Source organism: Colias eurytheme, chromosome 25 (genome assembly GCF_061535395.1).
Source record: "Colias eurytheme isolate Ceu_HAF_F1 chromosome 25, ilColEury1 Martin Lab GWU primary, whole genome shotgun sequence".
Classification (NCBI taxonomy): Eukaryota; Metazoa; Arthropoda; class Insecta; order Lepidoptera; family Pieridae; genus Colias; species Colias eurytheme.
In genome coordinates this window covers 3,553,310-3,697,488 of record NC_143004.1, presented here as the reverse complement: position 1 = coordinate 3,697,488, position 144,179 = coordinate 3,553,310, and the positions used below count along the sequence as shown (strand labels likewise).

The following is a 144,179-nucleotide window of genomic DNA, read 5'->3' as shown; positions in this document are numbered from 1 at the left end:
GCGCATTATGGGCCCATTTCAATCTGCGTCCTGGCCCAATTTGGGCCGATCTCTAAGACAATATAATTTGACTGATAGATTGCTCTGGACACGCGAGATGCCACGACCGAGCATTTACATTCTTCACGAGTTAAATTGTTCTAAAATATTTAGTGTTTATACTTTAAAGTAAGGTTAAAAGATCTAGAAGGAACAGTTTTAGATTGTTATGTTTGAAATGTTATAAATAAATCGCTTTTAATATCCGTTAAAAATTTGTTCATAAGTGTGGATAATGCTGAAAATGTGTGCATGTATTATATAATTGCACACATCACTAGCCTATTCTGTTTTCATTGGAGTGAAGTCTCTGTGGTCAAAACTTCTTTCTGTAATATAGCCATTATAGATCAAAAGCGTTAAAATATGTGATAAACTTCATCCAAATCCGATAAGCTGTTACTGCGTGAAACAAACTTAACTAAGGGCGGAGACAAATGGCAAAACGCTATAGAATAGAATCCACTATCGATGCTAATTGACATAAGCGTATGATGTTTTGCTAAGGATTCGGTCACCACCAACGACAATACCTACGACGACGACGACCACGAACAAAATTTAATAAAATTGTGCAAAACACAATTTCCTGTCGTTCTGGTGATTGGAAAATAAATTAGCGATAGCAGTTTGTATTCTTGGGCGATTCTGCCACTTGTCTAAAGGCCCTACTTCAGTCTGTCAAAGTTTACCCTATTATATGTATAGGAATTCAGATTCAATCTTCAGGTGTTATTTATTGCTGACTTCTTAAGTATTATAAATTAGGACACCTAGACGTTACCAAATACCAAAATCTGAATCACCATTTAAATGAAATAATTATTGTAATAAATCGCTATCAGAAGCATCCTGATTTATGGCATCTCTTAAGCCGGGTATCCACTTAGGTTCGCCGTGGTTTGCGAACGCGCCCGCTCCGCAAACCAAACATAATGGATACGTCGTGATCGCGGAGCGCTCGGGAAGCGGTTTTTTGCGCGAACTCAAAGGGGAGCGCAGTTTGTTCGTGGACGCGAGCGTGTGTTTGTTAAGTTCGCGAACATGGAGTGGTCCGATGAAATGATTAATATATGGATTATTTCATTATTTCTTCTTCCCTTATTCATATTACCTTGCCAAAATTGAGGAGGTTGTTTGTATTCCATCACAATATATGTATGTATCAAAATATAAGCTGCACTTCCTACTAATTCAGGAGGCGGCATGTTTGCACCGACCGTCTGTCGTGTGTCTACTGGAGACCGGAGCGCGGAATTTAGCGCTCCGACAGGAGCACTGATGTTGCAGCCTAAGTGTGTACACTGTACACGTTCACGTTCGCGGAGCACACAGTGTTCGCAATCCACGGCGAACCTAAGTGGATACCCGGCTTTATGTAGTTAAAATTATTAGATTCATCTTTGAATTATTGATATTCTTTATGATCTTTAGCTTCTTTAACGAAGGAATCCTCAAGTAAACTGGTTATTTAATTATTTATTAATAATTAAATTCAGCATAGGTAATCGTTTCCTTAAAATTGTCTCAACTTTAAATTGATGTTCAAATTGTTAGTAAGACTTACTAACCTACTAATATGTATTAGTATTATTGCTGTTTCGGTTTTTCACAAAATATTTGTATCTATACTTATAATATTATAAAGCTGATGAGTTTGTTCGTTTGTTTCACACGCTAATCTCACGAACTACTGCTCTGATTTGAAAAAATCTTTCAGTGTTTGATAGCCCATTTATAGAGGAAGGCTATAGACTATATATCATCGCGCTAAGACCAAAAGGAGCGGAGCCAAGCGGGTGAAAATATACGAAAAATCGGGGGTGATTCGGATAGCCATCTAGATCCTCTACCTCCCAGCTTCAGTATATCACTACTTATTGGGACACCCTTTATAATAATTGTCCTGCGATCAATCCAAATCACAGTGTGATCACGGGATCGGATTAACCACTCATCCAAAAATTATTATAATTCAGTTTTCGTGCTCGTCTCGTTTATACCATAAACACAGTGATTTTATCATTTTATACCTTTCCAAAATAAATTATGATTGATATCTATTCATGTGGTCATTTCATTTGTGTGAAGAAATTTTTGGCTTGTTTGTATTATTATCATTATTTCTTACAATAAATTTATTTTATTTAGGTAAGGACTGTGAAATTAAAAATCTTTCAATCAATATTGATTGGTAGATAATAACCTATAACTTAATTAGTGACTCCTTGATAATTTCCTATAGGTAGATTGAAAGTTAAGGCTCAGAAGCAAATCAACGTTGAAATTGCAGGGTTATATTTTAAAACTATGAATTACTTTTATAATGCACTGCTAAGGTAAGGTAGGTATTTCTACGCTGTAACATACATAATTTTCACAAATTCATTTCTACACATTAAACCACACTACACCAAAAAATGAACCAAAAATTCTCCGAAAACTAACATCTTACAGAAAAAACGTGGCCCGTTCTGTAAAGCACATTTGTTTATAATACCAAGGCGCTGGCCAGTCCCCTCTAATTGTGGTCTAAATATAGTGATTTCATATGTTTTATGACCTCTGATGTATCTTTGTTTCGAAATTTTTGGACCCTACAAATGAGGCTTGTTGTTTTGGCGGTTTTGTAGTTTTGATGGTAATGTTTCCTTAGTGTTTCAGATAACATGTACCTAGTAAATAAAGTTTTGATGATAATAAATAAATTATACCTACGGGAGAGTTGATTAAAATGGCGCAATAAAACATGAATATACAAAGTGAAAACTATTGAAGAAAAAAATGATGTATTTACCTGATATAGGTAGCAAAATATAGAGCAAAAATAGCATTGTTATGATTAAACTTACACAAAAGCACACCTTACAGAACTGCAAATTGCAGTAGACAATTTTTACAATTTTTTTGTTTCTATGTAAGAATTTTAGTTTTTTTTTTCATATATCTGTTGCACCTACCGACACAGATAATTTAAAGTTTGTAACTTCAAAGTAGCAAAGACTAGCTATCAAAGTATTCAAAAGCCATTAAGTTCTAAATTTTATTACAAAATAACTCCATACTCCTTAGATAGTCATATTCCTTAGAAATTGTAAATGTAGAGTAGAGTTTGTTTGTTTGTTTGAACGCGCTAAAAAATTCTTTTGGTGTTAGATAGCTCATTCATCGAGGAAGGCTATAGGCTATATATCATCACGCTAAGACCAACAGGAGCGGACCAATGTGGGTGAAACCGCGCGGCACAGCTAGTCTTCTATAAAGTGTGTAGTCTATGGTAATCAACATTTTTGATACATTGTTAAGTAATAATGTCCTAAATTACACGTCGCGTGCCGAAGCCTCAAATACCTGAGTAATGGTCGACATGTTTGGAATATACTTCTAAAATTATCTCTAATGTAATTGAGGTATGATAGCCATCTTGAATGTTGTCTATGGTAATTTTGAGGCATGCATTATCTGTTACTTGTTACAGATAACATATTTTGATAATATAAACTTTTTCTATGTGCCTGATACCTACTATGGCCATTGCTACAATTAAAAGGTTTGAGTCAGTTATTATTATTAGCAAGTTACTTTGAAATACCTGAATTTTCTATGGTTTAATTACTTACTAATTTTTAATTCGTACCACCAGTATAATCTATTAAAAATGTTGCTTCTATTTCTATTAAAAACCAAATCAAATCGAGGCAACCAAAAAACAATCCACGCCAACACAATAACCCAATTCTTCATTATGTCATTTTGAATTTATTAGTAAAAAATGCCGTTAGGTACAATTCCAATTCCTTTATATCTAACGGGCCGCCATAACAAATTGGGCGGTAAAACAAAAAGTAGTGAATTTATCAAACGTTTGACAGTTTGGATAATTTTTTAATTGACAAAGGTGGCTCGGGTCACCGTGATGAATTGAATGACTTGCTAATGCGTTTCGCCGATTTTACCTACAAATAAAAACACTTCATTTCCTTGCTTGGTTAAAAACCTGCATCTGAATGTTTTTTTCTTTTTTCCTCACGCATGTGCATGTTTCGATTAATAAAATATAATTTCAACCACAAGCAAGCTTTGTTATTATTATTGTAACTATACGCCTACCAAATGTCCATCACCGCGGGCTGGTTGTGGCAATACTAAACGTTTAATTATGTAGAATTCGCAAAATGGCGCGAAATTTTAAATATTTGGCGGGACCGCAATGAACAATGCGTCGAATTTGACAGCTGCTTTTAAAACTTTCTACTGTTTTCAAAAATTTTCGGGTTTTAATTTTGATTAATGGTGTGAAATGCGGTTTCCAAAATCAATAATTAAGCAAATATCTAGCTAGATAATATTATACAGGGCTACTGGTAATTAGACCGGATCCTTTTAAAAGGTGGTAGGGGAGGTTATTTGCAACAATTTGACTGTATATTGTTATATCCGGAAATGGCTCATTTTTGAGATAGGTATTATTTTTTTTAAGAAAAAATATGAAACCGCCTCTAGTTTCTAGATGGATCCACATTAGTACGCTATTATTATTTATTATTAAGAGGTACCTATAACAAGGTTTCTCTAAAACAGTAAAGAAAATTAAAATCGATTCATAATTTTATTTTAAATTTAATTTTAAAGTAGTGAAACTGGATTTTCTTAAAAAAATAATACTTATCTCAAAAATGAGCCATTTCCGGATATAACAATATTATACAGTCTAATTGTTGCAAATAACCTACCACCTCTTAAAAGGATCCGGTCTAATTACCAGTAACCCTGTATTTAGAAGATAGGTAGGTACCTACCTACATATTGTAACTACTTATGTTAGAAGCCTAGAAAATGTCGGTACAAGGTTGCAAAATTTTATAGTTTGTTTTCATACCATTCCCGACGTTACATCAAAATTTGAAATTATAATGAATTAATTGTCTTGACTGACTGGACTATGTAGACTATTTTCAAATTGTGCCAACCTACCTACCCCAATTATTGCTCTGAATGTAACTCTGATCTTATTCTAGGAATAGGTAGAGGCCTATCACTTTTCACGGTATAATTCGATGTATTTTTAATTGTTATTTTAAACTGTGAAAAGACTGGACTAACACTCATATTTTTGAAACGACATCCTATTGATAAAATTAATTCAAAATAAATAAGTAGGTAGGTAGGATGTAGACGAATAGAAACTTCTTATGATTGCTGCTCCAACAATTAATGTTTTGAATTGGTAGGTAGGTACTTAATGATTTTCTAATAGGTTGGTATTTTAAATATGTTTTATTGATGATTTGATTTGAAAGCTCAGTTAACTTGTTAAGAAGAATTTTTACCATACCTAGTAGATAGGTAGGTACTAAAAAGGTAGGTCTAATTTACTTTGCGATGTAGGTATTTTATCTTATAATAAATCGGTAATAATAATAAAGATTATTATGCAGTTCGTAGGTAGGTAGGTAGGTATGTCGGAAAAAAATTTAGAGTTTATGGAATGCTCATTTCGTAGGTACCTATTAGTATTTTTATTATTTTATTCCTATTTCAGAATAAAGGATCATAGAAGAATGTATAGGTCTCTACCTACATGGTCTCTACATACCTAATGGTTCTGACTTCTGATAATATTTGAGTCAATTAAAATGTTAAATGTTAGCATGCCTAGCTGTTAGCATGTTTCCTACTTACAATTAGGTACCTTCAGAGCTTATCTATAGGTGCCTATTTACCGAATATAATTATTAATTTGAAAAATGCAAACTACCTACTGTATAATAATTCTTGAAGCTCTACCATGAAAAGCTTTGTTTACTTTACTACATACCTACTAAAGTTAATGTTATTCGTTATAACAAAGAATGAAAGAACGGAGATAAAAGCTCAATATTTACTGACATAAAAAATTATAAATTCCACTGAAAATAGTTTATACTACCTATAAGTCTATAGACATAACTATAAAAAATTGAAAGAAAACACCAATAAATCAACAGACTAAAAATTCGCTAACACAAAATCAGAATAGAAACAGGATCCCTGATTCACGTCGCATAAAAACCGTCAATCAATAGCCGTGACTAATCGAACGGAAATTCAGCAAACTCCCACACAATTACATTAAAATAACACTATACAAATCATTGTGCAACTCTATCGTACACCAGGAGGATCCTTCAAACCGTAAACAGGTGTAAAAACGCGTAAAGATACTATTCAGCTGACAATACGATGCAACCTATTCAAACGACGACAAAAAATAGCATCGATGCCCGATACGCACACGATAAGAGAGCGTCACGTCAAATGCTCACTTAACCCTACAATAACCATAAAGAATTACAATTAATCGCTTCGCAGTGAAATGCCACCGCGCGGCTAAAAAACGTCAAAATATTGTGTTCGGAGGGGTCTGAGTGCGGCGTGCGGCATGCGGCGGAGGGCGCTGCGGCCAATGGGAGGCCCGCCGGCCGCCGCGCGGGCCAATGCCTGCCCGGGGCGGAGCCGCCAGCGACGCGGGCCTTTCGCCCCCAGCTAAAACCTTTTCGCCTCCAGTCGTTTACAGATAAGCCTGCGGGATGGTCGATTATTATTACATTTTCTACGCGTGATTCTGTGATCTACGCTGCGCCCGAGGCGGTGGTGAATCGATAGGATGTTGAGAGTCGTGTGCCGTACGATCCGTGTTGAGCTTTCTCAATTGTGATAAACTTTGTGAACTGTGATACCTATGTTTGCCTTATAGATATAGCGGCATGAATCTTTATATGCAGTGTCATCGTGAGGTACGCTTTATTTCACTTTTTTGCATGATTTATCTACATTTTTAAGTGTTTTTCCGACTTTTTCATGTGACAGTTTATGAATGTGTTAATGAAACAAGACGAAGGTATTCATAAGAATCATTCTATCAAGTAATGTATTAACAATTAGGAATATATTAACAGATTAGGTATGTGCCTAGTTCTAAGATTGATTACAGATTCTAAAATGAAGCATCAAGGTTTAAACAAGTCTCAAATTTGCTTGTTATTGGATAAACAATTAACATAAATAATCATAATTTACCTGAGATTTATGGACAAGTGTACCTAGTATTATCTATAGTTGTAGGTACATATATTTTGTAGGTATGTTATATCTGAATTCTGAACAAACCCAGTTGAAAGACGTAGTACATACTATCTCGATGTTGAAAGATGATGTTTTTTTCTCATGAAATGGTTTGTTTTGTTACATAATAATTTTGTTGTTTTATTTATAATAAACAACTTCAATTAAGGAAACAAAAAGTGAATAATAAGAAAATTTGGTAAGACAAATCCTAGGTAACAAACATTTAAAAATAGAATAGATACAGCTATATCTACCTACATATTGAACCAATACTTATTAGTTATTAGGTAGGTACCTTCTGTATAAATTAAAATTACATAATTTAAACCTATCCATTTTGTATATATATAACCATGTGAAATATTGCACGCCTCATAAGCGAAGCGTTGAGGTGGGTACTACTGTCACTTCGCGCAAAACATCTGATTTTTCAAACTTAAAATGTCTTTATGTATCATACATTGCACTTGTAAGATAATACATACACACACATATTAAGAAAAAACACTATTTTTAACGTTCATGATATTTTTGATGTCATTTTTGTTATTTAAACTAGTTAAAAAACAGTTTAAAAAAGTTCTGTCTTGGACGTCCGTGTGTCTGTATGTGCGGATCCTTTTTCTTGTTAACACGATAGCGACCGAAATACTTTACTAATCGAGTCTTTTTTTTTTCTCTTACGCTTGAGTATGCTCAGGAATAGAACCCTTTCATTTTTCAGGGTCTGATTCGATGTGGTTTAATTGTTATTAAATAAACAAAAATAATAATTAATAAATATTTATTATAAAAAAATTATGAGGCGTGCACTTTTGGATTTTCCAAATTATTTTTATTCTAACATGCTTTGTCTTAAAAATATACCTAGATCTAAAGCTTACAAGAAACTAACCTAGTTTCAAATACCTAAAGCTCTACAGTTCTAGATCTTATGTAGATTAAGTCTCAACTCTCAAACTCAAAGCCTACCTATTCTAAAAGATTATTTGCATCTAATTGTACCGACCTATGATTTTATTAATTTATTAATATTTTTTATTTAATCTTTTTAAAACTAAAATTTATAGGTATTTTAATATTTTACATCACCAATAGGTTTGTGTTTTAATTTTGTCACTAATTCAAAACGGTTACATATTTTTTTGATTAGCTATAATACCTACTTACCTACAAACTTTGAATAAGGTACACTCACTAGTAAAAATTGGAGTACCTAGGTTGGGTACATAGTATAGGTACTCTGGGAGCCTACTTATTAGATTTATGTTGGTATGTTTATTCTTAAACTTATTTGCTGTTAGGTTTACACCTTTATTTACTTTCAAGATTCGTGACTTATTATGTAAGTAAACTATAATTAAAATAATATCCTTTCCTTTACATACGAATAAAAACAACACCAAATCATTCATAATAATTATATTTATCACGTAACTAACCATATTCACCACTTTCATATAGGTACTTAACTATTATTATCACTAAGAACGAAAAATAAATTTGACCGTTTAAACCGGACAGGCTATAATTATCAGACCGGCTTACGACTCGTAATTGTACAGAATTATATGAAAGACATCCTTGCGATAAAATGAAATACTAGGCTTTGTTCCAAGGGATATGAGTTACTACTACTAGCTGAGACGCGTTACTTCGTCTGCCTTCATAAGGACATAGAATTTGCCGCTGAAGAATTCCAACCAATACCCGCGGCCCGATCATTAAAGCGGCTAGACGGAACATAGTGGGGTTTTAGTCGGTAAGAATCCGACATAACCCACGGCTCCTTCCCCGGATGCCGTGGGTATCTATGCAAGATTTCCCCACTTTAAAAAAAAGGTACCGTAAGCAATATTTCCCACTTCTGCTTTGTTCCTATTGGTCGTGGCGTAGCGTGTTACATGCCATAGTATAAAGAGATGACGATATATAGACATTGGACACTTTTAATTGGAATTAGCAGTTGTGATGCTACCTTGATGCTACTGATACAAACAAAATCATCAGTTTTATCATTTTTAAAGACATTTCTATCTCTATGTGTAAAAATGAATCGCCAAATGTATTGACAGGTGTAACTCGAGAACGACTCGACCAATAATTCTTTCTCGTTTTTCGAAGGATGGAGAGAAAACACGAAAACGGGACAACAATAAACAAGGCAGAATAACGTGTTACGTGCAACGTCCGCCGGGGTAGCTAGGTAGTTTAAATAATAATTATGCAGTGTACATATAGGTATTGTCTACATTGTATTATTATTGTATAATTATACTAGATGTCCGCCCGCGGCTTCGCCCGCGTTTGCAAAGGAAAACCCGCATAGTTCCCGTTCCCGTGGGATTTCCGGGATAAAAACTATCCTATGTGTTAATCCAAGTTACCCTCTATATGTGTGCTAAATTTCATTGTAATCGGTTCAGTAGCTTTTACGTGAAAGAGTAACAAACATCCATACATCCATACATCCATACATCCATACATCCTTACAAACTTTCGCCTTTATAATATATATTAGATATTAGATATTAGAATATTAGATATTAGATTGTGATTGTAGGTAGATACAGGTTACAGGCCTTTAAGGGTTTAGGTCAATCGGTATCATCGTTGCAATGCGTTATCCAGACAACCATAGGTGATAGGACATTATGACGTCACTTTCCTTCTTCTACTTTTTGTACTTTCGACGAAAGTAATAAAAATATAACCATGAATTACCTAACTCTTAAAAAGAAAGTTAATTTGTTGTTTGTTAGGATTTAGTCCCAAAAACAACCGAATTAAAAATCGTTTCGTTATTGGTGATGTGAACAATGCAGTTAAATTAATTTTGAAATTTTCTAGAGCAATTTCGAGACAGTGATATATCTTGGATATGTAGGTATGTAACACACAGGCTTTTTTAGGGTTCCGTAGCCAAAATGGCAAAAACGGAACCCTTATAGTTTCGTCATGTCCGTCTGTCCGTCTGTCCGTCTGTCCGTCTGTCACAGCCGATTTACTCGGAAACTATAAGTACTACAGTGATGAAATTTGATGGGAATATGTATTGTATGAACCGCTACAAAAATATGACACTAAATAGTAAAAAAAAGAATTGGGGGTGGGGCCCCCCATACATGTAACTGAGGGATGAAATTTTTTTTTTCGATGTACATACCCGTGTGGGGTATCAATGGAAAGGTCTTTTAAAATGATATAAAGTTTTCTAAAAAACATTTTTCTTAAAGTGAACGGTTTTTGAGATATCAGCTCTCAAAGTCGTAAAAAGTATGTCCCCCCCCCTCTATTTTTATAACTACGGGGTATAAAATTCTAAAAAAAATAGAGGTGATGCATGCTAATTAACTCTTTCAACGATTTTTGGTTTGATCAAAGTATCTCTTATAGTTTTTGAGATAGGTTGATTTAACTGTAATTTATTATATTTGCTGCTACGGAACCCTTTGTGCGCGAGCCCGACTCGCACTTGGCCGGTTTTATTCTTCATTCGGTTCATCCACTGCAGATGAAACCGCGCGGCACAGCTTAAGTCTATAATAAAACTGCGCCTATTATCCTTACTGACGCAGTTACAGGCACTAGCAATTTTATAATAAAATAGTATAATTCATAAGTTATTCGGTACCTATTAATTATTATATCAAGATTAAACACATTATCACGCGTTAAAATACGTTTATATGCAAACACATATAAATTATTCTAATTACGAGTGTCAATGATAATAATTGTGTTATAATTACATATTTCTGTTTAACATTTAATTTACCTACACTAATAATTATAGGTATTATAAATGCGAAAGTTATTCTATAATTATATTTGCTACATGTGACTGGATGAATATTTATACAATATGTACATAAATGGTAACTTGTAAAACGAAATAAGGCTCATTTTCTTAGGAAATTGCGCATTCACATTTCACGCATAGACAAGCGAATCCGTCGGCTGACGTTAGTAGTTTATAATACTGTAGGTAGAATATACAATTTCTCTAGATATAGAACACTAGTGTCTTATTTATATCTCTTCTCTTATATATATAAAATTCTCGTGTCACAATGTTAGTCTGCATACTCCTCCGAAACGGGTGGACCGATTCTCATGAAATTTTCTGTGCATATCGGGTAAGTCTGAGAATCGGCCAACATCTATTTTTCATATGTACCACGGGCGAAGCCGGGGCGGACCGCTAGTTACCTTATAATATTTTTATGGGTAGCTTTGAAAGTAAGAACATGAAAAGTATGAAAATACAAAACGGTTTAAACTTTAATTTATCCATTTTACTGTAGTAATCACTAATCAGTAATGTTATACATAGGTAGGAATTAAAAAAAAGATTTTTTGTTTGCATTGCTATTAGTTTCTCGACTTATCTCAAAAACCTTACTGGATGGATTCTAAACATGATTTTACCACAGTATTACCATCCTACAGTAGTGCGACGAATGTACTTGTGCAGAGAAACGGAGGGGAACTGGCGGGGGTCGGGCGACGCGGGCCGCGTAAAGCAATCACGCTGAGATTGCTTTACCTATCGCGAAAGGACGACGCAGTCGTATTTTTTGTGTAATAATTTTATTATACATAGGTACTTACATATTCTATTATGGCGCGCACAAACTGTTCCGTTTACGGATGTAAATCTACATTGAAATCCCAGAAGGAAACAATATTTCAGAAAGATTGTATTAATTGTATCTGTTGAATTAAAATCAAAGCTATGTATATGTTGTCCTCATTATTTTCTAATCAGATTGTACATCCCAATGCGAATGCATTACTTAGTTATTACACACATATACAATTAAGAACATCCAATACTAAAGTGTCCACGTAAATAATATTTAGCAGTGGAATATCTGTAATTATATATTTATGAACAAATAATTACATCAGATTTAATAATCGCAATTATTTTGAATGTACATATGAAATATGAATAAATGATTTCATCATAATATTAATAATCACAAATGTTTTATTTCCCATTTGTTGCAACCCTAGCGTATTTTCGTGTGGCAGCGTAAGTACCTACGCTGGCGGCGGCATCGCGCGACATCAAAGGCGATTCCTTACTGTAGGAAATAATATTGTAATACTGTGATTTTACCTTTAGACAGCTGCATTTATCTGTGCAACACATGCTCTTTAAACCCAAGTTTGAATAAATATATCAAAATATACCTACTTCTTGTCCCCTGGAGATTACGCCGTCGGTCCTGAGCCTGAAGCCGTCCGATCAAACGAAAGACTGACAACCAAAAAGTGGTGGAATAGAGTCCACAAAAACAAAAAAGGATATTATGTGGTATGGTCTATACTTCCTTTTCAATTAATGAAAGCTCCTAGACATTCCTGTACAAACAATGTTTGATAATAATTAATTAAAATATGCACAGCAGTCCACAAGCTACGCCTAATTAAATTCGCAATTATCTATTTAAATTAAACGTTTCGCAATTAAAACATTAAACTCAATAAACATCTCGGTAATTATCAATTTAAAAGATCAATTAAAACATAATAACCAGCAAGTATACGACAATGCCCAAAGGAAATGCCTTTAAAAACCGGCGATCCCATTAAAGCGCTGTCATCGCTTGATAGGATTTAAATTAGCCGCCACAATAAAGCTCCTGTCAAATTCGCCATTAATTTCGAATTTCGAATTTGAAACGGGAACGGTGTTGCCATTGCGGACTTCTATGGAACGCACGCTTCGAATCGTGACAAATTAATTTCGCGCGGACTCTTTGTTGGCAACATTTTGACAATTAAATAATCATTACGGTTACGCGATTATGGCAATCTTTCAATTACCTTAAGCATCTTTTGGGAATAAAAAATGTAGATGCTATTTTGCAAATCTCAATCTTGTAACAATGTTATGACTTATCTTTTTTTTAGCTTTATTCTGCCTTTGACCCAAACATAGGGTTTTAGTTATTTAGGTATTCATTATATCTCTTTTTGAACCATGACTTCTTTTATTAATTCATGTTTTAGATAATATGTCAGTAAATTTATATTTTATGATGTTGCTTTTCAGTTATTAGACCACTGTATACCTTAATTATAAACCATTATTTTTTATCATTACTCTTGTGTGTGAGTCACACACAAAACAAATCTCTTTTCTATAATCATTTTGTTAGAAAAAAAAAGCACCAACATTGCCATACCGAAAAATGAACCGAAATGTCATCACACGTCACCCGCCCACAGACAACAAACGCGGGTTTAATCAATTCGAGCTTCTAATTGCCTCGAAACCCCCTTTCAATAAGTATCACGGGTATATTTTAACAGTCAATAATACCTTTATTTTTATTGTTAACTTTAGTAGTGTTCCGTTCGAATGAGTGTGTCGTGTTTTGATTTATTCCAAGTGATATGTGGCTTTAATTTTAATATGCATTAATAACTTGTACTTTTTTGTAATTGTTCGAATCAATTTTTAATGTGTCGTAAAGTTTAAATGGCAGATCCTACTTTGGTTTTCCTTTTTATTGTAATTGGAAGCTGAAGTTGGGTTTAGTATAATTATATTTACAGGTATACATACTGCAGGTCATAATATGCTAGTAGGTATGTATCTTTAACTCGTATGTATCTTTGACCGCCTCTTTGGTACAGTGGTTGACGCATGAGCGTAGAACGAAGGGGTCTTGGGTTCGATTCCTGGTGGGGACGAAGAAAAAAAAATGTCTCAGTCTGGCAGGACACAGAAGGCTGATCAGTTGATCACCTACTTGTCCCTAAAGAAAATCGATCAGTGAAACAGATGTATGCATAATGCATCTGCCCCTTACCCCACTTGGGGACACGGCACTTCACATGTATCTTTATAAATGGAATTTCATCATGTAAGTAAAATACAAAATCTACAACGTACCTGATACATAGTGTAGATTTTCTGAGTACAATCTTTCAAATAGTCCCTCATTTGTTTCTCTTTCTTTCAAACAGCTGATCGGATCTGGATGAGATTTCTAGTAGAGAAAGATTACAGTATAGAATACTGAATAACATAATTATCCAAGTAATAAGCTAGCAAACGTATTAACAATACGAAGCTAATAAAAATCATAGTATACGTCTATTACCAATAATAAATTACAGATTCATTATAAAATATTACCAAGGTAGCAGTGGCTAATCCAAGTGTGTTACCAAACTTTAAAAGAAATCGCACAACTCGCATACTAACAAAAATATTCTAAAATATTAACTAACATTCAGAAATATTGTCTTTTGGTGAAATAATATAACGTAACGAGGCAATTACTCGTTTTCCGCTCATGAAGGTACGTACCTGTGAATAGAATCCATAAAATCCAAACACAAATCGAGCCATATTTCATCGTTCAGTTTTTCAAAAGCAATTTGTTAGCACACAAATACAATATACATTCTATTGTACCGATACCTCTGATCGCTTTCCTAACTCATAACCGGAATTTATATCTGACATTATTCATATCTTCCCGCCGTTGTTTTCCCCTAATTAGAACGCATTCAAGCGAACCCCATTAAAACTCGTCTAAATTAAAATTCAAATAACTTACTAACTAGACGTATAAATCATGTCGTACAGAAAGACAATAAAATATATTGTCCAGTCGAACGATCGTCCAATAATGAAAACAATACGCTGACCGGGTAATTAAAATAAACTAATTTCTAAATGCGAGTGGCCGTTTTATGAATGGATATAGTCTATGGTCGTTTTTTTGTTGTTGCAACATTTCTCATTTTCTGTCCGCGCTCTGACAGTTGAGTCGACGGCGTCCTTTTTTCCGAGTGCGAGCTCTCAGCATGCCGTAGCAACCGTTCGCCGGTAAAATTATCTCATTTTAATTTTTTCAAATGCACCGCGATTAATAATGTTAATAAGATTCATCGTATTGAAGATTTATTGAATTCCATTTACCGGTAAAGCGGCAAAGTCGGTTTAGGCGAAAATCCTTTCTCACGCTAAGCCTGCTCGAATTAGAAGGGTTTTTTTGGCAAATCGGGATGAGCAAATCAACTGTAATTACAAGTTTGCGAGGAATTCGGAGGCCGCGTGCACGGTAGCAATAATATGCAATTTAAATGTTTTACATTTCGGACACGATTCTTGTGTAACTTATATTCGGAACACGCATGCACTTGATTGGCCTAATTTGAAACGAAGAAATGCGGTGCAAGAAAGTTATAATCACTTTTTGGCCATTTATATTGAGTTGTTAAGACAGGAGAATGTTTTATACCTTTTCATTGCGGTCAGTGGTTTCATAGTTTTATAAATATTTTCTTATCATCATGAGCCCATATTGTTCCTATTGGCTAATACTGAGACACGGACCTCATAGGGGGGTAAAGGGCGTAATCCACGGACCACCACGCTGGCCAAGTGCAGGTTGCGTAGATGTCGCATGTTCTCGAATTTCTGATTATTGACATGTCGAATGACATCGTGAGGATGTTTTACTGTATCGTTTCGAAAGAAAAAGAATAGCCCGAAAACGACAACAGATGGATGAAAATAAATAAAACAAAGTTACGGTGTACTTACAAAAAAGTTAAGTAAAATTAATCTCCCTGAATCAGAAAGGCAAAGTCCAGCATCTCATTATAAAAAGATTGCCTACACCTTCCATACACTTTTGTACCTACAATACAATCTATTACCTTCACTCGCAAACATTAAAATCAAAACCAATATGAAAATAATTTTTAAATATCTGTCAGTTAGCTCGTACCTACATCAAAATCGACATATTTTTTGTCTATGACCGGAAACTATGACACCTCCATATTTACAACCATCAATTAAAATAAGAGACTATACCCATCTCACTTGTTAATGTTATTTCTTTTAGCCTTGAAAAGTTCAGTGCACTAATGATAAAAAAAATCTATGTACTAAATACAAATTTTTTAAAGTTGAAGAGTTTGTTTGCTTGAACGCGATAATCTCAAGATTTCAAGAACCATTGGCCTGATTTGAAAAATTATGTCAGTTAGAATAATTAAGATAGTTGATTTATCGAAGAAGGTTTATAGGCGCATCATCACGCTTACACCAATAGAAGCGACACAATGTGGGTAAAATTTTGGGATACAGCTAGTAAAATAATAAACTTAAGTTATAAAAGTAAAGAGTTTGTTTGAACGTGCTAATCTCTGAAACTATATGGGTTCGAATTGAGAATTCGAATTCCGGATCATACACAATGATGAAGCAAATTAATGTTTATTTAGAACTAGCTGTGCCGCGCGGTTTCACCCGCATTGCTCCGCTCTCGTTGGTCTTAGCGTGATGATAAGCTATAGCATTCCTCGATAAATGGGCTATGTAACACCGAAAGAATTTTTCAAATCGGACCAGTAGTTCCTGAGATTAGCGCGTTCAAACAAACAAACAAACTCTTCAGCTTTATAATATTAAGTATAGACTTAGAGCATTAAACCAACAGTACCTATAGATTGTGTATGATCCGAAAGCTAGAAGCAATTTCGCACATCATTCCTTCCAATTCTAAGTGCTCGTTGAACATTCTATTATATATAAAAATGAATCCATATTTCCCTTGGTCACGGCATCACCCGTGATCTAGTGGACTTATTTCGATAATTCATTTCTTAAAATATTCCTTGAAGTACGAGGATAGTTCTTATGGAGAGACGGACCGCTAGTCAAAAATATTAACGTAGCAATACCTACTGGAGAGTGGAGGAGTCAGGAGAGATAAATAAAAAATAGTAGGAACAACTGATAATGCTTTAGTTTACACTTTACACATTTTATTTTCTTCTCAATTTTTTCTTCATCTTCAAACTTCTCTGATTCTCTCTTCCATGGCATTATATAAGCTCTACACTATTATGATGTAGTTAGCTCGACAAAAAGTATTTAAGGTAAGCAACAAACGTCGCCCATAAGCATCGAAGGTATATTCTGCTGGAAATATATAGTATTGCACAAAAAACTTCAATAGCGCGATCTAGAAAATGACAGTGACATCTAGTGGTGGGTGAGAACATTAAACATGCTTGCAAAAATCTCATACGATGTCATGACTGAAGTAAATGTACATGTATTGTAAAAATTTCGTAATGCCTGGCTGACATTATTCCAGTCCAGTGTTGGACTGGATCTGTAACGTCTACATTATTCCAGTAAATAGACCGCGGATGCTTACTGGATTCAGTTCATTCCAGTGCCCGTTTACATTTTTCAGTAAGCAATCCAGTACTGTACTGGATCACTGGACTGGAATAATGTAAACTCGCCACTCGGCATTACGAAATTTTTCTTTTGGATTAAAATTTAAATAGTTACGTGCAATTGTATTTTTTATACTTAAAGACTTACCTTAATAAAAGCTCTACGCTACTCTTTCGAGTAATGTAGGAGGCTCTGCAAAAATTGGCTTGACTGCAAGTTCCGTGAACACGTAGAACGTCGGAACTTGTGATATAATCTATGCGCCAAAAACAAAATGCAAGTGCGAGTTATGAGTGGTTATGACTTATGAGCATCATAGCGACATCTAGTTTACTTATATGTTATCAACGAACCAATTAGTTACTAAATGTAAATTTTATTGTTTTTATGTTTAGATATTAAAATTGAACTTAAATATATAAAACTAGCTTTCTAGTGGCTTCGCCCGCGTTATCAAAGAAAAACCCGCATAGTTCCCGTTCTCGTGGGGTTTCCGGGATAAAATATTTTCTATATGTTAATCCAAGTTACCTTCGATATGTGTGCTAAATTTTATTGTAATCGGTTCTGTAGTATTTGCGTGAAAGAGTACCAAACATACACGCACACACCATCCATCCTCACAAACTTTCGCATTTATAATATTAGTAGGATAGGATAGGATAGTAGAATAGGATAGTGTAGCTCAAAACGGTCGTGACCACGGCACACTCCACGGTCGGTTCGTAACACGGTAACTAATAATTCAATCAATTTACTCGAACTTTTATCGATATTTTTTTATTTGGGTTGAGACTTCTTAACGTATCTAACTTATTCTGTATGGGAATTATTATTATTGAAGTTATGAATCCAAATCGGTTTGAAATCTTTTTGATTCCGTTAGTCTACATTAAATGATCATTATTGTGAAGTATTCTAGTACAATATATCTATTTATACAAATTTTTTAAACAAATCAAGACCTACCTTTTGTAATACCGATCTTGGTAGTCATTTATTTACTTAAATTAGTCCACAGCATAGCATCATCAATATTCTGTTTAAATCTAGCGTTTTCCTTAATGAAATGGATAAGCTCGGAACAAAAGTTTTTAATTTTACAACATTGTTTTTTCTGTTGGCAACACCTTTATTTATATGACATAGAGTCTGTTTTGTTTTGATTATCTGTGCTTTTGTTTTGTCTGTATTTAATAGGGACTCAGTGACGTACGACATTCAATCTTAGGCACAGGCATCCATCATACAGCCACGCCTCCTCGCGGCGTTTCGACAACAGCGTTTAACTTCGCTCCTTAGTGATTAAAATCTCGTAGTTAAAAGCTTTTCAAGCTATAACACATACAATTATTCTTTTAATTTTACTACCATGTCTATGACAATGCTTTAAGTAGATGATCGGAGTATACCTACTTGCTCTTTCCATTGATCCGAAATTAAACTTCTCTAGTCGTGGTTTCTGTACTAAGTATTGTAAAACTGCTTAAAAAATGCTAAAACTGGGATAAATTTTCGAAGATTATGTAAAACGAAAGACGGTAATAAATTATTACATTCGAGTTTTCTTATTTCAATCAGCTGGCTTTTCTCGAGTAGCCTATATAACGTAGCGATATACCTACCTATGTAAATTGAAATATTAGTCATTATAGGTAAACCAGAATCTGATGGCAATTAGGGAAATCAAAATTTTGAGTGTGCAACCCTAGGGAAAATGGACTGAACGATTTTGATACTGCGTATTTTTTATTTTGTGCTCAATATCATTAGTCACATTAAACAAGTGGATAATACTGTATTTAATAATGAGATATCCACGTAATATTATGTAGGTACTTATTACATATTGTATAATATACATATTACTTTTCTAAAGGTAATACATAATATTATGTATTTACACATACCTATATTTGAATATACATATGTATATCATTGTGGCATGTGAAAATATGGATGTAATGATAATGCAGATCAAAACTTATTTACTATATTAATTAACGATTGTTTATAATTTTTTATAAAATAAAACAATAATAAAATAAAATCATGTTTATTTTCGTAAGTATTAACACATTATAAAATTGACTTGTACACCTTGGACTTGACAAATAGCCAAGAATGGAAACTCCTGTAAGGTAACGGCACCAGTCTTGTACAGATTAAGGAAAAAAATGAAGTTTTTTGCAAATTTCTCGTAGGTTTTTTAACTTTATTGGATATTGTTTAGTTATACCTTTAGTTCAATGTTAGTTTAACGTAACCAATGTTAGAAAAAAGATTACAATGCATAAATAATGAAGTTATTTATAAATTAAAAAACCACTTTTTTGCACCAGTGTTGGACAGTGAAAAATCTAATGATGGACACCCAGTTTTGGACAACATCCAGTTATGAACACCCATTTATGGACTGTACCTAATGTCGTTTCTCCAGTTATTTACACTTGGAGAAGACTTATAGTTATCAATAGAATCTTGAAAATGATGATTGGAATACAATAAATCGGGGATGTATTTATAAAAAATAGTATTTTGCATACTCATAATATTTAAAACAGTCTTAATTTCCATTTTCTAGGCAAAAATTGGACAAATGCATCGTTAAATACGAGTTATGTCCGTTAAGAAACACCAATATGGTTTTTTTTCTCAATAAGTCAGGGATGAAAAATATAATTAAAAAAAGTACTGCCATTTCATCCATTTTGGGACTTCTTCTTCTTCGTCATATCACTCTAGGGGGGTAGATGTTACCCGCTTCACGATGTTCCGCCATATCTCTCTGTTTCCTGGCATTCCGCTGCACTCGTGAAGTGAATCGCCAATCTGAATCCGCCAGCAGCCTTAATCTGATCGGTCCATCGATATGGATTCCAAATTGTAGCACGAGGCAAAAAGCTTTTTTTAAACTGTTGTCAAGATGGTGTGGATGAAATTTAAGCATGTGTATGGTGGAATTTAGCAGCAGACAATGATCCAAACAGTTCATCAGAGAATTCTCTCTATGATAGATGCGTTACAATACGCATAAGTATGCGACTTCTCTACGCAGTGATAGAGAATGAAGCCGAGAACGAGTCACACAGCACATAATGACCCATTGTTCTAAAATATATTCTTCATGTTTAGATAGATATTATGTTGTTGGACCCATTAGTGTAATTTTAACAAAAAATATCAATGTCCATTATAGGAACCAAAGCAAATCCAGTCATGGACAATTGTTGTACAATATTGGAACCCTTTGTTTGAAATGGTCGTGATAGGTATATTATTAATCAGAAAGAAAAGACAATACAGAAAAGCGCATGTAATTAATACCTTTAAAAAAAGTTTATTTTCGACATATGTCCATAAATGGATATATCCATAGAATTAAATCCAGTTATGGACACTGATGAATTTTATTTAAACAACATAACCTATCATGATACTAAATCGTGTAATATTTCGTACACTTAACTACTATAAATAAAAGTAATATCAAATTTTGCTGACATTTATACAAAAATTCTTATAGGTAACCAAAATTGTGTCCTCACTTCCGGATTTTCTTAGTAAAAACGGATTTCTTCGAAACGAGTCGCAGCATCTAAACATAACGTTCTGCCATCTTAAAACATTTTGGCTGAATAAGATGAAATGTCGTATTTTGATAGCTTATGAACCAAACTTTTATTTTAAGTATTGCCAAACTATATAACGTTAATTTTGGTCTTAATATTTAAATTTAATATTTATTTTGTCCATTACTGGATGCTTGTCCAAGACTGGTGCTGTTACGTTAATAAGTTTTCATAAAATTATATTTTAATCAACAAACAACATTATTAATTTAAAGTATCAAAACGGGTAAGTCCAACTTAGCAATAAAATCTTTCACGCGCTTTAAAATAGAAAATTGTGATGTGTTTGACCCTTCTTCATCGAATGTTTTTCTATACACATTGTAAACAATACCTCTTGCTTGTGATCGCAGCGGTTTTATCGACATTTCGAAGATTTTCAAGACAAAATTCTAAAATTAATCATCAACATGTCATCAACACAATAATTTGACAACCAATTTGATAGTTGTCAAATAAAGTTGCCACATGAAAATCTTTTATTTTTAAAATATAAATATGCCATCAGATTCTGGTAGACCTATACTTCATTTTTAATCTCTCAACTTTAAATGAGTGTGTGTAAAACCCGCTTTATAATCTAAACCGCCACAGCCTGGTTATATTAAAAAATAAAAACAAATCACTGGCAATTTAATACAAGACCAATTTAAAAAAAAGAACAGGCGTTGTTGGAATGTTGAAATGAACGGAGCTACCAATTTATAATACGCATTCCCGGATTTTCTTCAAATTTCACCGCTATTACATTTACATTAGATCGCATTTACTTTTTTCAAATATTTTACATGTTACCTTTTGAGATTGTTAGAGAACACTTATTGACTTCCGTTTTTACATAAATTATAAGGAGCGTAGACAGAAGCTTAATCAAGATGAGGAATTTTGTTACTTTATTCTGGAATCCATAATTAAAATACTCTTTTGTGTTCATTCTATAACCTTTAATAGACGTTAATAAATCATACTAAATTAAAATAAATATGACGTCGCTTGTAATATTATAGAAAAAGGTAACATAGCTATTTGAATAGGGAGGTAGAGATCTTGTAGATAACATACCTACTTAGTAGGTAATTGTGGAAGAAAGCAATGTGACGTAAGAAATGTTAGAGTAAACAAATTATGAATACTTATTTGATATTTGAAATGATATCTAATCAAGAAAATACAGGAAAATTCAATAAACATTTTCAGAATGAGAATTCATAGAGGTAGGTAAGTATCAAATTTCACAGTTTATTTAGGCGTTCTTTAAATAATAACATCGGAGGTAAATGTTAAAAATGGTTACCTATCTTTATCTCGAATTTTAATATTCCGAATATCATAATCCAGAAAACGTTTGGACATTTTTTCATAACCCCGAATTTTAAAATTACGAAGTTTTGTTTGCCATATAATCGCAACTCCGAATTTCATTTGCCCATTTCTTTATTTGTACGACGTTTTACAATTCAGACGAATGAATTCCAGACATACGAAATCTAAATGCACAAAATCCAGATGACCGTAATCCATATGCACAAAAGCCAGATTTTTAAAACACAAATTTTTGAAAAACAGTTAATTGATATCCAGACAAACAATGTCCAGATTTTTGAAATTCCAATAAACGATATCTAGCAAAACGTAATCCTTCCAGGGGGACGCAGCACGAACCTAACCTAACCTTCTGAATAGATTTTAACACTAACCTTTCTGTAATGGGCAAGTAAAACAATAGCGAGTCGGTTCTGGCATTCGCCGGCCGCTGCCGCGGCACGCTCGCTTCGCTCGTTCGGCTCGTGCATGGGGGGTCACAGTTCAAACCTAACCTAACCTACTGAGTCGAATTTGATACTTAAACCTTTCTGTAATGGGCAAGTAAAACAATAGAGAGTCGGTTCTGGCACTCGCCGGCCGCTGCCGCGGCACGCTCGCTTCGCTCGCTCGGCTCGTGCATGGGGGGTCACAGTTCAAACCTAACCTAACCCACTGAGTCGAATTTGATACTTAAACCTTTCTGTAATAGGCAAGTAAAACAATAGCGAGTCAGTTCTAGCGTGGGGGTCGTAGTTCAAACCTAACCTACTGAATCGACTTTGACACTAAAAAAGGTCTGTAATGGACAAGTAAAACAATAAATTTACTTACTGACAATGTTTATTTTCAGTCGATAGTAATAGTATAATCACGATTGTATGGAAATCAAATAAAAAGATTATGAAAATCTGGCAATAGTTTATCTGTTATACGATTATATGGGAACCAAATAAAAAGATTATGAAAATTTGGCAATAGTTTATTTGGAAAATGGTACGATGGGAAACAAAAAAAAGTATTCTGAGAATCTGGTATATTGAAATCTGGATTATGAGAATACGGGAAACAAAAAAATACTTTTTAAAAATCTGGTTTTGGTGCATCTGGAAATTGATTCATCTGGGAAATTAAAAAAGGAATTTTAAAAATTTGTCATTCATTACATCTGTCTTTTAAAAGTTCTAACAACAGTTTTCGGGGTTTTAAGATTCGGGTAATAGAAATTCGAGTTTTTAATAGGTTACCGTTAAAAATATGTAATGACATTTCAAAAGTGCTTCTAGAAGAAGTCTAATTGAAAAAAAATATTTTATTCTTATTCTTTATTCTAATTGAATAAATGTTTGAGTTGGAGTTAACATTTAACAGAATGCCCGAATAAACGGTGAAAAGTCATCAGCCAACTACCTAGGTACATATTAACTTTTCTTGTCACAGCTAAAATAAAATCTGAAGAAAAAAGCCTTCCACTATCACACAAAGTCGCGGGTAAAAGCTTGTGAACAATTTCACCTGCAAGCATACATAAATGTAACTTATAACTAATAGGTATATATATATATATATAACTATGTAATTTATAACTAATAGGTATAAGGTATATATAATTCTTAAACAAAGCTAGCTTGGCTAGTAATACGAGTGCTTTGTGTCCGAAAAATGAATTATTATTCATGGGTTGAATTTATATTATTTTCAATAGTAACGATGTTTTCTATTGGATTGTGTAAATTTATTAGGTATACTCCAATTGTAAAAAGGCAAGACTTATTTTACAATTAGAAGATTGTATTTTTTGTTTAGATATTGTTATTAAACGTAGTAATAAGATTAAAAATATTACCTACTATAAATATAACAGAAAAGCGTCATATTCAAACATTTCTTTAACAAAAGTAAGTAATAGTGAATTTTTACAAGTAAATCATTTAAAGCAAACGCCAGCCACAAATAAAAGAGTAAAGCCGATGTTTTGGCAAGTGGCAACCTCGTCAAAGTTTTTTTATGGCGGTCGCGGTCGTAAACCGGACTGCCGCGGGCATGGCACGGGCCTAGAAATCTTCAATCTTGAAATAATTGTGCATAAAAATTAAGTGCCGTTGGAAAGTAATAATGGAGTCGCATTTTGTAGGATTAATGCGGTCGGGGTTTTGGGGTTATTAATAGACCTACTTGGGTTGGAAAAATGAGTCTAGATAACGTATAAAAAAAAATTGTAATAGGTCTCTTATGTTATCAAATATTTTATTGTATAATTTCGATCACCGTTTATTTTAGCTTTATTAAATTAAGTAAATTGAAATCGATTTAATGTTAATCTTAACACCACAGAACATATAAAGAGAGGTATTTTATAGAGACCTCTTTTATAATTATGTTCTGTGCACGGTCTACGACTAACACTAAAAATATAGGTTTATTCTTTTATTGTAATATCACTAAGTAGGTGTTTTGTTTGGTTCTAGGTAAGCTGTGAGAAAGAAACTTCAACTTAATGTTAGTCTATAGGAAATATTTCCAAAATGACTTTCCGTTGTGTGCCTACATTCCAAACCGTGTCCAACGATAGCAACGCCACCTGGGTGAGTATTAAGAACTAATATAAATTTGTTAATGCAGCTACTCAACAATAGAGGTCGCTGTAATAAAAAAAATTACATTTGTAATTTTATGTATTATATTACATAACTATATACATACTATGATTTTATTTCTATTGTGATTTAGTATTTTTGATAATTAATATAGATAATATTATAGCATGTATTTTTAAGAATAATTGGTATAATAAAAAAAGATGCGAAGCTAGTTTGATATTAGTTTGAATGTAATAAAAATGTACTGCGATTCTACACAGCTACCTAATTGATGTAGGTAGTTGATAACAAAACGCAGCTAGTCAACGACTATTAGTAAAGTGAGGGTAGTTGGGTCGAACGTCGTATAAACAGCGTCCGAGCCCCTAGACACGATTCGTACGAATGCGCCACGAGACAAAGGAACGCGGCAATTTATAATATGCGACAGCTAAGCATGTTCGGACAGGAAACAGTGACAACTAAAATGACAACTATTCATCCACATAAATATCAAATCAGAAGTTACGTCTAACACGGCCATACTGACAATCGTACGTCCTCGTACGCCTATTCTCGTATTACAACACTACGGTAGTTCATCTCGGGATTACACAACCATCCTGCCTCGGCCAGACTGACCTGACAGAACAATAACCACGTCCACATGACATAGACACTCCATTCGCGTATCTTGGTATATCTACGCTCGTTCGACTAGTGAAATACATCACTACGATACGCCAGCGACTAGATAATACCTCAACGCCAGGGTTTGACTAGCGATTTGGATCACTACACACAATTCCTTCGATGAACTACATTCCCGTTACAATAATCCACGTAACAAATTTTTACTTCACACAACGCACGAAAAAACACAAACGCCAGTATGCCGTTACAAAACTCAAAACAATTAACAAGTGTAGGCTTGAATTCTATCCCACTTCTGATATAAGAAATAAGACGCGAAGCTAGTTAAATATTAGTTTGAACGTAATAAGAATGTACTGCGATTCTACACAGCTACCTAATTGATGTAGGTAGTTGATAACAAAACGCAGCTAGTCAACGACTATTAGTAAAGTGAGGGTAGTTGGGTCGAACGTCGTATAAACAGCGTCCGAGCCCCTAGACACGATTCGTACGAATGCGCCACGAGACAAAGGAACGCGGCAATTTATAATATGCGACAGCTAAGCATGTTCGGACAGGAAACAGTGACAACTAAAATGACAACTATTCATCCACATAAATATCAAATCAGAAGTTACGTCTAACATTGGATATATTTGTATGCTTACAGCGCCATCTAGTTTGAATGATAAGAACTATAACACATCGTGGTATCCAAATAGTACTAATTTCTTTAGAATAGATGGCGTTGTTGTTCGTTTCAATGTAACGTTTTGCATTTTGTGAATTTTAATTATATGATTAAAAATAACATAAATATTATTTATTCACTAATAAACTATTTAATACCATTAATAATATTTCTCGAATATTGTACCTATGTAAATATTGATTAGTTATGATACCCACCTTCACCTATCATTAATTAATTTGTAGAATTTTATCTTACCCTTAAAATTCACTAACCTAATTAGCTACATTATATTGTATCATTTGATATTCCATAAACTTGGAATCCTATTGGAACTATTGTTCCCGCATTACAGTACAGACCATTTAAACAGTTTTTCAACCTTACCAATTGCTTGCAACTTACAGATTCCCATCACCTTCAAAGCAAACAACCTGCCATTTAAAAATCTTCTCATTATAACTGTGAAAGCATTCGTTTATCTGAGTGGGTGTCACTCGACTCACTATTGACAGAATGTTGACATGTCAATAATCTATGACCCCAAGCTTATTGAATCCATCTGCCCACGCTAACAAATAAGTGTATGCGTATTTTTATTTTTGTAGTGTTATTTCTTATGAGGAGGTAATGATAGGCTCTCCAGTGAACCTATAAAATATTTTACCTTTGCCGATTAAACATAAGTAATTTTTTGTGCTAGGTCAAGTAGTATGAAGCCAGAGCAAATCTCTTGAAAAGGTTTTACCAAACTTCAAGTCAAGTCTCATGATTCTTATAATCATGAGACTTAAAGTTTGGTAGGTATATTCGGGCATACACATGACACATCCTACTCATCATATTAACACTTTTTTTAGAGATAGTGTACTGTGTAATAGACAGTGTATTTTATTAGGTTTATACTTTTATAGGGCTACTTCTAAAAAGACATTCCAAAAAATATTTACTTAATACGTAAAATTAATTTTACACACTTTAATCAATATATCTATTAATAAAATAAGATTTTTATCAACTACATTTTTATACTAGTTGACAGTTGTACCTAGGGTTGCCAGGCCATAAAATGCAAAGGCCGGACTGCGCACTATATAAGGCCGGACATTTTGGCCTAAAAGCCGAACATGTTTTTTTTATTGCCAAACATAATATTTTTACAGCTGGGCTGTTGAAAAAAGTATTTATACGTGGTGAAAAGTGAGGATATTCGATATTTATTAAAAGATGGACATAATATTTATAATAAAAAAACTCGTTTACGAATTTGAAATGTTTATTAAGTTACACTATTACAGTTTTACTTACAAATGGATCATCAGTCTTTTGTAGATAATTAAATATTATTAAAACTAAAAAACAAATGAATATAGCTCTCTTTTGGCATTCTTAATACTATAAACTAAAAAATATAATAAAACAAATAAAAATAATCATTCTTCTGGAAAGTAACAAAAAGATAATATTAATTTTACGGCTAGGTAAGAATTTACTTTATAGTAGGTATTTATAGAACAATTTAAAATCTTTAAAAAATAACAAAATCTAGTTATACTTATATTTGGCACTTGCACCTACTTTGTCAAGAATTTCGTTTTCCTTAGAAATCATATCGTAAAATTCTTTACATGTTAATTTTAAATTGCATAACAAGAACATCATCTTAGCAATTGTATCTGTTTGTAGTCTACTGCGTTCCTTTGTCCACTGGGCGTTTATTAAAGAGAAAACTCTTTCAACGTTGGCATTGTGGCCTGGTATTGCAAAATAATATTCTGCCAACTTTAAGCAGTTCCGCGAATCGCGGGCCGGAAGATAGTTTGCTCTCCGCTCGCCCTTGTCCGTTCAGGTCGGGCGCTCGTCCGCCCATCGTCGTACGAATCGCCACTCTGACAAAAAGCCTGACAAAAGCCGGACAGGCCAAACACGTACATATTTGGCCGGACGCGACTGCAAAAAGCCTAACATGTCCGGCTAAAGCCGGACACCTGGCAAGCCTAGTTGTACCTAGTGTGCAAAAATGCGCACGGCGCGGCCTGAAAAATATAAAATCATTCAATTAAAGCAATTACGCAACCAACAAATTAAAAAGTTACAAAGAAAAATCGATTTGTATTAAAAAGTCGATTCGAAAACGTACATGCACACACACGCATATCACACACACATACGTATATACAATCAAACTGGATGTTATGAAAGGAACAATGTTATAGATTCGCGACGCGAGGTGGAAGCTTTTTGTGTAGTATATGCTGGATTTTACGATGCATCACTGAGCTTTCGTCTTGATAAATGGGAAGAAATCACTTGTGATGTGATATGTGAGTATCTACTGTTTTTGATTATGTATTTAGTTACAATCTTGTAGGTGCTACCTACTTATAAAAAAAAAATAATAAAAAACACTTTATTGTACAATGCACAGATAAACAATACAATAATATACAAAAAGAATCTTCACCGTACAAATTGGCGGCCTTATCGCTTTGAAGCGATTTCTTCCAGGCAACCTTGGGATATAGGAAAATGAAAAGATTGAAAAAGGTAGATAGTGCATCTGCATATACAAGGAGTGAATACAAATAAATATAATATTTTTTTCTTTTTTCTTTCTTTCGTTATATGTAAGTTATGAAATTACATATAACGAAAGAAAGAAAAACGTGCAGAAGAGGATATTATATAAAAATTTCAGGTAGAGAAATAGGTAAAACAGAACAGATGCAGAATGATTATGAGGACAGATAATATTTAAGTTATATTATAAGTTTATTGAGAAATTTTTTAAGTTATTGTTTTTTTATGAGTGGATATACTGGATATAAGAAATTAAAGAGTGCACTACGCATTTACATTTAAACGAGAACATACATTAAATATTCTGAATATCAATACTTAGTAATTTATGCAAATATTCTTAATTGTAAAATCATATTCTCCTACAGTATGGAATATAAAAATATATCTTCTATCTTCTTCTATCTCTTTAAAACTATGTTAAACCTGTTTCCTACATACCGCAATTAATAATATCGAACCATAATTACGTATGTACCACATATGAGCTTTCACTCCTTCGTTAATTTTTGCATATACTACAAAATCCCCAACTTTATCATGTCCAGAGGCGACTGCGCACGCAGCGCCCACTCCATGTGATAGCCTCGAGCGACGCGCGCCCGCTCACGTGCCGAGCGACGCGGGAAATTCAAATATTTTTTCTTCGTTCTTTTTTTTTTCAAACTTTTTTGTCTATGGTGCCAGATAAAAGGAGGTTTTCTATGTGTGAAGTGTACAAGTGACTTTTTATCTGTTTAAATTTTGTGTAATCACGCAAATCTGCAACGTCATTCAGGAATAGCAAATTACTGTGACAATAAGTACTTACTAGTTACAATTGAAATCGGCCGCATTAGAAACACAATTTGAATATCAATAACGGGGCAGGTAAACAATAACATCATTAGAGCGGGAGGAACAACGGGTTAGAGGGAGACGCAGCGATAAAGTAATCAGAAAATAGAATTCTCATACGAAACGTAATGATACAATAATCGTGTAAAAGTTCACGATAGTTACTCAACCCGGTATCGAGACGGCCAGCTCATACGAAGCCTATTCAGAACTGAATCAGATAGAATCAGAGGTCAAAATAGAATGGTTTTATAAAACGGTCATCTCGACAGATAATGATCTGATGATTTACGCTGTGTTAAACCGACAATAGAACTGATAACCCGATACAATGTGACCAATTAGATTCAAAGCAACGATGACTAAAATTAACGAAGCGAATCTGACCGACATGGTTCAGCAAGAAAGCATTGTCGATGATTATTACAATGATTTGAAAAAGAAAAATTACGAAGCGAAACTTGAGAAATTAAATAACAATGTGATAAATAGAGACTTGAAACGGCACGCAAATATATCTATTGAGGTTGTGGAAAAAACGCAGCCTAATATAAATATTTGTATAGAGAATGATACGCATAGAACTATTCGATTGGAATTACGGAACCCAGACAATGAGTGTGTGGTTAAAAAATATAAAATGGACGATACAAATGGAAAGGATATAGAGAAAAATCTTCTTCTAGAAAATAATGATTTGTCCAAATATATGAAAGACGATTTGGCTGTAGAGAGTGCTAGCTGTAATGTCGTTGAAAATAACAATATGGAATACACGAATGGGAATGACGAGGAAAAAGTAAGTAGTAGATTTGTAGAATCAAAGATTTATCATTTCTTTCATGTTTTATTTTGACTTACCTGAATATATGACATAATCTCATGATGAAATTTACATATTCAAGTCAACAGGTACACATAGACACTTTTTTCTTATAAAATTTGTACACTGATTAAGAACTACAAAGCTGCATTGTAAGCTAAATCTACTCCAATTTTATGACGTTGCGATCTTTAAAATAAACTCAAACTCATACATTTGTTTATTCAAATAGACTTCTACTAGAAGCATTTTTGATTCGTCGTTACCATTTACCACTGATTCGGAAAGCAGTTTCTACGATGAAGAACCGGCAAGAAACTCATAAATAATTTCACCGCGTTATTTTAATGTCAAATACTTCGCTTACCTGAAAAACATTAAACAAGCCTTATCTATAATATTATCAATTTAAAAAGCCGTTGCAATCGTGAATGTTAATTTTTGCGCTCCACGGCTTATTTCGTAATAAGAGATACAGTCGTCGATAGGAGATGGGTTACAAAGATATTACCTTTCGAATGTTTAGTTCAAGTATTAAAAGTTTTATAATCGTGTCACGCTCCTAAGCTTTGGTTTGGCTAAATTTGGTTATGCTAGTTTTCCTAGTATCTGTGCTAAGTATATTTTCATGTCATAGTAACTGCGCACTTCAATAAAAGTTTTACAAAATCCACAATATAATCCGTCAGTCCTCGGATCACAGACACAATATCTATTGTGTCTCGGCCCGATCGGGCCGCTCGGTGGTCAATGGGATAATGTAGGAACGCGTATGTGATTTACAATCGAAAATATCTAATTCATTTGGCACCATGCGGTCTGTAACTGCCTATAAATACTAGTGATAAATAGTATTCTCTTCTTAGTCCGCAATCATTAGATTCTAGGTACTTAGATCATCTTTTTGTTATTCAATAATTAGATACTAGGTAGGTACTTAGACACACTGAATACCCAGATGTGTAGGTACTAACATATGTATTAAAAATAACTTTAGAAAAAAATATGTTCGACTTGATACTTTTAATAGTAATTGACCGAATTTGGGAATTGTTATGTTAGTCATAAAATTTAAATATTCAGTATTGAGTCCAATTTTAAATTGACTGCTGATATATTTCTTATCTATTAATATGAGAATATATACTTCAAAGTAGTTTATAAGAATCAACAGATGCTTGAGCTTGATGGGGCGCGTCGTTGAGAAATTATTTTTTAAATTTTGTAATAAGATATATGTTTATTTTTAATATCATAAAATATATTCTAGCTTTTAATTACTTATTGAACAATCATTTGATGACTAATGTTCGTGACCTACAATATAGTATACACGCATATTTTGCAATATTTTCCCGCGTGACATAAACAATGCCGCGAGCTGTCAAACTGTCAAACTCGTTTGACAGACTGACAATATATAGGCTGATGAAATTTTCATGCAGTCTGTGTACAGAGACCACCTAGCTATGAATATTTGTTTAATCTATTCTTTTATAACGTAACCTTAAACGTAACCGTCTGTGGTTGTACAGTGTACTATGTATCGGCTTAGATACAATAATAGTTGACAGGAAATATTGTAAAGAAATACTTAAAACAATGATTGATGATAATTTTTATAGGCCGAACCCGGTAGTAGACACATGTTACGTTTTATCTAGAAATAAGATTTCAATAAGGATAGTAGAAGAAGATATGAATAACTACCTGTAACTTGTAAAATTATTATCATAGTAAAGTAGTGGCAAATGAAGAAAAATTTTCAAACGCATTTCTAAACTTAACGGACCTACCCTATTTTAAACCCTTATTCCTCATTCGTCAAAAAAAACTGTCTCGTTCATTCCAAATTACTCAATAATTATCCATCCTTAAACATAGTGATTCCACACAAAAAGTTAATGCACAACTTTCTCAAGCAAACAAGCCGTTCGGATCAGAATTCAGGAATTTCACTAATTTGCGTGCAGTTTAATAAGGGTCGTTACGACTGATTTCTTTAAAATTTACATTTTCATTCATTCGTGAGGCCACAGAGTAGACTAGCAATCCAGAGAAAATTTAATAAAAAATAAAATGTAAAAAAGTGTAATATGTAACTTCGTAGCAAAAGCTTTATAATATGATGGTTCTCGGAATTTTTTTCTAAACAAGACTTAAGGTACATATTTGAGATCAAATCGATTCATGAGTTTAGAGCTCTAATAACAAGAGCACTACCATATTATACTTGAAACACTTTTCATCGGGTCTTATTTATTAAAAAAAGTAAAAATTTATAAACTCGGTATTACGAGGCCAACAAGCCAAACCCTTAAAAGTCATCTAGGTACCTAGTTGTAACGTAATCTAAAACAATTTCTTATTCTTGTTACTCAATTTTTTACTGAGATTATTTTCAATATACTTGTACCTTTACTGTTATAAAATTCTATATATAAATAAATTTACAAGCTACCTTAAAACATGATTCACTCTTTTCCTTTTATAAAGCTTATTAAAAGTTCTTTTTTTTAAGTCGTACCTGTATAGTCTGAAATATTATTTAGTCTGTGGTGGATATTTCTCCTCTTTAGGCGCAAAGGTCACTGGGTCACTTAAAAATCCGTTTTTAAGTTTAAAGCAATGTAACTTACATACAAATTGCTACCAAAACGAACCCGTTATCTTCGATATTTATTATAATTTTTAGTTTTTAAATGTTATTTTTAGTTGCGTATTTTTAAATGATGCAATTTTTTATGAGATAGCAATATAGAGATAGTCCTGTTTATCTGCATGACGCATATGTGCTTTCATAGCTTTAAAAGAGCTTTAGACCTTAATTCTATATAATATGTACAATGTTTATTTTAAAACTTACATTGCCAACAAAATGTATGGTAACAAAATTTGTAGTATTAATGATTTGAAAAGCTTTCAGCAAATAATCCACGCACAGAGAATTTTGTGTTTATTTTGCTCATCCATCTACAGAGCTGACATGACAATAGAAGTAGTCTATATCAATAATGAACTTCAGTCAATATTTATGTATGTATATCTATTTCATGTGCATATTTTTTTAAATAATATTTCTGGCATATTAAGTGCTATTGAAGTGACAAGTGAACCAATCGTATGACCTGTTATGTCAGTGTATGAAATATAATTTTAGAGATCGAAAAAGATCGAATACTTTAGTTGTTGAGTCGGTGAATTGAGGAAAATTTATATTTAACCAATATGTTTACTTAGGTCTGATTGTGGGGTACCCGGATAAAAACTAGTAGTAAATGTGCTAATACGGATAATAATCTACCTATATGTATCTCACCCAGCCAATAAAACCCTTTTTTACTTGAAAAAGCTCATCCGTCTTTTGCATACTTTAAGATAGATAGGTAATACGAAGTGTAAACCTAAAAAATCATTAAATAAATAACAATATTTACTGACTGATAATAAACCACAAAACTTTTAATACCACATATATTTTAATGCCTCACAATAAGCCTTTAAAACGAAAGCATAAATAATTTGAACGGTCTCGAAACAAAAAGACATTGATTGTGCCGGCGTCAGCGCGTTTTAAACTTGCTTGACCGAATTCTTTACACACCTGTGTGCCAAATATTCGTTCACCCTTTGCCGCCATGTTGATTAAACAATATTTTGGCGGGAAAGTTTGACAGTTCATGACAGATTATCGTATTGTGTTTTTTTTTTCGGTTCCGTGAATTTATGACGAGTGACAATTAACAAAAGGTTAAATGATTATTAATGTTGAGTTTATACATGTATTTAATATTTATGTCCACTGTATTCGATTTTAATGAATTGGCTTTTTCCGATAAAAATTTTTATTAAATTATATTTTATTTAGGTACTTACTTTCTGACGTTACGTAGTGTTGAACAGGTGCATATTTTGAAATGTAGATTAAATAATTTAAAAAGGTGTCGCCAAATTAAAAATGATCTTTAAAATAATCTATAGAAATGATAAGCAGAGCTATTAAAGGTCAGATGACGCCTACACACGCCCGCCTCTACTATATGTAGAAGCTTTCATAACAGTTCATGATATTACTACTTGTTTTCGAAGTATTGTCGATCGAACTTTTTCGAACATAATTTTTCATGTGAAGAATTAGATATATATCTTTAGATACTTACATATTATGAAATTGCTGTTTAGGTGACCGAATATAAATATAATTTTAACAAAAAAAATGGGCTAACTTTGGTTAACTCAATATTAAATTCAAAAACTGTTATAAATACGTAGGTATATGTCGGAATCAAATATTATTGTCATCACTTTTTCTATTTACTTCTATAGGTGGCTATATCACAAAAAGAGATAAATTTATTTATTGTATTTTGTTTCTAAATCTTACATTTCTTTCGGGAAAATGAATTAAATTATTTAACATGTTCTGAAATCGAATGACTCTTGAAAATCTCGCAAACTTTTATATCGAGAACAAATGATAATGTCTACAGTTAAACTACCACAAGACACTGTTTGTGTGTTCTATTGTATTTTTTACGGGCGAGCGGCTTGATAGATCGCAGTATATCATTCGATAACTACATATAAAAAATTATACGATATCCATCTATCAAATTACTTATTACGAATACAGATTATATTATTGTTAGTACGTCTGTGTGTGTTTTTTTTTTTTTTCTATTTTTCTTTAGAGAGAGATTAATTTGTAAGACAATTAATGCAATTATCACGGTTAAACGGTTTAATAATTACAATAAAGTCCTGATACTGGAAAACTGGTCTAAACTAACTTAACAGTTTAATTTTAGATCATTATTAACGAACAATTAAAAACATATTACTACAATGACAAAGCAAGCAAAACAATATAACACAGAATATACTTTATTGAATAGTTATTATTCTGTGCCTTAAGGCTATAATAAAAGCTCCTTGCGTCAAAATATTTATTAATTCACTAGCGGTCCGCCCCGGCTTCGCCCGTGGTACATGTTTACGTTTTCTCTACATAAGAACCATCCTCGTACTTCAAGGAATATAATAAAAAAAGAATTATCGAAATCGGTTCAGCCGTTCTCGAGTTATGCGCTTACCAACACATTTTACGATTCATTTTTATATATATAAGATTTCAGAACCCAAAGTCCAAACCCATATATTATATTACTCTAACTCTAATTACTCGTGTTTAAAACAACCAATCAATGGTAGGACATTTACGAAATATAATCACATAATTCATAACTGGATTACAAATTATTTCATTCAAACATAAATAATACAATTATAATTGCATAAGTTACAAGAATTATCAATTTAGGACTGTTGTTTACTGATAGAGAAGATATTTATTGCTATCAGGCAGCCTAGTTAATGTTGCATGCGGAACATGATCACAATATTTAAAAAAGTATGCAGTTTTATGTTTTTTCATATTCCAAGAAATAATATTAAATTGAATAGGTTGCAGGATTCTATTCTTTTTTCAATCCCACACGCACTCTTATGTTTATGAAAAAAAAAATATTTGGACCCATATTATAAAAGTTAATGTATCAACAGTTTTAATAGACTACCTCGTCAAAAGAATAGCCATTTAGCGTATTATTTTTGTCAATGAATAAATTCATTATAATCTCAATATTGAAGCCATTGCAATCGAAAGTCTATGGTTAGCAGTAACAACAAAATCGATTTTTTATGTGTTTTATGGGCAAAAGATATTCTTAATATATCGTAGCTTTCGCTGTGTATCACAGGCATACTGTCAACTGTGACGACACTAGATATAAAACGGCTCAACAATTAATCACCACGTTTCACGATTTGTGACCGTTAATTTTATCTGCCTTGTTTCATAATACTTTATGACAGAACGTTAATATATTTTACTAGCGGTCCGCCCCGGCTTCGCCCGTGGTACATGTTTACGGTTTCTCTACATAAGAACCATCCTCGTACTTCAAGGAATATAATAAAAAAAGAATTATCGAAATCGGTTCAGCCGTTCTCGAGTTATGCGCTTACCAACACATTTTGCGATTCATTTTTATATATAAGATTACGTAATGAATTATTTGAAAGTATTTGTCTAACAATCTTCTCCTACAATAATATTTGTACAGATAGGTACCTAGTCATTTGTTAATTAACTAAATTTATTTTAAAAACCATTAAATTTCATCCCTCGTCAATTTCATAGTCGGTTTACAAACAAACAAAAATATTTTATTGTGAATCAAAACTTTTTAACATAAGTAAAGATTATTTCAGTATATGAGGCATCATCATCACTACAAAGTATAAAACAAAGTCGCTTTCTCTGTCCCTATGTCCCTATGTATGCTTAAATCTTTAAAACTACGCAGCGGATTTTGATGCAGTTTTTTTTTAATAGATAGAGTGATTCAAGAGGAAGGTTTTAGTATATACTAGCGACCCGCCCCGGCTTCGCACGGGTGCAATCAGCAATGCTGATACTAAATTATACACTACAGAAAAACTGTGAACGTTGTATATAAAAACATAGCGGCCCGAGCCGGCTTCGCACGGGTATAAAATAAATAGCCGGGCGGCCGGCCGGTACCGCCGCAAACGCTACGTCCCGCAATTTTTAAATCTGTAATATCTTCGAAAATATTCACTTAAATCATACGGTGTAAAGGGCCATATAGATCTATATTAAATGAACAATGTATTCAAGGTATTTAATTGGTTAAGGATTAATGCTGTATTGGTTAAAATCGCTTCGAAAATTAGCCATTATTTGTCGTAAAAAGTAAATGACAAAAAAAAGTTATTGTGGGTTATCCATAAGGGATAGACATATACCATCGCGGACTTTTCTGTAGACCTTTTCAATGTGTATATAGGGACATAGGGACAGAGAAAGCGACTTTGTTTTATACTATGTAGTGATGATTATGTTTTAGACAAAGCGGGGGAAGCCGCGGGCGGAAAGCTAGTAAACGATAAAATATTTCCTATGTTTTATAATATAGTCAAAGATGATTGGATTGGAAGTTTCAACAGGAGAGAAAGGGCAAAAATGTCGGTGGTTGTTCTTTTCAAAATTGGATATGCATGTTAATAATATTCATTGAAAAAGCGTTATAATTAATAAATAATTTGTAATGTATTGAATTATTGATTATATTTATAAAGCTTTTTAAACCAAATGGTGACTCATAATGCTCTATTTCTCGAAAACATTTTTTTTTACATCTGTCTTTACTGAACAAAGTTAATTATGTATTAAGTACCTATCCATTTAAATTTAGTTCTTATATTTTCGGACTTAAGGAATAAGTAAAGTTAATAATATGAACCAGAAACTATCAACCCACAATATTTAGTTAAATTTGCATCTACGCTTTAATTTATCTCCAAAAATTACGATATATCTTCATAATTCATCCGGTAATGAAATAGTTCACTTATTGAGTAATGACAAGAGCATTTTGGGAGCAACTTTCTCAACGAGTATGTGATACATATAACAATTATGCAAAACTATCCACAGAATACCGACCTCTAAGCATACGTAATAGATACTATTTTTGCATACACTATTTTCACATTCAGTAGTTGATAATGTTACGACATGTGACCATAAAATATGATTGGTTTTTGATGTTTTGAGCGCGACATTCTGAGTAATCATTTTGTTTTAATTAAATTTTTACACTTGATAACTTTATAGAAGCGATATTTTAATTTCCTCGTAATTTGTATTACACACCTACAGTATGTTTTATAATTTGATTATATGAGATTTTAAAATACTTAAGTAATTTTTTATAATATCTAGAGGGTGTCCTACTGTTGGTATAGGGAGACCGGGTTTGGTTGTCTCACGGGTTGTTTGTCACAGCGGTCTTAACACAAAACTGAACTATCGAATAAGTCTGTTGAACAGCGTGGCAAGAGCGATACAGTGAAAACGCTGTCCCAACTTCGCGTCAGACCGCTCCGATCTGCCGTGAGGGCCTCACACGTGTTTATTGTTTTCGCACAGCAAAAGTAAATTTTTGTGCTGCTGTGTCGAACCTCGTAATTATACGTTCTTGTTTTACAGTAATAATCTTTCAGTTCATTTGATGATGATGAAATGTGTTTTATAATATCGTAGTATAGTTTTTTAGATATTCATTGATCGGAATTTATTTTCAATTTTATTTTCATAAAACGTGTTATGGGGCTCTTTGTCACAAATTTTCGGGGGCTGGTTGTCACCTATCAACCAGCCCCCTGTATGCGAGATGACTTTAATTGCGTTTTGAGGTTGTTTGTTTTAGCCGTAAATTTTCAATCAACACCGGAAAATCACCCTAACAAACCAGCTGGAAGTCCATCTGTCCTTGATGACTCTATATTGACTCACGATTATTATTGTTTGCTAAAATTGTGATTGATTAATATTCAGACTGAAATAAAGACCGTAGACACGGTTTCATTTGGTTAAGAGTTCTTAATTAAAAATTATTCCGTAAAATTATAAGACCAAAGTGTGACTTTCTATTTATAAATTGCCTGTTATTTAGTACGTGACTACCTACCCTAGGCATTGTGACAACCATGCCTGACCCGGGGTTATAAGTCACATTTTTCTTTAGAGTGAAAATACAAAATATTTCTACAACTGATAATATTACACAAAAATACGTTTATTTATTTTGTAACAGAATAATTACACTATCTTTTGGTATACAAATATCATTCCTAAACAACGTATTTTGGAAGTTACATAAAAAAAGATAAAAATGTGACTTTCATCCCCGCTCTCCCTACTAAGCTCAAAGGAGGTTATAGTTTTGCACACGCTGAGTTCGTAAAAAATACTTATAAAATTCCAGACGCATTTTTTTGTTTAAGTATTTTTTTCGTGATAAGTGTATGCAAAACTACAAGTTCTTTTTAGTATACCAATAGTGGGGCACCATGGGGGCACCTAATCGCTTTTCATAAGTTATATATTCCGATCTGCAATTCCATATAATAAATAATTTAAAAATCTACTACAATAACAGAATAATATCAAATAACCGTTCTTAATTATGTTTATTATATAAAAGGTGTCTAATTCAATTGTAAAATTTCCTGTTTGCATAGATTTTTGTAACAAAACCCACCGCACCACTTCTCTCAAATGTATCTTTAGTTACTTAAGTCAACACTTCAACTAAAACCAATATAAGCTTATAAAGCTCTCAGAGTAACAATGAAAATTTCAACCATAAAATCTTTTAATAAAATATAAACATAAATCACGTTTGGTTTCTTTCCTCACATCAGCTCACTTCTTCTTACATACCATATTTGCACAACACACTGTTAACAGAAATGGTCATAAATCGGAAATTGTTTCGCACAATTATGCTCTGTATGTGCAAGTAATAGAGGTGTTTATTGTGTGTATGTTATTTGGAAATTTGAAATCAGCTAACCACAATGGGCGTATGGAATCAATCTTCTCGATACTAAGAAGTAACGGTCAGTTGGACAACGCTCGCGTCGTGGCGTTCCTTTTGAATTTTCATAATTAACTTGGATTTTTTGCCCGACTTACATTTTATGGATACGTGAAATGATTTTGAATTGTACTCGAATGTGTAAGTTTTGTTGTCATCTCATTTGAGAAATATTACATGATTTAAAAAGGATCCGGTTGAGATTCTTGCTATTTTCTTGTAGTAAAGCTCTCTGTAGAGCTTTCTAGTAGAGCATTTTCTAAACAAAGTTTCTAATTGTAATATGGTTAATGTTTATACATAACATTTATATAAATATAGTACTAAACTACCTAGTATATACGACATATCTAACTAACTAGTAAGTACTATCTACATTTAGATTTTGAAACATATACAATGTACATGCAGCCTACATCTTAGTACCGGACGTTACTGCAAGCTTTTCTTAAAAATATCTTTATTCTCTATTCTACGCAATAAAACTGTTCAAAAAACTATCCTATTAGTCTACAATCAATCCTATATACCATCTCAATACTTTTATTAATATACTATCAGCATTACTAGTTAACAATTCCATTCAATACAAAATCGCTTTAAAACGAGACTCACTAATTACTCCGACTTTAAATCTTCAATTACATTCTTACTCACGATGAATCGAGGAAAGATAATTGATTAATCAATGTAGAAATAAAAGTAAGAATATATAAAACGAAGTAACTATCTATGTAACTATGGTAGCGGGTATCAAAGGTCGTCACCTTATAATTGAAAGCTCTGGCCGACAAAAAATATATTTTTATCCCATCAAAAACATCCTGTAAAAAACCCAAGTCTCGCAGCTCAGTCTTTCTACCGTCAAAAGTTGTGAGATCCGTGTAATACCAAGTCGGTTAATCTATTTAGTGTCTACTTGAAGGACCTTCTGTCTTAAGTTATTACATAAGTTATTATCATGCCAATATTAAAAATATTTAACGTTTTAAACAAATAGATCGACTTGGACATCGCTTGATTTGATTATTAGTATGTATCACACTACACAGCACGACGCGGACGGGCCAGCGACCAACAGGAACGAGAGTTTCAATCGCATGAGGCGCGAGAGACTAAAGAATCTAATATAATATTGTAATATTCATTTTGTTTTCATGCGATGTCCAAGTCGATCTATTTGTTTAAAACGTTAAATATTTTTAATATTGGCATGATAATAACTTATGTAATAACTTAAGACAGAAGGTCCTTCAAGTAGACACTAAATAGATTAACCGACTTGGTATTACACGGATCTCACAACTTTTGACGGTAGAAAGACTGAGCTGCGAGACTTGGGTTTTTTACAGGATGTTTTTGATGGGATCTCACTTCTTTTTGTAGAGCCTTTCTTTTTGATACCACCACCAACCACCAACTGCATAAATAACTTTGTAATCCCATATATTTACATGGGATTACAAAGTTATTGATGCAGTTGGTGTATTTGGAAAACTGGACCGAAATTACAAAATATTTAAGTTTTCCCATGATTAAGACACTAAACTCTATATGTATTCCAAATATGAAGCTTCTAAATCTGCTAGAAGTGCCTTGGACTTTTGATGATCGGTGAGTCAGTGAGTGACAAAATTTAGAAACTTTAACAAGTTGTCATTCTTAAACTACTGGTTCAAATTGACTGAAATTTTAAATATTCCGTGTTTATACAATGCCGGATTAGTTACTGAAGATTCAGGTTTCTTGCTTTATCCACAACCGAATTATAGGGGGTCGAAAAAGGCCCGAATTGCTTCGAGAAAAGGATGGTACGGCCGTGCCGCTTTTTTTTTGCTCGACTTGGCGGGGGCACTGCCGTGCCCCCAGATTATACGATCTGGTTTGAATGAAGGTGCAATTAAACTTGAAATGATGTAACTTAAAAATTGTTTTCTAGGTAAAGCTTTTGCCTAATTTGAAATAAAAAAAACTAAGTAGGTACCTACATAATTTTTAATTTATAAACTTTCTTACCTATATATCGAAATGTTAAAGCAGAAGTTTACTATTCAGAAATATTTACAAACACAAAGACCTGCGCTTTTTAGAGAAGCTTTTTAGAGAAGCTTTTTAGAGAAGCTTTTTAGAGAACTTTTTAGAGAAGCTTTTTAGAGAAGCTTTTTAGAGAAGCTTTTTAGAGAAGCTTTTTAGAGAAGCTTTTTAGAGAAGCTTTTTAGAGAAGCTTTTTAGAGAAGCTTTTTAGAGAAGCTTTTTAGATAAGCTTTTTAGATAAGCTTTTTAGATAAGCTTTTTAGATAAGCTTCTTAGAGAAGCTTTTCAGTGAAGCTTTTTAGAGAAGCTCTTTAGAGAAGCTTTTTAGACCTGCGCTTTTTCTCTACATCTATACCTACCTAGGTACATCATAATGAAATTCAGCTCAATCAATATGTATTTTTCGTTAATTCTAAAGCTTTCCAATTTCAATTTTCATCGCCCTTATTGATTATTTTAAATGCGTTGGTTTGTTGGTTTTTCTCTATGTCACTTCGCGGTGATGCGATTTTGTGGTATGATTTTTGTGTCTGGAAAGAGTTAGAAGGTTAGAAAGACATCTCATGCTCTTTATTCATGTTTATTTACCACACGGGCGAAGCCACCGTCAACATTTAGTCACAACACTATTCCTTTTATATAAATATACATAAGTTCGCAAATAGTAAAATAATCAATAGCACACTAAGCAAATAGAATCCATATTTCCGGACGAAGCATGGCACCCCGCCATCTTGCCTCAGGCGATCGCCATTTGGCGCGCTCGTTCAAAAACATTTCCATACTGTATTATTATTTCTCTATTCATTCACTATTTGCATTGTGCTTATTAATTGGCCGGTCATTTGGTTTTAACGATTTTAATTTGATTGACAGTAACTATCGTCTAGAATCTTTTGTGTTTGAGAAACTTTATAGGTTAGGTACTTTCTGAATGCATACCATCCAACCAGCTCAAATAATGATTATTTGAGCTGGTTGGATGACTAACTAACTTGAGTGACCATTAATTCAAACAAATGACGTATTTTTAATATTTTATTTATAATCCAAAATACCTTACTAATTCTTGCACCTTATCGTGAAATTCGTGAACTTCTTAGCATTGTGCATGCAAAGACTCAAATAAAATTGTATGCCCAATTTGCAATATTTTTGAGTCAATAGAAATCTTCTTTAAATCCTGATTATCATGTTTAATTCCAAGTACCGTAGATTCTTTCAGCAATGACGAGTATAGGATAGGGTATTTTTTTTAATACATTTTCTTCGTGAGCAAAGACGCCGCTTTTTTTTTTGTAAATATTTCATTTTTTTAAGATGGAATATTTCAAAACATTGCCCGAAGGGCTGAGGGCAGAAGGGTGACTAAATAACGGATATTGGGAGAAATTCGGAATAAGGAAATGCGTTAATCTTGCATAGGGGAGTATTTTCAGCATATACTTACTTGTATGTATTTTTGTTTATAAAATCACTGTTAACAAAAAAACAGTGACCTAAGTATGTAAAATTTTAGAATTTCGATATTTTTGAAAAACAAATTTATCGATAGAACTTTGCAACTTTGCCGCACTAGAAAAATAATTCCCCTCCATTTCAACAATCGCCCTCATAAAATCGCCACTTATTTAAAATGCATACATAAATTCATAACGTCAAGCTGTATGTAAGAGCGCCTTTGCCCATGCTCACTTGATAAAAAAAAATTAAATTTTCCCGCTCACCGAGCCGCGACAATGTATGTAGTCACACGCGGATGCGCGCCAATAAGAACACAGTACCTAGTAATTAGACAGCCCTAGGGTGGGGTGAAGTACTAGGCATTCTCGATACTAAATAAAAATCGAGAAATATTACTTAAATAAAAAAAAATCTAGATTGCGAAATCTCGACTTTCGCAATCGGATATAAGACTGGTATTGCCATTAAAAAGATTTTTATTTTTTGATTAAGTGATTAACCTAATTGTATTTAAACACTAGCGAAATATTTAGTGCTTCGTTCATACGAATGGCTGAAAGTCAATTACTATCAATGGTAATTAATAATCTTAAATGACATTTATCGAGATAATTATCGCGCAAATATCTATTTTATTATTTGCGCGATAATTATCTCGATATCATTTAAATTTTAAATTACGTAATTTGTACATATTCTTTATATTAATGTAACATTTTATTTTTATACAGTGCATAGTTCTAATTATTTTTTAAACGTAACGTACTAAAATATTATGTAACCTACTTATAAACTAGTCTAAAGCGTTTTAAACTGTACAAGCTCGTTAAAAAGTCGATCGAAACTCGAATCGTATAATAGTATCGTAAAGAATAGGGTCAAATCGAATCAATTGGCAAGCACATGGTACCCCAGGGCGGTCCGCCCTGCGGCAGTCTCGAACGAACCCGTGCGCGCGAAACACATTACAAACGTCAATTACGTTTAAAAATCGAACGTGAATTAAAAAAAAAGTGGAATTTGTGCAAATAGTTCTAATATTTTACTTTTTTAAATTTGCTCTCGTGAGGCTATGGTTATAATCAAATAAAACCAGTGTTTGGCAGAGTTCTCTATCTAAATGTAAATCGAAAAGTTTACAACAAATTTAATGCAGCTAATAAATCACCAATCAACTTCTGATAAACTTAATTATTAACTAATCAAAAATAAATATATTCGAAACTATTAGAGCTTATAAACTATTAATTTTCCTTATTGTGATATTCAATTAATACATATTTACGAGTTTAAAACTTCATCTGAATTAATAAATAATCCGTTGCACGACGCAAAGAAAAGCTTTGAATTAATTATATTTTTTCTATTTGAAAGTAACAGTTTTAATCGGCATGCAAAATCGATTTTATTGCTATATTTGCATAATAAAATACTAATAAACATTAGTGATGCCCGACTAACATTTAATTACCTATCGATAAAATGTCGATATCTTTTTGTTAAGGATAGTTATTAGCTTGTTGATTATATTTTATTGCGAATTCTTAAACATACATTTTTATAACGATACAACAAGCTATAACGTATTTCGGTATCTTCTAAATTGGAGATAAAATCCAGTAGGCACATTGGCTGGTAATTTTGTGAACGAAGCTGGCAATTTAAAAGTAATCACTATCATAACCGGATTTGTTCGTCTTTTAAGGGGTCAGTAATTGTCGATATATACGAACACGTATTTACATATTGTCTTCACAACCTGCGCTTTCACCTTGAGTGTTATACGAAAAGACTGTCAAATTATTTTGAAGTTCTATAGCGTTTTATAAAAATAAATGTTTTAAACTCTGTTTTATTAACTCTTTGTTAAATTAATAACTTAAAACACAAGTTACAATAGAAAATATTTTGGATGGTGATTGTTAAGTGAAGTTACGTGTTTAATTTTAATCGATAAATAGTTTTTATCGACAAGTGCAACGACAACACTGGCGGTGGCGTACGTGGACTTATCCAGCGTGATTGAGGTGCAGGTAAATAAAACAAGTATATCTCAGTATAATTATATTGATCAATTGGTCACGTATTACTGAAATTGCGAATAAATTGAGATAGTTACTATCTGTATAGTGTAATTGAAGAGATTTTTATAAATGGATTATTTTATACTAAATGTTTTAAAGTTTAAATCATAGGTTCTGAATCGAGCTCTATCTGTCCAACCTCCCCGGCGCTATCATCAGTGGGTCTTGACTTAATAAAGTTTATGTTCAAGGCGTATGCTCTAAATTTATGCTTATGTCAATTCATAAATTTCGTAAAAACTAACCGCTTGCTCCGGCATAGTCCGGGTTGACCTGTTAACAAAATAGAATCATGATTTTGCAGAATAAGTATTTATTAAAAAAATACATAGTACATAAAATAATTTATTCTAAAAATCACATATCTACATTCATCATAATTAAAAATACAGCCTAAAAACTACCCTTATTGACTTTTCTTAAAAGCACACTTGCAGCCCAAGCTTATACATGTCTACATACAATATAGTTGAACTGACAAATATCGACTATTAAATCAAATGTCATTTGCATATTTTTTGTCCGCTCCATTAGCACCTGACCAAGGATAACGGTAACATGAACACTACCATGTATGTGTCTATTTTTAGCTAATGTCAAAACAACTATTACTAATGTTTCTTTTTTTTATGAAAGTGAAGAGACTAAAGTCCTGAAAAGCGATTAGCGATCACCACAGTTTATTCAGTTGATTCGAGATTAGGCGGTGATATAATGCTGTGAAGAAGTAAAAAAGTTTATTTAGAAAATGTAATGGGTTTATTTACTCTTTACAGTATTTAACTTGTGTATTTTAAGTTAAGAGCAATTGAAAAGTTTAAGCCTAAAATAATTGTATAGTCAAACAATCTGTTCGTAGGTAAATAAAAATACTGCAGTAAAAACGTCCAATACAAATATATAGTACCTAACGATAAATTATAATTATCGTTCATATTTTCTTGTTAGATTATAAGTTATAAGTAGTTATAAGTTCAAATGGTATACAATTTTTATTCTCTTCCAACATATAATACACTCATGTGAATTAAGTAGATACATACAATTTACAAACAAACCAGTATTTTTTTCGGTATAAACTTGAGACTAATAAATGCCAATAATTTATAAATATGGGCGTGTGTTTGTTGTACCTGGATAAAAATCATTACTTGCTAAATATTTGGAATGGATGATAGAGCTATCTGTTTCACAATTACATACATTCGTCCACTCAACCATGATAGGGATTTCACCTACACCCTTTCCAACACACCGTCTACGTAACATAAAACATTAATCATACAATAATAAGCAATCACACTGACATCATTATTTTATTACAACTGACATCGCTAACGAATCTTCTTGGCCCATTTCGTATGTTAATGAGATATACATATCGACCAATTTATACTGCATTGTTAGATGCTATTACGCATTCCACCATTGATTGATCGACATTGGTATAACAGTACATTTAAATATCGATATCGATAAATGTTTTTTCGCCGCACTGATGGCTTTACAGGTGTGATTGAGTGTTCGAGGTACTCTTAATTGTAGACTTTATTTATAATTGTATTAAGATGTAGTGCTATTGCTAAACAAAACAATGTATAGGCTCCACAGAATGTATTATGAAATATTATTGTCACAGTATACTGTGTTATTGTCGTTATAATGTTTTTGTGTCAAATTAAACAAACTTAATGTAAGTGTGCGATCGATGTCTTTATGTACTATTATGGTTAAGAACTTTTATTATGTCTTCGTGAAAAGAATCTTTGTATAACATCACAAGTCACAACACCTTGGAAAGCTGCGTTAAATCATTGCCTCTTCTCTAAGCTTACTACAGAACTTCGTCATTGGCCAATATATCTTTATAGAGTAGACTAGCAGTCCGCCCCGGCTTCGCCCGTGGTACATATTTACGTTTTCTCTACATAAGAACCATCCTCGTACTTCAAGGAATATAATAAAAAAAGAATTAACGAAATCGGTTCAGCCGTTCTCAAGTTATGCGCTTACCAACACATTTTGGGATTCAATTTTATATTATACTAGCGGTCCGCCCCGGCTTCGCCCGTGGTACATATTTATGTTTTCTTAAGAAGAACCATCCTGGTACTTCATGGAATATAATAAAAAAAGAATTATCGAAATCGGTGCACCCGTTCTCTAGTTATGCGCTTACCAACACATTTTGCGATTCATTTTTATATTATAGAAGATAAGGGTTGAAATAATTTTTATTTAACATTTTAAAAGTCTCGTAGTTATGTGTGTTTTAGAATAATAAAGATTTAATAATAAAGATTTAATCAATCTTACTCCTATAATTATCACATATAAAATTTAATTCATGTACAATTTAAAAATAGATGATTACGTAGGTACTTACATCGATAATCGAAAAATCGATAAAAACAGCCATCACTAGTACAATCTGGGCCGTATATGTCCCGTAATTATTTTTTAATTGCACAAAAAATCGAGTGTCAATAACATAGACCAGTTTCGGTTTTCACCACATCCGGTCGCATATATTAATTCAAATTTAGAACACATGTAACGTAATTACATTGCATACTATGATATATAATAATATATTTCGATTTTTGAACGAATGATAACGATCAATAGGTTAGATATACCTACTGTAATAATATAGTACCTAGACTTTTTTAAAGTTTCTCAAAAATGTACAGTTATTATCTTAATCCTAATAATCCAAAAACATAATTGTGTAGAACAAGAGTTTCTACAGTATAATTATCCTTATGTGTTAATCCAAGTTACCCTCTATATGTGTGATAAATTTCATTATAATCGATCCAGTAGTATTTGCGTGAAATATTAACAAACAAACACATACACATCCATCCTCACAAACTTTCGCATTACGATAGGATAGAATATAGATTGATCTGTCTCAAAACCGTATTAAATAAAGTATGTTAAAATATATTCGATTAGTAAATAATTAACTTAAAAAGCTCAATATTAATAGTTAAAACATTTGTTCAAAAATAAGATAGATTTAAAAACAGATTTGCCTAATTTTTATCTCTACTAATTTCAAAAGGAATCAGAATGAAGACCTTGTAAGTATATTATGATACCAAAAGTCATTAAAATTAATAACCAAGGAACAAATCACAAAATAAACACCGCACAAACAATAAAAAGAGAATATTAAATTGAATTAAAAAGACAAATGACCGAACAGTTAATTTTGTTACAAGAGGCGTTAATAAAAATAACATTAACTTATAATAGTATAATGTGTAGATCGCGTGTGTAAAGCTTTCTCATTGAATACTCAAATGTTACTCAACTCTTGAGTTTAAACTCTTGATGGCTTTGGAGCCCAGATTAGACCCCTTGGTTCATATATCGAAATAATTTCCAATAAAAAGATCTTTAGATATTGACTATTTAAAACTCATATTTCTATTGTTATCAAAGTATGTAACAATTGTTTTTGAGTATATTTTTAGTAGATACATAATATATAAAAAGCTCTCAGTTTGCATTTTTTCTATCATTAAAAAATGATCAGATTTCAGCTTCTTTGTACAAAACTAACTCACGCATTCATGAAAATTGTGGGTAATTCTGCCGGGAAACTAATCTAATTATTCTAAAAATATACGATCTATATTATTGACACTTAAATTTTTTAAAGTTTGTATAATATGTACTAAATGAGACCTACATGATCCAGGATGACTGTCAATATTTAATAACCGTTAAAAACCGCTAGTGCTACAAATTATAATACAATTGTACTCCAAATACAATTGTAAAAACCTAAATCGATCTAGTGAATAGCAATTATACACATAACACAATAGTTAATGAACAATTACTCATCGACAGTGATTTGATAATTGGACTGATTTAACTAATTACAATATTGCTATAGTTCTGTAGAGGAAAGTTGAGAGTACCTACCTATTTATCGACATGTGTTTGGCACACTAAATAAGATATTAATATTTAGAATGTAATATGATTTGCTTTGTCCTACTAAAGAAATAATTGTAATAACTATTTTTTGCCTTAAAAATAATCTTATTTAATCTTACTTTTTACAATCTGACCCGTATGTCGCGTTGTTCTTTAACACTAGAGCGCACGCGCGGGGGACATAGGTCACCCAGTGCTATATATTGCTAAATATTTTTTTAAACAATCGTGCTTGAGTGTTGTTGTCTCAGGTATTCCCCGACTACCAATCACCGGACATTTTAGCAGCGTGTCAGCTTCCTTGGTGCAACGAAGTGTACTCTGCCAAAATATAAAAGTACATGGGTGACGCATGTCCCCCGCGCGAGCGTTCTAGGAAGTTTTTGAAATCATACAATTACGAGTGAAAATCAAGTACATACCACTTTTATTTTTTACTGCTCTTATGATCAATTTATACTTTTAAGAAATTATTAATATATGGGTAACTAAAATCGAAATAAAATACTCATATTCGAGTGCTAGGACATACTTATTTTTTATCCATACTAATATTATAAATGCGAAAGTAACTATGTCTGTCTGTCTGTTACTCATTCACGCCTAAACTACTGAACCAATTTTTATGAAATTTGGTATGGAGATATTTTGATACCCGAAAAAGGACATAGGCTACTTTTTATCCCGGGAAAATGTCGCAATCCCGGAAATCCCACGGGAGCGGGAACTATGCGGGTTTTCTTTGACTGCGCGAGCGAAGCCGCGGGCGGAAACCTAGTTGAAAATAAAATTTTATTGGATAAGAACAACTTATTCTTAAACTTTATAATTAGATGATTATTTTTACCAAATTTGTAGTTTCCAAAGTAAAAAAAACTGATTGATCACAACAAGTAATAAATTAGTTACTTTTCACAGAGGTTTATGTTTAGCTCATAATTTAAGTAAAATGAGAAAATATTGATATTTTTTTTGTTTCATCACTTAAAAATAAAGTTGATTCATAAATAAGTACTTCGTTTACTTTTTTAACTACGATTTTTATGAAAAAAAACGTACGTCGTATTGGGTGACATAGGTATGTGACCCACGCGTGCACTCAAGGAAAATTTTAGGCGCGAGCGCTCTAGTGTTAAGACAGACCTTATCATTTAAAGAGTGAAAGAATTTGGTTACATACGAGAATTTTGTGTTAGCAGAAAGAGATGGATCACTAGGACTTTTTTAGATAGAATAGAATTCATTCGCCGTAAAAATCATACATAAAAAAATAACAGTCTGACATCTTAATGTTGATTTGAAAAGCCATTTTGCAGAATCAGTTACTAATATAGACTGTCCTTGTCCCCAGGAGCGCCTCGGCGGCGGCGGGCTGGGCCTTGCTGGCGGCGGGTTCCGCGGCGGAGGCCAGCCCTCGCTCGCCGACTTCCAGCCGCCGTACTTCCCGCCACCCTTCGCGCCGAGCGCACACCCTGCTAGCCCTCATCAGCAACAGGTAACCATTACGTTTTATTCATTAATAAAAGTTTAATTAAATATTTTAAATGTTCTTTTCATATTCTTATACAATGGAAAATTAACATTATAGAACGTGTATATTCTAAACTACAAGCAACTACTGTCCTTGTTGGTACCTATCTTCCCATCAAAAGGGGGCTTTTTACACTTGACTATAAGCACACGAAGTTAAAATGAACGTGCCACGTGGTGGCATTTTGAAAATGTGTTCATAAAAGTGTGGCTCTATACGACATTTATAGCTGCCACACACTGGAATAATTACTATTTTAAAACGTAATAGTAACCCCCAACCTGTACCCACAGAGCCATGGCATGGAGTACGGCAACAGCGGCGAGTACGGGCAGCACTACGCGCCGCAGCAGCTGCTGCCGCGGCACCACGGCCACCACGAGCCGCACTCCCACCTGCGGCACCGGGACCACCATGATATACACTCGCACCATGTAAGTGACATAACTGTGGCATGCAGTACGGCAACAGCGGCGAGTTCTTTGGCATATTATGATACTATACAGTTACATATTTTGTTAAATTAAATTGTAATACTGAAATGATTTAAAAGTGCAACTATTGAGTTTCTTGCCGGTTCTTCTCCATAGATACTGCTTTCCGAATCGGTGGTAAATGTTAAAAATATGTATTGACGTTTCAAAAGTGTTTCTCGAAGAAGTCTAATTGAATAAATAAATGTTTCAGTTTGAGTTTGAGTACGGGCAGCACTACGCGCCGCAGCAAAACTTATTTATTAGCCTAATGGCTAATATTCTTTTCGAAAGGAACATCTTCTCTGTAATATTAAATTCATAAAAATATAGATAAGTGACTATTATTTAGACACAAATTCGCAATTTTAATACTATTATTGCCGACTTATAAATATCTACTTCATAAAACTAGACAATCCTTTGCAGACACAATCTTCAAACTATAAATTTCTCACATGATACCTATACACATTCTATAAGTTCGTACGCGGAGATTTGAAATATTTAATAACATAATTCAGCCAAGGGTATCCAACTATTTGTGGATCTTACACGGAACGCAGGGGCGCATTCTTGTATGTTGTTTTACATTGATTTTACGTTATATTATGAGCGATTATTATAATGTTTGTCAGATTCAATTGCTTTTTGTACTATGTCGACATTATGATTGTTTATTTAAAAAACATAGCTGGATGATAAATATGTATATGTAGATCAATAATTATATTTTCATCGTTAAATTATTTTAGTACGAAAAATAACATTTATTATTTAAACAAACTAGCATTATTACATATGTTAAAAAATGGGAGAAGTATTTTATGCAATGTGCCTATACTGTGCCTGTACCTATAGATACAGGGTGTTCTCCTAATGAAAATTAAAACGTAAAAATAACTCGCGAAAATGAAAATATATCAAAATAGTTCCAAAAATAACATTACAAGGTATTGAATGTTCGTTTAATATCATCTAAACTTCTAAAGTGCCCAAACTCACTTAGATAGATTAACGTCTAATGTTCAGGAAGAAGGATCACATTGTGAGCCACCGAGCAATGCCTTATTGTTGAAAACGATTTATTATATCGGAAAATATGATACTGTATTGTGGGGATTTGAGAGTACGGTGTACAAAAGGGGTAGTTTTTAAAGTTGTGTAGAAATATTTGTATCATCTCTACGTTTTGTGTATTGGACTGTAAACATCATAAGGAATGGTATATATATTTATAATTCATAAACTAGTTTTAAGCTGTCTATAAATGAATGCCTGTATTTTTACAAATTTTTACATAATATATGAGTAGTTTTACACGATATGTAAAAACTAAAAATACAGGCAATCACTCAATCAATGTACATTTCACACTTTAAAAAATTCTGTTCTTTCAGACAATAATAGTCATCCTTTATTAATTTGCGCCCATATACATTTATACACTCACAAATAAAGCCACATAATTAACGTAGCTATAATAGCATAACTATGCTTAAATTCAATCATTTCTAGTTATCGCATAATTATCATCACGGTCATAGGTAAAACATAATTTTAACAAACATTATCCTACTATGGGATTACCCATATAAGATAGTTGATAAAACGAAATATAACGTTTAAACTGAGACTATTTCCAACAGTTATCCCATGGAGGCTTCAGCTACGGTGGTGGTGAGAGGCGATCAGACTACGGAGTGCGGGAGCAGCATGAGCTCGCCTTACACCATGCACTGCATTCTACTGATGAAACACAGGTAAGTGTCATTTATATACGTAGCTAATTAGGTTTATTACATCATATTACAAACTACCCTCTATAGTTTGTAATATGTTAAGTATAATATACGTAATTAACAATATATTTTATGTATGAAACTCAAGAGAAATTTCGTTACATATACTTACACGAAAAAGTGCATTGTATTCAGATAATCAATTGAACAGAATACAACTTTTTACATTAATAAGAATTAAAGCATCGACAAACAAGCTTTATAAACTGACTAACATCGAAGAACTTTCCGAATTATCTAATTAATACACATTTTAAACAGCATCATAATCAAATGATTTTTTTTAAACCCTGATTATTAACTTACGAAAGCACAATTTCAATATGCATATAAAAGGTGATACAGAAACCTGAATGCAAATAACATTCACCTTACATTTTAGCAAAACATAATCACCCACTTAAGAGCATCCTGTATACTATCATGGCGGACTTAACCTAATCAATTTGTGTAATTACATGTGATTACAGAGTAATGGAGTCACAATCCCATAAATTATTTCTTTTAAATGACAAGCCTGTGTGTTATTACACCTCTACAGGTGTACATATATGCACATGGTATTAAAAACACGTAGAGCATCCATGTTTATGGTAATCAGGACAAAATATTGATAAAAGATGTCTTGTATGTTGTGAAAGTTATTCTTTTTGGTACCTAAAGCTGTGAGGGTTGAATTATTTACATCTCTAAATGTAATGTTAAGTAATAGCGCTTTAGTAAAAAATGTATACGTTTTATTAGCTAGGTTATTTTAAAGCAAATTTTTGGTGTATGCTTTCATGCCACAGACACATGAAGGAAATTTCTAATAATAATTACCATGTTTTAAATATCTAAACTGATTTTATAAAAAAAACTTCTATAAACTGTCGATTTCTGAACGGTTTCATAAGAGCATTAAATAATAATAAAAAAATACCCTTCTATGGACTACACAAATATATTCGCTAAAGAATTTAATAAGCTAAGTAAATTAGACCTCCCTTAACGTTACGGGAATGTTCCAAAGAATTCCGTGCTATTTTTTTGCTATGATTAGCTTCCTATACGATATTTACTTATAGACCGGACTCTCAGTGGAGTTTCGTTTGCAAAAATCGCGGACCTAAATCTGACTTCTGATATATATTGTATAGATCCCAGACATCCTATAGACAGATGTTGCCAACCAGTTTTGTGGTCCCCCTGCCCGCACCCCGGTAATTAAATATGGCATACAAAGAAAAAAATAAAAATTTCCAAAACATGCCGTGTGAGGTATCAAATGAAAGAGCTTATTGAGTAGATCACGAATATATAGCATACTATATACATTTCTTACACTTTCTCTAAGATTTTTTAGAAAATTTACGAAAATGGTCCATTTTTGAGTTAACTTTAAACCACTATAGATTGAAAACTCATGAATATATTTTTTAAATTATTATTTTAAATAATTAACAATAGTCCATTGTTTATGATTCAATAGTTCGTAATATAATATAAGTGAGCTATGTGGTGGATTTGATGAAAATAACTATATACTATATGAACTTGAAAATATACTCGCCATCTTTGAATGCTCCCCCCACTCCCCCATGCAACTATTTCACTGTACGAAATATTGAATCGTAAACAATGGACTATTGTTAATTATTTAAAATAATAATTTAAAAAATATATTCATGAGTTTTCAATCTATAGTGGTTTAAAGTTAACTCAAAAATGGACCATTTTCGTAAATTTTCTAAAAAATCTTAGAGAAAGTGTAAGAAATGTATATAGTATGCTATATATTCGTGATCTACTCAATAAGCTCTTTCATTTGATACCTCACACGGCATGTTTTGGAAATTTTTATTTTTTTCTTTGTATGCCATATTTAATTACCGGGGTGCGGGCAGGGGGACCACAAAACTGGTTGGCAACATCTGTCTATAGGATGTCTGGGACCTATACAATATATATCAGAAGTCAGATTTAGGTCCGCTATTTTTGCAAACGAACATCTCCTTGGAGCCTGCTCTATTACATATTATTGTAAATATTTTTATACAGTGTGTATTTTTTCTGGTACATACCTATATAGGTATATATTTTTATTATTTAGGTGTATTAGATTATTTTTTACTTTACCAGTTGTAAATAAAAAACCTTGTCGCTTTTGAAAATTCGTCTTATAATATTTTTTACAATGTGACTACTTATGTTTTTTTTTCCCCAGAATGCTGGCATGGACGACACAAGTGGTTTTATGACAGATCTACCATTATTAAAAAGTAAGTACTTATCAAAAGGAATTAAAAAAAATCCGATCTATACCTACTGCAGATTAAAAATATTTTCTTTCGAACATCACCCCACTACCATTTTTAGTAACTGAATTTATATCGATCTCAATATTGCAAATATGTTGCTCATTAAAAAATCTTCCAAGTATTTTTTTCTCTCAATAATAAATGTAATTTAAATACCGCTATATAACACACGTTATTAACTTATCAAATACTTTACTTAAGATGGTTTCAATGATAAAACAGTAATTAGGCAGTACATCGAATCGGAAACGTGTGTCGATTTTTTTAGATCGGACAAGCGAATAATCGATAAAATTGGATCGATCGAATGCGGATACGGAAATGAGATGCTACTTTTTTCTTGTCTATTTATCGATTGATGAGTCTCATTTCAGCAAAATATGGTACGGCTTTTATATTATTATCTAATTTCGTCTTTGGTTGTTTTTTTTTTTTCTTTTGTAAATATAAAATTTAGTTTAACATAACGAATAATGAATAGAAATTGTAATCACATAAAAAAACTACTAAAAGCTACTAATTAAAATCATTCATAGGATACCGTTAAACGTAAAAATATCCTGCGAATTTCTTTCAAATTCCGAAGCATAAAGAAACGACAACAAATCAATTTGCCGCCGAAAAACGTTGCATTCAACTCTGGCCATCGACAAAATAATTGGCCGCTAATGATTTTTATTCTACAAAAAAAGCTAATTCTTTTTTTTTTAAACGTGTTAAACAGCCAGCATGGTGCTGAGGTAATGATACAGTAATGTTTATTGTATTAGGGTTGCCATACGCGTTATTACAATGAGAATAGCAATCACGCTGTGTGCATGTTTGGGGCGTGGCTGAATTGTTAGAGCGCCATTGTTAGTTTTACACCAGGGACTCGATAATCACCCGGATTTTTTTATTTCAATGAGCATTGAGCAATTTCGTGCTACTTACTGTAAGGATATTAAGTATATTATTTTCAACTAGCGACCCGCCCCGGCTTCGCACGGGTGCAATGCTGATACTAAATACACTACAGAAAAATTGTGAACGTTGTATAGGTATAAAAATATAGCGGCCCGCTCCGGCCTCCGGCATCGCACGGGTATAAAATACATAGCCGGGCGGCCGCAAACGCTACGTCCTGCAATTTTTAAATCTGTAATATCTTCGAAAATATTCACTTAAATCATACGGTGTGAAGGGCCATATAGATCTATATTAAATGAACAATGTATCCATGGTATTTAATTGGTTAAGGATTAATGCTGTATTGGTTAAAATCGCTTCGAAAATTAGCCATTATTTGTCGTAAAAAGTAAATGACAAAAAAAAGTTATTGTGGGTTATCCATAAGAGATAGACATATATACCATCGCGGACTTTTCTGTAGACCTTTTCAATGTGTATAATACTTAGTACATTATTTTGATAAAACTCGTAGGGTTCAGCCTGCGTTTGCAATGTAAGCGGAATAAATGTAATTTTTTACGACATCACATTAGAAACCTCAAAAATAACAGTACTTCTCCACTACTTAATGGATCTTATTATACATATAAACCTTCCTCTTGAATCACTAGTCACGTAGTTTCAAAGATTTAAGCGTACAAAGGGACATAGGGACAGGGAAAGCGACTTTGTTTTATACTATGTAGTGATGAAAATCATGCAAGTGAGGTGCTAAGCCCCCTACAGTGCATGTAAAATTATGTTTAGCTCTCTTTTCGTTTTGTATTATATGGACGAATAAAGAAATAGGTACGCAATCAGTAAAATTTTTGGAATTTAGAGACGATATACATTCTTTATAATATTACTATATTTTATCTTGAGGTTTCGAACGCTTTACATCGAGATTACATGTTGCCGTCGTCTTCCAGTGCAGAATTCTATAGATTTTCTTTCATTTCTATAAAACCAAACACTGTCAAACGATTTCAAATGAGTAATAACTCTACTGAACATTGGCGAAGTCCATCTATTCGGTTGACCCATTTATAAAGAGAAGACATACACGATACTAAAATACTTCTCTTCCCACCAGCTATGAAAGGCAGAGACGGCCTCTCCTCCGGTTCATGTGCACCAAACGACGTGTTCTGCTCAGTGCCCGGGAGGCTGTCCCTCCTCTCCTCGACCAGTAAATACAAGGTGACAGTCGCGGAGGTGCAGCGGAGGCTGTCACCGCCGGAGTGTCTGAATGCGTCCCTACTGGGAGGGGTTTTGAGAAGGTAATATATCTTACTTCTTATCTTGCTAATATTATAAACGTGTAAGCTTGTGAAGATGTATATGTATGTGTGTTTATTGAATGAATGTTGTATGAGTATTGAAAAGGGAAATAAGTGTAAGTTAGCCTACTGTTGCTTTCCGGTGTGCCATAGTTCATAAGAAATAAACAAAATGGTCGAATGCTTCCGATAAGTAAATAACATTGTCTATCTGTTATTACAATGACTTATTTTACAATGATTTGAATAGTATACAATTTGAACAATATACCTGCAGCATATTTGCAGTAACCTAAAGAATCTAGCTTCCTATAATCGATATAATCTAATCAAATATACCATAAAGAAAATATACTGCACCGTCTACACCACAAATAAGCATGTACAGTTATATCCACAGACTACACAATGATTCAACCCCACACCGCACTACCGGGTTATTTACATCACGCAATTTTTTGCGCTTGCAACACTGCTACAGTTTGCGGCTAGACATCGTTTAATTTCGAACGCCAGTTAGCGGTCAGATATTTGTTGTCTGTGGTCTTATGTACAGGCAAATAACATACTATACACATTTTTTACGAGCACGAGCCAGTAAAAGTTTTAGTTGATAAATAAGAAACGTTGATACAATTACGATTATTGAACGAAGCCAACATTTAAAAGTAAAATATTACCTAACGAACAAAGTTATTGAGATTTCGGAACGTCAATAATATAGAATTCATCATACTTTACACTTGAAAGAGCCTCAATTTAATCCAAAAGAAATAGCATAAAAGAGATTAAGACAGATGAAACATGAAAGCTCCATACAAAACAATAATAAAACTGGTACAATGCAAGAACGAACGGTATCTTTTTCATCATAATTATCGAAATCAAATATCCGTATATTGATTGATAATCTCTTTAATCGGACATCTGTGTACTCGATGCTTTATATCGATATTTGATGCCTATTAGCCAGCGATATGTCGATTCATTCGATTTAGTTTTACATTGATTCTAAATTCGAATCAAATAACTGCCTGTCTCGTTAGATCTGTGCTTGAATCTCTCTTTTGTCGATGGCCGAATTTCTAAGTCAAATATGCATGTATGAAAAATTAATTCTATGAATATGTGCATCTAGTGAAGAAACTACTTATATTATTCTGATAAATTGAATAGAACGATATCTAACTTTTTTTTTCTCAAATACATAATGTACACCATCTTTTTGCAAATACATTTTTAAGTACTTACAAGTTACAATATTCAAAAAATGTTTGAGTGTTAAAATAATACAATTAAAAATAAAGTTAGAAACGTTGGTTTTATAGAATTGAGGCTATTAAGGTGGCGGTAAAGATCCTTTAAAGTTATAATGATGATATTATAAACTAATTGGAGCACCCGACTTCTTTTACGTAATGATTAAATATCTACCTGGAAATTCTACATTTTCTTTACATTGTAGTCAATACATTTAAAACAAAGAATTTTGATTTGCGATGCCGAGACTAAAAAGTTTCATGTATAATATATTATCTCCTTAACATAAATTGTACGTAAATTAACCAAATTAATTCGATTCCATTTGATAACAAAAAAATAAACAAAATAACACCAATTTTCGGCAAATTCGACCAATCGTATACGTTTAAAATGACTTCATACATTCATTACGTGTGCCTTTTCAGGAATAATTGGATATCTTAAATATTGCTTAGGGTTGCCACCATCCATGTATTAAAATAATAACATCACATTTATCAAGATGATCATCTTGCTGTCCTAAAAAATACTAAGTCTTATCTATCAGCACTGAAATAGATGATATTGATACCCTTCATCCCAAAATCTATAAGTAGGTAATATTATGTTTATTGCATATTGATCCTTATCTGTAAAGCAAGTCGTTTTATTCCCATTCGCCGAATTGTATTTTATACGAATTTAATAAATTTCAATTTGGAAGCACTTTTCAAGTTGTTCTTAAATAAAATTAAACCGCTAAAAACTTTAGTAACCACGAAGATTCATGGTTATAAATACATATAAAGAAAAAAATTCATACATATAAAGTCTTCTTGGTTTTAAACCAATCAAATTTTGAAATAACAATGTTCATACTGTTTTGGCAACCCTATCATGACCAGACAGTTTGGCGGTATATTAGCGATCGGACGATAAAAAGCAGCACGCGCTGAACGAACAAATTTTATAATTACGTACTAAAGTGTAAATGTATCCAATTGGATCTCAATGTAATTACTAATGGAAAATTAAACTTGTTCAAATTAATGGCAGTAATGATTAGACAGCAGATTAGTATTGCGAGCTAAATACGTTGTAAGTGGGATAATTTAATACTATATTTGAAGCAAATAAACTTTACCACGTAGATAAATTTACAAGTCCGATAATTTCCTAAAAAATAGAAACTGAAAAAATAATTTACACATAAATAGGGCCAATTTAAAATTGAACGACACTTTTAGTCATAGTTAATTTATATACTGGCAACATTAACGCGTTGATTGAACAACGTTTAAAAAGTGTACACTGAAATATAACGGTTATAATCATAGCTTGTTTTAATCAAAATTGTAAGCGATTTGAAATAATAGCACATACATAGTTTTCATTATCTAGTAGGTAGCAATTATTTTACTGGGTCGATAGTTAACAATTACGTAGTAAAACTCAATTTTTATTTCAATTAATATCAGATTACGCATCGGCCTGTCGATTTTGAAGTATTCAAATATAATTTGCATATAAATAAGATATGAGAAATGTGTTTGAGACAAATTATATGCAGTATTCTGAACGTTATTTTTTATGAAGCAACTATTATTCTTACAAGTTACGACACATAAATTTCATATAGGTAACATTTAAAATATCAAAAATTTTGGGTGTGTCCATTACTTTAAATATCTTTCATTTGGTTATATCGGATGTACCTATATCAAACATCTGATGCAATATTACTTATAAAACAACAATAAGAAATTTTAAAGTTTAGTTAATTCCACAATCAATCATACCAAACCTAAAGTTTTAATATTCAATCAAAATAACAAGCACACATTCCTAGATACCTTGATAAGGCCAACCAAAAACAATTTTATTAATGAGCCCAACTTTTTTTCATTAATTCAGTAGCGTGTTACGTACTGGCAACATTACATAAATTTAAAAAGAAAACATCATTAATCTAATTTACACTTTACTGCGTGTACTTAGGGTATTTATTTAAAGGGCAACGTTTAGAGCGCTTTCTACACGTCAATCATTTTGGCGGTAATAGATAGGTTATCTGTGGTTCAATCTTGTGGGCGGTAGCTGCTCTATACGTCAATAATTTCGTGTGCTCTGTCGTAAAAAATATAAATCTACATTTAAAAAAATATTGATTTCATTGACGTAATAAAGTTATGATGGATGGTTCTTCAATATGTATAATAAAATGATATTAGCTCCGATTAATAGAAAATATTATATCTGTAGTAACTATAAAATCATCGTCATTAATTTATAAACATTTGCATTTTAAAAACAACTTTACACATAAATATATCGATGATGTTCAAGTTCATTAATCATATTTGTCAAAATAATAATTATTAGGAGCGGAATGATTTTCCCGCTAAAACACTTTGACATTCTTATTTCTATTCTGTAGTACAAACAACATTTTGTGAGAATATGTATGGATGTATGTTTGTTAGTCTTTCACACGGAAACACCTGATCACGTTTGAATTGTATGCCTTTTTACAACGCGAAATGCGAATGACGCTGACGATGCGGACCAGCTATTTTTTAAATATAATTCTAACGCCCCAATGCCGTTAATAATTTAATGTAACAATTTATTTCAGGGCAAAAAGCAAAAATGGTGGCCGTTTATTAAGAGAGAAATTAGAAAAAATTGGTTTGAACCTTCCAGCGGGGAGACGGAAAGCCGCGAATGTCACATTACTCACTTCACTTGTAGAAGGTAAGTTGAATACTATTATATTAAGTATTCATTAATTAAAGTATTGTTTTTATTGCCCATATCTCTTTTAAATTAGTTTGAATAGAATATAGAGATAACGTTTTCTTTAAAACTGCTGCTTATAAAAATGCCACTGCACTGTTACTAGCGCGTGATCTCAACTACCTAGATTTTTTTCCCTTCTCCACATTCATGTGTTTTTCTGTTAATTCCCTCAGTCCCCGGAATCACAGACACAATAGAAAATCTATTGTGTCGCGGCCCGATCGGGCCGCTCGGTGGTCAATGGGCACGCATTTAAAATCGTTTTTGATAATCAATATAACTACTGTACACTGGGCTTATTCCTTTGGTAAACATAGTATGATAATAAGTGTGCAATGTCAAATGTGCTTAGTCCCCAAAACATGCGTAATAATCAACAATTTTCCATCATTTCCTCTCAGCCGAAGCAGTGCACCTAACGCGACTTCGGTTACGTAATTTTTGATAAACTACCATTGAGATAATATTATGTAATATGTACTACGTATGGAGGAGACACCACGAACAAAATCTGTGCGCCATTTTTTTGCTCTAACTAAGTTTTAAAAATTATTATCTAGTTAGGTACTTACCGATGAAAGTTATTCCTTTGCACTTTTCCGTATTATTTGTATTATTTGTGCAATATCGTTACACACACGAAAACATATTTGATGCGTTTACTTTAAAACAAATAAAAAATTAGCGTGCAGATGCCATATGGCGTATGTTGAGCGCACAGGTTGAGCGGAACATAAGTGATGTAGGCGGTGTCGTCTCCATATGTATATCTCAATGTAAACTACTAACTTATAAATAATATTGTTATACTGTGCTTATTCCTCAAAACATCTAAACCATTTTCCTTTATTTCCCCAGCTGAAGCAGTGCACCTAGCGCGCGACTTCGGCTACGTGTGCGAGACGGAGTTCCCGGCGCGCGCGCTGGCGGAGTACCTCGCGCGGCAGTACGCGGAGCACGACGCGCGACGCCGCCGCGACCTGCTGCAGGCTACTAAACAGGTGAGCGGGGAATGAGAAAAGAAAAAAACGAATTCTTACCAGCCAGTACTAATAAAAAAAAATTCTTACCAGCCAGTTCTGTTTCTTAATCTTTGTTTTTTTTTTTGTATAATAAAAAGGTTAATCTAACCGGCCAGTTCAAATGTTTTCTGTCGTTTTTAAGCTATTGCATAGCTTCTATCGCGGGCCTTGAGCGCGGGGACCGAATCGAGAAATTCCGTAACGAAAAAACCTCACGCTCCCCACTCCGACGGGCTCGGAGGTGTGGCTTGAAGGCATGCTATGCAATAGCTTTACCGCGGCAGTCCCCGAGTGCCATTTTTTTTTGTAACTAAAATTCCCAACCAGTCAGTCTCACTTTTTTAAAAGAGTAAAATGCACACATATGAAAGCGCCTTGGTTTATGTCAGAGTTACGCTGCAAAAGTGGACTACAGACTAAACTCAGCTCTATGTTACGTCGACCGCTTTTAGTGACCGCTTAAAGTAAAAAAAAGACGGGTTGCACTCTGGGAGTGCCGGCAGAAGTGAAAACTTGATTATTAACGTTGAGCATGTTTGATATCCATCCGTCTTACGCTTTTTCGATCAGGTCACGTGTCCTGACGCGAGTTTAAGATTTTATACCCATTATAGAAAAAGTGCTCAACGCCGCTAAAGAAGTTTTCACTTAAAAAAAAATTGGTTGTCTGTAAAGTCGGTTTACTGACGATAGTTGAACGTGACAACGTCCGATTGTGCTTCTTTGTCGCTCGTTCCGCGCTCTCGCTTGCACTTTAAGCCTTACTTGGAACGGCTCAGAGCGAGGTAACGCCGCATGAGTCATGTTTTATCGTGCGTGCAGCCGGCGCTATCGAATAATAAGATGTTGTCACGTCAAAAATGCATCAAATAATTCGTTTGTCACCAGGTGGTGAAAGAAGTGATGGACCTGCTGAACCAGGACCGCTCGCCGCTGTGCAACACGCGGCCGCCGCACCTGCTGGAGCCGGCCATACAGCGCCACCTCACGCACTTCTCGCTCATCTCGCACGGCTTCGGCGGGCCCGCTATTGTCGCCGCGCTTACTGCTATACAGGTATGTATATAATAAACTAGCTGTGCCGCGCGGTTTCACCCGCGTGGCTCCGCTCCTGTTGGTCTTAGCGTGATACTATATAACCTATATTACTGGTGGATAATGTAGCTTTCGAATGGTGAAATAATTTTTAGAATCGGTCCAGTAGTTTATGAGCCTATTCATTACAATCAAACAAACAAACCAAGTTTTCCTCTTTATAATATTAGTGTAGATACAATTTAGGTCAAATCAATGTGAAAAGATTTAATTCGATTTTTATAACACAACTAGCTTTCCTCCCGCGGCTTCGCCCGCTTTGTCTGAAACATAATAAATTATATACTAAAATCTTCCTCTCGAATCACTCTATCTATAAAAAAAAGACGGGTTGCACTCCGGGAGTGCCGGCAGAAGTGAAAACTTGATTATTAACGTTGAGCATGTTTGATATTTTGGAATGGTATCCGTCTTACGCTTTTTCGATCAGGTCACGTGTCCTGAGGCGAGTTTAAGATTTTACATCCATTACAGAAAAAGTGCTCAACGCCGCTAAAGAAGTTTTCACTTCAAAATCCGTTGTGTAGTTTTAAATATTGAAGCATACAAAGGGACATAGGGACAGAGAAAGCGACTTTGTTTTATACTATGTAGTTATATTGGCTAAGTCGATCGTCGAGTCCAAATTGTGATATTTCGATGTCCAGTAGTTGCATTTGGATAATATTTGAGTTAATTTTATTATTGTATTGCTTATAACAATAATTTTCTTGTTACAGAACTTTTTAAACGAATCCCTGAAGCATTTAGACAAATTGTACCCACAAAGCGGAATGGTGTCTTCATCGTTAGACAAGACAAAAATGGACCCCGACATCAAGAAGTAGCAGAGAATCCAAACAACGACTTGAACAATTTATTTAACTGGCAACATTTTATTTGTCAAAGTAAATGTCAAAGTTACGGAAGTTCTATGAACTACGTTGTTCTTACACCTTCCGTGGTCTATTATTCATAGTCTATGGAACGAAAAAATTGTCACTGCCCTTGCAAGTTGTTTTTTTTTTTAACACACGATTTGTATAAATATGAATTTGGTTTGTTATCCGACTTCTTGCGTACAAATTCTACAATGTTTTATTTTATAAACTTACAGCTAAAACTTTTGCTCATGTATAAGTATTTTATAAATTCTGTAAGTACTTAAAACATCTTTTCTCGAGGTTTTGTTACTTAAATTCTGATTTTTTTAGGTATAGTCGGAGTAACATGCATTTATAACATTTAAAACTTGCGTTTATAGCAAAACCGCATACTTACAAATAAAGTGCAATTATATAAATACTCAAGATTGTGAGAATTTTGTAAATATAGATAAAATAAATTAGTTATAAATTTAAGCGTTTATGATATTGCCCGTTTTGTATTCTCTTCAAAGAAATAGTATTTTTAATAACAATGAGCCCGCGCAATAAGACACACATATCAAGGTAAATGTAAATAATTGAAGTAAGATGAAAAATTAATACAATATAAGATTTTTTTCAGTCAGTTATAATTTAAAGTCGAACCTCCTTAGTTAATAATTTGTAATTAGACATAGTTTTGCTAGATTCTTTGTGAACGTGTGCCAATTAGTTTTTAATTCGAGTCTAAATAGATTTTCAATTGATAAGTGTTTATTATGTATTTATTATAATAATTAAAGACATTTCACAATTTTAACTTAAAATATTAAGGTAAAATTTGTTTTTGCACTCCATTTAATTAATTCAAAGTATTACCTTTGAAATAACTTTGATTGCACTTCCTACCTCAGTATATTACTTAGACTCTTGCTATGTCCTTGGTCAAACTTATGATTTAATGTTGGGTCCACACACAGCAAAAAAAAGTTGTTTTACCAAATCTGAGGACTTACCGTAATGTCTTAAAGCAGCACTAATTCCAGTGTAAGAAAGTGATGGCGCTTGACATCATATATAGCTCTGTCTCTTTCTTGCATGGGAGTTAGTATTGCTTTACGTCACTTTACCCTTCTGTGTGGACTTAATAAAATATTCAGGCGTTGTATGGAAGGTGAATAAATAATATGTATACTTGTGATTTTTTCTTAGTTTATATTTTTAATATTCAATAAAACAGCTTGTAATTTTGACTTGAAGTAATAAGTGCCAGTCCATATATGCGGTCACATAATCTTTTCGTAAATGACAAAAAAAGTTCATAAAGTTGGCTACTCGCGTACCTGCAACAGGGGCAATATTGGAATACACACATGCTTGCCTATTCACATCACATTTAAGGAGCCAATTTAGGTTGCAATTCCAATATTGCCCCTGCTGCAGGTACGTGAGTAGCCGGTTTATTGTGACATGGAACTACATATGTGAAAATTTAGCTAATGTCTAACAATCGTTATAAACATAACAGTATTGTAACAGAAATCGTGTGCCAAGAATTTAAAGAAATGTAATGTTAATTTAACGTTTATTTTTGTATTCATATCTTCTAAGTTATTGTAAAACTGTTTTATGTAAATATGTATGTTATGAAAAAACAGATTTAAATAAAAGAAAAGTATGAAACGCTTGTTTGATTTTGTAGCCAAACACAACTAACTATAATAAACCACGAACCATTTTACTAAAAACTCAAAAGTAAAATAAACAATTATTCGACATTTGCCGTTATTTTTGAGATCTCTGAATTCGACATTTCCCTGCAACACATCTATCGTTAATTTTTTTTTTTAATTTGTGTGAAATGGATGGAATACGAAAATATTAAATGATAGAAAGAATAAGTTGATTGGAAGCTTCCATCGAAAGGGCTGGCTAAACCTATTGAACTATAATAAAACAGTATACGATGGTTTTGTCTAACCCCCAAGAACCTTTCATTCTTTTACATAATATTATAGTAGAATAAAATCGTCGGTTATTTCCTCTTCTATTTCAAAGACTAAAAGAAAGTATTGTTCCTTAATCAATTAAATACGATGGAAAGCGGGCGGTGAATAAGAAGTTAGGCTTTTAATTAAACGGCTGATTCTGCTGGTTGCATACGACATGCTATGAAATGGCAATTATAAGCAAATCTGTCAAATCGAAATGTCATTGACATCTGAGAAAAATGACATTTCCAAATTTGAAAAAAAGCCGCGGCTATTTTGTTGTCTTTCTTTTAGTTTCAAAGTATTTATTTTTTTTTGCGATAATCATCTACATTTTGTACTTACAATTAAGTGATAATGATTGATATAAGTGATGATGAAGAAGTGAACAAAAAGTGTTTTAAATATCGACACAAATTGACCGGTAGCTTGAATATAATTTACAATGCATCCAATTCTATGTTATGTTTATGGAACAAATACCAAATATTTATCCACGAACACTTTAATTTCGAAGATGCAGCCAAGATAATAATTCCCGAGTTTCAAATCAGAGAATCTTTGCTTATAGATAACTACCTTCTTTGCTTAGATCACAGTGGGAATGTGCATTTAATATCTTTAAAATTTAAACATTCTGCTACAAAAAGACTTAAAAGTTCCTTTTCTCCGAGAGACCAAAACATAATAACAATGAAAAACATTGGCAGTGATGTGATTTGTATCAAACAAGAAAATGGAATTTATTACATATGTTCATATAAAATGAATGTAGACTTTCAACTAACTAGAAAACAAGAGATTTCTGTACAAAATACATTAGATAGCACAAAATGTCTGCTTTACCTACATGCGCTGTCTCTACAAGAATTTGATACTTTAAAGGAAATTTTTAAATGCCAAGATAGTGTTTGGAAGGACCACTATTTAATAATAATTTCTTTTGACAAAAGAACAATGTTTGGTTGCTTAATTACTTACCACAATAATAATGAAATCACTTTAATCAAACTCTTTGTATGTCCAACTGAAATAAGTGATGTAAAAATTTTGAATCGGAACCATCCTCAAGTATTAATTGCTCTTTCATCTGGTACATTTATTAAATTAAACTTAAATACAGAAAAATCACATAATGTTGTACATATGAACAGTTGTATAGATAAATTTCTTGAAATAAACGATTGTATCTTATATTCCGATGGTTCTTCTATGTGGAAAGCGGATAATGTATATGAAAACAGTATTTCTTTTAAACAATTATTTGTAAAACAAGTTAAGGATTTTGTTAAATGCAATGACCAAATAGTTTGCACTACTTATACAAACTTTATTTATATATTTTCAATTGATGATGAATCTACATATTTAAAACCTATAACCAATGAAGAATATTGTTCGGCAGAACTTTTATTAAACAATACACACTATTTAGAAAGGATAGTTCATGAAGTTAATAAAATGCAAGAACTTTTTAAGGAAATTAATGAAGAAAAGAATCATATAACTACTCTAGCATTGTCAAATAAACAAGATCTGATGGATACTATTATCCACTATGATGTTACTGTTTTTGATGATTATGAAGATATTTTAAACTCCGACAATGTTTTAATATTTATCGATGACCCTAAAGATATATTTTATAAAGACTCTTACAACTTCTTGATAAATATTACAACTTCACACCTACAACAAAACTTCAAAGAAATCCTCTCAAATTTATTTGGCGATCTCAGGATACATATTACATTATTAACAAATGAAAATATTTTAAAAACAACTACAGTGAAGATTCTGGAAGAACTTAAAAAAATAGATATTGTAGTAACATTGAAAACTAAATATTTGGACTTGAGGAAAAATTTTTTTATTAACTTGCAACTTGTTACAAGAATACCAGGTGTTTTAGATGAAAAACAAAACTTATGGACATGTTTGCATGAAAAATATATTCCACTAACTTCTGAATATTTTATAAAAACTAGAAAAATTCCAAAACATATTTATTTGAAGGACAATGGGAGTGAGCTAGAAGACTTGATTTTAAAAACAGTCAATAATCAATTTGGTACTATATTTAGTATTTTAAAAAATCCTATAAAAATTAATATGAATGAGTGGGTGTTTTATGTCAAATTACCAAATGATTACAAGCAGATATTTAAAGAATATAATATAGGAAATATTTTTGATAAAAGAAAATGTGAATACATAAAAGAACTCATATCAAACGAAGATTTTTTGAAATCTCAAAGTACCCTCCAATTTTATGTAAACAACGAAAAAGCTGACATAGAAATATTAAATGATGGTTTTTCTCGACCTGTATTAAAAGTAACGAGTACAAATGCGAAAGTAGCGCTTGATATTCGTAATTTTATGGCAAACTTGGTCGGGAATGGTTTTTTGGGATCACCACAAAAGATGGTTGTGAACTGGTCATTATACTCAGTAGTTGAGGTTGGTTTATTCATTTATTGTTGCTTTTTTTTACTGCTATTAAAGTGATTGTGTTATATCTCCCATAATATTACAAATATTGAACAAAATATTTCCAGTTTTTTGTCATTCGAAGTATTGACGCATCAGTTAGACCGTAACAGCTTTATGCTCGCGTAAAATAATACGAATATTTAGGACTGTTCTTCAACTGACTGTAATATTCTTAAACAAATCTATAACGAATTAATTTTTATTCACACTTGTCTTATTTTTCTGAAAGAATGTAAATCTTAGGTTCTAAATAATTTGTATTTTTTTTCAGACACTGCAAAGAGCTGTTAAGGATTGTCTAGTCAAAGGAAACGCTGCTGAAGAATTTTTCGATTTACATCATACTTTTCAAAGAAATATTATAGCAAATTTACCAATTTCTTATGTGTTTTATTTAACTCTTGCCTATCCTATAAAATACAAATATGGTTTATCTATAGGTATTCTATACCAATAATAAGATTGGTGTGTCTGTTTTTAATATTGAAATAACCGATTTTTACTAAACGCCTAAGGATGTATGTAGTCGGTCTGTTTGTTCCGGCTACTCTCAGGAACGGCTGGACCGATTTTAACGGAACGTTCACTGACAGACAGCTGTTGTGTGTGACGTGTGTTGCTGGAGTAATATATTTTTTATCCTAGATTAATATTTTATTTGCTGGTAAAAACCGCGGGGCGCTATTGAATAAGTTTAGATTTACTTGATGTAAGTAGGTCATACATTCATACAATATTTATATAACACTAGCGGTCCGCCCCGATCTCCCCCTTGGACATATTTACGTTTTCTCTACATAAGAAGCATCCTCGTACTTCAACTAATACAATAAAAAAAGAATTATCGAAATCGGTTCAGCTGTTCACACGTGATGCCGTGACAACGCGAAACGGGTTTTATTTTCATATAATATATAGAATATTAGCTTTCCGCCAGCGACTTTGCTTGAAATAAACAGTAATCGTCATACAATGCATCTTTTCTATACCTAGAGCCTCTATCTTTCGGAATTTATAAATTTCAGAGTGATTCAATCTTCATTCAATAGATAGTTGTATCGGAATAAGATGTTTTTCTGCGGTAAAAAATGGCCTATGTGATATGTAGGTATTTATCTTGTCTCCTAACCCCAGACAAAAGTCATCATTAAATTTCTATATTGCGACGTGCATAAGTAATGCATTCTCTGTAGAAACTGCTTTCCGACCCATGGTTACCTATTATTTTTCTGCATTTTGACGATTTTAAAGCAGTCTAGTTGAATAATTAAAAAATGATTGTATTTCAATTTTCAAAATAAGATACAAGATGGATACTAGCTGCACCACAATACATCACTTGCCTTGCATTTTACCCTTTTACTAGGTAGTAGGTATTTATTTATTTTTTAGAATACATAAGGGTCATTTTCAAAATATTTGTACGTCACGAAATTGTCAGTAAACTGTTTCGTTAGGAAATGTCAGGAAGTTGTAAAAGTAAGGCTGTATTCAGAATAAGGTAATATTACATATAAAAAAGTAAGAAGTCACTAGTTAAAAAAAAATATATTTTTAGTTACAAAATAATCAACAAACAATCAATTTTTATAATTCTCTGTTTGCTTTTCCTTTTCTTTTCTTCTATCATTAGCTTTTTTCCATTTTTGTCTTCGAGCTTCTTTTTCACTGTCATTAAGATCTGATATTTTTCTTTGTCTTTGTTTCACTTTCTCGAGGTGTTTTTTCCTTTTCTTTTCATATTTTTCAGGGTTTTGCTTTTTTAGTTCAATGTATTTTTTTGCCGTTCGGCACCGGTTAGCGGCATTCTGAAACTAAAAAAAGCTGTTGGATATATGTATTTTGAATAAAAATAAAAACAAAAGTAAGCATCACTCGTGTGGGTGGAAAAGCGATCAACACTAAATGCAATAAGGCAAGCGTTATCCCATCAGAAACCACTTGTAAAATTGGAGGCCAAGACTCACTGATCCGCTTTCACTATAAAAAAGTTATCAGATCCCAGGAAAAGTCAAGTCCCTAAGCCCGACTTTACTAACCCTACATCATGGTTTAAAAAAGTATGGCCTGTAGTTACAAAAAAATAATCTTGAGAGATTTATTGTTTTTCTCCTTTATTTTTATTCGTTACATTAATTTAACACACATTTTAATATCTTATTTTCATACTTTACACATGAGACCACAGCTTTACCGTCTACAATTTACTGACGTCAGTAAATGTCAAGAAATTGTTCGTCAGTAACATGTAAAAAATAACCTAAGAAATACTTTTACACAAAACATAATCACATTTACCATTAGATTGAAAGTGTAATCTATTACTCTAGTCATAATTTAAGTATATTACAATTGCGGTAGGTGAATTCTTCAAAATGTACTTACTTTTGTTGAGAATACGTCGTTAGGAAATTGTAACTAAATTTTTTGCACAGCACACTACTGGACTTCTTCCATGTCTGGACGACGAACAAAATGGCGGCGCGTTAATGTGACCTTACTTTTCGTGACATGACCAGTATTGCCAATGATTAGAGTTAGATTCCTCTTCTTTGTGATACAAGAAGTTGGTTAATTATGTCAATAAATCAGTGTCACGAAATTGTAACGATTGATAGGGACATTTTTATAATATGTAATTCTTCGTTTATTTAAGGTAATTTAAATAGTTTAATCTATCAGATATACACTTCAAACATTGCTTTTTAATTATGATACAAAAAAATAGGAAGTTTCATACAAAAATTCTGATATAAATATTGGTTTTCATTGTCGTCCACATAGGGGACAATAAAAAAATGTATGGAGCTTTTTTTGTTACTTTATTTTCACATTAAATTTATGTAAGAATTTGAATCGCAATTCATTGCTTTTTATCAGAAATGATATGCAGTATGCTTAAGTTTAGTCTGTAAAACGTTAACAATGATTTATTTCAGTCGTAACCATATTTTTTTCGAAGATTTTTTAGGGGGACAAACATTTTTTAGTAATGTACAATTATTTTGAAAACGACTCATAAACTGAATTGGAAGCGAGATTGAATTTAGCCGGTTAAGTTGCTAATTATTTTCGGCTAATGGTTTAAATGTATCCTTGTTTGACGCGAAACGGCATTAGCTGATAGTTTAACTTAAAGATGGGATCTTTTTTTGTTTGTACGAAATAACGCTTGTATTATCTATTGAAGCACAACATCTTTACACATCTTTACACCCTTTTTTTCGTGCTTTTGTGTGCACATTCAAGAACTATAAAGATGTGCAAATCAGGAACTATTGGTTCGAATTGAGCAATTATATATGCTAACAACTTAACTGTCCAATGAGTCACATATGACTCATGGCGAACTTTTGGAATAAGTTCGTGAGTCACAGGTGACTCCTTTTTTCAAGAATCTTTGCGGTATATTTTTGTTATGAACGTGGAGTGATATACTAAATATAATTACGTGAACGTGTGGCAAAAACCCTAACCTTCAAGAAATTGAAATAAATTTTCGCAAAAGTTTTATGCATTATCTGTGGTAGGTAGGTGTGTGTATCCTATTTGTTCGAAATAAAACAAAAAATACAGTGAAAAGGAAAACGTTTTATTATGAAAAGTATGTTTGTAAGTATTATTAGGAGAACCAATCAACACATAATATTATGTTTTTCGTTGTAGCAATATAAACAAAATGCTTTTTTACATGTTTTGCACTCTGTGTGCACTTGTTTAGCTTTTCGAGCCAACTGCACTTGAATTTTTAATTTTTATAGCAACCGGTACATCTCTTTCGAACTAACTTATTGTTTGTTGTATTACGCGGAATTTCTTGAACACTATGGCCAGGAGATGAGCTAGAAACTGGAGATCTGGGAGTCAGAGAAAGCGAAAGTCTGAGGCACGTTATTTTCTGTAGTTCTTGCTGCTAGCCCTAGAAAATGTCGAACTAAATGTTCTTGTACTTGCAAAACAGACAATTTAGGACATCCTGATGCCAAATCATTGTAAATGCACCTAGCATTTATTACAGCAACTTGAAATAAAATATCAACAGTGATTTTTTTGTACCAAGTTAGGCTTTTGCGTAAAGGAGAGTGAAAGGATGCTAGTTGGTCCGAAATATCTATACATTTTGCTTCATTATAGTCTATTATAACGTCGGGTTCATCAAATTCGGTTCGTCGGGTCATCAATCAAGTTTTATTGTCTATACTTGATGTGTAGGTACACATATGACTCATTGAACTTGGAAAAAAAAAACTTTTATCCCACGCTCATGCTCATATATGAGGCTTAAATATAAATTGAATAAAATACATAAAAACAATAACTATTTTCATAAAATATAATTTATTAACACAATGTGAATGTTTTTTACCCTAATAGAAAAAAAAACTGATGGACGTGGGCTAGTGTTATTTTGTATTGTATGGGGACAGTTAAGTTGCTAAATATACTAATTTATCAAGGAGTATGACGTGTCCTAATAACTAAGGAGTTATAAAAATAAAACAGCCAGTAAATGTATATCTATATATATTTAAACCATCCTCCTCAACAACTCGTTGATCTTGTCCTCGCGGTTACCAAAGTCACCTCCGTCCACATAATGGATGGTCTTTTTGCGCCAGCCTCCCGTCGGGTTGTTTAGCTTGAAGGGCCACAGGAAGTTGCTGGCGTACTGAAATTAAATAATATATAGAATATTAGATTTCAATATTATAAAGAGAATATACAATAAACTTTGTAATTTGGTAGGGGATAATCTTCAAGTGCTAAGCGGAATATAAAAATCAATTTCACCAACAAAAAGCTATGCTATTTAGGAGTCAGGATATTTTCTATCTTGGGTCAGTGTTTGCAAAACTCATTTGTCATTTGTGTTCAAAAATCATTTGTAATGAAATTTATTTAATTATTGGGATGCTTCGTTTGAATAAGAGTAAACAATTATTGCAACAAAAGAACCCCTGGCTTTATATAACAAAAGATACAATAATAATTATCTAAAAGAAAAATTTTCAGCACACTTATTATATGATTATTTAACTTATCATTGTCAATTTAAATTGAGAAAAGTAGCAAATTTTTGCACAATCACCAAAAAACTTTTCACTTTTATTACATTACTTTAAATTTTTAAATGATTAAAAAAACCATCTCACCTTGAACTTATCACCGACAGTGAAGATCTCATGGATGAGATCCTCAACACAGATGATGTTGCTCTTGCCGAGCTTGGCCTCAACAATCTTGTTGGACGTGATGGCCACTCGCTGGCCCTTCACTTTGGCGAAACCGCGCTTGTAGATCAACTGCAAGTTTTGTTTGTTTATTAGGAGAATAAGAAAAAAAAAACACTTTTTATGTTTTGTAATCAAAGAGAGACTAGAATTAAACAAAATTAACAGAAAACTCTCTTTTAAGTCATTTTCTAATTCTATATGTACATAATACAATATGTATTTTAAGAATATGATTTGAAATTTTTGATTAGAATCACTGACCAAAAATTTATTAATTTTACAAAATGTTCCATAATTATTGATCAAAAATAAATCACTTTACTTTTAACTCTGGTTGTGTTAAAATTTATTGCAAAAGTTCATTTATTCAAACTAGACATTTTTTCAAAGCACTTTTGAATCTTCAGAACACATACTTTAATATTTATTATTTTTATTACACTAGCTTTCCGCCCGCGGCTTCGCCCGCGTTTTCAGAGAAAACCCCGCATAGTTCCCTTTCCCGTGGGATTTCCGGGATAAAACCTATTCTACCTCTCAAGTTGGATCGAACTGCACATGGTGTGCGAATTTTATTATAATCGGAGTCCATTGAGGACAAACATTGTGAGACGAGATTTATATATATTAAGATTAACACAAATATCAAAGTCTCACCTCGCGCACACTCTTCAAGTTGGGGTAACCCCACGTGATGTAGGGCTCCGCGATCCTGAGCATGTTGACGGTGGCCTTGTTCAGTTTGACAAACACACCGTTGTTGATCTGACGCAGTCTGAACAGCTGCAGGACTTTGCGTACCTGATGGTAAGTGATTAGCAGATTGAAACTTAAGTATTTATTTTTGTAGACATGGAAATAGGTACATTTAACTTAAATTTACTACAATTTAAATGTAAAAAAAATTAATTCACATTGTCACTAAAATATTAGAATATTCAAAATTAATATAAACATACTTTTCGTTTTTATGTTTATCACAAAGATTTAAAATTACGTCTAAATGTAAAAACAATATTGAGCAAATCAAAATAAACTGGCATATTTTTTTCAATTCGATCTACAAGCCCTATTAAAACTGTTCAATTGTTGATTAGAATCACTAGTTCTAGCCTTTAATTTTTTGTTACAAGGTTATATTATAGGTATAAGCAGTTTGAAAACTTAACACAAAATCTCTGTTCTTTGGAGCAAGTTTTAAATAATTGGATGATATGTTAGAAATCTTTTTAAAAGATTTTTATGAGAACATAATATATGATATATAACATATACGTATATGATACATACCTTGGGCGAAACCTGGTTGATACCACGGATACGGATGACGAATGCGAGTTTAGCCTCTCCGGGAACATAGTAGTTGCCGCGGTTGCGTGCCTACGAAACACAGAAAATTAGTAAAAGGTTCACATGTATTCAAGCACCTCCTTTGTACTATCATTGGCGTAAAACCGAGAGATCCTGGGTTCGATTCCCGGTGGAGACAAAATAAATATATCGGTCTTGCAGGACACAGAAGGCTGATCACCTACTTGTCACTATATAAAAATCGATCAGTGAAACAGACGTATGCATAATGCACTTGCCTCTTACCCCACTAGGGGACATGTGACTCCTTTCACATGCATTATGTAAAATAGAAACATTCAATTTCCCAAATACCAGGTAAGAACGAATTTAATGCTCAAATGCTTCAAGGAAAAAATCCTTGGGAATTTTAAACAGATAATTTAAGTGGATTTGTCCTCTTTTTTTTATGGGATAAATAGCATACAATAAAAATTACACACTTGTAAATCTTGGTTTCACTTGTTTGATTTAATAAATCTGGATAAGATTTAAGTTTCTAATTAAGCTGTGTATACAAATTTTTACAAACTAGGCTTTTTAAGAATAATCATTCCAGTTTTCCATATTATTGTCATTATTAATTGAAATGAGCATTTTCCTTTATTTTGGATAACCATGACCTACAAAATTGTTCAAAATCTTAAAAATAATAATCCTACCCTACTAATAATATTATAAATGCGAAAGTTTGTGAGGATGGATATGTATGTGTGTGTTTGTTACTCTTTCACGCGAATACTACTGAACCGATTACAATGAAATTAAGCACACATATAGAGCGTAACTTGGATTAACACATAGGATAGGTTTTAATCCGGAAATTCCATGAGAATGGGAACTACGCGGGTTTTTCTTTGAAAACGCGGGCGAAGCCGCGGGCGGAAAGCTAGTATAATAATAAACCTTACTTGTCTGGCTAGCCTGATCTCATCACGCTCCTTGATTCTGTATTCTTTGACATACTGCTCTGCCCTCTTGAAGATTTCTTTCCTTTTCTTGACGGCGGCTGAACGTCTTTTAAGGGTCACCTAGAATTATTGTACTGTTTGACAAATTGGTACAGAGACATTAAATTATAAACTACATTTATTTAATTGTAATCAGTAAATTAAATTAACAGCATCTTTAGTCAGATGAACTATGCCTTTATATGTGGAATCATCATTTTATCCCTTCTCTTGAGTTTTCTAATTACAGTGTAAACTCTATATAACGTCACTTAAGGGACCGTGCATTTTTCGACGTTATATAGAGTGGTCGTTAAATGGAGAGAAAAAGAAAATTGCATGATTGGTCCCGAGACAGGAATATTATTTTGACATTGCCTATGAAACCATGTTACCATCGCTTGATCAAGGTCTTCATATTGAGGTTTCTTCAATTTTTTGGCAGATCGTCCATCTTCTTCGGTATGCAGAATTTTTTCTTTATTTTTCTACGACTGCATTTCTGAGAATCTTCGGTATGTCAGTAAAAAAGAATGTAAACAACTACATTTTCATTGATTTCGGCAACTTAGTCAGTACTTCCTAGTCCTAGTTCCTAGTTGTAATGTCTTATTGTGGTCGTTAATTAGAGTGAGCGTGATGCTATATGGAGTGTATTATTGTATAGACAACAATATAAACCAACCAAAGTCGAGAAATCTTGACGTTATACGGAGTTTGACGTTAAATGGAGTGTCGTTATATAGAGTTTACACTGTATATTATTCCCATTATTTGTGATTAGTGTCAAGATGTGTTTAAATTATAACTTTTGAATATTCTTATTTAATAATAAATCAATTTATGCTTAATTTGCAAGTGTTATACAGTAATTTGTGAAATAGGTTGGTAATTTATTAAATTAAATTAACTATAAAAACTATACTTGTTAAATCAAATACTTTTTTTAACATGTAAACAAAAGACCAACCAAGTGTAGCAAGATTTGCACAATATCAAAAATAAAGTAGGTAGACAAGCAATTCATTGCCGATAAAAAGCATAACACATGTATCACTTTTACTTTTCTAAAAATTACCAAACAAATTTAAAATTCAGACATTCTTATCACCAATTTAACATTCTATATACAAGAAAAACAACACAAGATCAATCCTTATACATTAGAAATAAGATATTTGTTTGAATTTTACCTGTAGTCTGCGGGTTTTGAGTGCTTCCCTGCGCTTGCGGTGCTTAAGGACTGACTCAGGGACTGCGGGCAGCTTCTTGCTGTCCTCTTTACCCTTCACCACCTTCTTCTCAGCGGGTTTCTTGTCTGTAGTCGCGACCATTGTGCTGAAATTATTTTATAGGTACCTATATTAGTTTATTAGTTTGTATAGTGACTTGATTATTACTTTCAAAGGCAGTTTTAACGTATCTTAAAACCATCGTCGTCAAGGAAGTTGAATACCATTGGATTGGATTAGTTTACTTATGGCTCGCTCGTGAATCGGAAAAGTAGAGGTTATGTTGTTGTCAAAATATTTGTTACATCTTTTTGTAGAAGTTTATGTATAAACTTTATAAGGTAAAGACGCGTTAAAACGTTTGTTTTGCACTAAATTTAAGGGATAAATAAGGGAAGATATAAGTAAACAAAATCAGCAACATCGACCCGCATGTTTTTAGGTTATAAGTGGCGTAAATATAAAGAAAAATGAATAAAAACAATACTAATAATAAGAAAGCGAGAAAATACTTATATTTACTTAATATAAAAACAAAAATAACAAATATAAAATGTGACTAAAGCAGAGTTGATCAAGCATCCATTGGTACCACCACTATTAAAACTAACACTTCCCACAAAAATAAGATTTTTTAAGAAACAATACTAATATTATCTTATTAAGCAATAATAAATCAACAAATTAACACTATTTTTATGGTATTTTAAATAAAATTCAAGCACCTGCGGGGCAAAACTCCACGCGGCACGTGTGTCAAATTCTAAAAAGAACGACAGAGAACAAAGATTTCCGGTATTCGCCATTTTTATTTTTGTATATGGCAAAGTTTGTTAATATCACAGATGAGAAATATTTTTGATAATTTCAAAATTCAAGACATTCATTTAAATATTGCATAAAAAAGCGAAATTTTGTAAAAAATATATAATTAAATGAGAAGAAATATTTTTCAGTTTTAAGGTTTTCAACTTGGCTTTTGGTTGGAAAAACAAAAATAATTATTGAATAATCGTTTCCATAGAGATAACGAGTAGTTTGAGAAGAAGTTTGTGAATTATAAAACATTTATTAAGCCTTTTAATAATTATTAGTTGTGACCGTATCTCTAATATTAAAATGGTTGAGAAAGATCCACAACTAAGCGCTCTTGAAGTTGGTGAATTGGACTTATTTGTTCAAAGTATGGAACCATGGCGCATAGAAAGTATTGGCAATCAATCGTATGTACATTATTATAAAATAAATAGGAAATCGATTGTATATATTAATAATAAGTGGATCATATTATAATGTAATTACATTTATTTCAGATGGCTGGATTGGCATATCCGATTGCAGAAATTAAACCAACAAGCTGTCCTAGAAGCTTCATCGATGCAAGAGGAATTAACAAAAGAGACGTTTATTTCTCATGGAAAGGTATTTTTACAGTTCACACCATTTAAATGGTCGTAGAAGGGAAACCCCTTAAAAATTTTGGCGCGTTATTTTAAATTTCATTTCAGCTATATCTATATTCTATTTACTATTTACTATTTACTAGATACTATTTGATAATAGACTGTATGTTTCTCTTACTAAATATGTATTAATTTTCTAGCTACCTGTTTTAGTACAGGAGGCAATCTGTATTCAAGTGTGGCGAACTAAAATATATCCACAAATAATGAAATTGGAACCAGCTCCTGAAAACACCTTTGGCATTTATATGGTGGTATGTATTTTGATGTGATTTATTAATTAAAGAATTAATAATATTTCTTAAATTTAAATTTATTTTCAGTTATATCATGAAGCAGCAGCCGTAGGGTTGCTAGAAACTGTACTTTTCCACGAAGATGGGGCACAATGCGTCTCTGAAGTCGTAATTGACTTGTTACATTACGCTGTCGATCAACTCACTGCGCTTATTGCCCTTGTAAAGTATGTTAATACATATTCTATTTACCTATTACGAGGTAATACGGTAGATAAATAATCGGTATTTATGTTAACATAGCAATGGTTACTTAAAACCACAAACGGCAAAAGAAATGGAGACTGAAACAGCAGCTGACGAGTTGCAGAGACAACAACGCGATCTACAATTCGATATCAGCATGAGATGCATTTCCATAGTTCGGTAATGTTGAATTTAAAAAGAAGAAACATTGCTTATTGCGATAGGTACGACTATATAATTTTAACATTGTCCTTATTATTTCGTTTAGTTATTTAGCTGAACACATGGAAGTAGCAGGAGTAGGTGCATCTATATCGACTAACTTGTATAAAACGTACGATGTCCCGTCTATACTCTGCCATTTGATAAATTTGCAACCTTGGAAGAAGGTTGGTGATTCTGGGGACATTCAAATGTTCAACTGTAAGTATAGCTTTACGAAAAAGTTCACGACTGGAAGGCAAAATTGTTTAAATCTATTTATTTTTAGTTGGTCGTTGGATGAAACCATCTGCAGAGGATTTATCGCAAATGCACCGCAGTGAGGCTCAACTTTGGTTGTGTCTGCGTCAACTGCTGTTGGAACCTCGTCTTCAGCATCATTACGCTATCGACGAATGTCGGCGCGCTGCTTTTTGTTCCGTAATTTAATTTTTAAGCCATATTTTCTTTTAAGTTTTACCTAAACATAAATATTATTAAAGACGTATATATTTATTATGTAATTTTAGCTACAAGCAAAGATATCCGACACTATGTTGGACCAAGTGCCACCGTTAGGAGAGCTCAAAATGTTTTTGTGTAGACTGGCTGTAGGAGATTATTCCAGTCTTCACAATCGTTCTAATGGTGTAAAGAATCCTGGTTGTACTTTGATTGAAGTGGTTCCACAGGTAAGGTATTCTATTTACTTAAAAAAAATAATTTAAATATTGATACCATTATATTTAAATTTAATAAATAATATAATTTTTTCTATCTGATAGATTAAAGATGCGTACATGAAACAAGTGCATAAACGCACGAAGTCCATTGCCAAATCTCAACTGGAACATTTCCGAATGGATGGATCCGAGGAGACGAAAAATATGGCTAAGAAACTATTAGAATCGTATACAAGTGATGCGGCTCTCGCTCTTGATAGCGGTGGAGCGAAGTGTGCTAAATGCGGTGATAAAGCGAGCAAAAAATGTTCTCGATGCAAGACTGAATGGTATTGCGGCAGGTATAAAAAGTTTTAGCATGATGGGTAAATTTATAATCTGTTACTGGCAACATTAAAGTAATGATGCGGATACACGTTCCTTTGCATTGACGGGTGATGGTCTAAATTCTAAAATATATTCTGGGTCATGTTAATTGTTTAGTGCTTTCATCAAAATAAAGTCATCAAAACAGAAATCATATAAAATAAACTTTGCATAATTGAGATTTCTATGGTTTCGTTTAATTTTAGTTAAAAAAACTGCGCCACGCAATAAATCAAACATTTATTGAATACTAGCTGTGCCGCATGATTTCACATACGGACGGACGGACTAAACCAAGTATTTCTGTACTTGGTACCTACAAAAACACAAAAGCTTTAAGGACTACCAAGTATCATCAAAATCCATTCAGTGGTTTTCACGTAAAAGAGAAGCACATACATTCTTACAAACTTTTGCATTTATAATATTTCATAACATGATAATAAATTTATAGCTAGGTATTTCATGTGTATAATTTAGATTTATTTTAATTTCAGGGAATGCCAAGTCCAACAGTGGCCGAAGCATAAAGAGCTGTGCGATCAATTCGCTAAACTATGCATGTAACTTATTAAAATAAAACAAATAAATATTTTTTTGGGTTTTTTTATTTATATCATTACACCTAGAGATTAGCTTGAAGACTTAAGGTAGTCCTTCAGCACATCTAATGCGGGAGTTTCTTCACCGAAGTCCTGAAAAAGAATAATTTTTAAATAAGTTAACACCAAGATCAACATTGTTTTTGATGTGAAACATCTTTAGTCGCATTCAGAGTAAAAGTTAGTCGTCTTTAGTCGCGCTATGGAGTAAGGCGACGATTTTAGTATCTTTGAATCTTGCCAAATAAGTTTCATTTCTGACATGTATTATCGGCACACACTCTTTTTTTACTGTTATAATACTTCAAAAGATGTCCTCACAATTTTTTGGGATGTTGTAGACTTATATGAATGAATGATAAATAATGATATAATTCGAATGTAGGAGCGATAAGAAGGTAGTCCGTGTGTATAACACTGGACACCATAGGGGCGCCCCGTTGCTTTAGCGCCGCTATTTTGCACTGATCGCCCATGGAGAACCACCAGTGTTCGTGCATAGCGCAAAATATATTTCAATTTCAAAATATATTTAAATTTCAAAAAGAGTAATGCATGTTAGAAATGAAATATGCAGATTTACCAAATAATTAAATTCTTAAAATTATAAGTTATAAAGACACAATGTTTAGAATCATGTTTTCAGGTCAATTAAATCCAAAGAATGGAACCAACAAATTACCAAATAAAATGGTTGTGGATAACTGTGCAGCAATATGGCCGCCTTTTGTGCAAAATATTTGTTTCAAATTTATCCGTAATAATTATATTTTGTACAATAAACCATTAGAAATTAACTAGCTACACTCGGCTTCTGTTGGTTTTAGCGTGACGATATATAGCCTACAACCTTCCTCAATAAATGGGCTATCCAACACCAAAATGAATTTTTCAAATCAGACCAGTTGTTTTTGAGATTAGCGCATTCAAACAAACAAACAAACTCTTCAACTTTATAATATTAGTAAAGATAAAATAAATGGTATTGAAGAACTTACCTTGATTACTACGCAAGAGCAGCCGACAATTTTTCTCGCTTTGCCGTCTTTGTCGATTTTGCATAATCCCGCCCATTCACCAAGCTTCTTGTTGTTGTCAACCTGGTGACAAATATGAACACTCATATTATAACTAGAAAACTATAAATTTATGATGATTTTTGATTTTTCCTTTCAATTATAAATGTAAAGTATTCCTTCAGTATTATAGTTCAAAATGAAAAAACTAATTATAATTACAAAATGCAGTTATAGGAAAATTCAAAATATGATAAAAGGAGTAGCCATGTAATATTCAGTATGATTTTTTTATTAAAAACAAAATTACTGCTTACATAAAAGAAACAAACATATTCTCTACATTTTTGCCAGTGAAAAATATATGTATATAGATACAAAAATAATAAATACAAGTACATATGTATTAGTTAATGAAATGTATGGATGCTAGGAAAGTTGACTCAGCATGGTGCGAGCCACCATAGGGGCACACAGTTTAATATATGCTCTTATAAATCTCTCTAGCCACAGGGCTTAGAGTGACTCGTGTAGAGCAAAAATAAAAATAATGATATGAAAATTTAAATCTTATTATTCTGTTTAAAGTTTTTTAAATTGTACTATAAACATATTGTAAAACCAATAAAAATATTCAGCATGGAATTTTTAAATTATACATACTGAGGCTTGGTTTATAGTAACTAGCTATGTTTAAATTTTCAAATTTTATAAATGAAGAGACTTTTCTATTGCATTATGAGAGTATTGAAAGCTATTATCCAAATTATTTACTTCTCTAGCAACTTATTATATCTTAAATAATTATGATTTAATATTAAATAAATATAAAATTACCTTTACAAGTGGGATCTGGTGTTCGTTGCAGAGGGCCTGTACTAGTTTCTTGTATGCATCCTCGTCGCAGTTCTCAGCTAGAACGCAGAGCACAGCCTGTCTCCTATACAAATAAGATAGAAGTTTGTTTAATCCAATTTCTATTAGATTATGTGACAGGAAGTTAACAAGTTAACAATTTATATCAGTGTTTTATTCATAAAATAGACCATTTCAGGATACATGGAAATTACATCTTAAATATATATTTGTGTCACAATGTTTGTCATCAATGGACTCCTAAACCACTTAACCGATTATAATAAAATTCGCACACCATGTGCAGTTCGATCCAACTTGAGAGATAGGATAGTTTAAACATGTAGGTACCACGGGTGAAGCCGGGGCAAACCACTAGTACAAGTTTATACTTGTACTAGTGGTCCTTATGGAAATAAGAGCTCTTAATCTTCAACAGCATGCTTTCAATTATTTAATTTGAGACAAGAAACAATGTTTAATACATTTTGTAGCACACTTGGGAGGCCACAACCTACACATAATAGAAATGTGGTACTATGTGTGTGCATTTATATCGGCTATGGATCGAGACAACCATGAAACACATAGCTGACATTTCCACTAGATTCCCAACTAGAACAGATGCGAATCTAGCGAATATTTTTTTGAGCTCCATAGCCTTAGAAAATACAATTTTTTACTAACTTCTTACTACTTTACAATTTTACACTTTCTTGGTATTCACGACAAATTGATATGAAAGCTAACCATGTTAGAAATGCAGATATTGTTAACCTCTATTTTTAAATAATTAAAAACAAAAATTATTAATAATAAGAATCATATTCACGAGTTTATGGAAGTGGTAAGCGTAGTAGCTTTTACAAATTGCTGAAATATACAAGAGGTTACATGTAGAAGCTAAATCTTACTTATCAAGAGCTTTGGCGGCTTCGTGAAGACCATGTACAAGACCACCGTGGATGAGGGCTGTCTTTAATACTTCTTGCAGGGCTGTGTTAACATCCATAGCACCACCGCTCAGGACGGGGTTGCTTGGTACTTCACTGTAAATCGAATAAAATCACACATTGAGTCGAAGGAAACATGCGAAAGTTGAGGTTATGTTGATTTGTTTATCAATCATTTTTGACTGATTTAGCGTTAAAAATCGAGAATATAACTAGAATATTAATTAATTTATAGATAAATGACGTTATTTAAATATTTTAATACATGTTTTTTAAGATAAGAGCCAATAAAAACAACACTTACACTTCGACATCAGCCATGGTTTTATGCACTTATTTTGCCTGAAATATAAAATGAAACACGTTGTATGAGCTTGCAACATAATAATTCACGTATAGAAAACACTAATTGCAAAAAGATTGAATAAATATTCTTAGATTCAGAAAAATTCACAATGATCACTTTGACACTTTACCTTGCGTACCGGAAAAAGACTGGGGTTGCCATTTTTTGTAAACACCAGAAATTGACACTTGACGTTTAAAGAAAATATTTTGTCTATGGTGAAAAGCTGGCACACTTTAGCGGTAATTTTATGACTTCTTGTCGCGGTTTATTTAAAAAATATTATTATATTAGACATGTGTCAATAAATTTCTGCTAATTTTGAGTATAATATATGCACTGTATTTCATTTTATTATTTTGAATTTATTTACAATTTGTGATAAATGGGTGTTTTAAGTTTTGTGATTATTGTTATAAACGCGACTAAATAATGTTTATTTTTCATTATATAAAATCTTATAAATCGTTTAAACGATGACACGAAATCCCGATATACTTTTTATTACTGAATATATTAAAAATGTGCTTTATTTCGCTACTGTTAGACAAGGAAGAGTGCTTAAAAGCACAAACGAAACTCATTATTTTTGCATAGATAGTCAATTAATTTATGAAAATTATTATTCAGACTTTGGACCATTAAACTTAGGGTGTGTGTATAAATATTGCAAAATACTGAACGATAAACTAAAAGAATACCTAAATAAACAGATTATAGTGCATTATACATCAATTAATCCTACGAAGAAAGCGAACTCTGCATTTCTTTTAGGATGTTACGGTGTTTTGTATTTGAGTCTTCCACCAAAAGATGCGCTCAAACCATTACTTGTTCATGGGCAGAATTACAGGTACTTGCATTTTTTATGCAGTATATTTATTTATATAAAAGAAAATCAAGTACCGTTTATTTTTTTAAGGCCATTTCAAGATGCAACCCAGGGTGAATCACGTTACACTATATCTTTATTAGATTGTCTGCAAGCTATTGTAAAAGCTCGGGACTTGGGCTTCTTCAATTTTCAAGATTTTAACTACGAAGAGTATGATAGATTGGACAAAATACAGGGAGGTGACCTTAATTGGATTGTACCGGGTATTTAGACTGTAAAATAATATAACGAATTACATTTGTTGCTCTTCTAATGACTAATAATAAATATTTTCAGGTAAATTTTTAGCTTTTATCGGCCCCGTGGATTATAGCGTATCATTGTATCATCCACCAGAGATGTATGTAAGCTATTTCTTAGAAAATAACGTGAGAATTGTAATACGATTGAATAAGAAGCTTTACGATGGAAATGTGTTAGTATAATGCTTTAAGGATATCTGTCCCGTAATCTTGTACCTATTCACTAGTAATTTATTGTTCACAGCTTCAGTAGTGTAGGAATTACACACTACGATTTGTTTTTTCCTGACGGAACTTGTCCTCCACGTCACATATTGATGAAATTTTTACAAATCAGCGAAGAGGCTGACTCCGCTATTGCTGTTCATTGTAAGGTTGTGCATTTACAATTTTTATTATGTGTGTAGTAGATTACAATATCAAATACAAAGAAAGTTTTTTGAATTTTCAAGCTAGTTTTTTGATAAGTGACTCTAATTAGATACAATATATATGTATTTAACATAATCATATTCTGAATGGTAATATCGTTCAGGCAGGTTTAGGTCGCACTGGATCTTTGATTGGGTGCTACCTTATCAAACACTACCGTATGTCCGCTCATGAAGCAATAGCTTGGATGAGAATTTGCCGCCCTGGCTCTGTTATTGGTCAGCAACAAGTAAGAAAAGCTTTTAAACTTATTATGCAGTTAACTACTATTGTACATGTTTTTTATTGTATTACGTCCCATACAGGAATGGCTAGAAGATATCGAAGCATGGTTATTGAAACAGGGAAATTTATATAGGTAAACAGGTGAAGACATTATTAACACATGATACTACGTTTTATTAGACGATATCTATCTTAAATTTATACAAATTATCACCAGAAAGCGAATGTACGATGATATCAATAGAATTCCAACGCACGAATTTGGGGTTTATTCTATCGCTGAGAGGACGCATAGACAAAAACCGGTGGTATTCAGTAAATCTCCGTCACCACCTCCACCCATACAGAGGCAGCCTCGTTCTGATGTTTCACCACCATTGCGACCACAAGCATCCAAAAATAAGGAAGGTTTGTAAAATTAAGCTATAATATATTACAGACAGTGTTATTTTAATTTAGATGTATGATGTACAGTAAATTATTTTTCAGTTAAAACAGTCTAACACATTTTAATTGAACTAGTATGTAAAACTTTTAAAAATAGCACTGTTTGTATATAAATTGCAAAACTTAGTTATCGAGGTAACGAACTGCCAATTTTAATGTCCGCGAATAAAAACAGTGTTGTTTTTAAGAGTTTATCGAATTAATCTACGCAAAATATAGGTAAAATGATAATTTGTCCACTTTTATTTAGACAAATCTGAAAATGAGGATGAGGAAATATTCATAACATCTTGTGATTTAACTGTTCAGCCGACAAAACCACAAACACAATTAAAGGGATGTGTGATTAAAAACAATACATTAACAGAAGACGAAGACAGAGATTTGCAATGTGTGGAAAATAGGTCGCTAAGGAGGAGATATTTTTGTTTTCAGTCGTGTATGCGAACTTTGAATGATAATCTATTCTTATTGGCAGTTCGTTGCGCAAAAATTACACCAAATTGGTGTAACTCTTATAAATGTTGTAGCTTAATAGATGCGGTTGGTACAATTTATTTTTTCTTATTTTTGTATCAGTTTTGTATAATTTTTTTTAATCTGAATGTAACATTTACTAAAGAATTTTAATAATATTGAATAACTTAAGGATACCTAACATAATTTTGATACTTTTAAACTAATTTATATTTGAAAAACAGCTTCTCATAAGACGCCCGAGAAGAAGTTCGACTGGAACGTGAAAATTAACATGCCCAAAGTATCTCAAAAAGGGTAAGCGTTGTACGAATTTCTCAGTAAATTTATTTTCGAATAAAGGCTGACCGAAGTAATATTTTATGAATTTTATTATTTTCTGACGATTTTCGAAACAAGAAGTTCCTGCATGCATGGTTATAATATTGAGATTATTGTATTCGTGTTTAATTTAAATAATTATTTCTGTGTTTTAGAGACCAGCCAGGATCGAGACGTGGGAGTGGAGCTGGTGAGCCACGTGGCTCTAGAACCCCATCCCGTAGCAATACTCTTCGATCACAAGGACGATATAGTGCTAAAACAAATGTACGCACTAACGGTTTAGTTCATAGTAGTTTATTAAAAACAAGTAGAAATGAAAGAGTTTACCATTTGAAATTGAATATTATATTTTAATGAATAAAGATAGTATACCCATAACCCTATTTCATTATGTAGGATTCAAGCAAAAATACATCTGCTTATAACCCAGTGCCCACGTTTCGTACATCTGAAGGACCAGTGATGAAGAATGTAACCGATGCCAAGGTAAATACAACTCATGATTTAGGCTATTTCATTTGAAAATCTTTTAAATGACTACCACATAACATAGTTTTTTTGCAGAACTTTTTAATGCGAAGTAGCATTTATAGTGAGCAGAAGCACAAACATTTAAATTCTGCTATAACGGTTACACCACAATATTCATTTAGGCTCTCGAATTTATACAGCGACCGTTTGGGTTCCAGTGATGTTACAAAATTAACGCCATCTGCTACAGGTACATAGAAATGTTAAGGAAGTCGTGTAATTTTATAAAAACATTTTCAAGTAGGTAGATAGTTGTCAGTATATAATTTATTGAATTAACGAAGGGACAATATTGTAATTGATGGAATCATTTCAACAGCATCTAAATATCCGTCACAAGCTCAGGGTAGACGTCGACTTGGTCGAAGTCCTAGTCCATCGCCGATGAGATACGCAACTGAACAAAGTCGTGCAACGAATACTTTGCCTCCTTCGTCCACAACTGAAAAGATTTTAGCAAGAGATTCGAAATCTGCTTTGAGAGAAGCATTGTCAAGGCTTAAATGTAAGTTTTTGTTATTATTTAAAACATATTTTAGCAATTTATAAGTTAGATACATAAATACCTCCTATCTTAAACCGATTCTCTATGGATAATGGTTACTGGCAATATTTTTTTAAAATAAGAACTTGTCAGGATTGTCATTTGTCAATTAATGTCATACTCATGACAGTTCATAATATTGTGAAATAACCTCAAAAGTCAAAAGTGTTTTGAAGAAAGAGCGTTTAAAAAAAGATGACGAAAGTTCTCTGAAATAAGAATCTATATAAAAGTAACTATCGCCACCTGAGATGGGTGCTTTAGTGTCAAGGGCGTTGCGGCCCGTAAAATCGTTTAATATCGAAAATAGAGCCCACCGGGAGATATCAAAAGAAAAACCTCAAGTAGCGCCAAGATATCCTTCCAACGTAGAAGATTTGCATAGAGTGCAAGAAGCCATCCCCGATATTGATGAAAAGATTGTTAAGAAGGATCTCGGACTCGACGAGAGATTAAAAGATGTTTATGTAACATCGCAGGGGACACCGGAGGATGACATTACACGGTTGAAAAAACAACAGAATCCAGATCGACCTCTACCTAAAAACAGGCAAATTGTAGAAAACTTCGATTTTGGCCTCAAAGAGCCAGATACGATCCCGTACGGACGAACGACGTTACGACAAGCGATAGAATATATTTCTTCACACCAATTGAATCCTGAAGAGGTAACCGCAGCTAAAATAGCATACGAATACAAACTAAAGGAATCCGATGTAGAAAATATACTAAAGTACTATAGAACATTTGAGATTTATGTACCGGAAACTAAAACAAACAAAGCAACATTTGCTGGGCTGACGACCATGAGAAAACGTTTGATGGAACAATCGGTTGGAAAGATTGAAGGAAAAAAAGATACACCTGAAGATGTTGATAAGGAAAAGGCCAAAATGAAAAGTGCTTCATAAATTAATGGAATATTTCTTTTTGGGAATTCAATGGTCTGAAAGCAAAGCAAATTGAAGTGTCTGGAATAATAACTGAAATCTATAAAGAAGGCACAAGCTGTACCAATATAGAAGAATTAGTTAATTTATTAGTTGTCTTTTAGTTGAATTTATGTATACCTCATTAATCCGTCAGTCCTCGGATCACAGACACAATAGAAAATCTATTGTGTCTCGGCCCGATCAGGCCGCTCGGTGGTCAATGGGTTAAATATTGTAAATCCTCTCTTCTAGCTTGACTCTGGGTAATGCATTGGTCATTAAAAAATAACTTCTATACTTCATCTAAATGGAACTTGATAATGCATATTAAATTCGAAGGCTTATTTTTTATAATGAAATAATAAAACCAAGTTATTTGCCGTGGTGTTGTATCAAACTGATACATATATTTCATTTGTGTATTTGCATTACAAATGTTCTAATAGATACATTTATCAAAGTGATACTAAAGGAAATATGTATTTTTTTTTTTACTATTCAAGCTTTGGTATTTGTCTTGTTTATTATGAGTGAGAAATAATTATACCAGGTTGTTTATTCTTGAAAAAATAAATTAATTGCAATTTTAAAGAGATCAAATTATAAATTATTATAAGTGCTGGTACAATCTTATATTTATATTATACAGGTTAAGTCCATAAAATGTGATGTAGTTATAGAATAAATAAATGAATATGTTAACTTTGTGTTTTATTCTGCTTTTTCTTGTATACTATAATAAAAATAGTTACCCATTACATAATTTGAACATTAAATAACTCCCAGAAGCCAAGTCATGGCAGATATCCTTAAAAAAAATAAAACTCGAAACAATAAAAAATTATGATGCTAGAATTTGATGGGTTTTGGAACGAAGTTCCTTATCGCGCGTTGCGAAAGAGGGCTAAAAATTAGGACGAAAAGTTGTAACGACACTTTTTCCTATAGTTGTAGGCCGCGCGGCGTTCGCGTGTTTCTCTGTTACTTATGTCTCTCTCTCGGAACTAATGAAACGAAAACTTCGTTCCATCCGGTTGTCCAAGACTCAAGTTTTATTTATTTACTTGTTCATCAAAGTATCGGGCCCGCGAGATAGTTCGATCGGTGCTGCGTCGTTAGGAGCGAGACGCGACGCGCCGGCCGCGAGACAGGCGCCCTCTGTGCGGTCAGACGAGCGGCCGCTAGCTACGCAAGGAGACATGTTGAATAGTATCAAGGTAACGTACAGTAAATGTGAGTAAATAGTATATCTTTTCATCCTTAAATTAATGTTTTAAGTTTGTATGTTTCATTGATTCGAATCTAAATACGAACATAATTCAAACATAATTGTTGTAATAACAACATCTAAGTGGATGTTGTAATAACAACATCTAAGTGGATGTTGTTATTACAACAACTTCTGATTTTGTTGTGTCAGAAACGTACTTTTGTACGTACGTGTATAACGTACTGTTGTACGTGGTTGAGGGCCCAGGGAGTAACCCGTGCGTTACGTTAAGTCTCATTTAGCTATTCTTTTTACTTCTGACTGCGTCGTCCTATAAAATTTTAGCATTCATATAAATATTATTCGAAGGTTCTAATAATTAGAATTATTCAGGGCGGTAAAATTTGGCTAGCTGGCGACACCTGTTTTTATCCGCGACTACCCCACAAATGTCAAATGTGCAATACGAGCATTACGAATTATTGTGTCCATAGCTTTTCGCTTTATTAAAACTAAATTTTGTCTTTTTAGTTCCAAAGAAGATTTCGGGAAACACTGAACACGGAGAAAAATAACTTCCATGGTAAAACGAGGTGGGTAGTTATATTTTTATGTCCTAGATTTTCTGTAGGATTTCGAAATTATTGAATTTATTTTCATTTTTTACGCTTCTTTAGTATTACTCCGAAGGAGAAGTCGAGTATACGTAATATTCACTCAAAAACGAGTAGTACGGCTATCAAGTCTGGATCAGCTCTCAATCAAGAATATGGGTATGCTCTTTTGGTTTTGTGTTAGAGAAAAATTATCGTTAATTGTTTTTATAGCAACGAAATCAATAAAATAGTAATTTACGAAGATATTTTTTAATAATATTGTATGTTTAATTTGTGAGACTTTACTGTAAAGACAATTTAGTTCATCAGTAGTTTCTTCAAATTCGGTAAATATTTTTTTTAAATATTGTATTATAGTATAAAGCTTATGAAATAGGTATTAACTGTTTTTTTCTCATAAAACAGCGCCAAGGAACGCGGCAGTCCATCGAGGAATTTCTTCAATCAACGACCAAGTTCGCCGAAGGGTCGACGGACGCAAATGTCATTCTTCGACCATAGAATGTAAATGTCAATGTCATGTTGAAGTTTTGTAAATTTTGGTGGGAAAATAAAAAAAAGTATTCGGTAAAAATGCGTTTTATTTACAATACGTATTTTATTTATATTGTATACACACTAGGTATGCAATAATGTTTAAAATAAAAATGTGATAAAAACATTTTTAAATGTAGTTCAAAAAAATAGTAGGTTGTTATCATGAGATACTCTCTATTCCTCATTCATAGGAATTTTATTATAGAACAAAAAATTGTTTTGATAGGTAATAAAAATTTAAATTGACTTAATTACTTAACACATTAAAAATATTTCGCATTTACTTCCACAATTTTTTAATATCTTAAAATTAATACAATTTCTTTAAAATTAGTATACATATAACTAAAGACTAGATTGGTTAGGCTAAGCCAGGGTCAGGTGGTGGAGGAGCCATGCAGTTCCCATCGGGGTATCGTTTCTTGAACGCTGCTATTAGTTCTGGGTCCACTAGACGAACACCGTCCACTTGGTTACCGAGGGTTATCCTGAAATTGTATAACATGTACATTTAAGTGTATTATATAACATGTACATTTAAGTGTATTGTATAACATGTACATTTAAGTGCCATTTATTTATTTATTTAAAGACGTACCAACAGTAGCTCAAATTGTAACATAATTTTCATAATTAGCCATAATTATAATTAATATTAGTTAAAGATTTTCAAAAAAAGTTACTCCTCGAACTGTTTTAAAAAACTTGTGTATTAAAAATGTAATAACGAAACAATGAAACCACTACAGTTAGAAATTAATATTAACCTTTAACAGGAATACTTATCAAATTGCACTTTACATAAATTCGATTTGACGATTTCATTTATTCACAAAATAAATATTGGAATTATAGTGGAAAGTGTTTGATTTTAAAACAAACTTTCTAATCCAAGACAGTTTCTAATAAAACCATATAAAATCGAAAATCTTACCAGTTAGGCTGTACATTGTGAGGCCGACCGAATAATTCAATTTTCCTTGTGCCTGGACTGAGCCTCTCTGAAAATGATACACAAATAAATAAATAAAGACAGAAAAAGAAAGAAAAGATTCTTGCCATGTCCCAGACGACAGACTGCTCAAATAAAAACTCAAACGCAACATTTATTTATTACATTAGACTTCTTCGAGAAGAATCGTCAGAAATCAAGAATCGTCATTACATATTTTTTACATTTACCACCGATTCGGAAAGCAGTATCTACATAATATATCATAATATGCCGAAGAACTTACCTATAATACCATAAATTTCGTCCGGTTTGTGCGACGTCGCTCGTACTTCAGCCACTATGACGTCACAATCCAGACCTCTATTTAAATTTTCGGGATTACCTTTCATTCCCACCTGGAAGATACAACAAAAATTATACCTAGTATTAAAAAAAGATCATCGCGATATTATCGCGAATTTATCAATTTATATTTAAGTTTATCATCTTGTTAATTAATTTATTTATTAATATAATAATTAATTAATTTTATTAATTTTTTAAAATCATTAGGCAAATTTTTGTCTATAATTTTTTACTAGAAATATAAAAAGAAGAAAGTGTAAACATATGAAAATGCACTCCTTACCGAAAATATGAAAAATAAAAAAAAAATTGCCCAATTGAACAAGCCACACTCGATTTGATAGGAATATTTTAGTTGATTTTTTATATAGTTAGTATCTCATCATATAAGTACATATTAATTTTGTACATAATTTCTTAAAGTGAAACTTGTTTAGGCGCGTTGAGAGTAAAATTTGAAGATCGCGTGATGGCAATACCGTCACATCACGGAGTAAGGCGGCGATTTTCGAATCTTGACTTCAAGTTCACTTCGGCCCTCGGCCATCACACTTTTTTATGTTTTTTCTATATCTCTATTTCTTCTTTAATAAATAATTAATACCAACCAAACAATGCTCTTTCCCATGGTTGAGCCAATGCCCAGTTCTGCCAGTTCTAATGATTCTTTGCAGTTGATTTGTCTTCACCCATATAAGCTCATCTACCCGCTCATAGCCCCATAGCTTGAGACATTCCCTGCCTAGTTCCATAGCCCTGTTAAGAATAATTAATTATTTATTATGGTTTCAAACTGGGATACAAGTTTATTTAATGTATTTTTTTTCTATCATTGACATGTTTATAACAACTAGATTCACAATTATTAACAGATCGTCAAAAAATATCCGGCCGTCGCTGTATGATATAATATTAGAAAACTCTGCCTGACGCAGAAACAAAGATATGGATCAGGCAATTCAATCTTACCAGTTTGATATATTTAGCTACTTAGTCTATGATGTCTTAGCTCTATAATCTATAATATTTTTACTCTTTAGTCTACGTTGTCTGTTCTATTATTAGTCTATGGTAACCCACAAGAAAATAAGCCCACTATCCTGAAGCTGCGGTACACCAAGGCATCTCATCTCGTCTCTTTAGATAAAGTTTTACCTATTTGATCTATGATATTTAGCTGTTGCTTGTGATGTTCTAGCTCTATTGTCTATGCTATTTTTATTGTAATTATTGTCTACTAGCTTCCCGCCCGCGGCTTCGCCCGCTTTGTCTAAAACCTAATGAATTATATACTTAAACCTTCCTCTTGAATCACTCTATCTATTAAAAAGAACCGCATCAAAATCCATTGCGTAGTTTTAAAGATTTAAGCATACAAAGGGACATAGGGACAGAGAAAGCGACTTTGTTTTATACTATGTAGTGATGGTACGTACCTGCCAGTTACCCACAAGAAGATAAGCCCACTATCCTGCAGCTGCGGAACACCAAGGCATCTCATCTCATCATCAGACATCGTACCGTACGGCAGTTCCATGTGAATGTCCCAAGGCGGATCCGCCATTATTACCGCGAATTTACCTGGTTTCATGTAATTTATTTGAATAATCCATTGAGCCCCAAGCGGCCCGATCGGTCCAAGACACAATAGATATTCTATTGTGTTTGTGGTTCCGGGGCCTGAGTTATTACTTATTTTTTTTTTGAGGGTAGAAATATGCGTGCTCGTGATGTGTTACATTTATACATGGATACAATTTAAAATAATGTTTAATTTTTCAGATATAATTATGGCAAATAAGATAGAAAAAACTATTTTTAAGTAAAAAGGTATAAATAAACTGAAGAGATTGCCATATTAATAAAAGCCACATTATAAATTTTGTCCACTAAAAATTGATTCCAGTTCTATTATTTTAATCAGAGCTTTAGCCTTATTGTACCTTTTAATTTTTAAGCTATTGCATAGCTTCTATCGCGGGCCTTGAGCGCGGGGACCGAATCGAGAAATTCCGTAACGAAAAAACCTCACGCTCCCCACTCCGACGGACACGGAGGTGTGGCTTGAAGGCATAGCATGCAATAGCTTTACCGCGGAGCGGCAGTCCCCGAGTGGCACACGTCTTTTTTTATTACATACGTTAATAGTTAATTATATTTGAACATACAAAAAATAGATAACTTACCCAAAAACGTCATGTCGAGATATCTCAAGTCGCACTGAATCCACTGCGGAGGTGTTAATGTTAAAACTCCATCTGGCTTTACAGCTGATACTACATTTGTGCCTAAAAATTATTTTATGAATAAAATAAAAATAAACTGTGAAATTTAACATAATCAGGAAAGATCAGAAACCTGTATTAAACCTTTTTCAGTTTTTGTCAGCAAAAACAATTAAAAACAACTAAATTTAATTAATAAAATTCATGAGGTAGCAAAGAAATGTTGCTGATTCATATCGTTAACGATAGATAACATAGAATATAATGAAATAGAACATATTTATAAATAGTAACCATTTTGTCCAGATTTCATGGGTTGTTCCACTGCAGTTTTACTAGCTGCAACATTCGGGTCTGCATTGTCCACTTCGTAATGCACATACCTTTGAATAAACAATATTAATTTAAAGTCGGTATACAGAACTTTTTACTTAAGTAAACTTTTTCCAGTAATTTTTTTTTGACACTTTAAATGCACATACAAAACAAAGCAAAAAAGTCAAACACATTTATTTACAAATAAAAAAGCAACAAAATTACTTGCAAGTGTCCATATGAAAGCAGGTGTTCAAAAACGAGCAATCGCCCAGTGTTTCATCTGTATGACTCTGTATGATCTTCTTGAAGTGCAGTTTCTTGCATCCATAGTCCGTCTGTCTGTCTGTTTGTCCCTCACTCTCTTGTGCCTTGTATGCGCGTACGCATTCCGCTCGCGTGCCGTGCGGACAGAACTCCATTACTTGCGCACCTGAAAATATAATCTTAATATATATAAATCTCGTGTCACAATGTTTGTCCTCAATGGACTCCTAAACCACTTAACCGATTATAATAAAATTCGCACACCATGTGCGATCCAACTTGAGAGATAGGATAGTTTAAACATGTAGGTACCACGGGCGAAGCCGGGGCGGACCACTAGTTGTAATCAAAAAAATCTGATTATGTTAATACTATTTTGCAATTCACAGGAATAAAGAGAGAAAGACGTTTATTCATTTCACCTCACTGCACAAAAACAAATAGGTACTGATAAAAATGAATAATAATTTCTACTAAGCTTGAAAATTAAATTAAATATGTTAACTATGGGCACAATGCTCATGTTATTATTTGTTAGTTGGTTAGCTGCTTTATACTCTGATATAATTACAAGTAGCCATCATTTATTTATACAGCCTATTTTATCAGTAAATTTTTATTTACATATAAATTACAAAACTAAAATTAACAATAGAAAACATAAAATACCTCCTTGGCTCTTAAACTTATCAGCCAATGACTTCTCTTTAGCAGTGGGTTTACTCAACAGGTCCATTATCTCTTCCCCTACTCTTTTAACTGCTTTTTCTCTACTTGACGGCATCGCTAGGAGCGACTAAAAGTAATTAAAGTTTATGTAAAATTTATTTATTGAAGTGAAAACTTCTTTAGCGGCGTTGAGCACTTTTTCTGTAATGGGTATAAAATCTTAAACTCGCGTCAGGACACGTGACCTGATCGAAAATGCGTAAGACGGATACCATTCCAAAATATCAAACATGCTCAACGTTAATAATCAAGTTTTCACTTCTGCCGGCACTCCCGGAGTGCAACCTGTCTTTTTTTTGTTCCAAATAAAGAATTTTTGAATTTGAATTTTGAATTAATAATTAAGCTATCCCTTGGATGAATAATATTTCTTAGTATAGCATACACAATATTGCGTAATATTTTTAACAATTTTTTGAGGAACTGCCTTTATTAATGGATTAAAATAGCACATTTAAAAGAATATTGAGTTAAAATGTTGCAAATTTTCTTTTATACAATAACAGGTCAAGTAAATAATGGTCTGAGTTGTTTTAAGGAAAGAAATAAATATAATAACTCTATCCTTAAACATAATATAAGAAAATGAAAAAGATTGTAACTACCATTATATCTGTATCTCCTTTGCCAGCTTTCTTTTCATCTGTGTTTGATTTGGAAACTTTAACTTTGGGTCCTTCTTCTGCAGTTCCATCACCTAAAAATAATCAAAACTTTAAAATGTATTGCAGACACTTAATTAAATAATTGTTTAATAAAGAGCCTAGGCTTTTAATTAAATAGCTGATTATCCAGTTGGCTCTGGCATATATTCTGTTCAAGATCTAAAACACCATATCCTATGATATTATGTATTGTAATTTCAAAAACTTTAAAGACAAAATAATGTACATAATTTTGAAAAATTAACATCTTACCTTTCCTTTTATTAGTATTATTCTGTTCTTCCATTAACGCAGCCAAAACTGCAGCAAGTCTAACTGACTCTGCGCTGACCACTTCTATACTAGCATCTGTTGTGCTCTCTGTCCTTTCTTTTATTCTGGTAAAAGATATACAGTTTATTAATAATTTAATAGTGACCTATTATATAGAAATATTTCATAATTTACAATGAATTATAAAAAAGATAAAGTCAAAAACTAGTGAGTGACCTAAGATATAATATTTTATACTTTTTTTCACTAATGCAGTAGGTAGCTAGAGATCAGCATTTGATGATAAAAAATCAACTGCTGATGCAAATTAAGTATAATTTATTTTACAATATTTCTGTGCCAAAATTATTTATATACATCAACTAGCTTCCGCCCATGACTTTGTATGTGCATCCCCGTTTTTCCCTGTTCCCTGTTGTTTTGGTTTGGGCTGTGCGTTGATAGATCACTATATCAGTCACCTTTGAGTTTTATATATTATATAGATAGATTAATTCATAATCTCTAGCAAAAATCTCAACTTCATTTGACAATGTTTATGCTGTACATTTTTCACTTCTCAAACAAAATTTGTTCAGAAGTTTTAGTACATACAAAAAATACATATTTTCTTGCCAATTTTGTTCCACTTACGTAATTAACTTTTGTGTGGCGAATTTCTGCAATAAACTGGCAACAATACCAGTGTCCACATCTCCGAGACCAGGCAGTAAGGCACTTGCCGTAGCTGGCAATTGTAACTGCATGTCTGATAACACTTGTAACAACTGCACTTCTAAAGACGCAGGGGGTATCGGTAGTTTCGGCTTTTCTTGTGCTGTAAGAAAAAGAAGACAAGATTTTACGTATGTATTTTATACGATTAACGAAAAATGTATTAGTACTGTATCAATACTTTTGATGTTAATGTTATTTTTTAACTTAAAATTATCGTATGTTTAATATTACTACAACTAGGTAGTAATGAAATCCATTAAGTGATACATTTTCATGACGGCAAGAAGATATACATAATAATCCGTAAACACTTACCTTCCGATTTTGATGCCGGGCTAGAAACACTCTTTTCTTTATTACTGGGAGATCCTTCGCTTTTGTCATTTATTAACGTTGTGCCGAGTATACTTTGCCGTTCTTTCTTACGTTTTTCCAGTTTTTCTCTCAGACTATTTCGTTTACTTTTTACCGCTTGAATTTCTTCCCAAGCGTCCGACATGATTGTGTTCGTTCGCTGATTATTTATTAAAATTTATTGCATAAATTATAACATTTTAAAATTCGTCGTTTTTCTTTAAAATAGTACAATTAACATGAAGTATCTAGTTAAAACTAACAATATTTATTTTAAAAAGCACAAGTTTTGTATTCCGTAAACACAACGCATTGACATTTATTTGACATTTATTTTTTTAATTAATAATGACATTGTTTGACTCTCGTTTGACTTTTAAAATATGGAGTATGGAAGCAAGGTTATTGGAGAATGCGTACAAAAATGGTTTTCATGAAAAACATATTTTTTATTAGATATTATACTAACATATATTTCCTAGTTCTAAATCTCGTAATATCTTCACTGTGCAATTGCCATAATATTATGTTCTGAACACTATAATTCGAACTATGTAAATTATAAAATATTTTTATTTTTACCTGGCTCCTTCCTGGCTCTACATAAGTTATAAATAAAAACAAACAAATTTGCAAACAAACTTCATTTATGTCACCAGACCCATTTCATATTATAATAAATTATTCGAATCGTAGTTAAAAATCGTTGAAAATGATTTTTGCTCCTGAGTTAAGAACTCACTCACAAAAAGTTTGCACCCTTTATAAGACTGCTTGCAGGCTTATTGAATCGTATTACGTTGCAAGGTTATTAATTTAATTTTCTAATATTTACACTACATTTGAATTACTTATAAATTTCAATTGACTCTGAATTAAACGTTATTTGTTATTTGCTTAGATCACTAAGGTTATTTTGTCATATTAAGGTTACATTATCTACTACAGTTTACTGAAAAGTATTTATTCCCTTCCAAGCTTTCATATTATATTTTTCTCAATGCATCATCGATTTAAAACTACCGTCGTTTGGCACAATTTTTTTAACATAACTGAAAATGACATCATAGAAATTAATGAATCTTAAAGTATAATAATTATATTAAAAATAAGTCAAACTTTAAGTATATATTTTCAGGTTCATAATACGATATCACCAAGTTTTGCTAAGAAAACAATTTGACGATAATAAATGCGTCACAGATCCTAAAGAACAACGACTCCTGCTGCGTGTTGGACAGAATGAAGTTTTTGCAAAGAAATATCCTTTTCCACCGCAAAAATGTAAGTATTTTAAAGATATTTAGCAGTTATTGTGTGACTATTGCTATTAAGTACCTCCGTTAAATAGTTAAGTTGTGGGACGCTTGATTTTATCGCTTCTTTGTTCTTTTAGTTCCTAGATCGATTGGGCTAGCTGGTGGCGTTGCTTATAGTCGTGTTGTTACACCTCCAGACTGGGTTTTGGATTATTGGCATCCGCTAGAAAAAGCACAGTATCCAGATTATTTTGCCAGACGGGAGTGCAGAAAGGCTGAATATATTAAGAAGTGGAACGATGGTACTTTATATTAGTTAAACGACGACAGAATATAATTTTATTTTATGTTAGTCAGGATAAACTATGAAGGAATGTTTCAGTTCTTTATTCTACCTTGTTTTCGTCTGTCGATACCATTAAAATGCTGTTAAATTTAATATAAACAAATGTATATTTGTTAAATGGTACTATTAAATTTATTATGATTGTGTTAAATGTATTTTCACTTTCCAATTTTAATTTCTCTTGATATGTACCTTGTGATCATCTGCGAATTTTATATTACACAGGATTAATAGAAAAATTGAGTTTGTTGATCTTTTTCATAAGATAGGATAGGACTTTTAGCGTAAAGCAAAAGTTGCAAATGTTGTTGCTCTAACAACATCGGGTATATTTTTTCGTATCAACCATTATTCAATAAATACAGAGCTTTAGATTTAGTTGAAAATATAAACTAATGCTTGTAAGGTCGTTCCATCATTCCATCATGCAACCGCTAACGTGTATAGCCACCATAATGTTTTTGACGTTGAAGTGTCAGATTTCTAAATGTCAATGTCAAAAATTTAAAAACATGCTGCTGGCCTGCTGCTATAGAATATTTCTTCAAATTTATGAAAATATTGGTCATTTAATTATACATTATTGAATAGTTTTATAAAATATTACAATGGCCGAACAAGATAGTGCTAATAAGAAACCCATGACGGAAGAGGAGAGAGTGGCTTTGTGTCAGAAATTAGACCGGGAGTTGGACGAATTTATTGATAGTTTAGAAAAGAAAAGATACACAGAAGGATGGCCAGAAGATCGGTGGGAGGTAAGACATTAAATTACTAGTCGCTCAACTGGGTTGTCCCGGGATAAAACAATAATAAATTATATTATGTTGTTACTCAGGAATAATATAGCTGTTTGCTTGTCAACGAATACCTATTTCAAATCAGTCCAGTTTTTTTGTGAGGAAATGTTTCCTTCAGTAAATATTATATTATTCTTTACAAAATATAAGTTCTTGTCTGTTACTTAACAAGCTAAAAGAGCTACAGTTATAAGAACTAGTCAAATCAATGTTTATTGTTTCATTGATTTGATTTTGCAATTGAAATAAATGTGTTTTTTTTTATATTACATATTTTTGAATAAATGTTGTTTTATAGGAAGAGATGGACAAACATCCTTTCTTCATGAAGACAGCACCTAGTGGTGATGAATTGTCACCATTAGCTGAAGGTCTGGCAAAGCTCAAATATGATCCTGATGAAAATACACCCTTGGAGTTGGCCACTAATTATAAGGAGGATGGCAATTTTAATTTCAAACATAAGAACTATAGGCTGGCTATATTAGGGTAAGTATCTAATACCTATACAAGTTTAATAGACCTTAGCTTTTTATTTAGACTTGCACTGGTTATCGCTATTAAGTTATATTGAAATAATATTTATTAAAACATCAATTATAAGCAGCCTATATTTCTTAAGATTTAAATTATTGTTATTAATTCAGTAAATGTGAATATAATGTTTTGTTCACAGATACACAGAAGGTATAAAAATAAGAAGTGACAACCCAGAAATAAATGCAAGTCTGTATAACAATAGGGCAGCGTCACATTGGCATTTAAAAAACTATAGATCTGCTTTATTTGACAGCGAAAAAGCCCTTACATTTAACAGTAATCATGATAAAGCTAGATTGAGGGCTGCTAAATCAGCCATGGAAATAGGAATGTACGAAAAATGCATTGCACATTGTGAGAAATTATTAGCAAAATCGTCCGATAAAGATGTTTTGGACCTTTTGAATATGGCAAAAAAGAAGAAAATGTTAAAGGAAAGAGATGAAAGGAAAAAAGAGAGAACAAGTAAGAAGAATCAAGAGCAAAAAGATGCAATTATCAAAGCGATTATTGAAAGAGGAATTAAATTATCGAATTGTGAAGACGAAGATGATATTGACTTGTCCCAACTGGAGCCTACTTTACCTGGAGCTCATGATGCTATAGTTCATATAGAAGATGGGATATTAAAGTGGCCAGTATTGTTATTATACCCTGAATATCAGATGACTGATTTTATAAAAGGTTGTCCGGAAAATGTTCCTTTAGCAAGTCAGCTTGAACAGCTATTCCCAGCGCCATGGGATGAAGATAATAAATATAAAATTAGTAGCGTTAATGTTTATTTCGAGGGTTCCGATAAAATGCCGCATGTAGTTGATGCAAGGAAGAACCTTGGTGATTTATTAGTATCTAAATATTTCCTGTTAAAAGCTGGTACGCCGGCGTTTTTCGTTTTACCGCGTGGTAGCGTTGTTGAGAGGAGGTTTTTGGAAAGTTATATTTAATAAGTTACAACAACCGTTTAAAAAATAATAATCGATTTCTTTTATAAGTTTTACAAATGTAAATTATCTGATTAAAAAAAACAGAATCATAAGTTTCATTAAATATTTTTATGAATTGTTTTTACTGTTTTATTTGTTTATTTCTCAAAAATTCTAGTTATTTTTTTTACCGTGTAGAAACGGATTTTCTTTGAAGTTCAAATCATTAGCTCACAACATTTTTTTTTGCTTTCATTTGATTCCATACGTTTATGTAGAAGAAAAATAAAAAGACTTATTCAAAATAATTTATTCTCAACTATCTGAATCCCCATCTTCCATATCATAATTTTGATGCGGGTAGAAAGCGCCGGGCGACTCGAATGCTCCTTTATCGTCAACCATTGGCGAGTAGGGGTGGTGCGGCATGGCTCCCATCCATTGCGGGTACCAGTAGAGACCCTGAAATTAGCATATACATGCTTTTGCCAGCATACGAAATCTAAACTACACTTGCCGAAACATAGACACAAAAATTGCATTTAAATCGGTCCAGCATTTTAGGAGGAGGTAAGTAACAAACATACGCACTGAATAGGTATATTTCGCCGTAAAATTGTTAATGTCGTTAGATTATAATACACCAAAACCATAAAAAAAGAGATTAGGAAATTTGCTTACAGTTTTACGCATTATTTTTCGTTAGATAATTATAATTAATCTATCGAAGTGTAATAGTTCTGTTTTTGAAAGTAATTTTTTATACCAAATTATATTTTATAAAAATTTAATGACATTTGTTTTTAACTTTTGAATTTACTATACCTTGGCTCCGCCTGCAGCATTGCATGTAAACCTATCATCATGTAATTCCACAGGATCTAAGTAGCTCTTGCCAGCTATTGACCCGTAGTTTGGCAGGTACATAAATAAACATCCTTCTAGAATATCTGAGAACAAATAATTAAGTTAGTTCGCTAGACATTTTGCATAGACCGTGTCAACAAAAACGATCAAATGATCTAAAAATCTATGACCTATTTCAAAAGTAAAAAGTTTTTGAAATCATTTTTGTATCGTTCTTTATAAAAATTAATAATATGTTGAAAAATAGCTTGAAAATGTTGTATAATTGCCAACATTTCATTATTTTTCATTGCTTGGCTATTATGCGCTGTTACAAAAAAAAAGGTCTTTTAAAATTGTCTACCTGCTTCTATCTAACTATAGTTTATTTAGCTTACATGGTACAGTGATATTTTCTTCGTCGAAGCCGTCGGGTTTCGGTGTTGGTTCAATGTACGGAGGGACTGGATCGATTCCTGTGCCAGGATCTCCTGGTATCAAGAATGGTCCTAAAAAAATAATGTTTTTAATAAAACAAAAACTAAATCTAAAACCAGCTGTACAAGTGGTTAATAACGTAGCTAAGATACTGCATGATTTTGTGAGTAAATTAAAATCTTCAATTTGCTTCAAAAAAAGGAGGGTACTGTAATATTGGTCCTAATAATACAACACAATGCGGGTAATCAACAAAAAAAATCTTAAAATTTATAAATAAAAGAGGGTACGTAGCGAGATATTTTTTATGCTTTTATTTGTAACTGCGGGTAGCAAAAATTCTTGCGTAGCAAATACAACAGATTTTTCAGTCTCATGTACTTAGTACTTACCACCATAATGGTTGGTATAATTCCATTCGCACACGTGATGGTCGCACACCAGTGGCGTGTTTGCTTCTTTCGTGTAATATGTTTGGCCGTTCGGTATTGTCTGATAAGTAAAGCAATTTATCTAAGTGGCTTAAATGGCTATTTATCGTCATTATTTCATTTTTTATTTTTTACCTTACTTACTTTCACTTGTTGTCTAAAACTTAACAAATTATATTGTAATAACTTCCCTTTGAACCCGCATCAAAATCCGTTGAGACCTACGCATAAAAAGGGACAGACAGCGGGAAGTGACTTTGTTATGTACTTTGTAAATACATAGTGAAGTGGATTCTTTAAGTAAAGGAGACGGATTAATAGTTAATACGCTTACCAATAAATAATCATAGTGCCTATACCGCAGACCCTGAATGTTAAAGTCCAGAATAAAGGAGCCGGAAGCTATGATACACGCGGCGGCGGAAAGTGGCGGTAGTTTGTACATCACGAGGCCGCATTTCACGATCGCCTTCGGTAGAGTTGAGACGTCTCGCTCGCGTTGCAAGAGCTTTTTGAAGGGGAACCTAAAGAGTTGGGTGTTTATTTAGGTAAGTAGTGATTTATGTTTATTGAAAAATAATTTGATGGCTAAATAGTTAATTAATATCATATATAAACCAAAAAAAATAGCTTAGGTAAGAGAAAGTTTACGTGTACTATTTTGTTCAATTTTATGGTGCTCCTACTTAGTGCTCCTACTTAGTGCTCCTACTTTTATAACTAAGGCAATGCAGTAAATCCACAGAACAGTAAAAAGTAAATCTTAACAATGGAATATGTTTTCCATGAAGTACCAAGTATAATGTAATTTTTTATAATTCTAAACTTCTTACCTAAAAATGCATATTCCTACATGACACTCCAAGCCATGCATATAGTTATCAGTTGGGAACGAAATACTCGGGTCGTCTAAAAGGTAGTATTTTTGCTCATCATGATAGTGCAGGAAACCAAGGAATACAAAGGACCTGTCCTTGCAATAGGGAGCTATCCCTTTGCCTATGTTGTATATGTCACTGTACAGTTCAGATGAGAATATGTAGACGTTTTTACCACAATAGTATTCTGTAACAAATACAAAGGCGTAGAACTATATTTTATAAACAAAGAATGAAAATGCGCTACAAATCAAAAACGAACGTTGCAAGGAACATATTATTTTATTATGTACCCACACTCATTTAGTGCAAAGATATTCATACTTTGGAAGTGTGAATGTTTGTGCATTCTTAAGGTGATTGCTACGATCTGTTCCCAGCCAATATTTCGCTAGATGGCGCTGAATTCTACATTTCTAGTTTATTTGAGTTTTTGCGTAATTGGAATAGTCATCAAACCTAGGAATAGTCATGGCGGTTACTGAATATTATATTTTATTGAAATATGTTATATCATTGCCTTAAAATCCACCCAATTCGGTAAAATTATGCGTTTTAACATCTGTCATTGCATACAGGGTCGTTTACACACACAGACGTATACAAAAATGATAAAGATTTAACTCTAGATGGCGTTAATGTAAAGCGCGTCACACACGGTGAAGATACTACCTATAATATTTTATCTAATCTAGTAATATTTTATATTACAGTATCTTAAGGTATCCGGTATCAGCGTTCTGACCATCATTTTTCTTTTTTCGCTGTAGAACCGCCATCCTGTTACAAATGACCCACAAAGGAGAATGACCACGGGTGGTATCGGTAAAATTTTAGTTGTGCCACGTATTCGTTATATTGTTAATTCCTATTTGTATTTATAATGATCATATGTATCAATATTAAGTCTTAATTAAACCGGATAAATTGAAATAATAGTAAAAGTAAAAGTTTTTCTTTTGAAACATGTATGACTACGTATGGAATCGGTAAAATACTAGTTGTGTCACGTGTTCGTGATATTGTTAATTCCTATTTGTATTTATAATGATCATATTTATCACTATTAAGTTGTAATTATACCGAATAAATAGAAATAAAAGTAAAAGTTTTGTTTTGACACATACCTATATCACTATCTCTCTTGCAAACGTCATATGTCATAGTTTCTATTTGAAATGTCAAATGAATGTGTTCGACGCATTGTTCGATGTTATTTTGAAATAATGTTTAAATTACGATTTACTTTTCACATTTGTCTTGTAAATTAAAATATTACCTATGTAATAAATGTAAAACTTAACGTTCATCGTTAGTTTAAACTCGATTAAGTAAGTAGTTTTTTGAAGTGTTGAATAAAACTATTGTTTTATTTTTATTGTCGCGAACTGCGGCTTATTTACATAAAAACTTTAATCATATCTAAAAGTACTAACATCAAGCTTTAAATTGAGCTATATTTCATCTTGACACAATAAGTTTGATTGCGATACCAAGTGCCATAGTCACTTGGGCAATCTCCTGTGGTTTTCATTTTTCTGTATGGGTAGACAAAACTTCAAAACGCCACCTGCTACGGTTTATATTATTATGAACGATTAGCTTTCCGCCCGCATTTTCAAAAAAAAACCCGTATAGTTCCCGTTCCCGTGGGGTTTCCGGGATAAAACCTATTCAATGTGTCCAAGTTACGTTCTATATGTGTGCTAAATTTCATTGTAATCGGTTCAGTAGTATTTGCGTGAAACACACACATACACATCCTCACAAACTTTCGCATTAGTAGGAAGTAGGATTGTTATAAAAATAAAAGTTATATTTGTTGGCGTAAACTATTTTATTGTAATTTTGGGAAATAAATAATGTCAAAATTGATTACCTACAATAAAACGCAGTTTTATTTTATTACCTACATTACACTATTGTTTTTTTTTTATCAAAACATGTATTTGAAGTAGCAAATATGATATTATGCTGATCCAAGCATTTTCACTCAAAACTAATATCACTAATGATTTGTAAAAGTAAATTATTTCAATATACATTTCATAACCAACAAGTAAGAATAATTATTCATACAACAACAAATCAAAAACACTATTTACTATGGAAAAAAAACCAGGAAGGTGAAAAACATATTTACGATTTCGATGCACTCGACTTTTAGTAAAATAATAGGTAAAAATATTATTATGGTTTTGATCACAGACATATCTGTGGTTTTGATTTTAGCTACTAGTATCAGAAAGCTGCGTGTTCAATGCACGTCGGGGTCCCACAACTGTGGAGGAAGGAAGGTAGAATACCTCCATCGAAAAAGTGAAGTTTTTCGACATACTCGATTTGCCGGCCGGCCTCAATGAAGATTGTCCGAAAGTTGTATATGTGCTCTGTAACGAAAAAATTTCGCTAGCGCGATTCAGAGTGAGGTGTCGTACAATATACCTAATGAAGTTTTTCATCTTTTTATTTTACTGCAAATCCATACTAATATTATAAATGCGAAAGTAACTCTGTCTGTCTGTCTGTCTGTTACTCAATCACGCCTTAACTACTGAACCAATTTGCATGAAATTTGGTATAGAGATATTTTGATACCCGAGAAAGGACATAGGATAGGTTTTATCCCGGAAATCCTACGGGAACGGGTTTTTCTTTGAAAACGCGGGTGAAGCCGCGGGCGGAAAGCTAGTACAAAATAAAAATTAAACAATGGTAATGTAAATTCTAAACAAACTACTACCAAAATACAATTAGAACAAAAATCATTTGACTGGTTGATTTCACCCAGAGGCCAGAGGCGGCTCGTGACAAAATTGTATGGGTGTTCACTTGAAATAAAACAACGAAAATACAATAGCGTAGCAGGATAATTTATTACAAAAAAAAATGAGCACCACATTTTATAAATGTCTATAACACTAAAAATTACAAAGTACAGGCTATTTCAAAACGAATTCAATGACTAGGTATCAATAATTAGTAAATCACCGAATTTGCATTCGCGAGCGTAGGTATCCATAGTGTTTGTCACTGACGGTCACTGACCTCTATAACTTATAGTTATAGAGGTCAGTGGTGTTTGTTGTGTAAACATGTATGTATTTGAGTAGTTAGTAGCATATTATATTCTGAATTTCTGATCCATGCCTATTCACTCAAAACTAATAACACTAATGATTTGTAACAGTAAATTATTTCAATAGGTAGGTATTTGAACATTTCCCAACAAGACGTAAGAATAATTATTCGTAGGTATACAAGATACAATAACAAATCTAATACACTATTTATTATTTTATTATTTACTAGCGGTCCGCCCCGGCTTCGCCCGTGGTACATGTTTACGTTTTCTCTCCATAAGAAGTAATAGCTAGAGAGCTAGCGCAAAGCTACCTGTATGTATTTGACCAGACCTGGATTTTTGTGTGTTGATTCCCCTATACCTACTACACATGAGATGAGGAGTCACTAAGCCCAGAGTGGTGGACGGGGCGCGCGCTTAGGTAAGACAGGTGGAAATTTTTGGCGAACTTTGAAACCATTTGACCACGTCTGCCATTTTGATATTTGAAAATAGATTATTATTACTATCGGAAAATAACAATGGCAGACCATTATCACGCGGATAACATTCTGGCAGACACTTATGAAAGTGCTGAAAAAAATACAATTTTGAAAGTATTTGACCAGATCTGCCATTCATATATTTTATTTATTAGGGTCTTAAAAACTTATTTTCGAAACGGCAGGCATTTTCATTGCGTACAGACTTCAGCAGACAACAAAACTTTACAGACTTCAGCAGTCAACAAGACTTAGCTTCTACATGGTCAGATGTATATATGTATTACGTTCCCTGACCTTACATCAATGATTTACTTTATTAATGTTTTTATGGTCATTTACATTTAATTTTGAAAACTATGGAATAAAATTTATAAATTTGATGATACAAAACTAAATATACATTTGTAAAGAATCTCAAATATAAAGTTGTGTTGCAAATAACAAATCATCATTTAAATATTTAGTTTATTTCTTTATTTAAGAAACAATTAACAATTACAAAACAACATAAAAAAACACGCATGCATTTATTGAAATGTTCATTCATCATCACTATCGTATGGCGTTGTGTGACTCGTCTTCATAATCCATTGAATCGGATTCTGTAAAAGTAAAACGTAAATTATATAATAAAAGAAATGAGTCATTATAAACTTACCTAGTAAGGCAATGCCTTTGATGTCGCACGATGCCGCCGCGCCGCCAGTGTAGGTACTTCTGCTGCTACATGAAAATATGCGAGGGTTGCAACAAATGGGAAATAAAACAATTGTGATTATTACTATTATGATGTAATCATTTATTCATATTATGTACATTCAAAACAATTGCTATTATTAAATCTGATGTAATTATTTTTTCATAAATATATAATTATTATTAATTACATAATATATTGCACTGTGAAATATTTACGTATCACTTTATTTTTGATGTTCTTAATTGTCTTTTATAAAATTTAAGTGACGCATTCGCATTGGGATCAACAATCCGATAAGAAAAGAATGGAGACAACATATACATAGCTTTGATTTCAATTCTACAGATACAAAATATACAATCTATCTAAAATGATACAACGGATGTTTCCTGCGTTTTCTCGTCAAAATACCGAAACAACGTAATTATTGTATAGTAGTTGGGCGTGAAAGTAAAAAAACAAATGAAAAGTGTTTTCCATATGATTATTTATTAAATTTACGCGATTAAGAATAATTTCAACGATACAATTTAGTAACCGAGAATTCAGAGGATTAAAGAAAATACCTGCCTGATCATTTTATCAAACTCTAAAAGAATTATGGTTATTTCGCATCACTCGGTTTATTAGTTTGGTAATAATTATTAAAGGTAGTTACAACCCTAGCCATTGAGTCGAACGGTAGGCAACACAATATCGACTTTGTGCGGGTACATATGGTACATTTCTTCTTGCTGTGAAGCGTAATTATTATTATTAAGATTTTTTAGGCTATTTTGAATCAGCTGTTCTAATTTAATTCTAGAAATTTATTAAAACGTGATTTTTTTAAAAGTATATTATGAGTTTATAAATACCTCAACCAATAGTTATTGTGTCCTATCCTCATTTCTTTATATCTTGGTAGTTAACTAAAGTGTTAAATTTACATAACCTCAACAACAACATTTACACTGCCACTGCACTAAAACTAAACTAACTAGCTCTCTAGCTATAAGAACCATCCTCGTACTTCAAGGGATATAATAAAAAAAGAATTATCGAAATCGGTTCAGCCGTTCTCGAGTTATGCGCTTACCAACACATTTTGCGATTCATTTTTATATTAGACTAGCGGTCCGCCCCGGCTTCGCCCGTGGTACATGTTTACGTTTTCTCTACATAAGAACCATCCTCGTACTTCAAGGAATATAATAAAAAAAGAATTATCGAAATCGGTTCAGCCGTTCTCGAGTTATGCGCTTACCAACACATTTTGCGATTCATTTATATATATATATATACTAGCGGTCCGCCCCGGCTTCGCCCGTGGTACATAATATTTACGTTTTCTCTACATAAAAACCATCCTCGTACTTCAAGGAATATAATAAAAAAAGAATGATCGAAATCGGTTCAGCCGTTCTCGAGTTATGCGCTTACCAACACATTTTGCGATTCATTTTTATATATGTACTAGCGGTCCGCCCCGGCTTCGCCCGTGGTACATATTTACGTTTTCTCTACATAAAAACCATCCTCGTACTTAAAGGAATATAATAAAAAAAGAATTATCGAAATCGGTTCAGCCGTTCTCGAGTTATGTGCTTACCAACACATTTTGCGATTCATTTTTATATATAAGACTAGCTGGTGCGTTGTGCGCGGGCTGCAAGCAGCCCGCGAGCCCCTTTCGCCCCTGGGTTGAAGCAATAGGGCAGTCATTTGAAAATGCATCAAAATACCCCGTCAATTTGTTATTATTTGCCAACAGCGATTCCACAGTCAATCGGAAGTGCTTATACATTCCCAATTCAAATATTTTCTATTCTGGAATGCTGTCGACCTTCGAGGGTGCATTGTGCGCGGGCTGCAAGCAGCCCGCGTGCCCCTTTTGCCCCTGGGTTGAAGCAATAGGGCAGTAATTTGAAAATGCATTCGAATATTTTGTCCATTTGTTACATCTGTTAACAGCGATTCTACGGTCAGTCGGTAATACTTATAAATTCTCCATTCAAGTATTTTCCACTCCGGGAGGCTGTCCACCTTCGAGGGAGCGTGGTGCGGAAACATCCCAGGGCAGAAATCTTCAGTCATTTGAAAATGAATTAAAATTCGAGCGATTCCACAGTCAATCAAAAGTGCTTATAATTTATAAATTCAAATATTGGTTAAATTTTTGAAACGTGATCCCGAATTTCATTTATTTGAGGTGTCTATGTCTAATCAATAGCGGTGACTTTTCATAATAAACTGTTCAAGACAATAAATGTGTGAAGATGTATATAAAACATATTGAAAACTTCAAGTCTTTTTAGTAGCGTCGTTTAAAATCAAATTCATTATGCTTTCGGCACTAAAAATATCTAAGTGAAAGCCATAGGACTATAGTCAAAGGGTGTATCGAATAAGATATCGTTACACTATAAAAATAACTACTTTAAAAAAACCGACTTCAAAAACGGAAAAGTAAAAAATAATTAATTACTACATATTATTTAGTTGTGTTATTCACTATACAGGGTGTAATCGTTAAGTGTGCACAAGCGATTATTCCGAAACTATTGCAGATATCAAAAAAATTTAAACTGATATCGAAAGTACTTAACCTAATGAGTAAAATGGCCATAATAATTTTTTAAAAATAAAACGAGAAATATCCAAAAATGTTACATTAAACGCTTCCATACATTTAATTTCCCATACATTTTGTATTCATAGCAGATTTTCGAAGTGATGTCCTCATTTTGCAATACAATGAGGAGCTCTATTTAAAGTTTCTAAATGAACTTCCCTTCAAATTTGCGAAGTAATTAAAGCAGAAAATCAAAAAAGAAAGAAAAAGCTAAAATCTTTCATATTAAATGTACATGGGATATTCGTATCTCATACTAAATGTATGGGAGGGTTTCAAGTTATTTTTTAGATATTTCTCGTTTTATTTTTAAAAATTTATTATGGCCATTTTACTCATTAGGTTTAAGTACTTTCGATATCAGTTTAAAGTTTTTTGATATCTGTAATAGTTACGGAATAATCGCCTGTGCACACTTAACGATTACATCCTGTATAGGTTTGAAGTCGGTGCCAAGCACTAAGCATTTATTAAACTACGCTATTTTTTGATATAAGAACTACGATTATTTCGATACAAGAACTACCTACTTGCAATTCAATTACATTATTCGCAAAACAAAAAATTGTCTATTTTCGATACAAAAACTACACTACACTTATTGGTGTAAGTCCGACGCTTATAAAGCGTGAACGATTGGCTCATTCACTCAATAAATGTGTGAAGATGTGTATATTATTACGTATTGAAAACTTCATTCTTTTTAGTAGCTTCGTTTAAAATCAAATTCATTAAGCTTTCGGCACTAAAAATAAGAACCTACTTTTCCGTTTTTGAAGTCGGTTTTTTTAACGTAGTTTTAATAGTTTTTAACCTAAGTAGTTTTTTTGTTTGAGTGGGAATCGCCCTAAAGTCGCTTCTATTCAAGAGTTTACTCAACATGCTCGTCGCTTCGCTCCTCGCTACCTATTTGAATATTTACGCCGGCCGCTGACGTGACTTGCTCGCTTCGCTCGCTTGGCTAGTGCGGTACCTAGTTCAAAAGTTAACCTAACTCGCTCGTCGCTTCGCTCCTCGCTACTTCTTTGAATATTTACGCCGGTCGCTGACGTGACTTGCTCGCTTCGCTCGCTTGGCTAGTGCGGTAGTTCAAAAGTTAACCTAACTCGTTCGTCGCTTCGCTCCTCGCTACTTTTTTGAATATTTACGCCGGCCGCTGACGTGATTTGCTCGCTTCGCTCGCTTGGCTAGTGCGGTAGTTCAAAAGTTAACCTAACTCGCTCGTCGCTTCGCTCCTCGCTACTTCTATGAATATTTACGCCGGCCGCTGACGTGATTTGCTCGCTTCGCTCGCTTGGCTAGTGCAGTAGTTCAAGAGTTAACCTAACTCGCTCGTCGCTTCGCTCCTCGCTACTTCTATGAATATTTACGCCGGCCGCTGACGTGACTCGCTCGCTTCGCTCGCTTGGCTAGTGTGGTAGTTCAAAAGTTAACCTAACTCGCTCGTCGCTTCGCTCCTCGCTACTTCTTTCAATATTTACGCCGGCCGCTGCCGCGACTCGCTCGCTTCGCTCGCTTGGCTCGTGCGGAAGTTCAAAAGTTAATAAATATTTTCTACTACGGGAGGCTGTCGACCTTCGCGGTTGCGCCGTGCGCGTGCAGCAAGCAGCCCGCGGCGCCGTCTTTTGCCGTTGCTATTCAATTTCCCTTCCTACTATGGAAATTTCCATACAAAATTTTCAAAAAAAAAATTTCGCTTTTTACCAAAAATTTTTATGTGCCTGGAAGCGGACCAGGTTTTGAAGCATTTTTTACTTCGACGACCCCAACCTACCTGCCACCGGTTCAGAGAGCCGTTGAATTTCGTGATGTATGGAAAATGGAAACCAGGGGTTGGAGAGAGATTCTGAGTATGCAGTTTTGTGAATATGGCCGATTAGAGCACAAAAGTCAATTTTTAGACCCATCGTAAAGTAACCGGCGCCACCATCTTGCTTTGAAAAATTGGCCATTTTTGAAAAAAAAATGGCGTCCAATTTGAAATTTCTCCATTGCCCTGGTAGCGCCCCATCTTCCTGATCATTTTTTAGTTCTACACCCCCCACCTATCTCGCGCCGTTTTGGAGAGCCGTCGAATTTCGCGTTGTATGAAACTCGGAAACCAGCGGTGGAAACTCAATTATGAGTATCCCACCTTAATGTGCGGCTCGATTAAAGCCGTTGTGCCAAGTTTCAGCGCGATCGGCCCAGCAATGGCCATTTTAGCATTTGTATGGCGGCGGCCATTTTTTCCGCCATTTTGAATTTTTTTCACTATCTGTGGTAATTGCTCGAGGTCTACTCAAAGTTTAGTTTGAGCACCCCAGATGTAGCTGCTACCGTTTGCGCGGGCCGTTGACCGTCTCCGCGGGCTGTGAGAAAGTTCAAAATTTCGGATTTTTCTGGATATCCTGGGAGCTGGGCGAGTACGAATGCATCATTGGTGTATTTCTCCGATGCGCCACCTCGTCTAAATTTACGTTTTTATGTTTGCGCCAAAAATGGAAAAATTCCAAAACCGAGCGACCCACTATGGCTCCCTGGTAGCGTCCCAGGGTGGTGATCATTTTTAGTTCCGACACCCCCAACCCAACTCGCACCGTTTCCGCGGGCCGTTGGATTTTACGTTGTATGGAAGTCGGAAACGGGGGCCCGGAGCCACTCGAACCGGGCACCGATCAATTCGCCGGCTCGAACAGAGCACGTGTGCCAAATTTGAGACGTAAGGATTCATAAACGGCGATTTTGGCAAAGTACGGCGGCCATCTTGTTTTCGCGAAAATCCCCATTTTTCCACCTCCCCTGGTAATCGCCACCAGTTCCGAGCATTTTTTGTTCAGACACCCCCCCTCCAGGTATCACCGTTTTTGCGCACCTCCAGGGGTCCACTCGGTTTTCGAAGGTGATCGAGATCGCTATATTTTTCCTCTGGTCGATCGGCGCACCTCTACACGATCACGTCGAAATCCCCCCAACTTTCCACGTAGTTTCCGAGAAAAGCGATGTCAGTGAGTGAGTGGTAGTGTAGCTTTATATATATATGATAAGATAAGATTATGTGAAAATAACCAGGAAGGTGAAAAACATATTTACGAAAACATAGTAACATAATATGGCTGTCGCTACAATAATTATATTTCAATTTTATCTTTTTATACCTAGTAGAACTGGCCGACGAATAAAAAAAATCGTATTAGAATAAATACAATAAATTACGGAACAAAAAAAGGATTGTAACTGAATTAGGTATGTTTGTTTCTGGGCGCACCGTTTTCGACGACGCGACGCGCGACGTAAGCGTATAGGTATAGGTACCTACTTTGCTAAAACAAACTAATAAAATTGTGTGTCTGTCTGAAAATTCGGAAAAGCATATTTTGCAAGTTTGTAATTACTTTGATAGTTTACCGATTTATAATAATTGTAATTGTAATTGTATAATATATAATTTGCAATGTGGTGAAATTTCATAAAAATCACGGGCCAATTTTTTGTTTTGAATCCCACCGAAAATATATTTGCGTTATTAGAATAATTAATTACTATACCTACCCACGATCAATTATTACAATATAGTCTCAAATGCATACTAGAGAAATATTGCAATTTGATTCAATTAAAATGCATAGCATACAAAAATAAATTCACAACACAAGAAATTCCGCGCGCAAATCATAGCGCGTGTCAATGAAATCAAGAATGTTTTATATCAAGCCGACGCGGACGACGACGCGACGCCGAACAAAAGTACCTACGACGGACGACCACGCTTCGAGTTGCCAAACAACATGAGTAATAAATTGTTTACAAAAAAAACAAGTTTTCCATTTTTCTGTATGAGTAGACAGAACTTCAAAACGCCACCTGCTACGGTTTATATTATGAACGATTGTTATAAAAATAAAAGTTATATTTGTTGGTGTAAACTATTTTATTGATCAATAATTTTGGAATTTAAAATTGTCAACATTGATTACAATAAAACGCAGTTTTATTTTATTACACTATTGTTTTTTTTATCAAAACATGTATTTGAAGTACCATATAATATTATGCTGATCCAAGCATTTTCACTCAAAACTCATATCACTAATGATTTGTAAAAGTAAATTATTTCAATCATTTCAATATACATTTCATAACCAACATGTAAGAATAATTATTATTATTCCTACCTACAACAACAAACCTAAAACACTATTTACTATGGGAAAATAACCAGGAAGGTGAAAAACATATTATTATTTACGATTTCGACGCACTCGACTTTTAGTAAAATATAGTAGGTAAACATAATATTATGGTTTTGATTTTTGCTACTAGTATAAGAAAACTGCGTGTTCAAACTACTTGTTTGTCTGTCTGAAAATTCGGAAGTACTTTGGTAGTTTACCGATTTATAATAATATTGTAACTATATATCGTTGTTTAAAAAATATTCAAACACAATAAAATATGATATACTGATTTATCACTGGTTTCAGTGATGAACTGATGAGTCAATTATAGCCACTATACTTTCGTCATACGTGTGTATGATTGATGTGATTTGCAACGTGGTGATATTTCAGAAAAATCACGGGTCAAATTGTCCCACCGAAAATATAACTGCGTTATAAGAATAACTATACCTACGATAAATTATACATAATACAATATAGTCTCAAATGCATACTAGTGAAATATTTTATTTGAATCAATAAAATAAAAAAAAAATAAAAAATAATAATAATACAAAAATAAATTCACAACACAAGAAAATCCGCGCGCAAATCATAGCGCGTGACAATGAAATCAAGAACTTTCGAGCCGACGCGACGCGGACGACGAAGGAGCCTAACAAAAGTACCTACAATCATAGGCGGCTCGTGACAAAATTGTATGGCCGTGTTCACTTGAAATAAAACAACGAAAATAGGTACCTACAATAGCGTTAGCAGTACAAAAAAAATGAGCACCACATTATAAATGTCTATTTATACACTAAAAATTATAGAGTATTTCAAAACGAATTCAATAATTATTATTTAGCAATAATTAGAAAATCCCCGAATTTGCATTCGTGATCGTATTCATAGTGTTTGTCTACACTAATATTATAAAGAGGAAAACTTTGTTTGTTTGTTTGATTGTAATGAATAGGCTCATAAACTACTGGACATTTTACCAATGTTTGCAAGTTTGTGATTACTTTGATAGTTTACCGATTTATAATAATTGTATACTTATATCATTGTTTAAAAATATTCAAACACAATATGATATAGGTACTGATTTGTCACTGGTTTCAGTGATGAACTGATGAGTCAATGTTAGCCACAATACTAATCACTTTCGTGATTCGTCATACATGTGTATGAACTATGATTGATGTGATTTGCAATGTGGTGAAATTTCATAAAAATCACGGGCCAATTTTTTGTTTTGAATCCCACCGAAAATACATATATTACTAATTGCGTTATTAGAATAATTAATTACTATACCCACGATCAATTATTACAATTTACAATATAGTCTCAAATGCATACTAGAGAAACATTGCAATTTGAATCAATTAAAATGCATAGCATACAAAAATAAATTCACAACACAAGAAATTCCGCGCGCAAATCATAGCGCGTGTCAATGAAATCAAGAATGTAATTTTATATCAAGCCGACGAGCGACGACGCCGAACTAAAGTACCTACAGTACCATTTACCTTCAGTGTACAATACAGTTTACAGACCTACGACGGACGAACAATAATGAGTAATAAATAAAAAAAAACATAGTTTCTAAGGTCATTAGTTTTATTTTATTTTATTGTTATTTTCTTTGAACGATTGGAAATGAAATTACTCAATTTTTACACAGAACTTTGATTTATTAGAATTATGCTCATTATGCATAAGATAACGAACGCGAATGCACGACATCTAGCGCGTCAATGTCTAAACATCGCCTTTCGTTTAGACATTGACGCGCTAGATCTGTAATAAGTATATAGTCTATGCGCTAGATGTCGTGCTTTATGTCGTGTTTCGCTTGGCAAAAGTCACGCACACTACTGTAGAAGTGTCAAATTTTTCCGGTATTTTACTGTTGTTTTTCTAAGTAAATATTGTAAATTATTGATTAAAAAGGTCGAACGCGCACACATTTCATTATAGAGAAGTGATAAAATGATTAGTTTTAAAGAAATAGTGTCTGTGTTAAGTGTTTAGAGGTAATCAAAAATGTATGGAGGGACGGTCGGAACATCAACCTTAAATAAAAATACTTTTTAGGAATAGGAATTTAAATATATGTGATTCCTAAGGATGTTACGTAATAAACTATAAAAAATTATATGTACTTTTTAAAAGGGACTTGCATCTAAGAGATTTGATGGTAGGTGGCGCTACGTTAGATTCTGCAAGTCTATTATTCTTACAATCTATACATTGCCTTGTAAAGTACCTTCCTTTTGAAGTACATACCTTGGCTCAAATAAAACTCCGTAGGGACTGGTCCGCCAGTATACGTGGCTTTTCTTTCTGCTGCTATCGAGTTGTGGTTTTCGTACATTGTCATCATGTTGTCTAGCACATCATCCAATGTGATTAATAGAACCTGATTGGAATAGTATATTGAGAAAAATTGTTTGTAATTTGTTAAGAAATATAATACTTCGGATTTATTCACGATAAATCTAAGTATTACATTTCTACCTTTTCGAAGAATATTTGAATTGTAACTGTTTTATAACATTTTTCAACAGAATTTAAAACCTTGTTAAAAATGTAATAATAATTTGTAAGTTATATATATTATAGTTTTATATATATTATTACCTTCAGTTCCTGTATGTGCAGCTTTATAAATCTCCCCAAGTGGTCAGTAGCGATATGAACACGCTCGTTTATTAGATACTGAAATTAGCACGACAAACAATATATTTTTCAGGTATCTAATCCTAATGGAATGTTTCCTAATCTAAATATGAAAATATTAAAAATTATTAACCATGTTTGAAAGACATTTATGATTTAATGAATCTTTATATAATAAAAATTTTATGGGATACTTTATTCCGATTTGTTTCATATTATGAAGGTATGTTTAAATTTCCTGCCAATACTCATGTAATTTATCCATTACCTAGTTGAATAAATATTCATGTAAGTATGAATATGAGTTTTAATTGATATCTCGGAATCATTAAAAAACAAAAAAGCAAACTAAAATGTCGCCAAATCTTGTTTTTGGTCTTAGGGCCGGTGGGAGATCGCCTCCACTAATCTGATAACGAAGAGACATATTTTTTTGCAAATATTTATGAAAAAATATGCCTATGACCACTTGCCTATCAAAAAGTGTTTTTTTTTTTTTATTTATACCTGATCTTCCGCAGTCTTGACCCTCATCATCTCGTTCTGGTATAACCAGAGATTGTCCAGCTTATCCGTGGGGTCGTGGCCATAGATCTCGAAAGCGTCTATGATCATAGCCAGTGTCAGATTCTCGTTCGGTTCCAAGCAACATGGGTGGTTCCGTATGTTGTATGGGTACTGGGAAATAGTTGTTTTACTAGTATTGGATATCATGAAGTCGTTTTATCGGCGAGGTGTTGATAAATTTAAAAAAAAGAGTATATTATGTAAGCTTTTCAATTGATTGTTTCAGCTCTGCTTAAAATTCTTACGATGCATAATGCCCATGCTTGTAAAATCATTCAAGGGTGGGTTTATAGGCTCAAGATAAAATTATTAAAATAATAATTAAAAATCGTGTCTATTTTATAGTAGAGTAAATATCGTCTCTACCATAAAAATATTACATACTTTTTTTTGCTTTTTGTAATTATAAATAACAGTCTGAAATACATACAGCAATCTGAAGTCCAATAACACATAGTGCGAACAGCACGCATGCGCGAATGAAGACAGACATTTTTGCAACATGGCGGCCGAAAAGAACGCCTTCGCGCCAATTACTGCGTATGTTCTTTTGTTATAGTAATTGCCAATTATTGTAAAATTTATCAAAAAGTTATAGAATGTTAACAATTATTCAATTAAACAATATCATATATTTTTATGGTACTTATCTCATGGATAGATAAATTAGGAAATTAATATAGGTACTTACCAGAAAGTTTCCAAGAATTTGAAATTCTAAACTTCATTTAGCAATATTTTTTCCAAAAAATTATCTATTAAATACGTAGTATATTATTATTAGTCTGTGCTATTAATGATGTTTTAAATTATTATTATTGTTCAACAACACCTTAAAATCATAAAATATTCTATGGATTAAGGGTAAGCAAGCACCTTTTATCAAAAGAAAAACTTATTTTTATACAGGTATTGCCATAACAAAGGAGAGTTAAAATGAAACAACAATATTCGAATAACATTTCATATTCATTAATACACACCTAAATTTGCATTTCATCACAATATACATGCTTAGATATAATTCAAAACATTATTGCATCTTATTAGGATATTTTTCAAAAACAATAATTACAATTATTAACATTAAGCTACGTATAATTTTGTAACAAATGTCAAATTTGAAAATGGAAGCCCTGGATTTACATTGACATATATGTAGATTTTTTAAACTAGGTAATTGAAACGTCATTTTTTTGTGAAAAACCCTCGTATCTTAAACAGCAAATATTATAATCAATTTGTAAGATATATCATTTTGTGCTTATCTGTGCTTTGAAAATAATTGACTATAAATCAATAAAAAAAAAAACGTTTTTAATATAATATTAATTAATAAGTTATACAACCACACTCATTTAACTACATAGCATATATTATTGTCTATTCTATTATGCTTTACAATTAACAACAGTTAAGGATTTTAAATAAATAAATAAATAAATAAATAAATATTATAGGACATTATTACACAAATCGACCTAGTCCCACAGTAAGCTCAATTAAGGCTTGTGTTGTGGGTACTAGGCGACGATCAATATAATATTTAATAAATACATATATATAGATAATAACACCCAGACCCAAGAACAAATAATTGAGTTCATCACACAAATATTTGCCCTGACCGGGGATCGAACCCGGGACCGTCGGCTCAGTAGGCAGTTACTTTACCACTGCGCCAACCGCGTCGTCAATAATATGGATAATATGGATGTATTTTAAATTTAACCAGGAGATATAAGTACACAACATTCAAACGAGAATATAGTAGATATACATATTATTAAAATATTTCAATAAAATAAATAATTTTGGGGTGTTTATTGTCTCGGTAAAGTTTTTTGTTGATACATTATAGTCGTCCTTACTATAATGTATCAACAAAAAAATGATCCTACTTCCCCCATTTTAGTATACTTAGTTGGGTAAAATAATTACAAAAATTAGGTAAGTACTTATAAAATTTCACAATATTGCAATACAATCTATTTTTAAAATAACATATTTATTCAGTTAAGTATTTCATTTAAAATAAATTATTTTTCTGAGTAAAAAGAAAAATTTTTATGTAATTAATTATTTCTTAAAATTTCAAATCAATTTCTTTGTATAATTCTTTAAAAAATGTATATCGTATATATAATATATATTTCAAAATTATTTCGAGCATTTAGTTACCACTGAATTATCAAAAGCGACTTTTTCCAAAAATTTATGGATCCAGGCAATTTCTCGATTGACTATTTTTTATATATCTACCTTCAAAAATGTAGGAGACTAGATTTTGAGCATAATATCAACCAACTGCAACGTTGACTGGAAAACATCAATATTATTTTTGTTAAGACACCATATATTCGTAGTGAACTCATAGCATAGCATCAATTATTTCTTCATTTAAAATTGAATTTAAACAACTTTTATCCAATCTTGAATACGTTTCAAAAGTTTAACAGCATTTAATCTGTCCATATTGCACCATATGACTTGGAATATTTTATTCTTACAAATCATATTCTCAGTATGTTAATTTATTTTTATACATCGCTGAAGATAAATCAGGAGTTCAAGCTCAATATATAAGTATTAAGCTTTTTAAATTTCATGGAAGACTTCGTTGTTGAAGAGATTCAAATATCTTATTGGAAGACAATGGATTGCCGCTTAAATTTCTAAATAAATGTATATAGACATACAGTCAATACTAATATAATTATTATAATAAATATCATATGCTTACGACTAAGAATTTTTGTGGAAGACATTGGATATATCACTTCAACGCAACAATGAGTATTTCAAATTCTTAACATCTAACCAATCTAAGTTACAAAATCACATCAGACTAGATAATGTTGGCGTAACACTTTAGATATACCGCAAAAACTTGCAGGTTCATAAATATAAGACATTTAATTATATGCAATACTCTAAAAATAGTTCAACAATGATCTAAAACGCTACGGAAAATTAAAACGGCAGCCCGATTTTGAAAGCTTTGACTAAAGCCGAACCAGAATCGTACATGCCAATAATTCCAAACAGGACACCCAAACCCATGATGAAATAATCGTATGCGACGGTGCTACTGTCCAGCTGATTGGCCTTCAGCTTCAAATGGAAGTAAGCTGGCCAAATGAAACTCAACATGGTTCCAGTGAAGCTCCCGATAAAACCCATGAGAATCAGGAAATGGGGTATGAACACTGCCATCAAAATAGTGAACATTATCACTCCGAGCCGCCAAGCGAGACCCCAAACTTTTAGTTCACCGTCTAAAGCATATATTGGTGGGAACGGTGTTTTAGGTTTTCCTCTAAAGAGAACGCGTTCCAGCAAATCGCACGCCGCATAGTAAGGAAGAGGATAGCTGAGCACTGCTTTGACAACGAGGAAGAAATTGACGAGGCCTTTGAATCCAGCAGACCTTAGATTGTTTGTTATAACTTGCTGCGTATCGTTTTGGAACGTTAAGAAACAAATGTATCCAAATATCGATTTGAACGCAGCCGCTGCGATATGCGACCAATTCAACATCCACTCGAATTTAGATCTGTCCTCCATATTTCCCTCGAGCGTGGGCAAGAATATTTGCGAAGTATACGAGAACACAATGACGCCCAAGCTGATGGGGAAATTTTCAAAATCAAGATTCCACTTCACTTTCGACCATCCCCACTCGCCAATATAAAGAATGCAATAGCCAATGACGATAGCGTTGATTATTAAATGGCTCATCGTACACCAGAACGATAACATGCTCACACTTTTGAGAGACTTCAGAAATGCCAATGGCAATAGGAAAATGCCGGTAAGCATCATCCAAGATCGGGTGTCGATGGAGCCATCAGGGAAGGTACCAATCATAAGGTCACCGCACACAACAACGTACAGAATACAAGTCATAAGGAGCTCTATTATCTGAGCAATATTGACTATTTTTGCACCATATTTCCTACCGAAGCATTCCTTCGCGATACTGACGTATGAATCACGAACGCGGACACGTTGTCCTGATACGGGATCGTCTTCATAGAGGCACTCCACGAGTATTTTTCCTGTATAACAGCAGATGTGAGCGATGCCAATCATGGCCGCTATGGACCAATATCCTCCTTGAAGTACAGCGAATGGCAAGGAAACCACGAACATTCCCTATTGAAGTAATAAATGAACATTTTAATAATAAAAACATAATAATATTATCAGCTTCATATTATTTATTTCTTGACTTACCTGAATAGCATTAGTAACGTTCCAAGCAGCTTGAAATTCATTGATTTTGTGGCCTGGATTACCACCACCTTCTTCAAATCCACCTTCTTCTGATGAGGCATAGAAATCAACGCTCTGCATGCTTTGAGTTCTGTAAAAAAAATTACTTTGTACTTAACCTTACCAGTTTCGTCTTGAATTAAAACTATTTGCAGAAGAAAAATAATATAAGACAAAGAAATTAATCACAACTATTCGTATTGATTTTAATGGATAACTTATTATATTTAACCGTTGTTAAGATTTTCACTCAGACACTATCCAACTTATTGGAATCTTGGATCTTCAACACAAATGAAACACTATTTTTATTTCCATTCAGTTAAATCAGACTAGACTTTTTATATCTAGTTTATTGTAAGTAAAGAAATAACAAAATCATTATTTTTTTAAACCTAATTATTAAATAACTAGTACCTTGGAGCCGCTCCATCTTGCTGTGGGTACGTATTTTGGTAGCTGGTAAAGGAATCTTCAGCCTGGAGTTGACCACTCAGAAATGGGTTCGTAGGATTCGTCGATTGGTACGATGGGGATGTCGTTTCATTCATGGTGGATAGCTCACAGCTTTCGCCCATATCTGTTAAATAATGCTCAAGTTTTATTCTGTTGTTATCATTTTATCATTTTAAAAATGTTACACGTCAAAAAAAACACGTCTTCGTTTTTAGTCATATTTTTTTACTTATTAGACAGTATGCCTATGACTTTGACGATAGTTAGTAACTACTTCGTTTAGTTGTCCTATCAATTAATTGATTATGTTAATTATCTTTTCTTTTTATTGAAATACCAAAGGTGACTATTATTCTTTTCATTTGAAAATTTCATGACCCAACATGGTCTCCATGCATAGGTTTAGATTTCTATTATTACGAACTACTTACTACTTTTTATTTAAAAGAAATTGGTTAAGAAATAAGATTATAGTTTTTTTTCTTACCTGCATTAGCAAATCGGACATTTTGTGGTGGGCGCGGTGAAGTTCCAGGTTTGTCTGGTACCTGCTGTCTTACTGTCTGCATAGCTACATCCAGCACATTCTTGATAGGCGGTAACTTAAAACGCCCTAGATTCATCTTGAAGTTTTTCTACCCTTTATATCTATATTATGTATACCTTTCAATAATTATATAATCCAAAATTGACGTAACAGGAAGACATCGATTTATATAGTAAATATAATTAATTTATCATCTACTTTAATTATTCTATTGGAAGACTTCGTTACACTAGTTTTTTTCACTCACATTACATTTTGAATTTTTGGAATCGCCATTGTGGCCTGTTTTTTAAACACTTCGATTTTCGAATTTGAAACTGTGTTCTATTAGAACATTTGAGTCGCGTTCATTTTAGGTTTTATTTGAACCGTTTTCAGGCGTTTATTGTAACATTTTATCCGGTAATTGTGAGTATAATGTTGAGATGGTGGGACTCTGTAGGTGTAACAGAGCGACGCGGATGCTGTGCGCAGTAACGCGATCGATACCACCAGTTAGATATTACATGCGATATTAAACGTATAACTTTGTCAGGCAATGTGGGGTTAGAGTGATAAGTGGCTGATGTTTCTTTAATAATGTTAGTAGATGTAACCTAGTAATAACAGTAGGTAGCAATAAAATAAAGTTATTTCATTATACAAAATACTGTTTTCTTATTTTTTCACAATTATGCTTCCACAGCTTTTAAATTCTTTAAATATTTGTTCATTCATACCTAAATAATAATTTCGAATACAAAATTATAAATATATGTACATACGAAAAAGGTACGTTATAAAACTATCAAACGCTACTATAATAGCGCCAGGCTATGTAGGTAGTAGGTACATAAACTGGTAAAAGCAGCCTGTAAGAGAGTTCTTTATTCTTCATTATAATTATTCTATTAACTTTCGATTCAACTAAGATTCAGTCAATCAAGCAATTGTTAGTTTAGAGTAGCATATGCACAGTTTACTAAACTTTTACTACGTAAGCGCAGGTAGCTATTTGTAGTGGATTCGAGAACAATATTTGTAAGACGAACGGAATCTAGGATAAAATGAGTAGTTTTGGTTACAGATTGCTTATTTTTCAAAACAATAGTTGCCCGAAAATGTTCCTATTTTAGCATCCTTTGATGAGATGGTACGCTGTTTATGAAAGCAGCAGTCTGGAAGGATATTTCCTTCCAAATATAAGCCAAGGAATTGAGACATTTGCATAACATTTTATGTTCCTTTTTGCGTGAACAAGTGAGTTTTATTGGCTGTTATTTTGTAAGCAATTATTATTTCGCTATTGAAAAGAAATCAAATATACTTAATTGGCAATTATTTAATAACTTAAGTTTTGTAGGTATTTCGCAACAATACTGACTCCGATATGGTTTTATTGAGCAGGAGGTGGCTAGAATTTATTTTAATATGTTATTTTACTTTTATAGTAAGTATTTTTGATTCAGGGTTACTTTAATTCGAGTTTTCATATACATTTTGTACCATAATTATTATGCTTGCTTGATAGTTTCTGCTTTGATATGGAATAAAGTATATTTTCATAGTAGGTAACGTGTCGTGGTTCTAAGAGCTTTATTCTTAGTTTTAGTCCATTAAAGAAAAGTAGGTATTTTAACACATATTGTAAAATACAACGTTTCATTTATTTTGCAAAACAACTTATTATTCTGGCTATCATCTATAAAAGACAGAACGCAAAACATAGCCATACCACACTAATACCAATAATCTTCCAGAATGCTTATGACATACGCAACCACCCCTGCTGCCAAGAGCCCAGTGACAACATTACCCTGGCCATGATAATAGATGCGTATGAGATATATGGCCACGACCCGACAGACAAACTGGACCATCTGGCGCACTTTCAGATAGAAATGATGAAGATTAAACGAGCTCCAGATCAGGTAATGGGCAGTACAATACAGAGATTGCAGGTGATGCTAAATATTAAATACGCTATTTTTTCACTCGTTGGAATTTTGAAATACATAAGTGATTTGTTCTGTTTATATAAAAGTAGTATAAGGCATTTGTTGTTTCAGTATATCATAAATGAACATGTCCACATAGCTACCGATCACCTAGGAAGATTTATTAACATGCATATCAAAGAACTAAAGGTAATATGTACAATACATATATCGGTTGTAAATTCTTCGTTCGTTTAAAAACCTTATAACGGTACTTCTGAAAACCTGATTAATTTGTAGATACTGCTAATAGCTCTAGACGATGTTATAGACAACATGTTGACCATGTATGACAATCATAACGCGATAAAAACAGAAAGAGTGGCAACTTATAACGCAGGGGCGGGTGGTGCTGTGCCTATGGAGTTTTATTTGAGTCAAGGTAAGACAGAAGAACCTTATCTACCATTAATGGACCTATAGTATTTAAGCTGAACAATATTATACTATTTAAGCTATACGATATGTATAGAAAAGATAGAGACCAAAAAGAAAGCCTCTCGAATCTCATCTATTAAAAGCCGAAAATATTCACTGCATTTTTAAGGATATTTTAATGTTTCTAAAGTAATAGTTCTGTTTCAGTTACATTCATTTCCTAGCTTGATATTTTTCTTCACCTAGTAGTAATGAAAACTGAACTTCTACCTGTATAAATGCTTCTATTTCATATTCCAGAGTACTATTGCGGTAAGAACGTCTATCTCTTCGTGTCTGAACTCTATAGCGATATCTACGAGATGGGTCGCGGAACCTCCCCATATTGCAAGGATCGTGGCTTTCATTTCCTTGGCTTCGTACATTTTATGGATGACACAAAATATTTCCTGGAAGAGGACCCGAATATAGTGTTCCAGATGGACAATTATATACATGGATTGGAGTGCCATGTGGGGTTATGTATTTATAGGTAGGTCTAATCTGTGATGTTTCCTAGTAAGGAGAAAATTGAATTATTAACGCATGTAGCCATTTAGGTAGGTATGAAGAACAAAATATGCATATAAAAATCTACTTAGTCAACTAAAAGCTGAACCAGGTCAGATGGAATACATTCAGTCACATCTCACGAATGGCTGAAATTTTATTGTAACTTCAAGTACATCGTAATGAAAATGAAAATGAAATGACCTACCAATATTTTTATACGACCTCATAGATGAACACAAGTATATCTTTGTAAATAAAAAAGACGCATTTAAGAACGCAAATATTGAAGCAAAAACAGGTAGTGTTGAAAGAGTACCTACCAATGAAAATGAAGTAAAACATTTCATTTATCGGAATATAGGTCGACAGGCTACACAAAACACTAACAGAATATTGTGTTGGATATTTGCCACGATGTCAAGTAAAATGCATTGCTGTTAAAAACTTATGCGACATCTGTTAATACAGGGTAAATATTAAATTAACGAATGAAAATAAATCCAACCTAGAACAGGTATTATGTTAACTTTGGCCAGGTTTGACAAAGGTAACGAATGTCTTGCTTAGAAAAAATGCCATGAGCTATTCAAATTGCATAATTCCTCACTGGCAGTAGCCTGTAGATAGGAAATACGAGTCATCTAAGCCGAAATCGCTAGGGAGGCATTACTATGGTATTGTTTCTTAGTGATCAATAAACAAAACTCATATCATAGGTTCCCCTTCAAAAAGAACCTGCAGCACATCCGTGACGTCTCCACCCTTCCTAAGGCGATCGTCAAGTGTGGCACAGAGGTTTATAAGCTACCACCGCTTACTGCTGCATCGTGCATTATCACTTCTGGGTCTTTTATTTTGGACTTTAACATTCAGGGCATACGGTTCCGCCATTTTGATTATATGCTGGTAAGCTATTCACTGCTACATTGTGTTTTATATCTATAATATTCTATGAACTAAATAAATTGGATTTGCTCGAACCCCGGAGTTGAAATTCGACCTTCTTATAAAGTTGTCATCTACTTTATGACTACGTATCCGATCAGCTCTGATCAAAAGAGACAAATTTTATTTTATCAACATGGTCTCAAATTACTAAAGATAAAATTTAAAACGTTTTATTTCCAGTTCTTACCCAATGGACATTCATATTACACGAAAGAAAAATCATCTCCTCTGGCCTGTGATCACCATGTATGTGAATGGAATAATACTAATTTCTACGGAGGTATGTATTCAATCAATATCATATTAACAATTTTTGAAACAAAGTGTCCTATTACGTGAAAAACTTTCGAAGTTACGTGTCTCATCTTTAACCCATTGACCACCGAGCGGCCCGATCGGGCCGAGACACAATAGATTTTCTATTGTGTCTGTGATCCGAGGACTGACGGATTAAGATCCTTTAAGCACTAATCGACGATGCTAAAAAACACACATTTGAAAGTGTACCGAGTTATACCAATTGTTGGAAACCTAAAATAAGGATAAACATTTTTTTTAAGAGCTTTTCTTTAAAATTTTTATATAAATAGGTCCATTTATAATCCCCGGTGACCCGGGCACGGGTCTGACTCCAATACCGCCTTTCATCGAACAAACGACTGAGCCCTACAACATACACTCTACGGAACCACCGGGTCATGAATTTGCTAATATTACCTGTAAGTATACTTATGTGCGGCGCCGAAATCAAACCTATTTAGTAAATCGCACATCTAAATAATATGTAGTAATTAATAATATCAAATCTTTTTATATTTTACTTTTCCGATTTTAAAGTCGTTTTTTTAACGTAGTTTTTATTATTATTATACAGATTCCCTCGACGGCTGCTGGTTCATGTTTCCGCCGAACTACGGGTCGATTGCTGGAATCAGCTACTTAGATCCCCTCACTGTCAACGAGTATAGATACACTTGTTCTGGAGCTAATAATAATAAGGTAATATTGTATAAAGGCGGAAGGATGGATGGAAGTGTCAAGTTAATTTCACTATCGAAGTCCACCTAATGGCTAATACGCTATGCGTACGCTTTTGTCCATTGACGATTGCAAAATAAATGCTTGCATCTTGCGTAGAAACGACAAAAATTGTGTGATGCGTCCACGGCCACACGACAAAGCAAACGCATGACGAGCGGCTGACGCGACGTTGCCACTCCGTAGACACGGTTTTGACTGTTATTATAATTTTCTACGCAAGATGCAAGCATTCAGCGATATTGTTACCATGTAGTATGCTTTATATTTCATATAGAAAGAAAAAAAATATCAACACTATCTACATTTAATTCCCGCAAAAACATTTCCATAAGATAAACTGTAATATTCAAAACAAACAGGGTCTCTACTGGTACCCGCAATGGATGGGCGCGCCCCCCCACCACCCGCGCCCGCAGGCCGGCGACTCGCCCCCCGCGCCCGGATCGTTACCCGCTGCCTTCTACCCGCACCTGGCCAACCCGCCGCTTAGTGTTAACGTGCCCGGTCAGAAATAAACTTGTTAAAGCGAACATTTTGTTTCATTTCCCCTATAACAACTAACAAGGCTACTGTTTTAAATGTTAGTTATCTACAGTATAAATATTAAATATACGTAATTTAATTATTCAGGTGCAGTTGACGTGCTGATAATATTTGTTATTTGGTGTCCCACAACACATAAAAATTCTCGAAAGGGCCTCTGCGTGTTGGATCCGTGTGCAGCCTTCCAAAGATCCGGGTACCGTCCTTCTGATGGTACCCGAGTATTATGTTATGGGAATGGTTATATTATATTTGAGTGTCTGTGTGACTTTAGTGTAATAAAACGACAGTTACGATTTTTAATAACTTTTATTAATATCATAATCATAATTTACACAAACATAACGAAGTCTAATTTTAACTCAAATGTGAGTTACACTTATAGCACTATAATAAATTTTAATGTTGGTGTAAAATTTAACGTAGATTAAAACATTATATTTATTCAGAACTAGCGGTCCGCCCCGGCTTCGCCCGTGGTACATAATATTTACGTTTTCTCTACATAAAAACCATCCTCGTACTTCAAGGAATATAATAAAAAAAGAATTATCGAAATCGGTTCAGCCGTTCTCGAGTTATGCGCTTACCAACACATTTTGCGATTCATTTTTATATATAAGATAAATATCAATTTTATTGCAATTTTTCTTGTTTTGTAACATTTGCAATTTTTTTTATGAATCGCACACGAATCAACTTTGTGTGAGCAAGATGGCGTATCGTAATTATTATGTTTGGTTCAATTTCATTATTTCGCATTACTCTCTTCTCTTCAACATTTTTTAAATTATATTAATTTACACATCGAAGAAAGCAAACATTGTAGCGATGTAAGATATCTTTGTAATGAAGTTTCAATAGATTTGTTTTTATTTTATGCTTAAGCAGAATGGTTTCGTGAAATAGTAATTTAAAAGGTTTAGATAACTGTTATGTTTTACAAATTTTATGTACGTTAAATTCCACACCACATGTACACAATGTCATATTGCACTGAAGCCAAATATTTTTGTATTGTCAATATAATGCTGAAAATTTCGTACATCCACGGTGTCCATGAATTTGGCGAATACTATTATAAGTTTAACAGGTATTTAATAAACAAACAATAGCTAAACAAATTTCTTATTCTTAAATTATCTTAAGGGCTGTGTTATAAAATACATTTTGGTAAGAAAAAAGCATTGAAGTTTTTAAATTATGGATATTCATGGACACCCTACTGTCATCTTTTACACTGATTTTTTTATTCAGTATAAACAGAGACACCCATAAAAGTACTATAATACTTTTGCCGAACACCACCTATATTAAAACGATGCATAACTTAAAATTTAATGTATGTATATTAAAATTACAATTGTTTCATTCTAATACTTATTATTTAGCTTACTCAATAATATACAGGATGTCATAGACAACTGATGGATTAAAATTATCATAATTACTACCATAGATAGTATGTCTCATATCTGTTTTACTGAATGTTCAAGTATAACCTAATTTGATACTTATAGTGGTCTATAGGTTAAAAATCAGTTAAAATCCATCGGTTGTTTAAGCCCACCTTGTATATACCATAAACATTTATTGTAATATAAAACACATACGTCTCTGGTTGGAAATACACAAATAATAAAAAGTACAAGTAAATAAAAATATAAAATCATAAAATTCATCGAGGAATGAAAAAGAAATAATGTAAAACTTACATTGTACAAAAATGTTATCAAATTTTAAAAAATATTCAACAAGGGAGGTAGCGAGACAGCTTTGTCTCAAAGTCTTAAAGGCAATAAATATATAAAGTATTAAATTTTAAATAAAATATAAAATAAAGTCTTTATAATAAAAACAAGAATTTAACCTAATTACAATAACAAAAGAAAACGTCGACAAAATTATCTCTAAATTATTTTAATTCAAAATGGAAGCGTAAAAGAAAAGTGCGTTTATAACCTATAGTACTGAATATAAATCGCGCCAAAACGTATCATGGCGCAACATTTTTTATCTATGGCTGTAAAAATGTCCACAAATAAGGTATTATGACTCTCTTTACTAAATTTTATTTTAAATAATAACTAGTTATAACCTGTTTTTTTTAATTATGAACCTTTATGAACAAGCCCCACGTCATGCCAATTTGCCGGCATTTTGTATTGTGTGACATTAGCATTATGACTAAGCTATGACCATATATTATGTATGTAATATGTAAAAATAGCATTTATACGTCCCTTATACAGTTTTATATAAGCTGTTATTTGAATACACAGTACTGTTTCGAAGTCTATGGTTTTCTAGACTAATTTCTTATCTATGGTCTAAGAAAGTGGGCCCAGAGTCAGGCCTTTTGAACGGTCTCTTTTTCATCAATTTCGAATTCTTTTTCCCAACTTTCATCCGAATTTGCACTAGCGTCATCTTTAACTTCCTTATCCCCAAAATAATCCTCAACTAAGTTGCCACATTCGTCGGATTTAGTTTTTCTCGGTGATTTATTTTTATTTTTGTCCATGGCAATTTTTTTGTTGTCTATGCTCTTTTTTGGCGAGTCTGCGTTGTTGTTAGTTATGTCTTTGGGCGTTTTTAACTTTTTCGACGTTATTTCCTTTTCATATTCTTCTAAGAGTAATGTTTGTTGTTCTTCTGTTAGTTCTAGGTCATCTGCGAAATCTTCTGTCGAGTTGAGAAATGTGATTTTATTCTCTTGATAGATAAAACTACACTAGAAGCTTTTTAAGCAAGCATTCCTTTTATTTATTCATGCAAAAGAGCATTCATGCATTTATAACCTTCTATATATATTTTTATGAAAGGATAAGGTACCTACAAATATTTATTTGAAATTTAAAATCAATTTTTCGGATTGTTATTTAAAATTATTCTGTTAAACAACTCTCTTCTCGTCAGGAACATACGTAATACTTAGAAGTTCAAAGAAATTACTTTGAGTAAGTATATTGCAAATCTCGGAGAGGCTCTATTTCTATTTTATACTGGATATGACACTTGTTATTTCTCATCATAACATATTTAAAGCAAAAAAAGCCACAACAAAATTATAACTTACCATCTTCCCACGCGACGACGTTGTCGATTTCTGGCGTCTCTGCTATTATTCCGGAGAGAACTTTTTTGGGACTTCTGTAAGGGAAACATTCATAGACTGTACACCGATTTATTTTCCAATTTAAATGGATTTTACTTAATATCCTATATTAAGTATAATCTGTATTTATCGGTGGTGTCAAGAGTTTTTATGAAATGTATTTACAGTTGTAAACTGTAGTCCGAAATGTTGTAATCACAAAAATGGACTTAAAAGTTACGTCGTTATATTTCTAGTGTATGTAATCATTTTACATTGATGCTGGTATTGTCTTATTATAAAAAAATATACGTATTTTTTTTAAATAATAGTTTGTGAACAGTTATCAATTTGATAATCATGAGCAAAAATTAATACTAGTCATTGCAAAAAATCATTTAAAACACATATATCCATATTTCTGTAATATTATTTAGTATTTACATTTATAAATCACTATAACTAATACTAAATGACTGAATGAGAAATAATAAATAAATAATAAAAAAAAAAACAATAATAATCATTCAAAATTTAATTTCATAATAAATTTGATTCAATTGCGATTATTCCCCTTTGGAGCTGCCGGCCTCACTAGAATAAAAAGTTTTGTTGACATTAAATTCATATTTTTTTAGCTTGAATTAGTAAATGTAAGTATATTTATCGAGATTTCGATATGTTATTTCTTATCTTTTTTTTTAAAAGCAGGAAAATGACAGATGAGTCACCTGATGTTAAGTTAGTCGCGTTATATCTCATAAAGCAATACAATTGAAGTGAAAACTTCTTTAGCGGCGTTGAGCACTTTTTCTGTAATGGGTATAAAATCTTAAACTCGCGTCAGGACACGTGACCTGATCGAAAAAGCGGACGGATGGATATCAAACATGCTCAACGTTAATAATCAAGTTTTCACTTCTGCCGGCACTCCCGGAGTGCAACCCGTCTTTTTTTTTCAAACCTTATTCGTCTCTGAAGATACTCCATATAGGATTATTATCAAAGATTTTGTTTTGCTGACTATGTATTTTATCTAACTTATAATTCCTAAACTTATAAGTATTCCGAAAAAAAAAACTGAAGTATTTTTTTCTCCAAAGAAAATACTAAAAAAATTCATGAAGAATATTTTTTTTGCTGACTGTTATTATTACTCATCTACAAATCTTACTTGTTGGCATAGATAATACATTCTTTATCCCAACTTGTTGGTTTAAGAAGCGAAAAAAAAAATTTTTTTTTAGCTCAATGTGGATCCCCCCAAAAATTTTTTTTTGCCTATCATCCAAATATTTTTTTAAAAAACTTATTCTTACGTCTGTATAGGCTCGGTGGATGGCAAGTGAGCGAGCACTGGGTCCGTTTGTTCCTCCACTAGCGGTTGTTTACGAGATGAAGCGGCTAGTCTATCTTGTAAGAGAGCCACTCGGAAGAGATATCTGAAAAAAAAAATTCAAATAAAATAAATGTGCTATGTTACGGTGCAATACATCAAACGAAAATAGAGCAAGAGCATTCTTTCGTGATCTTCTAGTGTAAACGTAAACTCGTATTCAGTGTTGTTCAGTATTAGAACATTGCATAGAATCTTTTCGAACGCACGAATAACAACGAAAGAATGCTCTACGCCTGTTTACACTAAAATAATTTGACATAGTGAGGTCAGAAAGAGCATTTGCTTGTTTGATATAAATACACCGTAAGATTTTATGTTTGTGTCCATGGAAAATATGGTAATGTTTATCTTAGAATGTATTTAACATCATGAAATGAAATGAAATGCGCCCTAAAATTAAATATAATGGATGCTTTATTTAAATGTTATCACAACATCATTTATCATTGAAATTTGAAGGAACCGCGATAGTTTTTCGATCGTACTGCGTCTTCAGCAGTTGGCTGCTCTGCATACGTTGATGACGTCACGAGCCCGGTGACGTCACCGCACTCACCTCTCCCAGAAGTCCTCGTGCGACACAGCGTCCGGCACCAGCTTGTCGTACTGCGTCTTCAGCAATGGACTGCTCTGCATACGTTTGCGGGCCGCTAGCGGTGAGATGACGTCACCGTCGAGGCTCGCTTTCCAAGCGTCGAATTGTGCGCTGTCCGCTGGCACTATGTACGTGGCGTCTACCCGTTGGAGGGATTCGAGTTCTTTCTGTAGGGATAAAGGAAAAAATATAAGAATTATTTTCATTTGAAGCACTCCAAAGTTTATAAATTCCAATTGATAGCGCTATATTTATGTAAAATGCATAATAATTGTTATTATTCATTGCCACGCAGGCGAAGTCAGGAGCAACATATAAATCAACATGTCTGCTTATACTCTTGTGACTGATAGCAGATCATAATATGACAATATAAAAAAATTCGCCATGTAAGTTAATAATACTGGATTAAGAAATTTCTTTTATATTATTTTATTCCAAATAATTTTTTATAAAATTCAATTATAAATTTTATAATTTTAACGCCAAAACAGTAATTAAAGTGTACAATTTAGACTCTAAGGGCCGGCGCCCACTGCCGGCACGGCACGGCATGGCACGGCAGAGCATCCCGCGGCGTGCAATGGCATCCCGCGGCGTGCAGTGGCATCCCGCGGCGTGCTGCATGATCCCGCGGCATTCAGTGGCATGCCGTGGCATCCTGCTAAAAGCCCCACTAATGCTGCATAAGTTTCAACCTTATTTCAACTAGCTAGCAATCATAATTCCTCGACCCCAAAGTGACGCATACGCCTCGCGGGATGCAATGGCGCGCCGCGGCATTCCTTGGAATGAAACAGCAAGACACGTCATGCCGCCGCATCCTGCGGCGTGCCGCGTCATGCTGCAGCATCCTGCGATACGTCGCGGCATCGTGGCATCGAAATAAAGTTACTTGAATTCTAAACGGATTGAAATAAGATTCAAAATAACTTCATTAGTAATAAAATCCTCTGCCCTGCCATGCCACGCCGTGCCGGCAGTGGGCGCCGGCCCTAAGAAATATCTTACTATTTACCTTGTAAGTGGAGAGCATTGTCGTGTCACCGGATGACAGAATAACTTCTGTGTCATCTTCATCATCAGGCTCAGGGTTCAGAACTGTACTCACTTGACCTTGATTAGAAAAAAAAATGTAATTTATAATGTATATGGCAACTCATAACAATGAAATGTCACTATGACAAGTGTTATTGTAACAAAAAAAATTGTCAATATTGTGATAGAAATATCAAAAATAGCTCTTACCAATGAAACTGCTAAAACTTTTCTTCATTGCATTAGCCGGTGATTCTGCATCATCAAGCTACAAGTAAAAACAATTTATTACATTAAGGGCCGATTTTTCAATACTTGGATAAAACTTATTCGTCGAATAATGTATAAAACTACCATTTTAAACACATATTCTAATAATTACCCGTATTTGACAGTTTATGTGACATTTTAATATTATCGTGTAATACTTTATTGGACGGATAAGCTTTATCCAAGCATTGAAAATTGGGCCCTAAAATCTTTATTTTCTGTTGCCAAAGGCATAAAACACAATATAATTTCTCTTTTAAAGAACAACATAATATCATATTTCAAAGAATAGCATACCAAGATACACATATAATTACACAATTTCCTTATTTCACACACATACACAAATTTATAGTTCTAATACCATACCTTAAAAGTGTTTCCAATTACAGTGGATGTAGAATTGAAAACATGGCTCGCTTCGCTCTTAACAGCTGTGCCAATCTCATCCAAATCCTTCTTCACCATTGAATATACTTCCACCGACTGTAAATTAAATTGAAATACATATTGAATACAAAAATATATGTTTCAATCAATAACTTATGCACTTATGAGCTAATGATAGTGTCAATGCACCAGAAAAATAAACTTTCAACTGTCAAGTGTAAAATATGTAATTGTAAATAGGAAGAATAGTTTTATAAGAAACATAAATACTTTATGTTGAAGTGATGCTATTCATCTTTAGTTAATGTTAAACTTAAACATAACCACATGAATAAAAAGAGATACTTAGTAGCCTATTGTACTTCTTTACTTGATACAAAGTCTCACAATATGTACTTTAGATAATTATAGCTACCTTGCTCTTAGCTGATGTCAGCCAGGAGTCCCACCAATTCCCAGAGGACTTTTCTTCTTTCGGAGTAGTGACAGCATCAGTAGGACTTTGATCACTCCTAATTATGATGATAAATTTAGTTTATTATTCTATAAATAACTCTGTGTGTTCATTATTTGTTCAATGTGAGGATTTTAAACCTGTTTTTATAAAATGGGTAGTTATCCTGCTGCCAACAATTTCATTATTTTGTCACAATAGCTGCTTTTATTATAAAAACTATATACTTACCTACTTCTTCTATTCCAATATATAATTTGGAATACAAATTTGCATCTAATGATGCAAATTTGTATTTCAAAATAATTCAAAGTAATTCTAATGAATTAGAAATAGAATCTTTTAAGAATGTTTTGAATGTTTAACTCTAGACTTGTTTGAAGATCTTTATTGTTTTTTTATTCATTGCATCATGAATTTTAAAGTATTATTATACATTAATTAGACAATAAGCATTCTATTTGACCTTTAAAAGATTCAAGTCTTTGTTGATTCATCTCAAATAAACATACTAGATCTATTTCATTGAATACATATTATTTACATATTGAATATTGCAAATATTAGAAAATGAAACCAGTTTGCATGGTACATTCCTGTCAGATTATTTGTGTTTTTAGAAAGAAAATAAACATATAGTGCATCTAGTTACTAATTTAGGAGCAAAGTACTTAATTCAATTCAATATCAAAGTCTTAAATGGAACAAGTGCATAGGTAGGCTAATTTATCCAATAAAGACTGGTTCAAGTAGATTCAGCATTGCTAATATATTGACTTCATAACACGAATTTGAAGCAATGTGATTGTTAGAAATGACCTCAAATCCATCAAAACACGCATTTGTATTACAACGTGATAAAGATTCGATTCGCATTAATTGAAAAGAGATTATTTATTTATGTAATATTTTTAGAAGCGTGTTGATAAACAAAGGCAGAACTTGTACTTACTTTTCAGCCATCTCGCCAACTTTTTCAATGAATGGAAAAATAATTAGAGAACATGGATTTTAGTATAATAATTTATCAGACGGATTTGTTTTTGTTGTTACAGAGAATTTAGAAATATTTTTGACATAGTTTTGTTTGCGTTGACAGAAGGTTCTATTTTTCTTTATCAACTACAGATAACGTAAAATATTCGATGAAAAGGTCGTGAAACAGATAATGTTTATTTAAGTGTTAATATAACTTTATGAGCACTGTTATTTCTTATTTAGTTTTAAATATGTACTGAGGTCATAAAAGCCCAGTTAATTCATTGGTTAATATGTAATTATATTAGGTATATATCTAAATATTGTGGACGCGTTATTAATTACAACTAGCAACATTGGCGATAAGTGGTTCACGTATTTTGATCGTTTGAATTTGAATTTTAGGCACGGTCTACAGTTAGAACTTTAGTTAGAATTTGAAATGTAATTATTTATGTATTAATTAATGTGAATTTATACTATTTTTTTTATAATAGTTTAAATACGTATCCAGCAAATATGTTAAAAAATATGCTCGTGTCTACGCAGTCGATACTCTTAACTCTACTATTGCCTGTCGGTCGGTTATTAATTATTCATTCGCCCACATTCAAATATAAATATAATAATAAAAGAATAATACAACTTATTAAGGTGAGTTAAAATTTGCTAACAACAAATACGATTTTTTAGCAAGCTAAGAATTAATTGATTCAATACTAAATGCTTTATCCCATCACTGAGCTTTTGGTTTATGTAAATCTAAACAGTTCAAAAAACTCCCACAATGGCGCTTGAGTCGCTATTGGGTATAAAATATAAATCATGATTCATGAACATGAAATATTTTTATGTATTCAATTCACCACAAAATAGAACTTTCGGCACTTTTACAATTTAACCTCGAGCTCTTTTCTAAGGACACTTTAATGCACGGTGACGATGCGATGTTTTTTCTGGCTAATGCAAATGGTATAAAGTATAAACTGTAAAGCAATTACTTTATAATAGCTAATTAGTTATTTTTTCATACATGACCTTCGGAGGTGTAGAATAAAATATATTCGTATGCCACTTGACTAAGGTCATCTGGAGACAAAATTTGATGCATGCAAATCGTGAGTGCGTGCTCGCAATTTTTTTAAATTCATTGTTATTTCAAAATACATAATAATATGTATGCTTAAAAGTTAAACTTATTTATATTTAATACCTTGGTGATAGGACACATAAAAACAAGGTTAAAACCTTATAGCTACTAGTTTAACACAAGTACAAGGAAAGATTAACTTATACACATATACACAGGAATGCCGGAGTCAATTAAAAAAAAAAAAATCGAATGCTTAATTATTTTCCAAATTAAGTAGGTTATGAGTTCATTACGTTTATGAACATAATTTTAGTAATTAAAAAATAATAGTCGAGATTAAGTTTTTTAGAAGTTTCTTCGAAATAAATTAAAATGACAGAAATACAATTTATAAATGTAATTTTATATTCATAGGTACACAATCCTGAAATTAGGTAACATTTAAAACATGTCTTAATAATCCTAACCAATAATTATTAAAATGAATTATTAAAACAATTATTCAAACTAACAATTAGCATGCTACGATACAATATTCAATAAGTACTGAGCACTTAATTTTTATTTCTGCTTGAAAGATGTCTGCGTTATGATATAGGAGAGCAATGTTTGTTTATTGGTACCCTAGGGCACACAGTGTGCGAAATATTAGATATTATTATTTATGATTTTAGAATTAGATCGAAAATTTGTTAAGTGAAAATAATTAGCTTGCTTTGCATGTTTTCAACTGACAAATAAAAGGAAAGTTTGTGCCTCAAGTGTTTTGTTTGTGTAGACAGATTCTGATGATTCTTTTGTATTTAAATGTTGGCCTTCCGAATTTTTTTAATAATTAGAATTATTTTTTTAATAATTAACAATACATTCGTTTAAACATAATATAATGTTCATTTTGTAAACACCATCTGGTTTGGTGAATCAATATTTAATTGACGTAGGGTAGTTACATAATTTATCCTAAGGCCAAATACATTTAGACGTTACAATCATATTTTATGAGTGTGTTTGTGTGAACCTGTATTTAGCTTATTAAAGATTTTGTCTCATTTAATTCTAACTTTACGAGCGAGACGCACGTTGTATAAAAATTATCAAATAAAAATACCTATACAAAAACCTTCTGCGGAAGCCGGAAACAGAGAAAACAGAATTAAAATCGGTGCTATTGTTTTTGAGTTTATCCTGAAGAGATAGACAGAAGTATGTAAGGCATGTACCTACATAAAAATCTTAAACTTATTGTAATTGGTGAGTTTGTTTTATTAATTTATTTCATATAAATATTTTGTATTATGTAAGCGTGATAACATAAGAAACTCAAAATTTATTTAAAGTTGTGGAAAAGTAAGATAATTTGTAAAAAAACGTACTACTTATAAATTTTCAGATTTGCGTTTGTAATTAGCAAATTATTTACGTGGATATACCATATATACCGAATAGATTATAGAATTAAAAGCCTTTCGCGGTACAGATAAAGCAATTGTACCTATCTAATCTGTAGGGCACATTTAGTTCTATTATTCTCTCATATTGACTGACCGATTAGCTTGGTAGTGGCTCTGCCTTCCAAGCCAGAGGTCCGAGGTCGTCGGTTCGATTCCCACCCAGGGCAAATAAATAATAAATAAATAAATAATAAATATTATAGGACATTATTACACAAATCGACCTAGTCCCACAGTAAGCTCAGGCTTGTGTTGTGGGTACTAGGCGACGATAAATATAATACATATTTAATAAATACATATATAGATAATAACACCCAGACCCAAGAACAAATAATTGAGTTCATCACACAAATATTTGCCCTGACCGGGGATCGAACCCGGGACCGTCGGCTCAGTAGGCAGTTAATTTACCACTGCGCCAACCACGTCGTCAAGTCAAATACCTATATGTGTGATGAACATAGATGTTTGCTCTGTGTCTGGGTGTGAATTATCTATATAAGTATTTATTTAAAATGATAATATATGTATGTTTATCAGCCATCTGGTTTCCATAACACAAGCGATAGCTTAGTATGGGATCAGATCGTGCCGTGTGTGGTCCTGAAATATTTATTTATGCATAAATAATAATATTTAAATACACGACAACTTATGTGCGTCACCGTACTTGCATCCGAGCACTCCCACTGTTAGTTTTCGATCAGATTCGGCTCAGCTTTCTTCATGTTATTAATAAATGCTTGCGAAACATATCTTAACGGCCCAAGGATATATAGAGTGCTTCAAAATTGTTTTGACATAACCACAGAATACTTTATAGTAGCTAACGCTAACATTACTATATACAGATAATGTTACCAAAAATTAAATGTTTTGAGGTTGTTATTGAACGGTTAGGATAACGTTTTTATTAAAAGATCTTGTGGTTTGAATTCGTAAAGAATTAAAATATTTGCTAATTGCTATAATAATAATAATTGGAAAAAAAAGACCGTAGTCTACCCGCTTTAAATTTTTAGGGAATTCTAGAATTTAGGATTTATGAGCTCTCTTTAATTAGTGAAAATTCGTATTTTATAACGATGAAAGTCGTTTTTAAATTGCGCAAAATGAACTCATAAATATCTAACATCCTGTATAAGCAACGGATAATCCTTATAACCTTTAATAATAACGTAGCGTGATCGACACGGGCTCATCTCTCAATCAGAGCGTCATGGTCGTGAGTCACCACGCCTCAAAAGTGCTTTGAGTTGGTTCATCTACAAGCCATACACCTTCTCAATACTCACCTTGTATTTGACACTATGCGTGAACGTGTAGAGTGTAGGTAGATAGGTGCATTGCTAGTGTGTCTAATGCTATGAAGTTAACTGGAATGTTTTGTGATTTTCATATGCAATCTGTGGATGAAACTTGGCGCAATGTGTGTGGGAAATATTCTAATCGTTGTATTTAATTTGTAAAAAATTGCTTTATTTTATTTGGGCTTAGTATTACTAATTAATTATTGGGTTATGCGGATAATTTTTTTTTAGACAGGGAGTTGAAAATTTTTTTTGTTCGTTTGATTTGTGAGGTATTAAAGCCAGTCCGTAGTTAGCTTAACTAAACATTTCATTGAATCTAAAAAAAATATATAGTTAGTTAACTCTTTATTTTTAAGAAGTAGGTACCTGTTAGCATTGCAGATTGCATAATATTTTTATGGCAATAAAATAGCAAATGTTTTATCGATTCGGTGCAAGACGGAATGATTGTTTGAAGCGCTTGGCGATTGTTTTATTGATTGGTTGAAAATCGTGCCTCGTTAGTGAGGGTGACCATCATTTAGAAGCCCATCCTCTATGAATAAAAAATGTATGCAAATAATAACTTTTTAAAAATCAAGCTTGAGTCTCAAAAATAAATCTTTTAAAACTGTTTAATTATAATTATCAAGCGGTTTCCCAAATATTAAAGACACAAGCCACACAAATGTTTGATAACATTGATTCATTCGGTAGCTTAATCCTTAAATAAAAATCCTTTGGAATCAAAATATGTTAATATAAAAAATTATTTCTGTTGAACCACGAAAAATCTCTACAAAACATAATTCTTCATCGCTTATAACTTAACTAGCTTTCCGCCCGCGTTTTCAAGAAAAAACCCGCATAGTTCCCGTTCCCGTGGGATTTCCGGGATTGCGTCATTTTCCCGGGATAAAAAGTAGCCTATGTCCTTTCTCGGGTATCAAAATATCTTCATACCAAATTTCATGAAAATTGGTTCAGTAGTTTAGGCGTGATTGAGTAACAGACAGACAGACAGAGTTACTTTCGCATTTATAATATTAGTATGGATTGACGTTGATCAATCGTACAGGTCAATAGCCTACTTTGACAGAGTTTTTTTAATTCTATTATCTATAAGCTAAAAAGAACAGTGTCGAATAAGAAAAAGAAAACGATTTTCATAAGTCATATTTATTTCTATCGAAGAATAAGGATATTTCGGTACTATCCATGTTTTTAGGTATCCATAGACACCCTACAAGTGGGCGAAGCGTGGATACTCGTGCGCATCTATGATTCGTATTAAAATTTGATCGCTGCAACCCGCGACCTAATACATTTATAAACCCTTATTACTGAAATTGATATTTATTATTTTAAGGCATTCAAATC

The 144,179-nt window shown here is 32.8% G+C and overlaps 14 protein-coding genes across 14 annotated transcripts; 8 read left to right on the top strand and 6 right to left on the bottom strand.

Moving 5' to 3' along the window:
- Positions 1-24,781: 24,781 nt before the first annotated feature.
- On the top strand, positions 24,782-66,153 carry TfAP-2 (transcription factor AP-2). Its single transcript, XM_090116137.1, has 10 exons — positions 24,782-24,899; positions 50,821-50,964; positions 51,294-51,434; positions 53,123-53,236; positions 55,482-55,536; positions 57,602-57,788; positions 61,666-61,784; positions 62,688-62,830; positions 63,740-63,907; positions 64,666-66,153. Exons 1-10 carry the CDS (start codon positions 24,840-24,842, stop codon positions 64,771-64,773), a joined length of 1,239 nt encoding a protein of 412 aa, XP_089972263.1. The 5' UTR covers positions 24,782-24,839; the 3' UTR covers positions 64,774-66,153.
- A 914-nt stretch (positions 66,154-67,067) lies between these two features.
- LOC149897537 (uncharacterized) lies at positions 67,068-69,735 on the top strand. Its single transcript, XM_090116520.1, has 2 exons — positions 67,068-69,245; positions 69,550-69,735. Exons 1-2 carry the CDS (start codon positions 67,140-67,142, stop codon positions 69,733-69,735), a joined length of 2,292 nt encoding a protein of 763 aa, XP_089972646.1. The 5' UTR covers positions 67,068-67,139.
- Positions 69,736-73,785: 4,050 nt separating this feature from the next.
- RpL7 (ribosomal protein L7) lies at positions 73,786-78,841 on the bottom strand. The gene is made up of 7 exons (XM_090116245.1): positions 78,770-78,841; positions 78,006-78,150; positions 76,774-76,893; positions 75,803-75,892; positions 75,170-75,313; positions 74,432-74,581; positions 73,786-73,947 (listed from the first exon to the last, which is right to left on the bottom strand). Exons 2-7 carry the CDS (start codon positions 78,144-78,146, stop codon positions 73,807-73,809), a joined length of 786 nt encoding a protein of 261 aa, XP_089972371.1. The 5' UTR covers positions 78,147-78,150; positions 78,770-78,841; the 3' UTR covers positions 73,786-73,806.
- Positions 77,156-125,852, bottom strand: VGAT (vesicular GABA transporter). Its single transcript, XM_090116243.1, has 5 exons — positions 125,242-125,852; positions 124,716-124,878; positions 124,260-124,389; positions 121,578-124,178; positions 77,156-77,566 (listed from the first exon to the last, which is right to left on the bottom strand). Exons 1-4 carry the CDS (start codon positions 125,375-125,377, stop codon positions 122,994-122,996), a joined length of 1,614 nt encoding a protein of 537 aa, XP_089972369.1. The 5' UTR covers positions 125,378-125,852; the 3' UTR covers positions 77,156-77,566; positions 121,578-122,993.
- Positions 79,081-81,822, top strand: Zmynd10 (zinc finger MYND-type containing 10). The gene is made up of 10 exons (XM_090116095.1): positions 79,081-79,267; positions 79,358-79,466; positions 79,648-79,761; positions 79,831-79,970; positions 80,047-80,169; positions 80,258-80,412; positions 80,480-80,631; positions 80,721-80,882; positions 80,976-81,214; positions 81,737-81,822. The coding sequence occupies exons 1-10, from the start codon at positions 79,164-79,166 to the stop codon at positions 81,804-81,806; spliced, it is 1,368 nt and encodes a 455-aa protein (XP_089972221.1). The 5' UTR covers positions 79,081-79,163; the 3' UTR covers positions 81,807-81,822.
- RpS12 (ribosomal protein S12) lies at positions 81,830-85,217 on the bottom strand. Its single transcript, XM_090116094.1, has 6 exons — positions 85,142-85,217; positions 84,970-85,007; positions 84,627-84,761; positions 83,695-83,797; positions 82,840-82,941; positions 81,830-81,934 (listed from the first exon to the last, which is right to left on the bottom strand). Exons 2-6 carry the CDS (start codon positions 84,984-84,986, stop codon positions 81,872-81,874), a joined length of 420 nt encoding a protein of 139 aa, XP_089972220.1. The 5' UTR covers positions 84,987-85,007; positions 85,142-85,217; the 3' UTR covers positions 81,830-81,871.
- LOC149897532 (uncharacterized) lies at positions 85,488-92,395 on the top strand. Its single transcript, XM_090116322.1, has 16 exons — positions 85,488-85,864; positions 85,934-86,109; positions 86,183-86,321; positions 86,393-86,522; positions 86,684-86,809; positions 86,886-86,938; positions 87,023-87,213; positions 87,954-88,026; positions 88,206-88,317; positions 88,450-88,539; positions 88,618-88,774; positions 88,904-89,089; positions 91,138-91,277; positions 91,802-91,863; positions 91,948-92,043; positions 92,293-92,395. The coding sequence occupies exons 1-16, from the start codon at positions 85,488-85,490 to the stop codon at positions 92,393-92,395; spliced, it is 2,211 nt and encodes a 736-aa protein (XP_089972448.1).
- Positions 89,286-90,200, top strand: LOC149897533 (NADH dehydrogenase [ubiquinone] 1 alpha subcomplex assembly factor 4). Its single transcript, XM_090116272.1, has one exon. The coding sequence runs from the start codon at positions 89,380-89,382 to the stop codon at positions 90,037-90,039; it is 660 nt and encodes a 219-aa protein (XP_089972398.1). The 5' UTR covers positions 89,286-89,379; the 3' UTR covers positions 90,040-90,200.
- Mettl3 (methyltransferase like 3) lies at positions 92,457-99,583 on the bottom strand. The gene is made up of 13 exons (XM_090116321.1): positions 99,231-99,583; positions 98,832-99,015; positions 98,178-98,302; positions 97,866-97,957; positions 97,201-97,327; positions 96,490-96,697; positions 96,244-96,332; positions 95,911-96,012; positions 95,161-95,305; positions 94,333-94,480; positions 93,663-93,774; positions 93,359-93,425; positions 92,457-92,912 (listed from the first exon to the last, which is right to left on the bottom strand). Exons 1-13 carry the CDS (start codon positions 99,412-99,414, stop codon positions 92,786-92,788), a joined length of 1,710 nt encoding a protein of 569 aa, XP_089972447.1. The 5' UTR covers positions 99,415-99,583; the 3' UTR covers positions 92,457-92,785.
- LOC149897530 (NADH dehydrogenase [ubiquinone] 1 beta subcomplex subunit 9-like) lies at positions 99,982-100,895 on the top strand. Its single transcript, XM_090116070.1, has 3 exons — positions 99,982-100,076; positions 100,408-100,553; positions 100,666-100,895. Exons 1-3 carry the CDS (start codon positions 99,982-99,984, stop codon positions 100,842-100,844), a joined length of 420 nt encoding a protein of 139 aa, XP_089972196.1. The 3' UTR covers positions 100,845-100,895.
- Positions 101,364-103,181, top strand: Dpit47 (DNA polymerase interacting tpr containing protein of 47kD). The gene is made up of 3 exons (XM_090116220.1): positions 101,364-101,632; positions 101,973-102,163; positions 102,351-103,181. The coding sequence occupies exons 1-3, from the start codon at positions 101,483-101,485 to the stop codon at positions 103,159-103,161; spliced, it is 1,152 nt and encodes a 383-aa protein (XP_089972346.1). The 5' UTR covers positions 101,364-101,482; the 3' UTR covers positions 103,162-103,181.
- On the bottom strand, positions 103,456-120,513 carry LOC149897528 (uncharacterized). The gene is made up of 10 exons (XM_090116244.1): positions 120,451-120,513; positions 119,961-120,131; positions 119,415-119,492; positions 119,061-119,193; positions 105,689-105,920; positions 105,190-105,379; positions 104,817-104,916; positions 104,385-104,495; positions 103,966-104,090; positions 103,456-103,602 (listed from the first exon to the last, which is right to left on the bottom strand). Exons 1-10 carry the CDS (start codon positions 120,511-120,513, stop codon positions 103,456-103,458), a joined length of 1,350 nt encoding a protein of 449 aa, XP_089972370.1.
- Positions 125,853-126,670: 818 nt separating the features above from the next.
- On the top strand, positions 126,671-130,711 carry LOC149897526 (uncharacterized). The gene is made up of 11 exons (XM_090116519.1): positions 126,671-126,690; positions 126,750-126,844; positions 127,045-127,211; positions 127,350-127,427; positions 127,518-127,659; positions 127,956-128,187; positions 128,924-129,113; positions 129,336-129,435; positions 129,746-129,874; positions 130,030-130,154; positions 130,556-130,711. Exons 1-11 carry the CDS (start codon positions 126,671-126,673, stop codon positions 130,709-130,711), a joined length of 1,434 nt encoding a protein of 477 aa, XP_089972645.1.
- Positions 130,712-132,993: 2,282 nt separating this feature from the next.
- On the bottom strand, positions 132,994-139,093 carry LOC149897525 (BSD domain-containing protein 1-like). Its single transcript, XM_090116241.1, has 9 exons — positions 138,935-139,093; positions 137,944-138,040; positions 137,508-137,624; positions 137,079-137,136; positions 136,849-136,946; positions 135,792-135,997; positions 135,156-135,278; positions 133,819-133,892; positions 132,994-133,424 (listed from the first exon to the last, which is right to left on the bottom strand). The coding sequence occupies exons 1-9, from the start codon at positions 138,943-138,945 to the stop codon at positions 133,090-133,092; spliced, it is 1,119 nt and encodes a 372-aa protein (XP_089972367.1). The 5' UTR covers positions 138,946-139,093; the 3' UTR covers positions 132,994-133,089.
- Positions 139,094-144,179: the final 5,086 nt, after the last annotated feature.

Bases quoted from the DNA above. Each gene is read 5' to 3' on its own strand.
- LOC149897525 (XM_090116241.1), bottom strand. The intron at 137,625-137,943 runs GTAGCTATAATT...TTTAATTTACAG, and splicing joins TGACATCAGCTAAGAGCAAG to TCGGTGGAAGTATATTCAAT. The intron at 136,947-137,078 runs GTAAGAGCTATT...TTTCTAATCAAG, and splicing joins AAGTTTTAGCAGTTTCATTG to GTCAAGTGAGTACAGTTCTG.
- LOC149897528 (XM_090116244.1), bottom strand. From the start codon at position 120,513: ATGTCTGTCTTCATTCGCGCATGCGTGCTGTTCGCACTATGTGTTATT. The intron at 119,493-119,960 runs GTATAAATAAAA...TGCTAATTTCAG, and splicing joins TCAAGACTGCGGAAGATCAG to TATCTAATAAACGAGCGTGT. The intron at 104,496-104,816 runs GTAAGTACTAAG...TTATTTTTTTAG, and splicing joins TTATACCAACCATTATGGTG to GACCATTCTTGATACCAGGA.
- LOC149897526 (XM_090116519.1), top strand. From the start codon at position 126,671: ATGGTTTTATTGAGCAGGAG. The intron at 126,691-126,749 runs GTGGCTAGAATT...TTTTTGATTCAG, and splicing joins ATGGTTTTATTGAGCAGGAG to GGTTACTTTAATTCGAGTTT. The intron at 129,436-129,745 runs GTATGTATTCAA...TTATATAAATAG, and splicing joins TAATACTAATTTCTACGGAG to GTCCATTTATAATCCCCGGT.
- LOC149897532 (XM_090116322.1), top strand. From the start codon at position 85,488: ATGACACGAAATCCCGATATACTTTTTATTACTGAATATATTAAAAAT. The intron at 85,865-85,933 runs GTACTTGCATTT...TATTTTTTTAAG, and splicing joins GTTCATGGGCAGAATTACAG to GCCATTTCAAGATGCAACCC. The intron at 87,214-87,953 runs GTTTGTAAAATT...TTTGAAAAACAG, and splicing joins AGCATCCAAAAATAAGGAAG to CTTCTCATAAGACGCCCGAG.
- Zmynd10 (XM_090116095.1), top strand. From the start codon at position 79,164: ATGGTTGAGAAAGATCCACAACTAAGCGCTCTTGAAGTTGGTGAATTG. The intron at 79,762-79,830 runs GTATGTATTTTG...ATTTATTTTCAG, and splicing joins CCTTTGGCATTTATATGGTG to TTATATCATGAAGCAGCAGC. The intron at 80,883-80,975 runs GTAAGGTATTCT...TCTATCTGATAG, and splicing joins TGATTGAAGTGGTTCCACAG to ATTAAAGATGCGTACATGAA.
- LOC149897533 (XM_090116272.1), top strand. From the start codon at position 89,380: ATGGGTGCTTTAGTGTCAAGGGCGTTGCGGCCCGTAAAATCGTTTAAT.
- LOC149897537 (XM_090116520.1), top strand. From the start codon at position 67,140: ATGATTGATATAAGTGATGATGAAGAAGTGAACAAAAAGTGTTTTAAA. The intron at 69,246-69,549 runs GTTGGTTTATTC...ATTTTTTTTCAG, and splicing joins CATTATACTCAGTAGTTGAG to ACACTGCAAAGAGCTGTTAA.
- VGAT (XM_090116243.1), bottom strand. From the start codon at position 125,377: ATGAATCTAGGGCGTTTTAAGTTACCGCCTATCAAGAATGTGCTGGAT. The intron at 124,879-125,241 runs GTAAGAAAAAAA...ATTATTTAACAG, and splicing joins TGTCCGATTTGCTAATGCAG to ATATGGGCGAAAGCTGTGAG. The intron at 124,179-124,259 runs GTAAGTCAAGAA...TTACTTCAATAG, and splicing joins ACGTTACTAATGCTATTCAG to GGAATGTTCGTGGTTTCCTT.
- Dpit47 (XM_090116220.1), top strand. From the start codon at position 101,483: ATGGCCGAACAAGATAGTGCTAATAAGAAACCCATGACGGAAGAGGAG. The intron at 101,633-101,972 runs GTAAGACATTAA...GTTGTTTTATAG, and splicing joins GGCCAGAAGATCGGTGGGAG to GAAGAGATGGACAAACATCC. The intron at 102,164-102,350 runs GTAAGTATCTAA...TTTTGTTCACAG, and splicing joins TATAGGCTGGCTATATTAGG to ATACACAGAAGGTATAAAAA.
- LOC149897530 (XM_090116070.1), top strand. From the start codon at position 99,982: ATGATTTTTGCTCCTGAGTTAAGAACTCACTCACAAAAAGTTTGCACC. The intron at 100,077-100,407 runs GTTATTAATTTA...ATATATTTTCAG, and splicing joins GAATCGTATTACGTTGCAAG to GTTCATAATACGATATCACC. The intron at 100,554-100,665 runs GTAAGTATTTTA...TTGTTCTTTTAG, and splicing joins TCCTTTTCCACCGCAAAAAT to TTCCTAGATCGATTGGGCTA.
- Mettl3 (XM_090116321.1), bottom strand. From the start codon at position 99,414: ATGTCGGACGCTTGGGAAGAAATTCAAGCGGTAAAAAGTAAACGAAAT. The intron at 99,016-99,230 runs GTAAGTGTTTAC...TTTTTCTTACAG, and splicing joins CCCGGCATCAAAATCGGAAG to CACAAGAAAAGCCGAAACTA. The intron at 98,303-98,831 runs GTAAGTGGAACA...ATCTTTTACCAG, and splicing joins GCCACACAAAAGTTAATTAC to AATAAAAGAAAGGACAGAGA.
- RpS12 (XM_090116094.1), bottom strand. The intron at 82,942-83,694 runs GTAATTTTATAT...ATTTGTCACCAG, and splicing joins ACCAGATCCCACTTGTAAAG to GTTGACAACAACAAGAAGCT. The intron at 81,935-82,839 runs GTAAGTTCTTCA...ATTCTTTTTCAG, and splicing joins GCTCTTGCGTAGTAATCAAG to GACTTCGGTGAAGAAACTCC.
- RpL7 (XM_090116245.1), bottom strand. From the start codon at position 78,146: ATGGTCGCGACTACAGACAAGAAACCCGCTGAGAAGAAGGTGGTGAAG. The intron at 75,893-76,773 runs GTAAGGTTTATT...TGTGTTTCGTAG, and splicing joins AGATCAGGCTAGCCAGACAA to GCACGCAACCGCGGCAACTA. The intron at 73,948-74,431 runs GTGAGATGGTTT...ATTTAATTTCAG, and splicing joins CTGTCGGTGATAAGTTCAAG to TACGCCAGCAACTTCCTGTG.
- TfAP-2 (XM_090116137.1), top strand. From the start codon at position 24,840: ATGACTTTCCGTTGTGTGCCTACATTCCAAACCGTGTCCAACGATAGC. The intron at 62,831-63,739 runs GTGAGCGGGGAA...GTTTGTCACCAG, and splicing joins TGCTGCAGGCTACTAAACAG to GTGGTGAAAGAAGTGATGGA. The intron at 63,908-64,665 runs GTATGTATATAA...TTCTTGTTACAG, and splicing joins CCGCGCTTACTGCTATACAG to AACTTTTTAAACGAATCCCT.